The 118,124-nt window shown below is 47.4% G+C and overlaps 4 protein-coding genes and 1 long non-coding RNA gene across 12 annotated transcripts; 1 reads left to right on the top strand and 4 right to left on the bottom strand.

Moving 5' to 3' along the window:
• Positions 1 to 20,538: 20,538 nt before the first annotated feature.
• Positions 20,539 to 30,151, bottom strand: MCM5 (minichromosome maintenance complex component 5). Its single transcript, XM_059846307.1, has 17 exons — positions 30,040 to 30,151; positions 29,655 to 29,837; positions 28,646 to 28,772; positions 28,416 to 28,544; positions 27,569 to 27,741; positions 26,211 to 26,366; positions 25,950 to 26,116; positions 25,200 to 25,371; positions 24,986 to 25,097; positions 24,089 to 24,232; positions 23,733 to 23,798; positions 22,985 to 23,161; positions 22,766 to 22,878; positions 22,401 to 22,529; positions 22,027 to 22,169; positions 21,325 to 21,452; positions 20,539 to 20,896 (listed from the first exon to the last, which is right to left on the bottom strand). Exons 2-17 carry the CDS (start codon positions 29,819 to 29,821, stop codon positions 20,795 to 20,797), a joined length of 2,205 nt encoding a protein of 734 aa, XP_059702290.1. The 5' UTR covers positions 29,822 to 29,837; positions 30,040 to 30,151; the 3' UTR covers positions 20,539 to 20,794.
• A 2,042-nt stretch (positions 30,152 to 32,193) lies between these two features.
• Positions 32,194 to 38,348, bottom strand: HMOX1 (heme oxygenase 1). The gene is made up of 5 exons (XM_059846305.1): positions 38,182 to 38,348; positions 37,745 to 37,865; positions 34,940 to 35,431; positions 34,225 to 34,336; positions 32,194 to 32,903 (listed from the first exon to the last, which is right to left on the bottom strand). The coding sequence occupies exons 1-5, from the start codon at positions 38,211 to 38,213 to the stop codon at positions 32,767 to 32,769; spliced, it is 894 nt and encodes a 297-aa protein (XP_059702288.1). The 5' UTR covers positions 38,214 to 38,348; the 3' UTR covers positions 32,194 to 32,766.
• An 8,627-nt stretch (positions 38,349 to 46,975) lies between these two features.
• On the bottom strand, positions 46,976 to 67,986 carry TOM1 (target of myb1 membrane trafficking protein). 4 transcript variants are annotated; one of them, XM_059846303.1, is made up of 17 exons: positions 67,863 to 67,956; positions 61,584 to 61,766; positions 60,537 to 60,621; positions 58,713 to 58,791; positions 58,398 to 58,547; positions 58,151 to 58,285; positions 57,756 to 57,902; positions 56,685 to 56,801; positions 56,096 to 56,229; positions 55,424 to 55,457; positions 54,776 to 54,884; positions 53,655 to 53,775; positions 51,204 to 51,279; positions 50,736 to 50,798; positions 48,976 to 49,035; positions 48,609 to 48,645; positions 46,976 to 48,516 (listed from the first exon to the last, which is right to left on the bottom strand). In XM_059846303.1, exons 3-17 carry the CDS (start codon positions 60,572 to 60,574, stop codon positions 48,368 to 48,370), a joined length of 1,449 nt encoding a protein of 482 aa, XP_059702286.1. In that variant the 5' UTR covers positions 60,575 to 60,621; positions 61,584 to 61,766; positions 67,863 to 67,956; the 3' UTR covers positions 46,976 to 48,367. The 4 variants fall into 4 exon arrangements, with proteins under 4 accessions (XP_059702286.1, XP_059702287.1, XP_059702284.1 ...); XM_059846304.1 differs by having other exon boundaries at positions 61,626 to 61,766; XM_059846301.1 differs by lacking the exon at positions 61,584 to 61,766 and having other exon boundaries at positions 67,863 to 67,986.
• A 41-nt stretch (positions 67,987 to 68,027) lies between these two features.
• Positions 68,028 to 71,903, top strand: LOC132327266 (uncharacterized). Its single transcript, XR_009486502.1, has 2 exons — positions 68,028 to 68,747; positions 71,563 to 71,903. It is a non-coding gene; the product is annotated as an uncharacterized LOC132327266 (long non-coding RNA).
• HMGXB4 (HMG-box containing 4) lies at positions 69,003 to 85,382 on the bottom strand. Of its 5 annotated transcripts, none has more exons than XM_059846299.1 (11): positions 85,227 to 85,382; positions 81,745 to 81,850; positions 81,047 to 81,162; positions 79,631 to 79,706; positions 77,550 to 78,703; positions 76,287 to 76,368; positions 75,335 to 75,399; positions 74,932 to 75,037; positions 74,178 to 74,359; positions 72,880 to 73,002; positions 69,003 to 71,293 (listed from the first exon to the last, which is right to left on the bottom strand). In XM_059846299.1, exons 2-11 carry the CDS (start codon positions 81,773 to 81,775, stop codon positions 71,249 to 71,251), a joined length of 1,980 nt encoding a protein of 659 aa, XP_059702282.1. In that variant the 5' UTR covers positions 81,776 to 81,850; positions 85,227 to 85,382; the 3' UTR covers positions 69,003 to 71,248. The 5 variants fall into 5 exon arrangements, with proteins under 5 accessions (XP_059702282.1, XP_059702279.1, XP_059702283.1 ...); XM_059846296.1 differs by lacking the exon at positions 85,227 to 85,382 and adding an exon at positions 84,911 to 85,101; XM_059846300.1 differs by lacking the exon at positions 85,227 to 85,382 and adding an exon at positions 84,762 to 85,043.
• Between the last annotated feature and the right edge of the window lie 32,742 nt (positions 85,383 to 118,124).

Below are 118,124 nucleotides of genomic sequence, written 5' to 3'. Positions count from 1 at the left end.
TTCCCTTCCCTTCCCTTCCCTTCCCTTCCCTTCCCTTCCCTTCCCTTCCCTTCCCTTCCCTTCCCTTCCCTTCCCTTCCCTTCCCTTCCCTTCCCTTCCCTTCCCTTCCCTTCCCTTCCCTTCCCTTCCCTTCCCTTCCCTTCCCTTCCCTTCCCTTCCCTTCCCTTCCCTTCCCTTCCCTTCCCTTCCCTTCCCTTCCCTTCCCTTCCCTTCCCTTCCCTTCCCTTCCCTTCCCTTCCCTTCCCTTCCCTTCCCTTCCCTTCCCTTCCCTTCCCTTCCCTTCCCTTCCCTTCCCTTCCCTTCCCTTCCCTTCCCTTCCCTTCCCTTCCCTTCCCTTCCCTTCCCTTCCCTTCCCTTCCCTTCCCTTCCCTTCCCTTCCCTTCCCTTCCCTTCCCTTCCCTTCCCTTCCCTTCCCTTCCCTTCCCTTCCCTTCCCTTCCCTTCCCTTCCCTTCCCTTCCCTTCCCTTCCCTTCCCTTCCCTTCCCTTCCCTTCCCTTCCCTTCCCTTCCCTTCCCTTCCCTTCCCTTCCCTTCCCTTCCCTTCCCTTCCTTCCCTTCCCTTCCCTTCCCTTCCCTTCCCTTCCCTTCCCTTCCCTTCCCTTCCCTTCCCTTCCCTTCCCTTCCCTTCCCTTCCCTTCCCTTCCCTTCCCTTCCCTTCCCTTCCCTAACCTTCCCAAACCTTCCCTTCCCTTCCCTTCCCTTCCCTTCCCTTCCCTTCCCTTCCCTTCCCTTCCCTTCCCTTCCCTTCCCTTCCCTTCCCTTCCCTTCCCTTCCCTTCCCTTCCCTTCCCTTCCCTTCCCTTCCCTTCCCTTCCCTTCCCTTCCCTTCCCTTCCCTTCCCTTCCCTTCCCTTCCCTTCCCTTCCCTTCCCTTCCCTTCCCTTCCCTTCCCTTCCCTTCCCTTCCCTTCCCTTCCCTTCCCTTCCCTTCCCTTCCCTTCCCTTCCCTTCCCTTCCCTTCCCTTCCCAAACCTTCCCTTCCCTTCCCAAACCTTCCCAAACCTTCCCAAACCTTCCCAAACCTTCCCAAACCTTCCCAAACCTTCCCAAACCTTCCCAAACCTTCCCTTCCCTTCCCAAACCTTCCCTTCCCTTCCCAAACCTTCCCTTCCCTTCCCAAACCTTCCCTTCCCAAACCTTCCCTTCCCAAACCTTCCCTTCCCAAACCTTCCCTTCCCAAACCTTCCCTTCCCAAACCTTCCCTTCCCTTCCCAAACCTTCCCAAACCTTCCCTTCCCAAACCTTCCCTTCCCTTCCCTTCCCTTCCCTTCCCTTCCCTTCCCTTCCCTTCCCTTCCCTTCCCTTCCCTTCCCTTCCCTTCCCTTCCCTTCCCTTCCCTTCCCTTCCCTTCCCTTCCCTTCCCTTCCCTTCCCTTCCCTTCCCTTCCCTTCCCTTCCCTTCCCTTCCCTTCCCTTCCCTTCCCTTCCCTTCCCTTCCCTTCCCTTCCCTTCCCTTCCCTTCCCTTCCCTTCCCTTCCCTTCCCTTCCCTTCCCTTCCCTTCCCTTCCCTTCCCTTCCCTTCCCTTCCCTTCCCTTCCCTTCCCTTCCCTTCCCTTCCCTTCCCTTCCCTTCCCTTCCCTTCCCTTCCCTTCCCTTCCCTTCCCTTCCCTTCCCTTCCCTTCCCTTCCCTTCCCTTCCCTTCCCTTCCCTTCCCTTCCCTTCCCTTCCCTTCCCAAACCTTCCCTTCCCAAACCTTCCCTTCCCAAACCTTCCCTTCCCTTCCCTTCCCTTCCCTTCCCTTCCCTTCCCTTCCCTTCCCTTCCCTTCCCTTCCCTTCCCTTCCCTTCCCTTCCCTTCCCTTCCCTTCCCTTCCCTTCCCTTCCCTTCCCTTCCCTTCCCTTCCCTTCCCTTCCCTTCCCTTCCCTTCCCTTCCCTTCCCTTCCCTTCCCTTCCCTTCCCTTCCCTTCCCTTCCCTTCCCTTCCCTTCCCTTCCCTTCCCTTCCCTTCCCTTCCCTTCCCTTCCCTTCCCTTCCCTTCCCTTCCCTTCCCTTCCCTTCCCTTCCCTTCCCTTCCCTTCCTTCCCTTCCCTTCCCTTCCCTTCCCTTCCCTTCCCTTCCCTTCCCTTCCCTTCCCTTCCCTTCCCTTCCCTTCCCTTCCCTTCCCTTCCCTTCCCTTCCCTTCCCTTCCCTTCCCTTCCCTTCCCTTCCCTTCCCTTCCCTTCCCTTCCCTTCCCTTCCCTTCCCTTCCCTTCCCTTCCCTTCCCTTCCCTTCCCTTCCCTTCCCTTCCCTTCCCTTCCCTTCCTTCCCTTCCCTTCCCTTCCCTTCCCTTCCCTTCCCTTCCCTTCCCAAACCTTCCCTTCCCTTCCCAAACCTTCCCTTCCCTTCCCAAACCTTCCCTTCCCTTCCCTTCCCAAACCTTCCCTTCCCAAACCTTCCCTTCCCAAACCTTCCCTTCCCAAACCTTCCCTTCCCTTCCCTTCCCTTCCCTTCCCTTCCCTTCCCTTCCCTTCCCTTCCCTTCCCTTCCCTTCCCTTCCCTTCCCTTCCCTTCCCTTCCCTTCCCTTCCCTTCCCTTCCCTTCCCTTCCCTTCCCTTCCCTTCCCTTCCCTTCCCTTCCCTTCCCTTCCCTTCCCTTCCCTTCCCTTCCCTTCCCTTCCCTTCCCTTCCCTTCCCTTCCCTTCCCTTCCCTTCCCTTCCCTTCCCTTCCCTTCCCTTCCCTTCCCTTCCCTTCCCTTCCCTTCCCTTCCCTTCCCTTCCCTTCCCTTCCCTTCCCTTCCCTTCCCTTCCCTTCCCTTCCCTTCCCTTCCCTTCCCTTCCCTTCCCTTCCCTTCCCTTCCCTTCCCTTCCCTTCCCTTCCCTTCCCTTCCCTTCCCTTCCCTTCCCTTCCCTTCCCTTCCCTTCCCTTCCCTTCCCTTCCCTTCCCTTCCCTTCCCTTCCCTTCCCTTCCCTTCCCTTCCCTTCCCTTCCCAAACCTTCCCTTCCCTTCCCTTCCCTTCCCAAACCTTCCCTTCCCAAACCTTCCCTTCCCTTCCCTTCCCTTCCCTTCCCTTCCCTTCCCTTCCCTTCCCTTCCCTTCCCTTCCCTTCCCTTCCCTTCCCTTCCCTTCCCTTCCCTTCCCTTCCCTTCCCTTCCCTTCCCTTCCCTTCCCTTCCCTTCCCTTCCCTTCCCTTCCCTTCCCTTCCCTTCCCTTCCCTTCCCTTCCCTTCCCTTCCCTTCCCTTCCCTTCCCTTCCCTTCCCTTCCCTTCCCTTCCCTTCCCAAACCTTCCCAAACCTTCCCAAACCTTCCCTTCCCTTCCCTTCCCTTCCCTTCCCTTCCCTTCCCTTCCCTTCCCTTCCCTTCCCAAACCTTCCCTTCCCTTCCCAAACCTTCCCTTCCCTTCCCTTCCCAAACCTTCCCTTCCCAAACCTTCCCTTCCCAAACCTTCCCTTCCCTTCCCAAACCTTCCCAAACCTTCCCAAACCTTCCCAAACCTTCCCAAACCTTCCCTTCCCAAACCTTCCCTTCCCAAACCTTCCCTTCCCAAACCTTCCCTTCCCAAACCTTCCCAAACCTTCCCAAACCTTCCCAAACCTTCCCAAACCTTCCCAAACCTTCCCAAACCTTCCCAAACCTTCCCTTCCCAAACCTTCCCTTCCCAAACCTTCCCTTCCCAAACCTTCCCTTCCCAAACCTTCCCAAACCTTCCCTTCCCTTCCCTTCCCTTCCCAAACCTTCCCAAACCTTCCCAAACCTTCCCAAACCTTCCCTTCCCAAACCTTCCCAAACCTTCCCAAACCTTCCCAAACCTTCCCAAACCTTCCCAAACCTTCCCTTCCCAAACCTTCCCAAACCTTCCCTTCCCTTCCCTTCCCTTCCCTTCCCTTCCCTTCCCTTCCCAAACCTTCCCTTCCCTTCCCTTCCCAAACCTTCCCAAACCTTCCCTTCCCAAACCTTCCCTTCCCAAACCTTCCCTTCCCAAACCTTCCCAAACCTTCCCAAACCTTCCCAAACCTTCCCAAACCTTCCCAAACCTTCCCAAACCTTCCCTTCCCAAACCTTCCCAAACCTTCCCTTCCCTTCCCTTCCCAAACCTTCCCAAACCTTCCCTTCCCAAACCTTCCCTTCCCAAACCTTCCCTTCCCAAACCTTCCCAAACCTTCCCAAACCTTCCCAAAACTTCCCAAACCTTCCCAAACCTTCCCAAACCTTCCCTTCCCTTCCCAAACCTTCCCTTCCCAAACCTTCCCAAACCTTCCCAAACCTTCCCTTCCCAAACCTTCCCTTCCCAAACCTTCCCTTCCCAAACCTTCCCTTCCCTTCCCAAAACTTCCCTTCCCAAACCTTCCCTTCCAAAACCTTCCCTTGCCAAACCTTCCCTTCCCAAACCTTCCCTTCCCAAACCTTCCCTTCCCTTCCCAAACCTTCCCAAACCTTCCCTTCCCAAACCTTCCCAAACCTTCCCTTCCCAAACCTTCCCAAACCTTCCCTTCCCAAACCTTCCCAAACCTTCCCAAACCTTCCCTTCCCAAACCTTCCCTTCCCAAACCTTCCCTTCCCAAACCTTCCCTTCCCTTCCCAAACCTTCCCTTCCCAAACCTTCCCTTCCCAAACCTTCCCTTCCCAAACCTTCCCTTCCCAAACCTTCCCAAACCTTCCCAAACCTTCCCTTCCCAAACCTTCCCAAACCTTCCCTTCCCAAACCTTCCCTTCCCAAACCTTCCCAAACCGTCCCAAACCTTCCCAAACCTTCCTAAACCTTCCCAAACCTTCCCTTCCCTTTTTTTATTTTGGTCACCTAGTTCATGGTTCCTGGGCTCTGGGTTTTAGAAAAGCAGCATCCCAGGCCACAGATAAAAGTTGTGATTAAGACTGAGTCGTACTGACATCTGTTTCAGTACACTTATTCTGCGACTCCTGCTCTTGTGGCTGTCCCTAGCTGTCAAAGAACTTTTGCTTTTTTGACTCCCAACATCAGGCTCTTTACCCTCCTTGTGATGAAGAGGATTTTTGATGCCAAAAAAGAAAATCATACGGATAAAGTGCTTCATGACTCTGTCCAAAAAGAAGTCACAGATTGTTTTGCTTTCCAAATTGTTTCAATAACCTCACACAAATCTTGAGCTCTGGAATCCTGATATCCCCATTTCTCAGATTTCAGACATCTTCTGTCTGCATGGGGCACTGTCCAGTGACTGAAGTGTTAAGGAACTTTCGTTTATTGAATTGTATTTTCATTCTGTCTGTCTCTACTCTTCCCCACCCTACACCCCCTCAGGATTTTATAACCTCCATGCTCTATTTTGGCTAGTGATGTCAGAGGCAGAGCAGTTACCATGGAGAAGGGGACAGGCTCCACTGAGATGGACACAAACATAGCCTAAACCTACAGCAAACTCGTGATTCATCAGCCAAATTGCGTGTCATCATTAATGACTTGCAAAAGGGGTCATTGATAATTTTTCATTTTAATGTATGTGGTGGTGGACAAGTTTATTAAAAACCTAATGAAAGACTGGCTAATGTTTACATCAAAAAAAACCACAACACATGTTATTAATGAATAAGTGGAACAATATCAGGCACCCTCTCAAGAATGGTTACAAGAACATGGCTATAGAAACCAAGCTGGGGGCTGGAAATTTTCACTAAAAGAAAACACAATTACTCATTGCACGCTAGGATCAATGTCACACTGATGCACAGAAAATGCAAGGAGCTCCTTAAATGGTGAGGAGAGAACAAATGCAATGGCACTAGGTTGATTAAAGGGCATCTCTATGAGGATGCACTGGTGTATTTCAAAATATTTCTGCTTTTCTTTCTGTTGTTTTGTTATTCCTGGTGTTTGGCTTACTTCTTAAGTTTTGCTTATTATGTGAAATATTTCACTCCTGCATAGCCCTCTTTTCTCAACAGTTGTTTAAACTTTTTCCTCTTCCATCACTCTAGGAACATTTTCATAAGGTGAATGCTCCACAGTAACCTTTGCTTGCATATGAAGGGGTAAGCTCAGTACCAGGAGAGGCTCTAGGAACACCATTTGTCTCCAGAACACTGTGACTTGCCATGTGTTCTGGAGACAAGAAAGTGTCTAAGATCAGTGAAAAATCCTATATACTACCTAGATTTAGGAAAAGCAGTTCAGAAACACCAAGAAACCCTTTTTTGGTCATAGAACTTAGCACTGAGATGCTCTGCAAAAGTTTTCCATGAAAATAGCTTTGCATATTATTTCATAAGAAGAGGAAATATTCTCATCTTCTAAATAATAACAGAGATGAGAGTTATTTGTTTTCTCAATTTCCTTTATGATTGGGAAGCTTTTTGCTCACCATCAGGGTGCTGGGAGTATTTCTCTCTCTAGCAATAGAGGCTATGCTGAAACACCAAATTCAGCCGTGGCTCACAATCCAACATAGGCAGAACAGCATTCGGTTCGTTCTTGTACAATTTTATAGTGTTTTGAAAACTGTCAAGTATAAAAATGTAGTTAAAATGACAGCACTAAGAGATCTCTGGATCTTGGCAAAAAATGCTCATTATTGCTCCAGTGGAATTTCTTGATGAGGTGTTGTGGCAGCTTTAGCTGGCTTTTTTGGTGGTTATTAAACACAGCACCCAGAAGCATCTCCTGGCTCAGGAATTCCTGTAAATTCTGATTTTCAGAAGGGTTCTTCTGAGGCAGCACCACTTAGGACTTACCCTGCATGCTGTGCTCTTCCTTATGCAAAACTGCCTGCTGGGAGAGGCAAAGACAAGTTGGATCTCAGGCTAGTACCACCATGTCTTTCTTTACCTTACATTCATCTTAGCTCCACTGGCATGAATCACATGAACCTGCCTTGGAAATTTCGGAGTTGTAGGGGCTCCCAAGCCTTCAGGACCCAGGATTCTGGAGAGCACTCTTCCATGAGTACAGCATGTACACTAGCCTTGTCCCTAAATGTCCTGACCCCTCTCAACTGGGCTTGTTCTCTGCCATGGAACAGAAAGTCCTGCTTTGGAGAGAGAGGTATAACACCCTTCAGAAACACTTCCCACCCTTCCAGAGCAGAGAAAGAAAAAATGAAAAAAAAAAGAAAAAAAAAAAAAAAAGAAAAAAAAAAAGACATAACGGAAGACTCCCAACTGTGCTGCAGTACAAAGGAATATCTTGTTCTATTTGAGATCCATATGGGAAACTTAAAATGAATTGCTTTGCTTTATGGGTTTTTAACTCTGAAGCCAAACAAACCCATGTATTAAAAAAATTGTGGAATGGGAGATCCTGACACAGATCTGCTGTTCCAAGAGAAGAAGAAATACATCTCATTTTCCCCCCTTTGTTTCCTTTCCTCATCTCCCATCTCCCAGCTAAGGGAGCACCCCTGCAGAGTGCTTTTAATTGAGCAAAACCCATTTGTTTAATGTCTGGAACTCAGCGAAGCAGGAGTAAACACTCCTGAGAAACACCAATGTAAATTTATTTAAGGATGGGAGTTTGTAATGACCAAATCACATCTTGTACTCAAACTCTACTTAAATAATCAGATTGAGGGTGCCCAGAGACTGCCTGGGAGCTGTTTTTAGAGAAGAAATGTTTTGTTCTATTATCTGAGCTGTCCCAGGTCAATTCTGCTGAGAGGATGTTGTTACCAAAAGGTGTCCTAAGTGGGTACTCATGGAATGACCCTCTGTGCAAACTGAGAGAGACATGGGACACAGCATGACAAAAGACTCTTGTGGAAAGTCATCTCACTTTTCCCTTAATGGGTTTAGAAATTGCCTATTTTATTCCTTCCAAGACGAATCTTCATTCAATCCATCTTCATGAAGCCATCTTCACCAATTTCCACTCCTGGATTTGGTAGAAAATGAAGCATTGAAAATTAAAATGTGGGGTTTTTTCTTCTGAAATTCTAGCATTTTTCTTTTCTCTGTGAGAAAGCAAACAATACCAACATGAAGTTTTGCAAAAGAAAAAAGAAAACAACTCCTAATGCTTTTGATTTCACTAAAATTTTCCATTTGTTGACTAGCCTTGCCTGCCAATAAAGACCCCTGCCTGTGACCCCCTCCAACCCTCCTCAGGGTGAGATGTTGCTGGCTGAAAGCTCTCAGGGCAAGGGTTTTCAAGAAGGGAGATTCACAGTGGCCTCAAAACAAATCTTCTGAAAGTGGTCACTGCTGCGTGTCACAGCTTGCACGCTCACCACAAATTGGCTCTGGCAAATCAAGTGTGGCTGACCTTTTTCTGAGTGAGTCATTTATTTCTGTGTACCTGTCCTTGCCTGCTCCACTCAGCAGTACTCCAGCTCCAGCCTGATGGCCTCAATACTCAGAGGTAATGCTTCTCACCTCCCTTCTGATTCCAGGTGCTCCTGGGTGTTAATCAACATGCTTTCAGCTCTTTCTGCTGTCTTCTGCACATTCCTCTGGATGTGGGAGATATGCTGCCACTGTCTCCTCACAGCAGTAGTGTCTTCAGACTTGGGGCTGGGTGCAAACCAGTCCTGAAAGGACATGCTGGCCCTCCTGGTGTGAGAGATGAGAGATCTGCTGAGGAAGGTTACTGGAAAACCCATTTTACCTGTGCATCTCACACTGGGTGTCAGCAAATGGTCACAGGTGAAGCCCAGAGCAGTGCACAGCCAGGCTAGCAGCCCCAAGGCTGCACACAAGACGGAAGAGCGCAGCCCCAGGGCACAAGAACAGCTCTGCCCTGGTTGCAAGAGGCTGGGATAGAGCCAGTCCCACTGCCTTGGGGGTGTCATAGCAAGCCTTGTTTGAGGACAGACAGCTGTTAGGTGGAAAGCAAATTTCCAGGAGAAGCTCCTGCTAACCAACACCTAATCTTCCTCATCTGTCCCTTTTCCTTCTTTCTGGCACTGTCAGTGAAGCCACCCTCTTTGCTCTGTCACACATGTACCAAAATCCTGTGTGACCTTCAGCTTCTTCCCTCTCCTCCTTCCCTGACTTTATAACAAATTCTTGCAGTTACAGTTTAGCAGACCAGGGGTGGCAAGGCCTTGTTCCAGCCCTGGCACTGGGGCTGGTTCTGCACATCTGTACACACACCATGAACAGTGCTTTCTGCCAATTGCTGAGACCAGAAAGCAGGAATTCATTCAGTCACAAGACCCCTATTAAAAAAAAAAAAAAAAAAAAAAAAAAAAAAAAAAAAAAGTGTGGGGAGCCATTTTCCTATTTTGGGATGTGGGAAATTGCAGGTCTCCTGGTTATTTATGCTGGTAGTGTTTCCAGCCAGCAGTTCTCAAGGGTGTTGAGAAGGAGCTACAGTGTCTTTTGGTTGAGCAGCACAGTAATTTACAACTTGCAGATGAGTGCACAAAAAACTCATCTGAGTGCACACACAAAAACTTGTGCACGTATCAAAGCCCAAGCACCAAAACTGCAGGCAACCATGGAGCCACACTGCAGAAACCTTCCTGACAGGCCCTGTGAGGAACTCTCAGAGGTAATGGCACATGGTCCTCTCCACCATCCTGGGAAAAATCCACGTCACCACGTTCTGTCCTGCCAGGCAGTTTCTGCTGCTGCTGATCAGGTCCCCTCTGGACAGAGTGAGTCAACTCTGAGCAATAAAGTATTAGCAAAGCAACCACCACGGATCCACTGGGACTTCTCTAGAAAACCAGTTCTGCTTCATTCCCACCAATTCAACTTTACTCATCCCTTCTAATAGAAACTACAGCACAAGCAAAAAATGCTAACATCACATGAAACAGACCTTCCCTCCTTATCTGAACACCCTACACAGATCTCACTCCCTGAAAGCCTCCACTCTGGGGCACACTGACTGCCTTGGGCTGGGGTGCATACAATCTACTTTCAATGCCCTGGTGACTGTGATACCCTTATACTCTGTGCACTGAGAGGACACAGACCCACTCCATGCAAAATAACAAAATGTGGTGGACAGGATCATGGGCAGGACAATACTTTAATTTTAGTTAATGATGCTTCTCTATGCTTTTTCTTACACAGACTGAGAAGAGGTTTCTGTCTAAGTATATAAAGTGTGTGGCTCAGAAACTTAGCCATCATGGCAAAAAATAAACCTCCTAAATGGGGTTGCTGTAGGCTTGAGCACTTACTTGTCTAGTAAATGAGAACAATCTCAAATGTACTGATGACTATGGATTTTATACAATTTCTTTATTAAATAATTGTGGCATTAATCTCCAGCAAAACTGCCTCAGACCTCAACAGGCTCAGACCAAGAGATCCATTTGAAGTGAGCATTTAGGTTGACCTCACATTCTTTCCATTTATTTTCCAGATCCCATCTTCATCTGGGTACATTCCACACCTTTCCATCTATTGCCATTGCTCTGTACAAACAGCAGATAAGAAAGAGTAATTAGGTGGAGGGGCAGAGAGCAGCTCCATGAGGGATGAAGCTCATAGCCCTGTGGTCCCAAACATCATGGGCAGAGCACAGCTGCAAAGAGGAACCTGTCACCAGGCACGGGACTGACTCCCTGTCAATGTGCTGCAGTTGTGGAGGCCAAAAGAAGAAAAGGCAGGTGTAGGAATGGAGGCTGGGGAGCTGGGACTGAGCTGAGCGTGCCCTTACAGAACAGCCAGCATTTCTCTGCCTGCCTCCTCAGAGGCAGCTGTGTGTTTTGTCTGAAGCCAATCTCCCACTGGAGCTGCTTGAGAGCAAGCACTGAAGAGCCCCTATTGTACAAGCCACACAAAAACACAAAGGAGAGAGCCCAGAGTAAAAAATATTTCCATAATAAAACTGTCAAGGGGAAATGAGAGAATAGAAACCTTTGTACTGCTGAGTAATTAGGAACAGTCACTCCTCTCTCCAAAGCACTTGAGATAAACTGTCTCCTTGGAGAGGAGCATTTGGGGTGAGATGCACACATGGACCAGGGGAGTAGATGACCCAGGGAAGAGTGCCCAGGAGCTGCAGGGGATGGATACGTGGCTTGAGCTCCTGCCAAGGAGCTCAGAAATTCCCACTTCCTTGTGGGCTTCCTGATGCTTCTCCCACAATTTCTCCAAATTAGGTCATTCCCACACAGCCTACAAGTCAGAGCAGCCAGTGCTGGCCCACCCAGAGCAATGGGGAGGATGCTAAGGGTGATGAAGCAGTGTCCACACTCCAGTGGACAAGGGGCAAAGAAAAGTCCCAGATGATGGTGGGATGTGATCTCTGGGTTGTGGCCCAGCCTAGGTGGGAAGTGCTCATGTCACTGTGCTCTGTGCATGCACTCAGCCCAAGCTGGCACACCGCACCCACCTGTGGCCTCACTGCACCCCTAGCGTGCTGGATCCTCAGCTGTTTCTCTGCCAACAGAGGAGAGCTGACTTTGCCAAAGTCATATTTGCTTTGGCCAGCTGAGAGAGCTGTTCCCATGCTTAGCTTTCCACCAGCAAGGAATGAAATGTGGTGTCAGAGCCCCAGGTTATTTCTCAGCTAAACACTGAGAATCTGCCTCCTTCTATGAACCATCTGGGATTCAGTCTTCCCAGCACTGGACCAGTGCCTGTTTCCCTGCTGCATCTCACAGTCCTTTTCCTGCCCACACTGCTTTTACCGGAGGGCTGGCTGCCTGTGACGGTGAAGAATGACAGCAGCAGATCACCAAAATTCAATTTCACATCCTCCTTCTGCTCTTACTTCACAGGTCACAGGAAGGCCTACCAAGAAGCTGCCAAACAAGAATCAGGCCTTTCTAGGGCAAATGGTGATGAACTCCAGATCTGGATGGTCTTACAGACACTCAGAATAATTCAGTTCACATTAGGGTTTGCAATCTGAGTCTGTCCAACAGGCACAGGAACACCTTCAGGCTGATTATTCCTCTTCCTCACTGTAATTAGGAGAAGGCATCTAGCTGATGGAGAAAAATCATGTTTGGTTCAGCTCACAAAGCTGAATGGAGCTGAATGAAAAAGTCTGTGTTCCCTGAAAGCCACTCATGCACCTCATGGCTCAAAAGAAAGACTGTGGTTCTAGCAAGAGGACCCATCCCTTTGAACAAATCACCTGCTGTTTCTAGCGGAGACACTGAGACATAGAAGTGCACCAAACGAAATAACAGATGAAACACAGATGTGGAAACCAAGACAACCAAGAACTGATGGAGTTCAAATGACAGAAATAACCCTAACAGATCAATACCAGACTAGGCAGCCTGGAAGAACGTGTGGTCTCAAACACTTGTCTATCAGACTGAGAGCAGAAGGTACTTTCATTTCAGAAATGGTGAAGTCATTCACATGCCAGCTATAAAACATAAATGCCAGACCCTTGGCGTTGTGCAGCTACCTGACAAAGGCATTAAGTTAGTTGGACTCATTTGAAGCACAGTCTTTTTATATTTTCAAAACACCAAGTTCTGTGCAAGTATTCAGGCTGCCATGGCAACGTGGTCCATTTGTTCCCGAGTGTCATTTCCCATCACAATTGGTTGGGATTTTTCTTCAGAACTTTGCCCAATTTCAAAACTTTTGTTGCTGAGGCAACATCTCCCTTTAAAGGGAAGTGATTGGCTCTGCCTACCTGTGCCAAGGCAAGGGCTCTTCTGTGGAGACCGGCATGCTATGGCAAGGGTGGAGGTGTTTGGGAGGCGAAAAAGATATCCAGGGAAGCAGGGGGAGAGGAAGTAAGTGTGCTGAGAAGGGCAACACACACCTTCATGTGAGGCAGGTGGGATGGGCTCTGAGTGGGAGGCTCCAGGCTTAGCACAAGGAGCTAATGTGCCACATTATATCAGTGAGGAGATTAAATAAGATCTCGTTTAGAAAACACTTTGCCTTTGATATATCCCATGAGGATCTCGTGGAGATGCATAGTCCTCACAAGATCTCTGCAAGAAAGGAATTTGTCACTGGGCTTGTTTGATAAAAAAACTGATGGAGGCAGAGAGAGCTTGAATGAACTACTGAAGGTCATGCAGTAAATTAGTGGCTGATACAGGAATAAGCCCCTAGGGGTGTTATGTTTCATTTGTAAGATCATAATTTCTCTGATATTTAACTTATGCTTAAACAGAAACCAATTTTCCTTCTGCAGAGAAGCACTGCAATCCCTTTTTCTCTCACTAACATATTACAGTGCTCACCTCTGCTATTTGTCAATGTGTTTGGCTGAAATGCACTGAAGCAGGGATTGCTTTCTTTCCAGATAGCAAGTCAAGGATCCGGACTCTTCCTGACATCCTGCTGCAAAAAATGTGATTACTACCAATGAGCATAACACACCTGGACAACAGTTTGGGAACCAGGTTAGGGCTGGGAAGTGGAGTTGTCCTGGCACGCTTTACACAAGAGCTCCCCTCCCAGCAGCTCCCACTAGCCCTGTGTTTCCCTTGCCTCCACCAGCATGCAGTGGTGCCCTGGGCAGCCTCTCACTGTTCCTTTTGTGCTGCTGTCACCTTCACTTGAGGGAGGCCACAAAAGGAGCCAGAAAAAGCAGAGAAATTAACTAGCAGAGAAGTTACAGTCATTTGGACTGCTCTGGTTTCACCTACCTCTTGCTGCTTGCTGTGACCCAGAACAGAACAACTCACATTATTTTTATGACATAAGCAGGCAGATGACATGCTTTAAACAAATTACCACTTCAATAGGAGCTCTCCAAAGCCCTTGGCTATTGCCATGCCTGTGAGCCAGCGTCTTTTCCAGCCTGGAGGTGCCCACAGGATGTGCTGCTGAAAAGCAAAGCCAATGAGTAAATATATTGGGTCGGTACCAGCAAAGGCTTGACCAGAGGGCACAACTGATTCATTAGGCCAGCCCTTGCCAGGTCTCCACTTTTCAGCCTGTATCTCAGTGCCCCAGTTCCAGACTGATGGTGACTCTGATGCCTGTGTATGGGTCACTGGAGATTAGGCTTTGATTTCTTTCAATTTCAGCATTTCAGACCTGACTGCATAAGCAGAGTCAGACACAATCCTGGATCACCTGGATCACCACCTGCCTGTTCCAAATCTGGGTCAATGTAGCATTAAAAAACACAAACAGCCAACACAGCCCTGACAGGCAGATGCAAAGAAGAAAAGTAAATATGAGAAGTGCTCTTGATGTCAACAAAGAAACATAAGGAGACAGGGGGCATCAAGCTTTGTCTTTCTCTTGCATTTAATTGTCCTTGATGCTTCCTTCCCATGGGTATTCAATTTGAACTGCCCCTTCTAAGCTGATGGAGGAGATCAAAAATGGCCTATGGTGACAGCATGTCTGGCAGAGAACCTCCTTGGAGCCACATCCTCCACATCTGGGACATTTTCTTCTGTCCAAGTGACCACAAAAGCAGCCTGAGGAGTGACTCCCATTGTGATAATATTTTTGGGATTGTCTACACCCCAAGACTTCTCTTGCCTGTCTGGGCACTGACTGCAGGAATTTTCCCTCACTGGTCCTGGATGTCTCATAGCCTTGGCTGTGAACCCCAACACATGTGTAGCAGCATTTACTGAGGTTATGAGACCCTGAGGCAGAGCATTGCCTCTGCTCTCCCAGAGGTAACACAGAACATCTCTGGGCCACACTTGAACCAGGTGAAGAAGTCAGAGGAGGACCTAATAGCTCCTAAAATACTTCAGCACATGGCAGATGTTGAAAAAGACCTCAGGACCTCTTCCCTGCCTGCTGATCCCAGTATGGGGGGAACAAGTCCTCTCCCATGCTCTAACATCTGAGAATTTCCTGGGAGTCTCCTATTCCCAAAGACTGGACATTCAGCAGCTGCTGGACAGCCCAGCAAACAAACAAGCAACTTCTGCAAAACGTGTCTGGACATCAGCCATATTAACCATGAGTGCTGCTCTCCCCTGTGGATACAACAGCTGCCCCTTGAAATAAACAGGAAACCATTTTATCCTCTGAGGAGCAAGAAAGGTGAAGGGGTCACGACTGTAAATTGTGTCTCTGGATTTGGGGCATGCAGCGTGAGCCACTAACAAATAGGTCTTCTGGTTTTTCTCATAGAGAAGGGACTCAAATGCTGGGCTTCTCCTTCTGAGCTGGTTCTCTGACCTAGCATTACCCTTTTCTCCAGTGCAAGAGATGCAACAGCAGAAGCTTCACCCTCTTTGCATGGGATTTATCTATTACTCTAAGCTGCATTTGTACCTGAGTAGGGTACAGTAAAGTGATGTTGGTGCAGCGTGGCAGTAGTGATGTTACTGTGGAAACAATGATATTTTAATTGCCTGACTCAGGAGAAGCCAGGTAAATCAGACATTGTAGTGTCCCCATTGCAGCAGCTGTGCTGCCAAAAGATCTGGACTGGGCATCAGGTATGTAGGCCTCTGGCACTGAGCAGTTTGTTAGAGCCATGTGGTGCTGGCAAAGCTGTTTTCCTCTGTACCTTTGGTTCTGCCCAGCTCATGCCCTCACCCTTCGCCTGCTGGAGCCACATGAATGACAAACCTCTCAGACTGGTGACAGTCTGCACTCCTGGGCATGCCACCAAACACCTCCTTGTTACAAAACACAAATGGAAGATAACTGATAATGTATACTGTGCACCTTATTCTGGTGCAAGGGTCCAGGACAGTGATATTACCTGTATGCCTGATGAGCTGTCAACTGTTTATCTAAAAATCTTATAAATATCTTTAACATTATGCACTTAGCTCCAGAGTCCTAGTGAAATACTGAAGTTCATCTTTTTCATTTTTTGTGTCAGAGTCTAAAAAGTACCGGGTGAAGTTTGAAACCTGACAGACTCTATCAAGTGAAGGATTTCCAGAAAGGAAGGATGCCTGGGCATCTGTTTATAGATGCATATTTAAACTGCAGAGGCGCTGGGTGCTGACGGGCCCACAGCTTGTGGCCAGCTATGCACAGACCTGCTTCCCACTCAGCAAGCAGTCCATGGGCACTGGGATCAAGGCAAGCAGGATAGTGCTCCTGCATTTGTTCTGAGGGTCCAAAAGGCTTATAATCCAGTGCTGCCTGGTTTTCCTGGCCAGAGATCTGTGGGATTTCTGGACAAATTAACCACACCCTCATCTGAGAAAAAGAAAAAACAAAAGCTTTATGAAAAAATAAAAAAGGAGGCAAGACAAGGTGAAGATAAATAATGAGGAGAGGAGGTGGTGAAAAGCATGGTGAAAGCTGAAGGGCAAGAAGAGGAATGGCCAGGAAGCAGCAGGTAGTGCAGGGAGTGTTCTCTGAGGAATGTCCCTGGGTGTCCTGTTCCTAACAGGCAGTGCTGAGAGTTGATCCAGGAAGTGATGCTGATGTCCTGCCTGCCTGTGAAGCAGGGAGGCTTTTGCTAAGCACTCTGTAAGGTGGTAAGGTGTCATGGGATAGACCATGATGGCCTGGAAGGGAAATAGGAGGGGGATGACCATGCAGATGAGAGGACAGAGCAGGCATGAGGCATGAAGAGGAGGGGAGGATTAGTAAATGGACTGTCTGGGACTGCTGTGAGAGACCTGGAGCAGAGGTGTCCAGGAAAGAGCAAAGGATGTTACAAAAGGATGGCAAAACATGACAGAGCAGTTGCAGATATGGGTACGTCACTGCTGTGGGAGAATGAATGGTTTGGGTTTTTGAAGGAGCCTAGCCCAGAATTAGGGGGTACAGGCTGCTAACCAAACTTAGAGGACTTGAGACTCGGCATGAGAGCCCCAGCCAGCAGAGCACTTCACAGGCACCCCAACCCACGACATGTGAACTGTTCCACATAGCAGCCCAGCACAGCCCAGAAATGATCAAGAAATCCAGTCTTCCTGGATTTCTTGATAATTTCTAGCATTGCCCAGAGCAAACCACAGGAATTTCTTTGCCTGTGGGAGATAATTTCTAATCCTAACAAGGGCTGGAGAAGCCCTAGAATGTATTAATGTTACTTAAGCCAGCAGGTAAACTCTGCCACTGAGATTGGGCTACCGGTTCTCTCAGGTACTGCATGAAATCATGGTAAGAAGTGATCTGTGCTCCAAAAAGGTTATTATCCAGAACAGGCAAGGAGATAGTCACTTGCTCAACTAAGTCAGCAGCAGAAAGGGGGAAGGAGTCCCAGCTTCATTTGTCTGAGATTGGTGCTTGCTGGACCAGATGAGATTATGTCCCACATTGCCCATATCAGCATATCCCACTCGCCAGTGTTTATCTCACATCCTTGAGCAAGAGCCCTCAGGACTCTGCAGTTCGGTTCTGTTTTACTTTATGGAGGAAGTGACACTCACAACATGCTCAGAGGTTATGTTGCTGCATTGCAACAGCTCTCATCCCACACAGAGATGGAAGAAATCTGAGTGGTGCAGATGTGATGACTCAGCTTTGCTGGATTTTACAGTAGTGGAGCTCCACTGACATTTCACAGAAATATTCTGATGAGCTTCACAGAATCACAAATCCACTAGATTGGAAAAGACCTTTGAGCTCATCAAGTCTGACCTATGACCTAATACCACCATGTCAACTAGACCATGGCATTAAGCACCATGTCCAGTCTTTCCTTAAACACCCCTCTGGGCAGCCCATTCCAAGCATCTCTTCTGTTAAGAAATTCCTTCTAATGTCCCACCTAAACCTTCCCTGGTGCAGCTTAAGGCTGTGTCCTCAGACAACCAAAAATGCTGGCAAGAGCCCAGTGGACTGGATCTCTTTGGAGTGATCCACTGACACAGCTCAACCCATCTCATGCAGAATTACATGTAGTTTACAAGTTCTTCGGGTACTAATTCACTGGGGCAAGAGGTCTTCTACAGCAGCCCAAGCTTTGAATCAAAGGCACCTGATCCTTGTTGGTGCCTGCCCGGTTTGGGGTGATTATATTCATCCAACTGTGCTTCCCAAAGAGACAAGCCAGGGGTAGGGAAGGGGCTTCCTGTGCCAGAGACAGCCCTGAGGGGAGGAAGGAACAGGGTCAGGTCAGCAGGCCAGGTAAGGCAATGCTGTGCTGCTCAGATCCAACTGGCTAAAGCCTGATTGGTTCTGCTCTCTCCATTAGTGTTTTTAGTCATCTGACCACACTTGGACAGGGACTTTATCCCCAATCTCAGCATGCCAGAACTCCAAATGAGACCAAGACACCTTCACCAGGAGGATGATGGTCCTTTATCAAGTATATCACTGTGCACCTGTACCCAATTGAGAACTGCTGTTCCTCACACAATTTCCACCTGCAGTGCTGTGCTCAACACACGTCAGCACTAAGCAGTGAGCTCAAGTTCCAAACAATACCAGCTGTGCACATCCCAACTCTGCTCCTTGGGATAACACAAGTAAGTAATGCATGCATTACTTGCTAAACCATGTTGTTTCCCGTCGTATGTACACTTACATAACCTCATACCATATCATCAACACATTTCTTAGCACAAAGAGATCAATCATTCTGATCCCCTGCACAGAAAACTACCTCAGCTCTTATCATGTCACGAATACAACATTAAAAAATTAGAATTTCCAACCTCCACACCTGCCAACGCCCAGCACAGCTTGATGTTCCTAGAGCTGATGGCTCATTTAAAACCTCTGAATGACACGTGGCCACCTCTGGCAGCTAGCAGCAGCCAAAATCCAGCCGTGTCCTATTGCTCCAGCAAAGAAAAAAAATTGTGACGATGAGGGGGTGTCTGAGGGGAAAAAAGGAAGCAAGGAGGGAAGGGGGGAAGGAAGGTACATGAGGGAAACAGAGCCCTTTGCACCGTGTTCCCTTACCCTGTGCTCATCTCTCTCCCCATGCAGCCCCATCACTGGATGTTCTTTTCCAGCCTGGGAACTGAGGCTCAGTCTCCTCCAGAGGCAGCATTAACCCCAGGCTGTGGATACTGATCCTGCACTCCCACACTCACTTCCCTGTTTGCTGGGCTCTTGTGCACCTCTGAAAGGACCAGACAGATACTGCCTGCACCTTCAGAGCAAGGACAGAGGTACTTGTGGGACAGTGGCAGGGGCTGAGAGACCTGCAGGACCCACTACTACAGCTCTGCAGGGGCCGTGGCAGGAAAACAGCCACAACACCGTGCTGCTGCCTCAGGCCTGTGCTGACCCTGCCCTGAGAGCCCCTCCTGATGCTGCAAGTTCCTGAGGAGGGCAGGATGCTGTAGACAGACACCTGTAGTTTTGAGAACTTCGGTTTCTAGGGGAGGATGTGGCTGTTATTCCCACATCCACTTACACTTCTTCTTGGAGATGATCCCCTCCATGGAGCAGCAACATCCCTCTCTTATTTTTCCATCCAGGGAGCACTGTGACAGAAGGTGCCTTTTTTTTTTTCCTGAGGGGAAACAAAGGAGCCCTCTTCTGCCCCAGCATTGCTTGCTCCAAGGAACATTGCAAGGTGCTTGGCACACAAAAAAACATGGGGCAATAAAACCACCAGAATGAGACACCTATCCTGGCCTATTCTTTGGGAGTCTAGGCCAGCCTTCTCTTCCTTCTAGCCCTCCACAAAGGCTGTCCTAACCAAAAAAATTGGAGAATGAAGAGCAGAAGGCCGTTTCTCTAATCTGCAGCCAGTCTTTCCCATGCCACCACCACCCAGCCCCTCCAGACTTCCAACTCCACAACCACATAAGGAGTGCACCACATGCCTCTCAAAACCCAGCAGCAGAGGGATGTTGTTGGATCCCCAAGTGCTGCAGTGGGGCCCAGCCCTTGTGTGGCAGCTGCCAGACTGAGTGCACAGCCCAGCCCATTGGGATCCCTTGGTTTTCCCTCTAGGAGAAGGAGGCAGCACCACAAGCAGGGCTGCATTTTGGCATCCTCTAGGCTCTGGTACCCTCTGCTGGCCCTGAACGTTTCTGTTGCTATTGAAACCTCTCCTGTGGTTTTTCAGCCTGAAAGCAGACCCAGGCACCAGCCTGCCCACCACGAGCAGCAGCCCTGCTCACCCAACACTCTGGGGTCTTCAAAGGCCCCCACCACTCTACTCACAGGCAAGGTGGCCCCAGCCTGCTGAGAGCAGGGACCAACCAGCACCATTCATCTTTGTGAGAACACTTAAGAGAGCCAGTACTAATTTGCTAGAAATAACAAAAATCTGCCAAATTTTTAAAGTGCAAGGTTGTGCTGCAAATGCAGAAGGGTGAGTATCTGCACAAGGGCACCCTGGGGCAGTATCCAGGAGAGGCTCCTGGTGTGTGGGACAATCTTCCCCAAGGCCATTGGCATAAAGGAGGAGGTGGCAGGGACTACTTGGAGGACAGCATACAGCTCATAGGAATTATCCTTCATCTCCATCCTCACTGGAGCAAGCAGGGTACTCTGCCCATGCCTCAAGCAAGACTTTCACACAGCCTTTTAACACTGCAGGGTAAAGGGTGTCCCTGCTGCAGCCCTGGAAGAGAGCAAAGAGCAGGGAACAAACAGCAAATAATTTCCTTCGCTGCCAGTGGCTGAGGGGGAAGAAAGCAGCAGACTGCACACAGGACTGGTGAAGTGCCTCCTGCACTGCTGAGCCCAACTGGACAGCTAGTGCCAACAGGCTGTATACCTTAATAGACAAACCCTGAGTGAGAAGTGAGTTTCTGCCTTCAGGGCTGCTGAGGCTGCATTTGAGGCTGGAGCCTGAGTGAGAGTAAGTACATAAGAGAGGGCAGGCAGGAGGGACACCTTTCTATCCAAAATCCTGCACCCCCTGCAAAGGAGGAAGGAGATCCATCCCCTCTGCCCCTCAGGGGCAAAGATCCCAAGCTACCAATATCAGGGTTTATTTTAATACAAACTAAAAGCTTTCAGAGCTCAAAGAAACATGGACATGACACAGCAACAGAGCACACAAGGGACGCCCAGACCACCACAAACTCTGGGTCAAGATGAAGGCCCGGGGCTTTTTAGCTCCCCAAGGAAAAGCTTCTTTCAGGAGCAGGCCCCAGCTCCCAGGGGCACTCTGCCTCTCCTGGGCAGGCGTCAGCAGCAGCAGTTCTCTCCTGGAGCCTGGGACAGGGAGGTCACTTGATGCGGTACAGGACCTTGCGCTGCATGCGGTGCTGGATCTCCCCCCGCCGCATCATCAGCTGCAGCACCTTGTAGATGGCGTGTTCTGGGTACTTCTGCAAAGGGGACAGCGGGGGAAGATGAGCCAGCACGGAATAGCAAACAGGAACTCAGAAGGAACCTGCAACCTCTGCTAAAGCCTGGCTAGGACTCTCTAAAAGGAGCAAGCCCAATAGCCCAAGACACTGATGCTTCCTTCCCCTTTCCCTAATTTAGATCTGACTGCAGCCAGTGTCACAAATCAAACAGTTCTGGTTTCAAGGGTAGGACCGCAAACCAGCCCCAGCCCTCAAAGCTTTTGCAGAAAATTACCTCAGTATGCTTAAACTCTGCAATCACATTGCACACCATTCCCTATAAACAACTTCTAAAGCATGACCAAAAGGCTCGCCAGTCCGCTCTTGAGGAAGGGGTTTCATGGCCCCAGCAGCAGCCCGGGGTCCCTGGTTTCACAGCCCAGCCCTCCATGGGGTCCCTAACCCACCTGGCGCATGAAGTCCTGGACGATGCTGTGCTCGGACACCTGGGAGCCGATGGCGAAGCGGCGCTTGAGCTGCTTCTCAATGCGGGACAGCATCTCTTGGTCCTCCTGTGTTGTGAAGCCTTCTGCCCCTGTAGGGAGACACCGAGTGAGCTCTCTGAGCTGCCCAGCTGTCACTCTCCAGGACACAGTGCTCATCTCCCGTGTCTCCCACCACACCTGCAAAGCTTACAGACTTTAGGGAACCCATGAACAACTCCACTGTAAAAGGCTGTGGAGGTCCAACCACAGAACTGAATGCGGACCTGACTGCTGGAGCTTTCTTCAAGCCCTTTGTTCCATGCTGCTGCCCAAGGAAACATTGTCTTCACCCCCACAGAAAAAGATCTTAGAGGATTAACAGGTTTGGGGAATGACGTCCAGCACCAGATTCTGCCCTAGGGACCACAAGGGGCCAGACCAGCCCTCCCCTGAGCAGCACAGGAGATCCTCAGTGTCATTTGCCTTTGCCCTCCTTATGAGGCACAGCCCCACAGCCACGATGGCCCCTTGCTGCCCAAAGCATCACTTTGTCTTTGCTCAGGAAGGAGGTCCAGCACCTGCCCCTAACAGCCAGGTCCTGAGAGAGGCGCTCGTCTCTCCCTGCCCTGACAGCCAGGTCCAGCATGTCTCTCCTACCCCCAGCACAGAATATCTCCTCCTCACCTGACAGGTTGCCCGACATGGCCGCATCGAGCGTGGACACGTGGAAGAGCCGCAGGGCCTCCTCAACATCTGTCTCGGTGGCAAAGGGCTGAAGCCTCATCTTCGCCAAGGACTCGGCAATGCGCACAATGGCCTCCAGCTGCCTGCAGCCACCAGAGACAATCCCTGCTTTCTACTGCAGCTAGAGGGGTGTTTTCTTCCCCCCAACTCCTGCCATCCCCACCTATCCCACTCCATGCACCTCCTGCCTCCCCCCACAGCACTTTCAGGGCTCTGCCCTCACACCCCAGCACTGCGACAGCCCCTTCCTGGATTAGCCCAGTACTGCAGCCCTAAGCCCAGAGGCGTGGGGGCAAGGACGGGGTGCTGCTCACCGGACAGTGATGGGGATGCTGGAGCGGCGGTCGCTCTCCTGCTCGTGCTGGCGGGTGCCGCTGCGCATCAGGATGTAGCGGTTCTTCAGCTTCTCCGCCGCCCCTGCCGACAGCCGAGGGCCACACTTCCTGCAAGGGGGGACAGGAGCTGGAGGCAGTGCCCAAGGGGAGGGTCCCCTGGGCACCGCTCTCTTCCTTGGGTGCTGTGGCACCACTGAGAGCTCCTCTTGCACTGTCTTCCCAAGGCAGGAGTTAAGAGAAAGGGCACCCACAGTGCCGGGTGGTTTGCCTCCCAAAACAGCCTCCCACTGCACAGCTTCCCACTGCACAGCTCGGGCACTGCCAAAGACACACCCGTCACTCACGTCCGACAGAAGGAGATGAACTTCTTCAGCTTGTTCAGCTCGATCTCGCCCTCCACGGCCTGGGTCTGCGTCAAGGCACTCACGTGTAAGCCCATCACGTGCTTGGCCAGTGTCTGGGAAAGCAGAAGGCAGTCAGAGAGCAGGAATGCCCCTGCCTCCTCCTCCTCCCAAAGAAAGAGGCACCGTGAGTCCCAGCTGCACCCACGCGGCTCAACGCACCATGTCTCGCTCCTCATTGTGCTCATCCTTAACGATGAAGATCATGTCAAATCGGGACAGGATGGTGGGCATAAAATCAATGTTCTCCTCGCCCTTGGTATCATCCCAGCGCCCAAAGACGGAGTTGGCAGCCGCCAGAACCGAGCAGCGGGAGTTGAGTGTGGTTGTGATTCCTGCCTGTGGGTGAAGGCAAAAAAAAAAGGGATGGTGTCAAGACCCCCTCCACAGCAGGTCATTATTCAGTGAAAGGTTGAAAGCCATTTTCAAGGACTCACTGTCAACCACTTGCATTTAAATAAAGCCCCATAAGTAGCACCCAGTTGCTCTGTAAAGGTGGGACAGGACCCACATGTCCTTCAGGAAGGAGACTGGCTTCAGCTGAGACTTGAGCACTGAGTAATTTCATTTAAAACCTCTTGTTGAGGGCAGAGACAAGAGGAGACCTCACCCCAGGTTTGTGATCTGTGACAAACACTGGACAGACAGGGCTGAGTCCTTCTGGGCAGCCCTGGCACAAAGCATGGGTTTGCAGGTGCAGCCTGACAGCCACCAGCAAGGAGAAGCCATGAAGTTCAGGCTGCCCAAAGCCTCCAGGCAGGGCTGACTGGTCTCAGACCAGCGACACCAGCAACCCTCAATACCACTGTCTAGGCTCTAAAATGGGCAGTTCTGGCAAAAGATGTGTGACCACCGGTTGCTGGGCTCTCAGATTCCCACCTCAGGGCAGCATGCTCAATCCACAGCTCACCTTGGCAATGGAGATGGTCTGCTGCTCCATCGCCTCATGGATGGCCACGCGGTCATCCTCCCGCATCTTCGCATCCCAGATGAGAGAAACCAGGCAAGGAGAAAAAGTCACCATCAGTCACCTCTGCCACACACTTACTGAAGTGACCCCCAACATAAAGGTCTGCGAGGACCTCTGCCCAAGAAGGCAGGATGTAACTGAATTTCCTTGCAGCCCCATCCCCCTGATCTTCCCGAAAGGAAGTGAGGGAGTCTTAGAGGAGTTGCCCTTCCTCCTGCAGCTCTGGGCTCTGCTGGAACAGGCTGGCATCCCAAGGGCTCTTCTTCCCACTCCCACCCAGGCAGCCCCACAGGTACCTTGTCGAACTCATCAATGCACACCACTCCTCCGTCTGCCAGCACCATGGCTCCTCCTTCCATGAAGAAATTCCTGGAGACAGGGTCACGGATCACCGAGGCTGTCAAGCCAGCAGCGCTGCTGCCTTTTCCTGAGGTGTACACCTAGTGGCACGTGGAAAAAGGAAAAGGACAGTACATCAGCTGCAGCAGCACCAGGAGCCCACTGCTCCAGCTGAGAGGCAAAACATCCCTGGCACCACAAAATTCAGAGCTCCTGGGGGAAGACCCTCCAGGAAAAGTCCTCAGCACAAGTAAAAAGCAGATGTGCTGGGTAAAGAGCAGGGCTATTGCCTCATCCCAAGCCTCAGACTAAGCAGCTGTGACACACCGGAGGGCATACAGACACAAAACACAGATATTAAGTACAGAAGAGGGAGTGATTCATTGTTTGATGGGCTGCTGCATTAGCTTTGTTTGCCCCTGGAGGGAACAATACGGTCAGAGGCTGAGTTTAATAGAGACTACAAAAAAACACAGCTGAAAACATAATTCTGTGCCTGGGCTCAAGCTGGAGGTCCGTGCCTGAGATGCAGTCAACTTAATTTGTCCTGACCAGCCAGCCCCTCTGCTGATCAAGTCTCAACAATAAACAGCAGCACCAGGCACGTCTTTGGACATTTGCAAACAGTCTGGCTCACAGCATAATAAAAGGCATGACCTTCTTCACCTTCCCTCCCTCACTCCCCATCCCTTCTAGGCTAGTACCGGAAATTGCAGTTCGTGCCTCTGCCAGCAAGCCTACCTGTGGATGCACAGGCAGGTGACTGCCATGACCACAGTCTTGTCTCTGGGGCAAGACAAGGAGCAGAAGAGAGAAAAGGGGTGCACTACAAGTGGGCACCTCAAGCCACGTACCCCAATGGGCGAACACTTCTCAACAAACTTCAGCAGCTGCGATTTGGCCGTGCCAGGGTCCCCCAGCATCAGCAAGTTGATGTCCCCTCTGCGGGTCAGGCCATCCGGGAGCCTGGAGTGATGGGGTTGGGAAGAAGAGAGGGAGGAGGGATGGTGAGCATTTATTTTGATAACAAAACACTGACTTTGGAGACAGAGGCTGACTCTTGCCCACCTCTTGCGGGAGCCTCCAAACAAGAGGCAGGCAATGGCCTTCTTGATGTCAGTGCTGCCGTAGATGGAGGGCGCGATGCTCTTAGCAATGGTCTCGTAGATGTTGGGCATGGCAGCAAGACGACGAAGTTCCTCCTCTTCTTGAGGGGTCACCGAGCCACTGAAGCTATGTCCTGTACAGGGATGAGGGGAATGATGCAACAGCGAACAAATAGAGGTCTTAAAGGCAATTGTATCACTCTTCCCACGCACACTACAACCAAAATCCCCTCTTGAAAATCATGCCAAGTGCCACCAGGTGGGGAGGGTGGAGAGGGCAAGCCTCTGCTAACCCAGCAAGGCAGGCCGTGTCCTTAGAGGCTGATAAGAAAAAGCAAGGATCTTGGGCAAAGCAGCTCTGCAGGAACCAGAGGGAGAATTACAGTCAGGACCATGTTTTAAATACAATCTTTACCATGGACTTCAGCTGGGATCCTCAGGGATGGCTTAGCCCTGGAGGACCCAGGCTGAGACCTCCTCATTTAATATGACTGAGGAAAAAGCCTTATAGGACATGACTATAGAGAGCCCAGGACAAGTCAGACCCTGGAATGGCTTGAACCTTCTGTTACATAAACAGCAAAGAAGGCTGAAGGCTGTGATTTCAAACAGTTCTTGCTGAGGGATTACCTTGTTCAGGATCAGGGTGGGGAATGTCTCCCAACACCAGGCTACCAACACCAACCAAATGCACACCAAAAGCAGCCCTCACCTGAGCCCTCCGTGTCCACCTGGATGCCCACCACACGGATGTAAGCGCTCCGGATGCCCACCCCTACGTTGTAATGGCTTTTGTTCTTGCTCTGTGAAGATTTCTTGATGGAGTAGATCCCCATGATAGTGACTCTGTTCCCTGGGACAACTTTGTCACACAGGTACCTAAGAGGAGACAGAGGATGGCAGAGGATGGTGGTGGGAAATGATGGCACCAGCAGCAGCCAGCAGGGGCAGGGTGGGAAGGCTGTGCCAGTACCTGTCACAGTAGAGCTGCAAGTGCCGGGGCATCTCCCCGTGGGGCACGGCATCTGGAGACTCCTGCAGTTTCAGAACCTGGAAATCCACGCACTTGCACTTATCTGGCATGATAAAATAAGGGTCCAGAGGGCACCTTGGGCGGCCAGCTTGTTCTCTGCAGAGAGATCAGTCAGGGGAGGCTGTTAGCACTGATGAACCACTCCTTGGAGCGCACCTGTGGAGGGGACAGCAGCGACAACAAGGGGCACCTTCCAAGCCGTGCCACATCAGCAGCTAAGGGCAGACACATGGGGCCAGACCAAAGGCCAGCAAGCTCTCTGTCCTGTCTTCTACAAGTGCCAAATGTGTACATGAGAACAAGCCAGAGGCAGGGTGACACTTGTCTGAGCACTCTCTCTGCCTCCCACCCCTCCCCTGCTAGCTCTAAGCAGGGGAGATAATTCATTAATTACACAGAGGGTAGCAGCACAGACTCAGTGACACGGCAGGGCATTCTTCTTTACAACCTCATGCACAAAGCAAATGTTAAGTGGTTTCTGGTGAGAAAGCAATTAGCAATGTGACAAGGCTGACATCCACCTCCCAGTCTATCAAGCCATATCTGCCTAGCTAGATTACAAGTTCTCTGAAACAAAGAGCAGCTCCACGTCCTGCTCCACGTCTCAGAATGGCACAACTGATGCCTGACTCCATGCAGGGCTTTCAGGTAGGGCAACACCAGTGAGCAGATGCACTCATGCAGTCAGGGATCAGGAGCAAGGTGCTGTACAGATCACACACATTGGGAAAGATCCCTAGCCCAAACCCCTCTCAAGCTGCATTAGAGTTCAGGGGCAGAAAATAAATACTGGCAGGTATGAGCCCAAAGACACAACCCACCAGGTTGCCTCGAGAGCTGCAGCATACTGGAAGTCTAATGCTCACAGTTCTCAGAGACTCCAGGAGCTGTAAAGCAGGATAAAAAGGCTAGCAGAAAAGCATCTGTAAGGTAACACAAAACAGCCCCCTCAGGAGTGGGAATGTGGAAGCAAGGAGTTTGTTTGAAAAAGAGGAGAACAATTTAACACAGCATTATGGGACAGCTGGAGGCAGGAATGATCCTTTAGGCACAAGAGGCAAAACTCCCTATAAATAAAAATAACTCCCTGGACACGGTCACTCAACACTGCATGCAGCACTGATCGTGCTGGGTCACAACCAGCATGACCAGAGGGACAGCTGGAACTTGCCAGCCAGAACTGCACACTGGCACAGGGGCAGATTCCACAAAGCATGGGATGCAGCAGGAGCAGGAAGAGGGAATGCAGTCTTCTATGACCCTCCAGCCTGCTGGTGCATGCCCCTGTCAGTCCTTACGTGTTGCACTTCCTGGGCAGAGCGTAGCCCTCCAGGCCCGGGCGCACCGCGATGTTGCTGATGGTGTTGCGGCAGCTGCGGCACTGGATGGTGATTCTGGTGGCCTTGGCTCTCACGGGGGTTGCTGCAATTACAATCCCAGGGATCTTCACAAGGTGGGACATCTGGTCAGACTGAAAAGGGAAAGGCAAAGGGAAGGTGAGGAAACCATCAGTGGAAGATGGATGGGAAACTACAAAGCATGAGAGCAAATGACAGAACACCTGTGCAGAGCACCACTAACAGCAATAATGCTCCTGCAGCAGGAATCAGCACTAACAGCCCTCTGTGGTCAGTTTTGAGCTGCAGAGTAACACTGCTTGTAAATTAGTGAGAGACCTGTTGTGGTGTTACATTTTCGTTAAATGGTATTTTCTGTCTCACCCCTCGAAAATGTAAGCTTTATTCCAAGCCTGTGATCCTTCCCTGAAGTATCATGTACCTGCAATCCCATTGGCCCAAGGCCTATTCCACGCTTGTTAAGCTGTGGGGGGAGACCAGAATCTCTCTTGACCCTTTTCTCCCTAGGCTCTCCCTCTCTCCCCCTCCCTCCCCCTTCCCCCCTTCTCCCTCAGAAACCATGCTGGTCCTGGAGGTGGCATCCCCAATAAACCCTCATTTAATTAGCACCCTCAGAAGCCATGTGGAGTCTCCTTGCCTGCCTGCTGCTACCAGCAAACATGCAGCTTAGGGGGCCACCCGGGGACTCCCTGGGAACCCTGAAAGAAACAGCAACAACCTGTGTCCTGAGCCATGTGACCGGATCCCCAAGGCTCCCCTGCAATCACACCCACATGCTCCACCTCACCTTCAGGCTGCGGATGTTGGCTGCATTGGCATCCGACCTCAGCATCACTTGGATGTCTTGGAGAGTCTCCTCCCCTGAGGGACGAGGACGAGTGACCTCATCTGCCACTTCTTTTGCTGCTTCTTCCAACTAGACAGAGAACAATGGGCTAGCTATCAGTGGGTCTGTTACAGCAGAACATCAGAGCTGCTCTCGTGACAATATTCCAGGTTGCCAGCCTCCATCCTTACCAGCTGCAGGTGCTCTGTTGGCTGCTTGTACAAATAGTCTGCGAGATCTTCATCAAAGCTGGCCAAGTCTTCCATCTCCACCTCCACCCAGTACTGCCCCAGGTTGTAATGCCGCTTGAGCTCATCCCTGGAAGGCAGGAAGTGGCAAAGGTTTGCAGGGCAGAAAGCACCAGTCACCAACAGTGGCTTTAGAACAAGCAGGGACCAGAAAAGGCAGGCTCTGCAGGGAGTCCTTGGTTTGGAAGGCAAGCAGGGAAAAATCAGATGAGTTCCAGGAGAAGCACAGGGGAAGCCGGGCAACCTTCCACCCAAGCCCACGTTGAAAGGTGACATAAGACCAGGGACAATAGTGCTACAGTGGCAATGTAAAGTATTTACTGGAGACACATGACCAGATAAACAAGGAGAAAACTTCTATGTAGGACAGTAACTACTATACATAAGATGTGGTTTAAAACAAAGGAAGTAATAACAGAACAGACAACATTTTCCTCAAAAATGCCAGGATTAATGAAATTCAGAGGTGAAAGCTTGTTGTAATCCTTGATTATGATGTATCTCCATGTTTTCTCAACATGTGTTGTGCTGTGTCTCCAAACTGCATAAGCAAAAGGCGGCCAAAGGAACTTCACAGAGTTGGAAGGCATATGTGGAGAGCGGTGCACTGATTTAATGGACACAGACAATTCTCCAAACCAGAAAGCACGACGAATTCAAAGACAAACCTTGAATCTCAGAACTAAGTGCAAGCCTGACAGTGTGAATCCCTCTACTGCTATCTTTTCCACTGGCTGGCTGCCTAAAAATTTTTGAGAACACCAGACCTCTGCTTTTCTATCAGGTTAAATACAAACATGTCTTAATCCTGAGCTTTTTATGGCCTACGAGAAGAGACAAAGCGGCTATTGTGTTAGTGAGGTGTGCACTGCAGGAGGGAGGTTAAGAGCAGACTGGATGTGCAGGTGGGGATGGGCAAGGCTCAGAAGGAGAAAAGGGGCCACAGCAGCACCTGTATTTGAAAGTGAAGCCCGTCCGGTCCGTGCCCACCCGGTACTGCCGAAGGAACTCCTTGAACCGCTTCTGCAGCTGCGACTTCCGAACCTGCCCCTCGTCCACGGACGCGTCTCCCCCAAAACTATCGCTGTAGTAAATACCGGGGTCGTCGAAGCCGGACATCGCGGCAGCTGCTCCGCTGCGGGGCGAGAGCGGTGGCTCAGCCCCAGCCGCCTCCTTCTCCCGCCCGGCGGGATCGCCCCTCGCCGAGTGCCCCGCACCGCACCCCACGCACGAGCCGCGCTCTTTCCCCGCAATGCCCCAGGGAAAACCCGACCCCGACCCTGATCCCGACCCCGATCCCGACCCCGATCCCGACCCCGATCCCTTGCCGCTCGTACCTCTCTCCCCGCCGGAACCCGCTCCCAACTTTTTCGCGGCAAAAGCGGCGCGCGGCGGAAACCGAACGGGGGCGGGGAGCGCGCTGCCGCCGCCGCCGCGCGCTCCGATTGGCCCGAGCGCCGCGCGCCGCCGCCGATTGGGCTGCAGCCGCCCCCCTCCGCCCCGCCCCGAGAGGAAGAGCGCGGGGCCGCTGCCGCCGCTGATTGGCCGGAGCACTCCTTCCCCCTGCCCGCCTCCAGCGGTGTGGCGCGAAATCTGGGAGCGAAGGGCGAGGGGAGGCGAAATGGCGGGCGGGCCGCACCATTGCGGCGAGGCGCAGAGGGGGAGCGGGCGATACCATTGTGGGCCCGGGAGGTGCGGGAATACAGTGAATTAATTAGTGCTGCAGGCTCCTGGGACAGCTGGGGCCCGTCAGTGCTTCAGGGCCTCAGGACACGAGTCCTCCGGGATGCCTTCCTCCTGGCTATTTGTGAACTTAGGGGAAGGCCGGCGGGTGGCTGGGTGCGCAGTTTGGCCCTTGCAAGGCGCGGTAATGCGCGGCCGAAGTGCAGAGTGAGCCGTGAGGCGCCGTGCTTGGCGAGGGAGGGTTCGGCTGCATCCCCCGGGAAATGACGAGGGTGGCGTTGCTGCCCAGAAACCAGAAGTACTCATAAAGATCATAGGCAAGTACAATCAAAGCCTCGGTCTCCATTTCTGCGGACTTGAGGCTCAGTCTGGAATCTTCTATGTGTGACAACAATGGCTGTGAGATCCCAAAGCGCCCTCTCTCTCCTGGCATGAGCAGGGAGGGTAGGGTACCAGTCAGAACCCATATTTCCCAGCTCTGATGTTGCACTCAGGCTCTCTGAGGAGTGGAGAGATGCTGAGTGTGGTACAGTGTGTATGTGAGCTCATGGGCATTTGTTTGTCTCTTTGGGATCTTAGCTTCCTGAGCATGCTTGAGTGAACAAAATGGTTTAGTTGGGGTGCTTTAGAGTGACTCGATAGGTAGAACTTAATTCAAATCTGAACGAACAAGTTCTTGTATTTAAATAGCTATCAAGCCTCATATTCCTGCTCTTCAAACACCTGACTATCTTTTTCAATGATTAACTGTTTTTTCTGGCAGGTGGATCCAAAGAGAGAACTATTAAAGGGCTGGGGAAGGGATGCAGAGTAGAAAGAGCCTGAGAATGGTAACAGTCCTGTTTTCCCACTGCTCATTCTCAGCAGCACCGGCCTTCTGATTCTTGTTCTTTGAGCAGGTTCAGTGCTGATCATTAAAACAGATCAGTAGGAACATGTTTCTTTGGGATTAAGGTCACAGCCAGAACAGGCAGATCATGGAGACAGGTTGATCACAGAGGCTTTCTGGAATAAAGGGAGGACTCTGAGGTGATAACAGGGCAGTTTTGTCAGTACCTGCAGTGCCATACCTGAACTGCAGCCTCTCCTGTGTTGGGAGAGCCCCTGGAGCAGGCAGGGCCTGTGGCTGGACACAAACCCAGCCCTCCAGATGTGCCTCAGCAAAAGGCAAGGAGAGCAAGCTGTGTGCATGGGCTACTCCAGTAGTGCTGTGTGTTTGGAGTGCCTTTAGCAAGACCACGTGTGTGCCAAGTCCTGGGAGTGAGGGGCTGGTTTGCCACTTGGGCGAGCCCCGTGCTTGATGCCTCCCATTGAGCCATCTTTACAAAACCTAGGGTGCCTTTAACTTTTGGGTGGTGAAAACACACTTGGCAATTCTGATTCATGTGAAGCTCTTGCAGAGGCAGCCTGGTTATGCAGCCCTTTGCTAGCAGCTGTTTGCTGGAAGCTGGGAGAGCTTCCTGGTTTCAACCAGCTGAGGGTCCCATCACCTTTTGCTTGTGATAAAATAGCAACCAGCTCTTATGTACCACTTCCACCCCTTAAAAATACTTGGCATGCTCACTGAATTTCATGCTGTTTCCAGAAACAGAGAGCAGTGTGTAGGAGCTGAAGGAACCTGCCCCCGTGTAGAACAGGTTTTGTGAGCACTGAGTGGGAGCAGAGTCTGGCTCTGATGATAGCTCCCACTTCTGTCTATTGTTGTGTCTGTGCAGGCAGCAGCTCCAAAACACATAAAACCAGGAGGAAGAAAGACACCTCCTTTTTCCCCGGGTAAGGCTTTAATAATAGAAAATACCAGGCCTGAAGACTTTACTTTGAAATTTATTATGTGTATAAATTATACAACCAGACAAGAATGACACTGTATGCCCAACAACTGTCTTTTGTTTTCCAAAGACAAAAATAATGGAAAAAAGAAATATCAGAGACCTACTAGTGTCATGTAAAACTAACCCATGGGAGCATGTGGCTCCACAGAGAAAGTGATCACAGTATTATCTAGCAGTTTAACAAAACTGACCAGAGCTCCAAGGAGCTCCATCTTTCTGAGGAAAGACAGATGCCAAAGCTGTGTTTCTGATCCTGTAGGGTTTTTGTAGGCACTCTGTGAAGCAATGACAATTCTTTTTAGCCTTTTGCACCTTGGTTTTTGGTGATAAAGTTAGTCTCTGAGAAGAGCTCACACCAAGCACAGGAGAAACTTTGCCTGAACCCCCTTACAGCACTCTTTGATTTCTGGGGAGAAAAGTCTCCTAGTATTAGTGGCAGAACCAAGATCACAGTACCCAGTCAGGGGTAATTTCTCTCACAAGGACTGGGGAAGACGGATTAGTTCAGGGTGAGGGAAGTCACAAAGAGAAGGTGAAGGTCCTGCTTTTTCACATGGCAAACAAGCCCACAGCGACTGTCATGGCGAGGCAGCTGAGCGCCACGATCCACCGCACCAGGGAGGTGGTGGCTGTCGTGTCTGTGCTCCTCATCTTTGTCCTCTCACTTTCCTTCCCAGCTGCTGGACCTACATCAAATTGGGAGAAAAAGCAAATAAAGACAAGTGAGAAGAGGTTGTGGCAAGAAGCTGCTAAGATGCAGTGTTTGCTCTCCCCAGTGCCAGAGCACACCCTGCTGGAGTCGTCCAGGGAAGAAGGAGAAAGCCCAAAGCCCATCTGGGAGAAACAGTGGCAGCAGGTTCTGCTCTCCGTGGAGAGAGGAAGCAGCAGACTTGACCTGGGAATCACAAAGGCCCACAGCCCCTCTGCCTGTAGGTGATTGCTAGCCTCTTCCCTTGTCTCCTTACAGGCTTGCACGTGCACTGCCCAGCTCCATCAAACCCCTGATGTCTGCAGAAGACAGACAAATACTGAAGCTAGAATTTTAAAAAGCATTTTGTGTCCTACTTCTCACTGATTTAATTAGTTAAGCATCTAGAGACCTTGAACAGTCTTCAGGACTCCAATCAATTTCTGCAGTACAACTTCAGGGTGGGATTCCTCATCCAACACCAAATTTTTCTGAAAATCTTACTTGCATGCATGTGTTGGGAAAGGAATGGCAACGTTTCACAGAGAACTTTTAATGCCTTTCCCACAGAAGCTGCTTTAAGCTTCACTATCCAGAGATGCTTAAGGCAAGGTTTGCTTTTCATCTTTGCCATGGAAAAACTGGTTCAATCCAGGATGCACTGAAAACAAATCTCTATTTTAGTTTCAGAATGGGTAGGCCATAAGGGTTTTTTTATTTGAATGGTGTGTCCTCATGGAAACCACTCTGCTCTGTAAACATCTGAGCTCACTCCTCACTCAGGTACAGGCCTGATTGCATTCCACCATCCAGAACAGTGCTCACTGAAAACCCACCACACTCTCTGCAGTGTTTTCAGCAATACTTCTGGGAGATCAGAGGGAGATACAGTCCAAAAGGACAGGCTGCTGGATAGGACTGTGTCCAGAAGAACAGTCAGTATCACAGCACCATGGCTGATCTGCAGCACCCAAAATTGATGCCTTTGCTTCTGTGAACTTAAGGTCAGTTTTCCCTGTGGTGAATGAGCCTTGCATTTGTTAAAGCCCTAGAAGTGGAGAGAGGAGTCTCTTTTTGTAAAGCTTCCTTCCTGACACACTTTCTGACAAGCCCACATGTGTTATCCTTGCTCTGCCATGTCTGGAAGAAGTTTTGCACGCAGCAGTGCCTCTCCTTGCGGTACCTGCTGATGGCTGGAGAAGAGATGGGGCAAGCACCTCATGCTTGTTTCCCAGTGGCTTTTACAGACAAGGACAGAGGAGAGGAGGAGAAGGAGAGGAAGGAGCCCTGTGAAGCACCTGCCCCTGGAAGTGTCTTACCGTGCTTGTGTGATTTGTTGACGTTCCTCGTGCGAAGCAGCTCTGCCTGTGGCTGCACAGGGTGACCATTCTGCTGGCCCTTGGACACCAGCTCCTGCAGTGCCTCAAACACCTGAGGACAAGGAACACTGTCTCATTATGTGGCCTCCTCTTCTTCTTTCACTGGACTACCTGCCCCTTCCCCAGGCACTTTAGGAACTAAGGGAAGACATGAGGCTTCAGTCTAAGTCTCCTGGCACATTTTGCGTGGAGCAAAAGTTGCCTGTGAAATCCACAGAATGTCTTTCAAACTCCTTGTTCTCTTTACAGGTTTTCCCTGAAGGAGAAGGCTATTGCCCACCTTCTGATGGGAAGGAAAGCAAGGTGCCTGTCACCTAGTCAGAGTGCACAGTGGGTCTGTGTAACTTCACCACAGAGGCAGGACAGATACTATGTAGTAATCCCCACTCCCAGTGTTAACCCTCATTCATATCTGAATAATGGCACATGGAAGAGTCTGGATTCAAACACTAAGGGAGGGAAAGGAGCTTTTCAGAGACCATTGTTTTATTTGGCTGCCAGGTTGGAGAAGCATGGCCATCCAGCTCTGACCAGCTTACCCTGATCCACAACTCATAAGCTGTCCAGTGGAAATACTGGCCTTGTGTTTCCCCTGTAGCTATTTTCTTGTTTGAGAGAGGATGTGGGCTGGCAAGGCTAGCTGGTTGTTACTCACCCCTATATTTAACAGGAATGCTTTCTTGGCCTCCTCCATGACTCTTTTCTTAGTGGCAAGGTCCATCTCGAGAGCATTCATGCGGGAGCGATAGAGCTGCTTGAACTTGGTGGCATTGGAGACCCCATCAAAGGTGAAGAAAGCCAGCCCTTCCCCAGTGCTGGGCAGCTGTAGGGCCTTCTGGGCAATTTTCTTCAGCACCTGCCCCCCAGACAGATCTCCCAAATAGCGAGTGTAGGCATGGGCCACCAAGAGCTCTGGCTCGTTCTTGCCTACGTAGTGGAGCCTCTCGACATATTTCTGAGTAGCCTCAGGACAGGGGATCTCTTCCCTCCAGTTTCTGCCATAGAAGTACTTCAGGTCTTCCTCCAGGGCAGCTTTGCGGTGCAGCTCCGCCGGAAAATACACAGGGGCATAAACTGGATTGTTCTTGTTACGTTCAATCTCTTCCTCCAGAGCAGAGTAGACAAAGTACAGGGATGCTGTAACCAGCTGAAAGAGAAGAAAGAGGATGAGCTATAGGTGCATCTGTTTTCGAGTCTGTGGGACAAATTGTACTAACAATAAAGGTACTCGTGGGCACACCCACCATGAGTCACAAACATCTGTGATGTTGCAGATTTCCCATGTAGAAAACAGTGCAAGGTACAGGGAGACACCGTTTAGCCCTTCCCTTCTGCTTGAGATAGCCATCAGGTGAGCCCTTTTCCAGCAGGTATTGGTCTTACTTGCTCTTGAAGTCACTGCCTTGCCTTCAAGTTAAAGTCTGGCAGCTTGACGTAATGTCAACTGGAGCCCTATTTAAGCATTCCTGGTCTCTTCCCATTCCCTCAGTCAATAGAGAGGGTATTCCCAAAGGTATCATTTCTGGTTCATTGTTCAAATTTGAATGCTCCAAAATGTGGCTTCCCTTTGTGGGGCCTTGTGAGATGATGACACACCCTGGGTATTTTTCAACACATTCATCCTGTCAGCATCCCACCGTCCTGGGAACTGAGGCACCACCACTCTGCTCACTCAGGCATGCAAGTGGGGTTGCCTCCTCAGTTGCCCCAGGGAGACGAGATAAAAGGGATCTGGAAGCACAGCCTGCCTCTGAAAGATGCCTTTGTGAAGGAGTGCTGTGAGGCTGTGTTCTCCCCTCTATTTTCAAACCATTGTTATTGTTGTTTTTCCCAGCTTATGTGATACTTTCTTCTATCTGCCAGCTTTTCCACGTGATCTGAGACAATATAGCTGTGTTCTTTCCTTCCCCAGGCATTCTGTTTTCAGAGGCTGTTACATCTACACCACCCCTTCCTTACCCTGGGACCCCTTGTGAGCAGCAAATGGTAAAAGATGAAGGTGTTGCAGTAGAAGTGAGTCAGGTTTGGGTAGGGGGGGATTATGCTGCCCACAGGAGAGAAAGCTGTTTACTTTCTCACAAAGCAGTCAGTTCTGCAGTGAGAGAGTTCCTGTTTCAACCTTGCCCCACTGTGCCAGAAAACAGGACTTTGATAAGCACATGGGCAGTGACTGGTTGTGGAAACAAATATCCACCGTCTGGGGAGTCACGTAGCAGGCCAGATATATAGGTCTGCCAAGAGAGTAAACAAAAACAGTTTTTTAAACAGTAACCTGTTACCCAGCTTACTGGAAAAGAAACAAAACATGGGAACATTACCTTCCAAATTAAGCAAAAATGTAGCTCAACTGATTGTTTTCAGAGGCAGGTAGTGGTTGAATGAGAAACATTGCTTTTATACACTTGTTAATTTTTAAAATCCATGTCCCATCTCATTCGCCTGACAGCATGTAAAAATCATCTAAGAAACCAAGTTTTATTCCCCAATGTCTTTTTACAGCTTGCCTGTCTCAAAGATCACTGCCTGACCAATGCCATATTTCTCACATCAGGAAGTCAGCACCTGAGATTGAATTTATGCTTGGCTAAGTATTCTGAATGTCACCTGTCAGAAATAAGCAGTCTCTTTCTTACTTCTGTGGATTTATTTGCCAAAGAACAGTCCAACAACAAAGTAATTAAGCCACAGGTTGAATGGTAGTTGTTATTTGCAAGTTCATGTGTCACTTCCTATAGCCTCGCAGGAATTTCTGGCCCAGGTGTTTACTTTGGTTTTGCTCTTGGTTTTGTTATGTGGCTCAGATCCCAGGAATTGTATCTAGCCAGGTTAGGCTAATATGTGGAAATGTTTCTCTTTTATCTTGAAAAAAGCGACAGGCTCCTGCTTGTTAGCAGCAGACACAGATTGCTCAAACTCAGTCTGATTTTGAGTTATTGTTCATGATCTCAGCTGTGGTATAACTCAAGTGACAATGCAAAGTTCAATGCCAGCAATGATCCCATATCCTCACTTTCTCACCATCCCATCATAATTTCTAGCTGCAGCTGCCTAGTGTGTTGTAAATACAGAATTCTCCCTCTTTTGGGCATTTCAGCCGCTTGAGTATCTGAACACAGTTCTATCTCCATTAACTATGACTGGCAATAATAATATGCAGTTATTTTTGAAGCAAGAGAAAAGCAATAGCATTAGTCCCATCAACCTCTTTGTCCTTTTTGTCCTGTTTCAGCTTGGCTACCCATTGTGATATGCAGAGTCCTTCCCCACCTTCTGCAAGAGGAGCCAGTAAGACCTCAGGGTGCAGAAGTTTCATGTTGTTCATAGGAGATGTTGATACATCATGTCCCCATCCTCCTCACCTGTGTGGCCCCATCCTCCCCCCCCCCTTTAGTCCCCTGTCAGCCCATCTGATCTCTCTGGTGAGGAAATCCCATCCCCAGGCAATGCTGCTATGAAGTACCTTAAACTCCTGGAGTGACACCTGTCCCTTCTGGAAGTTCCTCATGAACGGTGTGTTCTCTGCCTGCTCGTGCACCTCCTTGGTAGCTTCCTTCAGCAGTTCTGACAGGTCTGTGGACATCCTGGGGAAGAACAGTGAAACAGGCATTAGTGCTGTCTCCTCTGACAAAACATCTTTGCTCTCTAAGACAAAAGGGGGAGCCTGGGGTGGCAGAAAAAGGAGCAGAACATTCCCGAGAGATGTGGATGGGACTCAGAGAGCACCACCGTGTCAAACAGTGTCCCGAGCAAGGAAGACTGACAGACTCCATCCAGAGGAGGAGGCAGCAGCATGCCTTTCCCTGCAGAGCAGGAACAGGAGCAGCATTCCTAAAAGCAAGGGGAGAAACACAACACTCCTCTGACAAAACGCTTCCCTCACTCCTGTCCCGCTCTCACCTTTCGGAGCTGTGTGACTGGGAAGTTTCCATGATTTCTCCAAGTCGTTTCACTCCTCTGCTTCCCTGCTGTTGCTCGAGCTTTGCTCCTTCCTTTCAGCCCCCAGGCCAGTGAAGCTCTGAGCTGGGCAGCCTGACTCCCACATCCAGCTTTATAGTGCAGGCCACGTGAGCCGGAGCGCTGACCTCAGTGCGAGCACAAACTTCTTGCAACACAGCAGCACTTCCCTCCCAACCCCGCCGTCAGCCGCTCCTGGCCCGCGGCCCCCGAGAACCAGAAGGAAGTCACCAGATGCATCTTGATAACTAAGCAAAAACAAGAGGACGTCCAGAAACTTCTCTTTTGAGGGTGCCTGGCTCTGTAACCCTTTCAGTGCCTTGCCCGTGGCAGGCAGAGCCCGGGTACTGCCAGAGGTGCTCATTGTCCTGGGGACGGCGGGGTTGGACAAGGAGGGTGGATTTAGAGAGCTAATTCCTGGGGCACAGAGGTAGCCTCCTCGCCCTACACCGCAGCCTGTGTGCCTTGCACCCTGCCTGGAGAGCTAATCCAGCCCTTAGCCTCACCTGCTCTGGCACAGCTCAGGTATAAGCTGTGCTCAGGCATGAGCCAGCTCTGGCCTGCAGGTGCCACACCTGCCCTTGTGCAGCTCCCCCTTCCCCCTGGCAGTGAGCCCTGTCACTTTCCAGAGAGCCAACACAGGTGTGCCAGCACCGATGCGCAGCGAAACCCATCCCGTGCTCTCCTGCTCATGGAAACAATGGCATCTGATTTGTTTGACAGCTGGCTCCTGTTGTCACCACAGCAGCGTGCAGGGCAATTTAGGAAAATAGCACACCACCTCCTAGATTCCCAGGAGGCTGGGGCTGCTGAAAAGATATCATACAGGACTTGGGGCAACTGAGGAAGTCTGCAGAGACTTTCAAAGGCAAATAATTCCTCTGATTTGAGAAAAGAGTTGGACATGGTTCTTCTGCCAGTAGCTGGTGCTCTGCTGGATTTTTTTTTTTTTTTTTTTATAAAGTGGTCAGTGAAGCAGCCAACAGATGAAGCTGGGCCCTTCTTTCCCACCTGTAGCTATGCTGGAAGCTGGGCTAGCAGGGACAGGTGATGCACTGGTTGGCTCTGCTTTGGAAAAGCACACATTTGTGTTCAGCCCAAAAGAGCAGAGCACCTAGAGCCACCATTCCCCTGCTTCTGTGGGTGTGAGAAACTCCCTGGTACAGTGGTGCAGGGGGTGGTGGGGAGGCAGAGCCTGGGTGGAAGGAGAAGGACTGTGGCATCTGCTGTCCCTCTCTGTGGGTGCTGCCATCCAAGCCAGTACCTCGCCTGTCTCCCTGTCACTGCACCCACACCAGCCCCAGCAGGGTTAGGGGCTGTAGGTTAAAAAAGCTGTTCTGGAAAAAGTATCCTTCTACGCTTCTTTTTTTGACTCCAGCAGACATCTGGCCTGCAGTATTCAGGAAGGATTACTCAGCATTTCCATCCTGACTCAGCCAGAGTTTTCCTGCCTTGCTTTTGTCTTTTAAAGCAACAGTGCACACTGGCAAAAGCTGACACGTTCCATTCTTACCCCATGCCACTGCAGACAACTTGCTTGCTTTTCTGGAAGGTAAAATAAATTTATCAGGATGTCTGAATCTTCAAAGCAGGTGTGACAAAGCCCCAAAAATCTCTGAGAGTGCAGAGTCCATGAGTAGAGCAGACAGCCCCATGGCCAGTCCCTCCTGAAAACATTGAAACTACAGTTTGCCACAGGAACAGCCCCAAAATGAATGCTTCCCTCTGGCATAACTCCTTAAAGCCCTCATTTTCTGTCATTTTCAGTGAGTCCTATTCTGACAGGGGAAGCTGGAGAACGAATTGAACCTCTAGTTCTAGTGGAGGGGAGTAGGGAATATATGGAAATTACATGAGAATAAGAATTATATTATGAGAGTGTATTAGTCATTTTGTGAAATACTATGAAAAAAATCCAATCCTCAAGCCCTGGCCCTCCTTTCACCTGGAGTCCTGGCAATGCACCCAGTTCTTCCCAGGGACTTTATGGGTGCTTTCTAGCCAATGATTTTGTCCCCAGTGTGCCCACCTGCCTTCTTCCAAGAAGCTGCATGCTTGGAGACCCTGTAAAAGATATATCCAAAAGTCCTTTTCCCTTTAATCCAGGATTGTGGTAGGTCTGAATGAGACTGGGGGGAAGAAAGAGAGGGTCTCTAGTCATGTTGCTACCATTCCAGGTAGGTTTTCTGGCTTGTAACCATACTGTCCCAGGACATGAAGCAGTACCTCCTCTGTCTCTTGGAACTTTACCTTCTCCTGGGCAGGTCACAAGAGATGCAGCTCACCTCTGCCAAGAGATTTGCAAAGGTGCAGACAAGCAAGCCAAGCCCCATAACTGATTTATGCTGTCTGATTTCTCTCTGATTTGGGTTTCTTGGGATGGAGCAGTTATGAGACTCAGCCTAGCTCTCTGGAAAGGCCCAAATGCCCTCCAGCAAGATGGAAGGAGAACTGAAAGTGGGGTGTCATCATCTTTGCAGTTGCTGGCCTGGAGCATTTCTGGCTCCCCCAGTGTTCTGCAGCAGGGGCTTGAATTGCTTCTGCTGTGCTGTTGCTGGGGGGTGGGAGGTCAGTGCCACCGAGTGAGCCAATGTGCCAGCAGGGATTTGAGAGGGACCATCTGTTCCTCAAAGAGACCTCTGGAAGTCACCACTTGAGAACAGTGTAGAGGAAGGGGGGTGAGTGCTTTTAGTGGAAGGAGCAAACTGGCTCCCAGAGCATGGTGGGCCATGGGAAATCAGAGGCCAGCCCACGTCCAGGTCACTAGGAAATTCTGCTTGAATATCACTGAAGTCTCAGAGCTGTCGTCTCCACTGTGCCTACCAGAAGCCCTGCTGCCTCCTGCCCTTCCAGTGAGCCGTGGCTGGGTGCTGCCAGAGCTACTCACTGTGGGGACACCAGCAAAACTGCCCAGGGGATTTCTAGCAAAGATGAATAAAGTCGCCTCAAGCAAGATATTTGTAAAAATTCTTGCTGGGCTTAAAAGCCTGTCCACACATCCCATCCCCTGAGAAAATGCTTAGTCATGGGATGGGAGATGAATGGTTAAAAACAACAGAAAGTTATTGAGGGGTCAGTGTTTCCATGTGGAACAGGGAAGTGGGGAATTTTCTCCTCTTTGTATATTAACAGCCTATTTTGCCAGTAGATTTATGGCCAGAAATGTCTAGTTACACAGGCAGTCACGGGATGCAAAGTCAGCTCTCCCGAGTCCCTTGTGGGTAGTGCTGTTCCGCGCTAGGCTCTGGCAGGCAGCTCCGAGCAGCTCAGCTCGGCTTCTGTGGGGAGAACCAGCCTCAGCTAGCTCAGAGGGGCTCATGGGCTCTCTAAAACCGTGACACAGCAAAATGCAGCTGCCTGGTTTGCACTGGGAATGCTGAGTGCAAGCCAGGCAGCTGCATCATCACTTGGTGACCAGGATTTGCTGTGTAATCCTAGGGGGAAAAGGAGTTACAGTAACTGCTTAAAATGACTGGCTGGAGAAAGGAGTCTGTGCTGCAGTGTATGGGGATATCCTGTGTGTTAATTTGTGTTTACCAAAGGGAGATTACCTCTCCCAGCCCGACCTTGGCAGAACTGACTGTGCGCCCTGCTCTCTCAGCATTTAAAAATCCCAGTCTAGATCAAAGATACAGGTGGAGAAAAAGGAGGTCGAGAGTCCAGTGCACTGGAAATCCCTATGGAGAGCTCAGGCACTGCAGCTGTCCATGGGGCTGGCACTGCTGGTACCTTTGGAGGGTTGTATAGACAGGGCATGGCTGTGCTAGGCAACCCCCCCCACAGGAACCCTGGAAAACAGTGTGGGGGAGATGGAGGCACAGGCAAATCCCCATCCCAGGATAAATGAACCAGCATGACAAAAACAGGAAATGCAAATTACAATAAATATTTTCATAGATGTATGGGTGTATGTGTGCTGCAGCACATTGGTGTCTCCAGCACACAGCTGTGAGCAAGGAGAGAGCCTGGGCTGTCTGGAAACGGAGCTGGGAGAAGGAGGGAGAACAGAGCAAGTGCTCTACAAAGCATGTGCCTGACCAGAGTCAGACAGTGACCTTAAGCACACAGCAGGTGATGGGTACACTGGACTGAAATTTTGGGAGAGGGTGCATAGAGCCCACCATGCTTCCTAGAGTCTTGGTGGTCATGGAAATCAATCCTGTGTCCGGCTAGGAGCTGCACTGGCAGCCAAAGGGAGGCGTGGAAGGGAATGGGGCAGAGTTTGCAAATAAAAATCCCATTTGTGTAAATGTTTCAGTCAGTGCTGCTGCCTCCTTTGTTTCAGTGCCACAACCGTGAAAACAAAGTGTGCCCTGACTGCGAGACAGAACAAACGGTGAAACTGTGGATTTGAAAAATCACACATATGCAACAAAGAGGGCCTTGTACCACAGTGCTCACACCCTTTTCTCAGGAGAAGGAGGAACGGGAAGCCAAGTTTTGGACAGAAAGTGAGACCCAAGTCCCCGCTCCCCGCAATGTTTCCAAATCACCTCTGCGTGGTTCTCTAGTCCAGGGTACAGGAGAAGTGCTGGGCCGCAAGAAGGGGCTGTTTCTGGAGATTTCTCCAGTTGTCCGGAGCACTGGGAGCGGGGCCAGGAGCAGCAGCTGCAATCTCAGCGCAGCGGAGGCACCGCCCCGCAGGAACAGCCCGAGATGCAGCGCCCGGCCGTGACTCAGCAGAGCCCCTCGCACAGCTGGCTCAGCGATCCCGGCTGACCCTGACTCAGCAGCACGCCCACGCCGGGAAAGCGTGACTCAGCACAAGCGGGAGCCGGCTGCGGGTTTTGGGGCTCACGCCCTGGCGAAACGTGCGGCATCACTCGCAGCCACAAAGTGTTCCCCTTTCGGCAGTCCTTCCCAGAGCCGCACCGGGTGAGGCCGGAAGGGTTGGAAAAGCTGGTGTTCCAAGCCGAGAAAGCTGCACCCCTCTCTGACCCGGGGACACAGAGGATTGCCGTGCCCATCTGCTGTGGGACCGGGACAGTTTCCGCTCCGTACGGGGGAATCAAGGCATAGGAACACTGGGGTGCCAGATGGGCACCCGGCTTTCACCTGTGCTGGTGCAAAACAGCAAACCCAGGAACAATGTATGGGAATGGATCCAGACTGGCATTCAGGATGTGCCAAATTTAAGCGACTTACTCAAGACACACACAGGGTGTCTATGGCCCAGACTGTGCTCCCTCCTTCACTCATTACCAAAGATCACTCCATGACAGGGAGGCAGGAACTTATTTACTCCACCGAGCTGCTCTCTGTCTTGAGAGGGTGACAGATAGATGCTGACGAAAAGAAATAACCCAAAGAAGGGTTAGAAGGGGTAGATATTACTTCAAAGACCTTAATTCAGGGCAGAGTGGGCTCAGCATTGGAGAACCCTGTGCACTATGGATCTTATGGACTGCAGCAAAAGAGCTAGAACACCCCCCTTTTGGGGGGGAATGCATTCCCTAGCATCCCAGGCACCGAGGAATCAGGGCTTTGGGCTCAGCCCTTCCCCTGAGCAGTGCTGGGCACAGCAGGACCTCGGGGCGGTGGCAGCAGCTCTTTAGCTAGATAATCATTACCAAGGTGACATGGGATTTGAATTGAAGTGTTCTGTTGCCGGGTATGGTCTGGCAGAGGCTGAGAGGGACCAAAGGTACCGTGCAAGTGGTGAGACAGAAGGTGCCTGGTGTGGAGTGAGCCACCCTGATTGCCTGGCCGGAGCTGGTGGTTCATGGTGTGCATGCCAGCACAAAACATTTCCCTGCTCAGGGGCAGCGGGGCACTGCTGCCAGATCACCCACACCTTGACTTTTTAAATTTTCTTTTTGTTTTTTTTTCTTCTTTTTGGACTAAGTCTGCTAAAGAGCTCAGAGAAATTGCCACCTCCTTCTCACTGAGACTGATCTGGCATTTAAGCTTTTTTTTTTTTTTTTTTTTTTTTTTTTTTTTTTTTTTTTTGTCAAGCAGCTAAAAATACCAGTGAAGTGCCTCACAGCAACCTTTCTAAATACAGATTTTCCTACCACTCTGTGCTGGTGAAAGAGACTTCCCTAAAGCCACAGGAAAGCCGTGTCCTTGCCTCACCCTACTGTCAAATTTGCTTTGTGCCTGATCCATGCTTTTCTGCCAAGATTGGCCAGGAAAACCAGAGCCTGGACACAGGCACAGGTAACTTTTCTGTGCTGTCAGGGAATTCCTGATCCCCTCAAGAAAATCCCTGCTGCAGAGCCCCCAGGAGTGTCCCTGGCAGGGCTGAGCCCCCAGCCTCTCTGTTGTGCAGTGAAGCAACCCCTACACCCCCCATCCAAGACTGCCTGGCAAGGACCAATGTCCAGCCTTGCAGGAAGGCTGATGGAGACAGCACTGCAGCAAACCTGTACTCGTGGGGAGTGATCCTGTCAATGGCCATCTCTCTTCCCTTGCTCCTGAGCACTGGAGCACCTACTTTTCCTCTCATTTATTTGTATCATCTTCATCCACCCTTAGCAGCGCCAGCAGTAATCTAAAGGAAAGGGGAAGTGGCTTTATTCTCATTTTGTGAAGGGAGGGAGAATTTTGTTATTCAAAATAAGCTTTGAGGAAGTTTTGACATGGCAAAGCAACATGAAAGTCCTGTGGAATGGAGAACAACCTTCCCAGTGTACTGGCTTGGGACACTTCTGTGCTGCCTTAGTGAGACAATGCTGTGGGAAATCAGGACATATTTTTGTTACCACCCTTTAAAAAAATTCATGTACTATTTGGAGGTTAGTGGTTGGTAAAAGAAAAACATGTAATTTTTTGCCTGTATGAATGTGATGCTGGCATGCCCAGTATCACGCTACCCAAACATCATGGAAATTCTCATTAACTTTTAGTGTATATTTAGTTTTTAGTGATGTCAAGCAACTCTGACCCAGTACAAGGTAGTTATGTCTTTCTTCATCTGGCATAGCAACAGCTGTTCTGGGTCATGCAAAATATCTGTCCAGGTCAGGATCCTGTTCCCAGTGTGGTTATTAAAGGATGCCTAGGCAGAGCACAAACACCCCTTCCCGTCCTCTGTGCAGTCACAACGTGTGGGTGAAGGCATGTTCTGGAGTGGTCGCTGTGCGGGGCTGTACAGGGCTGATGGCTGCAGCATAATACTAGACTACGGAAAAACTTCGTTTTGTTTCTGTCCCCGGAGGTGGCAGAGCCTTAAGCAGGTCACTGCCAAGGGAGGGGCTGTCCTCCGCAATGGGGAAGTCCGGGCTAGGTGTGCGAGAGACCACAGCCATCTGGTGGTCAGAGCAAGCAGCGCTGTTCTTTCTAAAACAACAACAGAAAACTTAAAAAGGGAAAGGCATTTAAATGGATTCCTTACAGTGCTGTCATTTTTTTTTCTTTTTTGCAATCATGCAGCAGTTTTTGCTAATGCAAAGTTCCCAGCCTCTAATAGAATGATCCCTTGCAGAATTAGCAGTGTTTTTCCCCCAAGTTCCTTCTCAAAAGAAACCTTGCAAAATTATTCAAGCTATTACTAGTATAATTTATAACAAGTATGACAGTACTAATTTGGAATCTTTCCATGCCTTCATCCTTGAAAAAGAGCTACCTTGTCACTGTTGCATAAATCTCAGTGAAAAGCACTGAGCACCATGGCTGGCTGCATGGTCGAGAGGGGACAGGCTCACCCCGGGAGCCACAAGCAGCACTCTGAATTTTCACCTGTTGGCCATCGATTTTAACTGACTCACTTGGCAGACACCAAAAATGCTTTCCATCTGTTTGTCCCTTGACAGAAATAGCGGCACTCCATTTCTGCTGCACTCAAGTCTTCCTTGGGGACAGCTCCCTCTGGCCTTTGCCAGGTCCAGTGCTGGCTGATTGGGGAATTAAAGGTGAGGGTGAAGATGGGATCTTTGTCCTGAGGTGGGCTCAGGGCATCCCAGAGGCAGTAAGGAGGAGTTTGAACTCCCCATACTCAGGATATTCATTCACTCAGGATGTCTTTGTTTCTCCTTTCAGGGAATTTGCAGGCAGTGCTCCGAGGAAGCTGGAGGCACTGAGAACTTTAAGTGCCAGCTGAGGCATGAACCAGTGTTAAAGCATCACCAGTGTGAACAGGCTGGTACCATCCACAAATGCTGACGGGGCACCAGGAGCCTTTCCTTCCCAGCTGAGGCAGGCAGCCCGAGGCCAGGAACTGGCCAGAGGGCTTGGCCTTGCTTGTTCTGGAGGCCTTTTTGGCCCCACAGTTAGAGAACCAGCCTGTGTTCCATCCTGCTCTTGCTGCCTCTCCTGCACATGCTCAAGCAGGGGAAGCTCAGCCCTGTTGCCTTTCTTCAGATGACATTTTCAAATCCACTCAGCTTCCTTTTAAGGATGCCTCCCACAGCTCCCACTTAGCTGAACACTGGAGAGATGGTATAGGGACAACTGAGGGTGTCCTGTGGATACCAGAGGGCCCTTTAGTAGCAAATGTATTTCTTGCATGTCTTCATAAGTGACTTATGGGCTGCAAGGTGCGTATTCAGATCTGGTCACAAGACAGAGAGGGAAAGGAGAGGAGGAGCTCCCCCTCTTGCTATTTTGAGATGGCCTGTAATCACCTCCCCTCAAGACTGTAGTAAAAAGCAGGGAGCACCCTCAGCTCCCACGCTGTTCTCCTCTTAGCACCAGTGCCCTTGCCTTTTCATGGAGAGGAAATGTGGCTGCATGATTTCATCCCTCTTTTCCCCACAGCATCCTTCCCTCCCCATGCAAGCACTGACAGTACACACCATTTCTTCAAGGGAGGCTCAAGCCTTTGCTCCTTTAATGTGCAGTAAAAAAAGACAACTCTCCCACGCTCAACAAGAAATCCCACGAGCAGGAGCCCTGAGCTTGGCACCCTCCTCCCTGGCTTTCATTTACAAGTGGGCAGCGTATGCAGTTTGCTCTGAAGGGTTTTTCTCCCCATGTGCAGATGAACTTCTGGCTGCTGAAGGGCTGTTCTACTGGCATGAGATGACTGATGTCTCACTTCCCCTCTGTGCTCACCAGTTGAACAAGCTTCTGCAGCAAGAGCACATTCCCACTGGTGTAACAGTGCTGATGGAAGAGCCTCCTGCTTTAGTGGGATGCAGCTCTGTGACCCCGGCACACACGGCCATCCCGAGGGAGTCTGTAGCATTGGCCTGGCTCAGAGAGACTCCCCACACCACGGCACAATGTGATGGAAGGCATTAGTGAAAGGAAGAGAGGGAGGTAGGATCACACTGGGAGAAAAGTAGGATAATGGAGAATTAAATTAACTGCAAATAGTTTGCTGAAGGCACATCCTACCCCATGGGAGAGAGCCCCTTCAGCCTGGGGTACTGCTTGCAGTCCTATGAGCTGCCAAGGGCTTGGATGACTGGCTGTGGTTTTAATAGAAACATCTGGGCTGTGGGTAGGCTTCTGGATAAACTGATGGGGAAAGGGAGGAGAGGAAGAGGAAGAGGAAGAGGAAGAGGAAGAGGAAGAGGAAGAGGAAGAGGAAGAGGAAGAGGAAGAGGAAGAGGAAGAGGAAGAGGAAGAGGAAGAGGAAGAGGAAGAGGAAGAGGAAGAGGAAGAGAAGGGGTTGTGAGTGGGAAGGTGTTGCATACCACGAGCACTTGTGCAAGAGTGGTTAGAGCAACAGGGTCCCTCTACCATTTGTGTTTCTCCTCGGCCACCAGTAATGCTTACACATCCCTGTGCTTTCTAGTCTAACACTGGCAGGCAAAGGGCTGGAGATACATTCTAGGGGAAAGGTGAGGAAAGAGGCAGGCAGGAATGATTTCGGCAGCAGACTGCAGCCTCTCCTGTTTCTTGGGCAAGATCTCTAACTATCTCACTGCAAAGTAGGATGGGGGAGCTTCTTCTGGAGCTTCTTCTGCTTTGCCCACACTGTACCATAAAAAGAAAAGCCCACTGAACTCCCACATTCTCTAGCAGCTTTGAAACCCCCTTTACAAGTCTATTGTATGATATCCCTAAACACAACAAAGATTATCTGAAGTCTGAAAGCAGCTTAAAAATAAAAACAACTCAAAGGTAAAACAGGAAGAGAATGGAGGAAGGGGACAGAGTTCTTCCTCTGCTGGCCCCTGGTTGGAGGCAAGCTAAACAGCACACACAGCCTCTTGCTCCACAGCACACCGGTCCATAGCATTCACAAGGCAAACATAGCATCATCTTCATTTGCTTGCTTCCGATGATGGCTGGCAGCAGGAGGGGAGAGGGACGTCCCTGCTGAGGAGCTGGACAAAGTAGGGAGGCGGTCTGCAACTTTCGCTCGCTCTTCCAGAAATTTGTCAAACTCTGAGGGCAAGAGAAGAGCAGAGCTTTAGCAAAGAAGGAGGTTTGTGGAAGAGCCAAACAGTTAAAGACGAGGGCTTGCTGGCACATCTCACCTTCACTGGTGACACCTTTTGGATCCTCTGATTCTCCCTAGCAGAGAAAGAGAAGGGCATAGTTAGAAGGAAGATAGGTAAAGGCATCTCACAGATGTGATTCTTTGCACACGGAGAGACAGGACAGTGTTTCCCCCACTTCCACAGTACAGACATGTTGGAGGGCCCCTCAGTTCACTAGCTCTGGCTCCCAGAAGGCTGATGATACTGTTGTGGTATCCCAAAGCCTGTGTCCCTGGCTTTTCCTTCCCTGGTCCCTCTCAGCAGTCTGTGCCACACATTCAGGCTGTCATACACTGCCTGATGTCCAGCCCTAAAGGCAACTCCAGCAGGACTGCTGGCTCCAAGAAGGCAGCCCCTCACCTACCACGTCAGTGGAGAGCCACTTTTCTATGTCTTCCATGAAATTGGCTTGAGGAACTGGTACCTGGGACAGAAAAACAAAAAGGGCAATGAGGCCAAGAAAATAGAGGATGTTCCAGTAAATCCACTATACAAAAAGAAAGCCCAACTCAGAAGCTCAGCCTCTCGCTCCACTGTTCAGTCAGCTCAGGCCCATCCAAATCCAGCTAGTGCAACTGAAAAGCTCTCCCAGCTATCAGTGCCATTGCTTACCTTCTTCCTTTGTCCCATCCATGCCCAGACACGCAGTTGCCAGGATACAGGCCATTAAAAGCATCTGTGGTTTGGTGGTTGGCTTTGGGATATTAGGACTGGACCAGACTTTGCTTTTTGGTGAAGACCCACTAGGTGGAAGTTGTCTGCTTGTGTAGGCAGCCAGAGAACACAAGACATGCATTTTTCTACACCTTCTCCCTCTACAAACCAGTGAGAGTCTGATATCCAAGTCTGCAGTGCTGAAGATATTGTAGGTGCCAGGTCTGGGAGCACAGAAAGGGGGAAAGACACCTGCCAAGAACTGATTCCCTGGTATGATCATCGAGCACAGCAGGATTTGATATCACACCAAACTACTGAAACAGACCCATCAAAGAGGAAGTCATCTACAATTAAATTTTACTTCCAGTAGGGTTGAGGCTAGCTCAGAAGAATTCATGGCCCTGGTCAATTTAAACAGCAAAGAGCCATATTCCTAGTGGACAGAGGTAACCTTGAAAGAAACAAAGTCTGATTCAAAACCCCAGATCCTTTTCTCCAGTCATGAGCTCCTGAACAAAGCTGAGCAAGAAGCAGTCCTTGCTAGAGGCTCCCCAGGCAGAAGAATGAGAGGGTATTTGTGGGAACTTATTTATTAGTTTTCTCATATATATAGCTCCCTTGCCCTCAGGAAACACCAAGACCAAGAAAAAGAGCAACACCTTTGATACAAAGACAGGCAGATTTCCTCAAACCAGGGAGCAAGCACAGATAGTTATCACAGCTGGCAGATGGATGAATGGGAATGGAAGAGGTGTGAGATTAGGGAAGTTTCAAAGCACACTGGCTTTGCCTGCCCAGAGAGGATCTCTTTGGGGTAGAAGTGCATTCAAACCAACTGTACAGCATGTGGGGAAACTTCCTAGAGCAGACATCAGCCTGGGCTGTGCCCATTACAGGAAGACAGGCTAACAAGGTTCAGACCCAGGAGCTGTCAAAGCCTCTGTGTGCCTGAGGGAATGTAATTGCAGGAATTCCTGCTTCCAAAAGACCAAATTCAAATGTCTGAAAGCTTAATCATTAGCTACAGGTGGAAGCCTTCAAGCCTTTGACAGGGTTAAAGTCGAATGTGTATTCCTTCAAACGAGGCACCTTGTGTTAAGGAGGAGAGACTGCAAGGAGAATGAAAGGCAGCAGCCACCCTCATGATGCCACCAGCTATTGCCTCTGCCTCAGACACCCACCCCAAAACAGGCCATCCTCTAGCTCAGAGTGGCACATGCTGTCTTGGCCTCAGAGCTCCTAGGATTTTTTCCTACACATATATTTACTGAGGAAGGACTGGCACACTGCCTGCTTCCGTCCCAAGCCTAGTCTCCACTACTGGCCCAGCCCAGGGTTGCTCCATTTCAGTTAGCAGTATCTGCTGATGTCTGCTGTGCATCCTCATGTGCTGTGCCAGTGATGCTTCTGTTTCAGCAGCCCCAGCCTCCTCCCTCCCAGCTGGCCCTCCACCACCTCAGATCTCACCATTCCTTGACGCATCATCCACTTTGTCAGCTGGGCTCCATCACTAGAGGCACCAGACTCCCCCTGGATGACAGAGAGTCTGCATTGCAGTGTGAGGGAGAGGGGAGGCAGTGGGGTTGAGGTGAGGGAAAGAATATACTAATACTGGTGGCCTACTTCTCTGATTACAGAGAGAAGGTGACTAGACTTGGAAATTTGCTGAAGAGGAATAAAACATACATTTCCAGGTGAAAGTTTCCCTGGGGAGGGACATCCTTCAACTGCCTGAGGCAACCCCAGACTTTTCACAATTCCTCCCCTTAGGGCTTTAAAGAATGAGGTATGCAGCCCAGCTAGGAAATGCAGGTTGGTGGAGACTGGGAGTTATCATCACTTGACTTTTTCCCAACAGACAGCACCCTTACTTCCTTGGTGAGCCAGGAGGTTACTCCCATTCCTGGTGATGCAGTAAAAGCTGTGGTCACTTACCGCTCCTGTGTTCTGCTGCCGGGCATCCAGGGCACCAGCAAGGCCTTTGGTGGCTTGGGGGTCTTCATACTTTACCCTGGAAGCAGAAAGGGAGACAACAGGCTGATGAGATGCCTGAGAGTGAAGAGCAGGAACTCCTAAATGCACGTTCAGTTCTTCTGACTGCACAACTTTTCACTCCGCTACCAAGAGCCTCTAGAAAGGTGTGCAAAGCCCTTGTTATAGGTGCAGCCCACCAAAACAGACTAATCTACTCACTGGAACATTGTGGGATACAACAGGACAGCCCTGGCACAGTGACAGAAGGATGACAAGGACTTATATGAAAACCAAGACACAGACTTACAGAGCTAGGTGCATTAACCACAACACTCACCTTCTTTCTTTAGTTTTTTCTCTTTTTATAAAGAGAAAAAACTAACACAGACTGACCAGAATATTACAGCTATTTCAGAAAGGACTTGAGCAACAAGCCCTCACTTACATACTCACCTATCTTCACAGACACAAACAGCTCAAAAACAGCTCTTTAACTAATACCATGTGAGAAGTGATGGTTGCAGAGGTTCACTAGCTATGCTGGCCATAGGTGAGACTGGGTGATCAGAAGAGCCTAGTGTTGCTTCCAAGTCTCCAAACACGCCATTACAGCAACCTCTTTCCACACACAGACATATCTCACCCATAATTTCCCTCATCCCAATCTTGTGTCCCCTCTAGGCTGCTACTGCACATGACAATGCCACACGTCACCGTTTGATCCATGCCGCGTGGGGAAAACTCTCCGTGCTAGGAAAATGAAGCCTTTCATAGAAACTCTCCACAAGTTTCCTCTCCAGCTGCTCCCAGGCCCAATCCCACAGATCCAGCAGACCATCAAGTGGAGCTGTTTTTGTTGAGGCCCAGGGGCTTGGGCCACCGCCGCTCAAACTTCTCAAAGAAGTGCTCATCAGTGAAGGGGCCGCTGTGAACAATGGCATCCAGGATGAAGTACAGCGCTGCTATCATGCCACTGATGAGGAAGAATGGCAGGAAGGGCTTGAAGTGCCTTAAGCACTGCCTCACCGAGACACACATGAAGCATGTGGGGTCAAGAACAAACCCCAGAGGCTTTGCCAGCATGTCCTGTTCAGGAGCTGTAGAGCAATGGGTCTGTTCAAGTGAAGGGAAACACTGAGAGCAGAGGCTCTCAGTGAAATGTGAAGCCTGAGCCACTAGAGGTTACCTGGCAGGAGTGTAAGTGCAGGCAGATGAAGGGCAGGGAGGAATAAATAGAAGATGTCTTGTTACTTGTGCAGAGATCATAAGCCTCAGCCTGTTAAGGACTGTGCTACAGCAGAGAGGATACAATTCCACCTCTGTCCAGAACTCCAGCACTGAGCACATACCAGTGGCTCTGGTTTCAGCCCTAGATTGGGTGCTGTTGATACAACTGTTTTTGAGCTGGACTGCCTCTGTCCTCAGGCAGCACAACCCACAGTAAAAGCAGTGGGGAAACCCAGGGAACAAAACACATGAAGTCATGTGTAGGCCATGGGTTTCCCCACCATATTTACCAGAAGCAGTCTGAGGCAGAGGAATGGAAGGAGACATCGTTAGGAGACCTTAACTTGACACGAATAAGACACCTTAATTTGCTACTGGCCAGCTGCAGAACAAGGCACTCCAGTGGCTGCAGGAGTGCAGGAGCACAGGCGTTGGAGGGCTGGAGGCAGTGATGGGCCCATGGACTCTACTGCTTGGTACTCTGTGGAGAGCAGTGAATGGCTCTGCCAGGCAAAGCAGTGTGAGATCAGCCACAGTCTCTAAACCCAGGGGATCCAGTCAGCACTTGCCAGCTTCTCCAGAACAAGGATTCAGGAATCCACTCTGCAGTGGAGAAGGCCTCTTCTGTTCAACCAGTACTATGGAGACCCAGCTCTTAGTGCTTTACACTAGGAGGTCTCAAATGCACCATGGAAGAAGAAACATCAGTCCCACTTGCCAACAGGGAAGCTGAGGCACAGAACAGTGCCCTCTTGCAAGCCACAACTGACTGCACTCTTCCTGCACTTCAGCTCAATATTCTGTCTGTTAGGCTGAATCAGTACTCAGCAATTCCCAAATTCAACATCATCCCAGTCAGGACACATGAGTTCAGAGGCAGACAAGAAAACTGAGCCAGTCCCACTTCACACCTTCATTCCCAGACACTGAATCTCCCAGAACATGTGGGAGACCAATTCCTTCTCCCTATACCCAGAGGACACCATGAAGGGGAGATGATGGCAGCAGGAAAAAGGACTGGGAGCACAGAGCTCATCCTACAAACACTGTGTGTGTGAAGAGTGCATTTCTGTTCCATCCTGCTGTCTCCCAGGAACTGCTGTTGGTTGGGGTGTAGTCCCATTTTCCCTGAGCCCTTGTCCTTTGCAAGAAGGCAGAAAGGACAGAGTGAGCTGCTCCACTCACCCTTTGCGCTGCTCAGCCAGTGAGCTGCCACGGGTCAGGGCAAACATGTCAAAGTCTTCTTCCAGCTTGCCAGAAGTGTCGAGGGAGTGCAGCCCTGCACTCACACTGCTTGAGCCCAGGTCTGTGGGAGAGAGAGCAGGGTGAACAGGCAGCACAACAGAACAGTAAATGGCAGACTGTGGGCCTGGAGAGTGCTGGATGGAAAACTGTCATCAGAACAGGCTAAACTACTCTAGGCCCAGTCCTCCATCCTGCTCCTCACCTGCAGCACAGTCTATGCATGTGTGCAGTCGTGGGTGAAGTAAGAGAAGCTATTTCTTTGCCCACTCAGTAGATATTTTTGGCTCAGTTTCAGACAGAAGCAGCAGCATCAATTTACTGATGCTGAAGGCTAGGTGCTCCTGACCATCTTAGACAACTCTGGAGGGAATTGCTCCATAACCTCTGGAAGAAAATAACCTGCGCGTCTGGGCAAGCACCTCTGAGACAGATGAGTAGATTTTCATGATTCAGGCATCATCCAAAAAACACTTGACTTGAAAAATACCTCAGCTGGCTTGTCTGTAAAAACAGTCTGGTGCCAATTTCCTGCAACTGCATCAAGGCAGTGCTACATAGGCTGTTGGTATGTCTTGAAGAACTCCCAGGACCCCTCAGGTTTTTTGAGTAAACAACCTGTCAAATCCTGGGTCCTGAGCCCAAGATGCTCATGGATGCCTTTGCAGCATAGCTTCAGCTGCTCTGCTTCTCCCAGACCTCAGTGGTGAACCTGACGTCACACAGCAAGAGAGGCAAGTAGGCAATGCTGCCAGGCATTGCAGAGGGAGCAACTTTATCCCCAGTCTTGCTGAAGGCCAGGTCCTTAGTCACAGACTAATGCTGAGATCCTTTTTAAGTCATGGCTACCTCCTACACTATGTGAGGTGAGAATGCCAAGATATATGCTTGAGTGCCTTGGGGCATATACAAGTTTCTTCATGAGTTTATTAGTTGAAAACACATGGCATTTCTATAGGTTACTCTAGGAATCTGACTAAATAATTTTGGGAGATGATTCAAGGGAAAGGATTTTCAAAGCAGCACAGGAGAAAGACTGAGGGAAAAACCACATAGCAACACACTCATTCCAGCCAGCTGAGAGGAAAGGTTGCTGGTGACTTCAGGCTGTTTCAGTGCTGAAGGAGTATTGGGTCCCAGGTCAATCAAGCTGTTCTCTGCCTCATTTGGTGCCTTTGGAAGAAGAAAAAAGAAGATGGTGGCGAGTTTCTGAAGCTTGGATATCCTGACCCTACAATCCTAGCTCATTGATACTGGAGAGGAAAGCCCTTCTGCACCCATTGAAAGATATCAGCTGTGAAGAGGGAGAAGAGGGACAGTGATGAGAAAACTGGCTAGGAATAGTGTCCCAGGGCAGCATATGCCTGGGTAGCCAGCCTCCCAGGTCTGCTGAATGTCAGTAAGTAGGGTGAATGCTGGTTCAAAGGACAGGGTAGTAGTGCTCAGAGAAGGCTCATATGGGAATTGGAATCTCATTATTCAATAACTGTAACTGCTGCTGCTCTGCTCTTGCTCTTTGGGCAGGGCAGGAGAGGTTTGCAGTGGGAAATGGAGTATCCCACATACCAGGTGCTCTGGTGCAGCTTGGCTGGGACGGCAAAGCCCACCATTTATAAGTGGGGCAGACTAAACATCCCTCCAAGTCAGCTGGGCACTGCTGGACCTGCAGGATGCAAACCAAGCTGCAGAGAGGGGCAGTTGCTCTGAGTTACCTTAACAGGCTGTCCTGTCCGAAGTCGCTCAAACCTGCAAGAAAGGTGACAGGATGTGTTTCAGTAGTGTGGGCTCATTCACCCACAGCCCAAGAGATTTTTTATAAGACTTGGCACAATCTGCCCTTTCCTACCCACTATGAAAGGGGAACTATGGCTCAGGGCCCAATTTCCCCTCAAGATACCCCAGCAAGACCCATAGAATTGATGTCTCCTGAGAGGTGATATGAGAAATCTTCTTAGGATCTTCCACAGTTACTCATAACCAACAGCTCTCCTTACACTTCATCTGGGCTGAACTAGCAAAGATGTGTTTGTTGAAATGGAAGAAAAAAAAAAGCAGTGCTGATCCCATCTGGCCAATTTCTTTCTGTCCTCATCTGTTTCAGAGCTAGAAAAGCAGCTCTTTCCATGCTGTTGCCTCCTTCTTTTGGGTTATGCCACAGGGACATCTTTATATCCCATCAGGAACTTGCACAGCAGCTTTGAAGGGGCAGGACTTAGTCAGCAAAAATTGAGAACATTTGGCTTTGTTCTCAAAGATGGATGATACAGACTGATACATCTCTAGTATTATACTCTTGGGCAGATCAAAAGGATGGGATAGGTAGCCTTCAAGGGCAGGAAAATCTTGTGGGGGAGCAGGGAAGAGAAGGGAGGAGAGAGGTGTACCTTTCATGGCGCAGAAACACGTTATTGAGGTTGTCATTGATGAGGAGCAGCTCCTCGGTGAGTTGCTCATGGAGGACACGGGGAATCAGCTCCAGGACTCGCTGCTGCATGGCTCTGCATGTCCGATTCAGCTCCTGTTCAAAGCAGGGCAAGTCACCACCCACAAAGGTCACACTACGGCTGAGCACTCACAAATTCGGAAGTCTGACTGGAACACAGATTCCAGAGGCTACTGAGATCTATCAGGAACTGTTGATGGGCAACAAATATTGGTGTGAGAGGTAAATTGAGTCTGAGCTTTACATGGAATAATTGTATGCTTTTTGTGTAACACATCACCCAGAAAGAAAGGCCCCTGGGGACTACAAGTTCCCTTGTGAAATAATTCCAGCCTCGGCAATGCGATTTTCATCCACCATTGAAACTCTACCGTCCTTGTGTCTCCCTTATCCCTGCACTCCCTGATATGCCCCACACTAAACTGTCCAGTCGGTTCCCCACACCTGGCATACATTGGGCCTCAGCCCATCAAATAATTGCTAAATTGTGCTGCATGTGCCAGCCCTCCACCCTGCCCAGTGTTCCTTACTTGCAGCAGCTCCAGGTCTGAAGGCTCGGCCTGGGATGGCACCAGCTCCGTCAACATCTCCGACATCACCTTTGTATTCCCATTCACCACTTCCAGCTCACTGCGCAGCTTCCCGATCTGCAAAAGCGAAGTGAAATGACAGCTCTGCCGGGGGAGGCTGGAGACATAGCTGAGGTAGCTCTGAATGGCAGGGAATAGCACCATGTGTGCACGCCTGTTCACAGAGCTGGAGGGAACAGCCACCGGGGAGTTCATTTGTCACCACTCATTTTAGCACTCAGAAGCTCCCAGCAGGAACCCCCTCCATGACTTACCATCAAATTCATTTGCTGGTAGCAGATGCCAGACCCTCACTTGGGATCTCGGCTGCTAGTCTAGCCTTGATTTTTAAATAGCCAGCACAGGCTGCTGGTATGATTCAAATCTCTCCTCAACTAACAGCTCCCATGTGGTAGCCATTTAAATGGTTTAACTTCCAAAGTGGTGTAAGAGAGAGGAAAACAATTCCCATTCAACAGGAGAGCCTCAGCTAAGGGAGCATTGAAGCTTTAGTCCTCTGGTTTACAAGTTGCTAATGAGCCTCTTTAGAACAGTTTCTACCTTGTGTTCTGCAAGGGAATGCAAAATACTGACAGCTAGGGGTTTGGTGCTGAACATGGTGTCGTATGAAGTCAGGGTGAGGAAGAAGAAAAGAGGATGGGGAAGCAAGTGAGGAAGCCCTAGCCTTTGGAAACCACATAGCCAGACAGGGTTGATTCATATAAAGTAAGCAGTGAGGCAAGATAAACAAAGATAATAAGGAGGCATCATGTCTCAGCTCCCCACTTCCCTCTACCTGCAAGCAGCCCTGTCTTAGGGAAACATAACCACTCCACGGTTGCAGTATCCCAGTTCATCACTGTGACCACAATGGAGCTCTAGGGAGCTCTCAAAGGACTGTGCTTTAGAGGAACAGCTCCCTGAAGACACAGGCTGGGGAAGGACCAGTACTGCAGTCCCAGAACAGTGTTTGTGAAATAGCTTCAAACACCGGAAGAATCAGCAACATCCTGGGGCTCGTGTCCAACTCACCTGCTCTGGTGTGGGTGTGATAGGTGCATCGCTGGATGTGCCTCTCCCAGGGGGCAGGGTGACAGGGTGGAGGATGGACTCCATCTGCTGCGGGGAGTTGACTGCAGGTGAGGTCTGTCCAGATTGAGAGTTGGAGCTATACACAGTCTACAAAGGTGGGCAAAGTGACAGAGAGAAGGAGATGTTAGACACACACACTTGACAGGACAGCTCAACTAGAGGATAAATATTGATGGCAGCTCCCCATCTGGTCCCAACAGCTCTTGGCTGTCCTGGAGTTTCTCACATCTCACCACCCAAAAACCCTCTAAATTCAAGACAGAGTTCCTGAAATCCCCTCATTGCTCCAGAATGGCAGCTATCCAACATTCTTCTCTTCAGCAATGCTCCCTTACCCTCTGTGGTGTGTGGATAGGTGACAGCATGTCCAGATCAGTCATGGGGAACTCCAGACCCTTCCGTCTCAGGTCTTCATAGACAGCAACGACACCAGTCAAGTCTGGAGAGCTGCGGAAGGCGTCCGCCCAGGACTGGAGAGAAAGAGACAGTACAGCCCATCATCACATACAACAGCATCATGTACAAACATCTAAAGACACACACTGTCTGCACTGGTGCAGATGCTCACACTTCTTAGCTCACCTGGATGAGGGTCAGCACCTTGTCATGCACTATGGCAGGTGGATTGTTCTTTGGCAGGATTGTTCTCACCAGAACACCTTCTACAAAGTCCTGGCTGGACACAAGGATGTGGAAACGATGGCCACAGTTCTTGACACAGGTTTCCAGAACCTTCAAAGGCAATAAAGCATTAGCTGTAGCCTTCTCTGCCCTCCTGTGTTAGCCTTGTTGGCTTTAGGTACATGAGTCTGTTCAGCATGTGTGCTAAAACCTGTGTTCAACACTCAGCTTTACAACAGGATATCACAGAGCAGAGAAAGAGCCCTGACCACTCACCGTCAAAGCCAGCATAACTTCATGAAAGTTCTTATTGCCTACAATTCTCTTCTTAATGGCTCGGAATGCATCTTTGGGCCTGAAGGAGAAATGAGATGAAGATCATCAGAAGGCTGAGGCAAAGCAAAACAGCCACAGGTTCTGGATGCCTTTTACTCAGCGGGTGTCCCTCTTCACCATGTTTCCAGGATGGCTTGAAGCAGTGATTGGTAAAACAGCTTTTGCTTGTGGTTCTGCAAGAGGAGTGAGATTGGCTAATCATAGAATCATTTAGGTTGGAAAAGACCTTTTAGGGTCATCGAGTCCAACCATAAACATAACACTGCGAAGTCCACCATTAAGCAATGTCCCTGAGTGCTACTACTGAAATTAGAGGCCTCTGTGCTGATGTCTGCAACAGCTCAAGGTGTTCAGGACACAACAGAGAGCAGAGTAAAAACAATGCTAGAAACACACTCCTGGGGGGGTAGAGCAAAATCCCATGGCAGAGACACTGAAGAGGAGGATATCACAGAAAAGCTTGGCACGGGTTACAAACAGAAAGGAGAGACCAATCTGCAGCAATTCCTGTGTTATTCAAAGAGGAGCTGTTTAACATTTCCCCAGAGAGAAGGAGGCTCAAAAGCTGCAGGGGAGACACACTGGCAAAATCTTTTTGGGATGGGGCAGGTGGGTAAGAGAGCAACAGCATAGCAGGGGCTCATTAACCATTCTCAGAGAGGAGAAACACCATGGTCTCAGACCACTGTGGTCTTAAGAGGGCACAAATGAACCAGGTGCAGAGCACAAAAAGAGAAGCTGAGCTGGAAGAGCAGCAGTGCTAGAAGAGAAGAGTGTGGTGGAGACACTGACTCAGTGAGGAGGGCAGAAGTGTACTGGCCTGTGGGGCAGCTTGGTGTCAATGGATGGGCATCAGCAGGGCAATGGGAGAGCCTGTCCAGCTGTGTTATCAGGTGCCCAGACCTGAAAGAAGTGGCCACAGCTCAAGCCTGAGAACTGTGGACAGAGACAGGTGTATTTGCACGGCGGGGATAGCGGAAAAGGAGTGGTAACAGATCTGTAAGTAGAGGTGTATGACTTTATTTCCGTACAACTGTGAAGCTGAAAACTGGGCTTGTCAACATCACTGTGGGGTAGGACAGCAGGAGTGAAACCTACATGTTTTATTCCATGTAGCACCTTCTTTTTTACATGCTGCTCTTGACATCTCCACTGTGAGAAGGAGCATTCTCCCTTGAATTCACTGGCAAATCCCCAGCTCCTGAGTTAACAAGTCTGGCAAACTGATGAACATCTCCCTGTAGGGAGAGGAGACAAGAGTTCCCCCACCCACTTTGTGTGTTTCTGAGTGACTGTACATGAAAACACCTGAGAAGAAACCCAAGAAAGACTGGCACAGTAAGAGAACTGAATAGCAGCCTGAGATTTTCCCCTCTTCTCTCAGTTACCGGCCTTTAGATTTTTACATTCCCAGAGGAGAGAAAGAGAAGGGTATGAAGGGGGAATAAATCAAAGTGGAAGAAATGCAAATATGGCTTCTGGAGATGGGAGGCAGCCTGGCTTGAACAGGGGGTTGTCTGGGGACCCTGAAGGCATGTTTGAATGGCTCCTAGCGCTCACTAAGATTATAGAGAAGCATCTAATAAAGGCTCTGACAGCTTTGCTATGGCTCTAGGTCTCCTAGCAGAGTTTTGTCTCAGGGATTGCTGGGAAGCCTAGCTTATTACCTCCACCAGTGCAGTGCACCACTGCAGTCTAGAGATGTGGTGTTACAGGGAATACAGGGACTTGCCACTGGAAGTGGACCCTTGCCACCTCCCTTACCCTTCTTCAGTCTCATTAATGATGTCACAGATCTCCATGTTGAGAGCCCAGTCCTCACTCCGAAGGGACCCATCAGTAGCTCTCTCTGGAAAACAGAAACCAAGATGAAGAGCAGCCCTGGCATTCTTAAGTCAAGCTCTCACAAGATCCCAGACCCCAGCCTGCTTCTCCCTGGCTGCCACTACAACATGTAAAGAGGCAAATTCATATGCAAATTCTGGGTCACCAAGTGCTCCCCACTAGGTGTCACCATGGCAGAGCACACTGCTGGGATGATGGGTGCCCAGCTTCACCCATGCCACCAATGCTACTGACACACACACTCTGTGCACTTGGTGTCCTGCACATGAAGGGAAGGGGCTCAGCATTACTTCAGTTCTACAGCCAAGGAAAAGGGGGCTTATTTGCTTTGTTACTGCAAGGCCAGGAACAGTTGAGTTCGGCCCGCTCACACTGATACGGATCTAATGCCAATAGCTCCAATTCTTGGTTTGTACCACATAAGGAGACAAAAGAATCAGCCCCCTTTTTTTTTTGTACACCAGTTCTATAAAAACAAGCAAGCAAACATAGAAAATCAAAGCAGGGTTTCTCTTGTTTAACATTTACACCTCTCCCTGAACTTCTGGCCTCTAGGGAGTGTGGGCAGAAGCAAACTGCAGGCTGAAGTCAAAGCAATATTGTTCCAGCTTTGACTGTATCCCTTTTAATTAGGAATTCCTCAGTCAGCCTTGATGTTATTTATTCAAGGCAGAGATCTGGGAAATGAGCAGCTATTACTGGGAGCACCAGTGTCTCCACCCTGTAATTATCCACGTCTCAGTCCTAGCCATGCCACTGACTGATGCCTTCAGGGACACCATCAGTGGAGAACGGCCAGCAGGGCCAGAAGCACCCAGGCACTCCCGAGACCACAGGGAAACACAGACACAGCAAATGGCAGGCAGAGGACAAGAACCATCCTTTCCAGCTCTCTCATTCTACAAAACATTTCACTTAGCACTGGGGCAATAGAATTAAAACTGGCCAGACTTGTTCAGCACTTACCAGGTGCTCTTCAGGAGAGCTCAGTCCCAGCAATGTACTTACAGAAATGCCTGCATTTTCAAAACTGCTGTCCCTGCAAAATCTGTGGCTCTCCCTCGCTGCTGTGGGTCCTCTACCCCTTTAGAGAGGTCCTTCCTCTGTACAGCTGCCTTTTTCTGCTTCTGACCCAGCAGCTAATTATCCCTGTGTAGGAATGAAATTAAATGCCCATTCACACAGTAATGAGATAAGGACGTAACACAGGAAGAAGATTTTTTAACTCCTGCCTGGGTAAGCACATCCATCATGTCCTGTTTAGGGTCAGGCACAGAGCTATTCACAGCACTGTGCAATGCAGCCTCTTATACACGTGTCCCTCCCACAGACTGCACACCACAGTGTGAAGCTATCTGCATCTTATCACAATCCAGCCACCACCTTTTCCATGGCTACAGAATGCATTGATTACACAGTGATTATGCTGATGACATTGTGGCCACAGCCAGATGGAAGAGGGCAGACAGGGAAGGAGAGTGGCAGACTGTTCTTGATGCTCTTAAACCTTTCTAAAGGTCTGGCTATTACTGGAATAACCTTAAGGCTCCTTGATTCAGGTAAACTTCTGCCTCTTTGAGTATTAACTTTACATAGGGATCCTGATCTCTGGCAGATCCAAGCTTCCTCAGTGAGGCACAGGAGGAGGGATTGCACTGGGTGATCTGGTGGAGAGCACATCCAGGACAATAGGCATGTCTGGTGCACCAGGGCATGTACCAGCCAATGTGGGAAACTGTGGTAACACATGAGGGAAAATATTTTCCATTGGGGCTCCTTTGGGATCAGGACATATCACAGAGCTCCAGGTTTCCTCTTGCCCTGGGACACCAGCCATGCTGGCAGGCAGGCTGCAGCTCAGATCAGTCTGATGGGTTTGGTTCATGTGGTCACAAAACCCCCCTCACTTGCAGTCTCCTCCAGGATCCCCTGCTCATGACACATCATGGTTTGAACAAGCCATAGGTTTCCCTCCACTGTTTGCTGCCACTGGCAATGAATCACAGAAATCCACTACACAGGGGTTTTTCTGCTGAAAGTGAAGTCTACATCCACTCTTCTCACTGCACACGGAAGGAAAAACCCAAAACTTGGGAACAGGGCTGAGCCTGCTTGGAAGTTCTGAGCTACAGAAAAAACAAAGGACAAAATAAAACCTGCATTTAACCATCAATCCTTGCTGTTCAAATCTCCCCAACCTTCCTTTGCATTGTACACAAACATGAATTGAATCTGCAAACACCCTTTCCTCACTTCCCAATGTTTGGTGGCATGCTGTAACCTTTCCCTCCAAATGCACTAATCCTGCCAAGGTCAAGCAGCAGGTTTGCTTTTCAGAAAGGAATGTAAATAAACCATGTGTGCTCCTTCACCTGCCTGGCCATTCAGGGGAAAACTGGGCTTCCTCAGAAGTGACACACCCTGCCCCTGTTACCCCACAATATCATGGCTATCCTGCTACCATCACCCCAGTTCATACACTCATCAAGGGAGAGCTGCAGGAAAGCAGCAAACCTGCCATAAACACAACACAGGCTCACAAAATGCAAAGCTGGAAGAGCAGTATTAGAGCATATGGAAAAGAGGAATGCGACCCTGAGGCAATTCCAAGGACAAAAGGCTTGAATTTACCCAGTACAAATTAAGGCCTGGCCTAGCTGGCATTGGGAAAGCTGGAGCTGATGCCTTTCTAATCCTCCTTGCTCTCTTCCAAACTGTAAGGGACTGTCCAAGCCTAGCAAGATAAGGAGTTTTCTCCAAAATCCTGAACTTTGCCCTTCTGTAAAGCCTGCAGAAGGGAAGGAAACAAAGTTTAATTAGTCACATGAAGGATCAGGGTGGCTGGCCCCATTTCATGAGCTGTAATTAGCACATGAGCTGTCTGCTCTGCAGGAAATCTGAGCCTGGGATGCCTGGGGACAGCGACAAGTCCCTAAAAAAGCGAGCACAGGAGGCAGGGCACTGCCACATGCCCAGCACTCTGCCTGGTGGTCATCAGGCAGCATCTACTTGTGTGTGTTACCAGCTGAGCCTGACCTGCAGCAGAGAATTCCCCTGGCAGAGGTTATCATGAGCTTGCGAATGCCATGCCCCATCCAAGCCCCAAACCAACCAGCTGCTGAATATACAGGAGGCCCTTCATGGGGCCGCTCCAAAGCCACATTGTTTTGGCAGCCAGTCCGGCTCCCCAGGTGTGACAGCATTGAGGTTTGTCTGATTCCAGTCTGCTGCCTCACAAATTGCTCAGATGGACCCAGAACCTCGCAGAACTGTGGTACGGGTTGAACCAGAGCATTGGCTCTTTTCCTGCATGGCACTGGATGTGCTCCTGCTGATTGCAGCTAGGTGCTAAAAGCTATTTGGAACCAGCAGATAACAAAGAACTCGGAACACTTGGCATAACTGGTGCAAAGGAGCTGTACACTGCTTTGTGCTATGAGTACATTTCACACGTTTGCTTCTTTTCAAGGTTATTGTGCCTGCCCTGGTGGCAGGGGAGAGTGCACTGTGCAGCTGGGGATCCCACTCAGCTGTCGCTGCAGCAGCACACTGGCACTGCAGAAGTGTAGGGAAGTAAAGGAGCCAGGGACAGAAGGTACTGTGCAGGCTCCTGTCCCCTTTGCTCCCCACCCCAGACGTGAAGCACCCATAACCAGCCAGATGCTGCTCAGAAATCCTTTGCCTGTGATATGCTCTGCCCCTCCTCCAAGTGAAGCCTTCAAACAGTGCTCCCTGCAGTGCTTCTTGCTGGTTCTAAGTTCCTCAGCAAAGCATCAAGCACCTTCTCACCCATTTCAACAGGCATTTGAGGACACCAGCAGTTCATTGCACGAGACAGCTTAGGTTCAGCAGAAAGCAATGCAAGATGTCCCTTCTTCCAACTTCATTTCAGTTTACAAACTCACAGGCCCAAATCAGTGTCCTGTACAGGCCTCAGGCTTTTACTTCCCTTGAGGGAACTTCAGCACTAGCTCTGTCAGGACTTCACCATTTAGCTGTATCCTTCCCCCAAAGCCTGAGAGGACAGCATTCTAGAGAGACCAGAGATACGGCTCCAAACCTAATTCAAGGATGGTGATGGAGACAGACTGCGCTGACACAGAGGTGTGGGTATGTGTGTCTCTGAACTTCTGCTCCTTTCCTGTGAATCAGCTCAAATTCTCAGGGATCAAGTGACCCTTCAACTGCTGCTTGCCCCTTTTCCTCCAGACAGAGGAGGCACAGAAGACAAGGCAATGCCTTTTTGAGAAGCACAACCTTGCAGGGACCCAGAGAACCCACAGAGGGGTGCAGGAACACCTGCAAGGTGGGATCCAAAAGGCTGCAGGGATTTTTCTGGTATATTGTTTTGCATCTGCCTCTCTTCCTCACCCAGGGGCCTTACTTACTTGCTCCCTCTTTACGGTCTCAACTTTTCCTGGCCCCCATGCTTGAAATAACCCCCATCCATAAAAAACATCTGTGTCATCTCTGTGCTACACGATTACTTCTATCCCTTGCCTGCTCTCACTCACTGAAATAACCTGCCTGTGTCCCTTTTGGTATTTTTTAATTACTAGTTGTTTTAGACTTCCAGGGTGAGGAGAAAGCATTGGTGGTTTCTTCTCCATTCTCTCACTCAGAGATAATTCACCTCCTTGGAATTAGATTTTCCATTTTGAAAATGGAAAAAAGCTTCTCTTAGCTCCTAGATGGAGGCATAGTGGATTTCCCTTTCCAGAGGGGAATCTGAACTATGATGCTTTATCACTCTTTGGAAATTTTCCCACTGGTGTTTAAAAAAACCCACAACACAACAGAAGCAAATACAAAAACCCCAAAAAAGTGAGTCTGTATTCCTCTTACTTGGGAAGAGATATCACAGTGCAAAAACAGGAGAGGCAACTTTTGTGACTAAATCTCAGAACTGTGAGTAAGAAACTAGAAAACCTACTCCTCTGCAACTGACTCATTCTGTGACAGATCACTGAGATTATCTGAGCATTGCTGTCCTAGTCAGCAAAATAAATGGGTCTTACTAGATTAACATTAATGAAGGACTTTGAGAACGTTGCTGCAATGGCCACAGAGGACTTTTTTTTTTCCTTAGCCTTCATCTAAAGCTATTTTAGACTTCATAAGCTATATCAAGCATACATGACTTTGCCCAAATAATTTACAAGAACGCAGCATTATCTTTCTGCACACAGCCCAGGGCAGCAGCACTGTGCAGGTTTGGTGATCGGGCTCACGGGTTGGAGATGCAGCTGCCACAGACCTACCAAACGAGTTTGTGGAAGTCATGTTTGCGTCCCAAATTAAGCAGGGAAGATAGCATTTATCCACCTCCCCAGGATGCTGATAGGCAATGTTCAAAAGAAGAAAATGTTCATATTTTCAATCACCACCTCTTTCAAGTCCTCCAGAGAGTTTCTTTCTCATATGCTGTAATTCCTCCACTTCTCTGGACTCCCATAAACCCCATCAACCCCCAGTCAGTAAGAAACATCTCTGCTTCTCAACTCCTCTCGGACAACACTTCTGAAATATCTTTTCTTTTTTCCTCTTCTTTGCTGTTGGATTGTTGCTTGGGAATCCCTTATTTAATTGAAACAAAGCCTAGAGGTATAACCCACTTACGATCTGGTTACTAAACTGACCAGAAGATCTGTGAAGCAACTTTCAGATTGCCTCTACCCAAACACAAGGACATATCTGATACACTCACTGAGGGAACAAAGAGCATTCATTCAGGGAAGGGCAGGAGATGGCTTCTCCTGGAACATGTGATGAAACACGTGATGTCCTTCTGGGGGTACGTTGAAGATAATCTGGAGGATTTTGATAACACAGTCTTCCCTGATGATCCTTCCAGCACCTGGCTGTAATGGATCTCACCTATCTGTCCCAATACCAGAGTGGCACCTCACAATGACCCTGACACACTTTGGGACAGTATTAGGGTAGCTTCTAAAATCATTATAATAAAAGCAATAATTAAAGGAGCTGCTTGCTCTCTTCCCACCCCAGGCACAGCCTCCTATTCACCCATGCAAGGACACCAAAAAGACTGAATGTGGGACTGGATGTTCACAGCAAACAGCAAAGGTCTGACAAGCAGTGAACAGCAAGAATGAGCAAGTGCATAAACTTACAAGTGGAGAGTTTAAATAGACATCAACCTTCAAGCACAACTTCAAGGCCCTTAGGCAATACAACATGGGAACAGAGTCTTCATTCTAAGCATTTTAAGAACTGCATCCCTGTTCTGACACCAGTGCGGCCGTTGTTGGTTTTCTTCTAACTGCGGCATCTCTGCTCCACTTTCTCAGGCCACATCCTTCTTTATGTTCCCCAAGCTGGCCTGAGCACAGGGACTGCAGGACACCATGTGCCCGTGGGCCTGCCAGGGCACAGGGGGGATGCTGTGTTCATTGCTGGAGCTGGTGCTCCATGCTGTGAGCCACAGCCAGATGGAAGAGCTCGGGCTGCAGGAGCCAGGGCATGGCCCTGCCAGGCACCACCTGTCCCACAGCTCAGTGCAGGGAGGCTCAGGGCGGGCAGCCCCCAGCTGCCCAGTGCTGGAGTCCTTTGCGTAGGGGACAGTGGTCCCACTGGGCGAGCCGTGTGCCCCAGGGCCAGCCCAGCCTGAGGCTGCTGTCCCCACAGCCCCGCTGTCCCCGCAGCCCTGGCTGACCCCGTCCCACAGCCCCGCTGTCCCCACAGCCCTGGCTGACCCTGTCCCACAGCCCCGCTGACGCCGCTGTCCCACAGCCCCGGGGTCTCGCAGCCGGCCCTCGTGCCACCGCGGGTCACGCGCCCCGTTCCCGCCCGGCCGCGATAGGCTGCCTGGCTGGAGCCCAGCCAATCAGCAGCTCCCCGAAGCCCCCGAAGGGGCGCGGGCGGGAATGGCCCCAAGCCAATCACGGGGTTCGGCGGTGCGGGGGGGCGTGGCGCGGACCACCGGCCTGCGGCCCCTTTAAGTGAGCAAACTTCACCTCGCCAACCCGAGACCCCCTCGCGCTCGGATTGGCTGGCGGGGACCCCGACGGAGCCGCCTCGGGCTACGAGACCGCTATTGGTCAGCAGCACCTGTCAGTCAGAGCAGAATTCTCTCCTGATTGGCCAGCGCGCTGCAGGTCCCGCCGCGGAGGCGGGGGCTGTCGTTTCCCCGAGGAAGGGTCCGGCGGACGACCCCGGGGGCGCGGGGCCGGACAGCCGAGCGGGGGCGCGGGGAGGGTCGGGGGGCGCGGGTGCAGCTCTCACCGATGCGCTGCCCCACAGGGGAGCTGAAGGGGTTTCCCAGCAGAAAGTCCATCGCCGCCGCCGCGCCGCGATCAGCTGACGCTGCCGCCGCCGCCGCTCACGTGACTCGCGCGCCGGCCGGGGCGGGCCCCGCCGGGCCCCGCTGTGACGCCACCGGCCGCCGCCCGGACCGGCCCCGCCGTGCCAGGGGCTGAGGGAGGCGCGGAGCGGCCTCGGCTGTCGGGGTAGGGCCGTGTGCAAGCCGACGGGTCTCTGGTCCTGCTCGCCCTTAGCCCCCGGCTGCAGGAACCGAGGGGCTCCTGCCGGCGAGAGCCGCCGCCGCTTTCTGCAACCACGCCGAGCTCGTGCAGAACATCCACGAGCCTGAGCGATGCCCAAACCCCGGAAAGACTGTGGCGATGGGTTTTGAGTTTTCCATAGCCCGGTGTGAGTAGGAAGGACTCCCGATACTCCTGGTAGGAGTTAGGAAGAAATTCTTTACTGTGAGGATGGTGAGGCACTGGGACAGGTGCCGAGAGTTGTGGATGTCCATCCTTGGAAGTCTTCCAGGTCAAGTTGGATAGGGCTTTAAGCAAAATTTTGTGGATAGTGTCTCTGTGGCAGGAGTGTTGGAAATGATCTAAGGTCCCTTCCTACCCAAACCATCCTGTGACTCTACACAGGGTGGTTGGCGCGTTCTGGGACGTGCTCCTGGCCTGAGCAACCGCCCTGCCCAAGCTAAGGCTGCAATCAACCAACACCCACACCTGGAAAATGGGGACGTGTTAATAACCAGCACAAATCCTGCTCTAATGCTGCCACGCCTGACTTCCTGCATCACACACCTGAGTCCCATGTACTGGTGTCACCTGAACGCCAGGAAGCTGAACTGAGGTAAGGCAGCAGGTAAGACAAATGCCCTGGTATATATTACAGTGCTCCATGCTACATCTCCCTTCTGGGGAGGTCCCAAGCAGTCAGGTACCTAAGTAATAATTTGGGTGACAGGTGCTGCTGGAAACAGTACAGCTTGCCTGCCAAGTTGAGTGAGTTTAGGAGGGTTAGGATTGGATGTGTTTTGCTGAGAAACAGTAAATACAAGTAGTAACAACAGCTGCAGAAAACAGTGCATGCCAGAAATGAACGACAATACTCCAGAAGTTTAAAAAAAAATTATATTGTAAGTACAGTACAAAAAAGTCTGTGTATAATTGTAATGTAATCTGGACCAAACAGCAAAGAAATAACAAAAATATAAAAACTGATAAGTCTTGACAAAGTTTCCCTATAGTACCAAATACCACAAGATACAGATTATACAAAGTGTACAAATTTTAATAAAAATACAATACACCAGGGTGTGTGTTTTTCACTCTTCAAGAGTTTTCAGTTGTACAGAGGACAAAGCTAAGGTTGATCCCCTTCTGTTTCTTCAAAAGCAGATCTACCCCTTCACTACAATGCTCTCAGCTGTGAAGGGCTGGAAAGAGCCAGTTATTTTGTGCTGCTCACAACAGCAGATGCTTTAGTATGGGCCAGGATCTGAAGAGGATTGGACTGCCTCCCTCCTGGGCTCTTCCTATTTCTAGGCTCATTGGGATTTGTCCTAAGCTGTTAAAATGTGCTCTGGCCTGGTGGTCTGAGAACCTTCTGTGCCTCCTCTGCTGAGAAAACCCCTCATTGCACTGAGAAAAGATCTGTAAGAGACAGACTACCTTGTACAGGCACATCTGAGGAATACGTGGCAAAGAGGCATGGAGAGAAAAACCCTCCAAACCCCAGAATTTAATTTACTTCTGATTTGGGACTCAGCCACAATGAAGGACAGCTCACTTTCAACTGCCCTAAAAAACAGAAGCTAGACTTGGAAGTAAAAAATGCCTCTTCTCTAATTTTAAAACTTTCCTGTTACAGAGCTGATAAGGCCTGAGCCAAATGATATTTCAGTTGTTCTGCCCACCTTCACAAGATAGCCTGTTTCTACAAACTCTTAGAATCTTCCTGGTGTTTCTTTACACAATGCCCATGCTTACTACTATACATAGAGTTGATTCCTGCAGAAGTGAGCTAAGACAAACTTGATTCACATTTTTCACACACTGTTGGCTGAGGGAGGAATTTTTGCTTTTAAATTATGTATATATATATAAATATATACACACACACAGAGAGAGAAATATACAGGATAAATTAAAATCTGTTACAGATATTGGTAGAAGTTAAATACATGTGATATGAACACCACATACACATACATACACACAGACAAAAGCCTAAACAGGAATCAAGTGTTCTCCTGCTGCTCCTCTTCCAGAGAAGCAGAAAGCCAAAGTATGTGGCTGAAAGGAAGGGAAACCAGTCCGATCAACCCACTTGGCCATAACTGCATCAAACTGGCCACTGGTCACTGCCTTGCAGCAGCACCACAGCAGCTCCTGCAATAGTGCTGGTGAGAGAGATGGTGGATGAGCCATTTGACAAATCAGGTGCAAGATGGGCAGAAGCAATCCAAGTTTTTCCCATCTGCTTCTCTACTACTTTCCATCAAAGCAGGCTGACCATGCCATGGAAAAATCAGCAGGAGGTTCATTCTCTCAAGCCAATGCAATGGGTTGATACATTGTGCTAATAATGATTTGAGTCCACAAGGAAAAAATGAACTTGCCATCTACTTCACTTCAAATACCAGCTAGCAGACTAGCCAGCTGAGAGTGACAACTTTTAGTTATTACTGACTGAGGCGTGGGGGTTGGAGAAAGTGACCAAGAGGAAAAAAGCTATCCAGCTTTTTCCTCAAGAAGTGTGTTTAAACAGAAAGAGTTACAAATAGGGGTGGTGAAGAATTCAATTCTATTCCCTGGTCCAAAATGTATCATCTCTACCTGCCCACAGAAAATAAGAATACTTTAATTTAGGCAGGGATAGCAGGAGATCATCTGGTCCATCTCCCTGCCTAAAGCAAGTCCTACTAGAGCAGGCCACTCGTTCAGTTTTTGAATATCATCAAGGAAGGAGGGTCAAGAACCTCTCTGGGCCACCTGTTTCAAAGACCCCTCTCATGGTGACAGCTTTCTTGTTTATATTGAGAAGTCCATTCTCTGTTTGCTTCCCCAACTGAATCTGAATTTAAGGCAAATATCTCAAAAGCTTTCTGAATTCTTCACACAAAATACTTTCAGATTGGAGGACATTTCACCCACCAACACAAAAGGGTTTTCTCAGCTTAACTTCACAACTTTTCATAAAATAAAAGTCAAATAGTTACAATAGTATATACATCCTATGTATATACTATACACATATAAAACTTTAAAAGCCTCCACATGGAGCCCCTCGGGAACGTTGGCATAGTGCACGTACACGAGTCAGTTACACAGAGGTTGAGTACATCCCAGGATCCTTTCCCATCAAAGTCCAGGCATGATGTAGGCAATGTTGTCTAGTGTGTTTGACTGGGAAAAGAAATTCAGTGGTTTTTAGTGTCAGGTAGTAACTTGAAATCTTTAAAAAATGGCACAGGTGAGGGTACTAAGCACAATCAATTGGGTTGCAAGTTATCATAGGATGAAATAACCAAAACTGCCTATTGATCACCTCTAATAGGGTGTCAGATGGTAAAAAGAAGTGCCCTTCAGTTTTTCTTGGAAAACATAAGAGAATTCTGAGAGTAGGAATCCTTCTCATGCCTATCAGAAAAAAGAGCCAGCTGTATGTTTTTCAGATGCAGTGTTTCAGTAAGCTCAAACCCCTGGCTGGACAGCTGAAGGAGGCCTTAGGAGCAGCACCTTTAACTGAGAGATGGAAGAGTGGGATCTGCACCAGCTGTGATTCTAGAATTTAGCAATGCCACCTACTGTCTCCAATATGAATTGCAACATAACCGCTGGGGTTTATCTGTGCCTCAGAACACCACTGTTATGCACCTGACTGTGAAAATCAGATTTATCAGCTCCTGAACAGCGTTTTCCAGAAGTGAAGCGTAGCTGCCATAATTCACCTAAAGCTCCATCGCTCCTTGTAACAATAAGTTGATTGAGTTTCTAATAAACGCACCACTGCTCATGTGGCGTCACTGCTCTGAATAAACTTGGCAAGCAGGAAGGAAAAAAAGGATCAGGTTTTCCATGGCTTGTGATGGGAACACCCCACTGACTCAGCTTTTGTGCATAGATCCAGTTTGTGGGTATTCACAGACTAAATTGTCAACTTTGTTCCTGTTGTTGACAGCCCATTCTTGTAATGAACAAATGTTTGGGCTACCCTATTATGACATGTCAATTCATATCCCATTTTTGTTGCCCCCTCTGCCAGATTTGTTTTTAATCTCTTAAGTTTTGCAGACTGTATTTTTTTATTTTTGATCCTCTCCTTTGCTGCTTTATTCATGTCTCCTGTAGGAAGTATGACTCCTGATGGCTGCTGCCATCTTAATCTATGTTCATACCAGGCTTCACAGATGCCACAAGCTGTTGCTAAATCAGGGTTCGATATTAAAAGTGGCTTAAAGCAGAAAACAAGCTGTAGTTATGCAGCTCCTTAAGAGAGAGACTATTTTTCCTTTCTCAGAGAAGGTTTCAGCCACTTGTAAAAGGTCCTACACCATCACATTAGGAATCCTGAGATCACAAATTGTTTTTTATGCTACTGAAGGAAAAACAGCTTGTGTGATAAAGAGCAGCTTGAAGGTGGTTTTATTTTTATGGAAAATTTGAACTTTCGAAAATACTGGTTTACTTTTGATTTAGATTGATTGACTCTATCCTGAGTAAAACAGGACCTATCCACACTGCAATCAATGCTACAAATATTAGGTCAGCTGCCAGTGGAGAAAAAAAGGTTGCACAATGTTTACAACGGTAATATCTGTAAGAATTTCAATAAATATTCTTCTGTAAAAGCCCACGATCAAGGCAAATTTTCTTTGCCTTCAAACTGCATTGGAATTATAGTTATATTACACTGATTAATCAAAAAAAGCTCTATTTGTACTCTACTGAAATTAACAGTGCTAGAAAGAAACTCACCACAAAGAACTCACCAAAACATGCTTTGGGCAGCCATTTAACTCAGGCAGTTGTGTGGTCAGACATGCCAACGGGCCCAAAGCACAGATGATTGAGTCTAGGAGTACTGACAAACTTCCAGAAACAGCCACCATTCCCTGGTATTGTGGGAAGAAAAAAATTGGATAGGGATAAGTAGTGGAAATTGCATTCGTTCTCAACTGTATCCACTCTCATGCAGATACTGTATCTTCAGCTCCTCCAGTCCACTTTCACTATTTACACAGTAACAAAATTGTACCTTGTGCTTCACAGCGAGACTGCTGGCTCAAAAACTTTAGATTTCAGTAGGCAATGAACTCGCACAAGATAAAGATAAGAATCAACAGAAAACACCACAAAGTTGTCAGTTGCATAAAACACTGATTCCACTAATTTTTGTAATATATTTTCTGTGCTATTTTGTACCATCTATTTTGTTAACTACAAGAGTCCTAATGACAATAGTTGTTTTATTTTTGAAGGTAAAGAAATACTAAGCTAAGCCTGTAACAAATGCTTTAGTCATCGATATACTTTCAGGAAAGGGAATTTGTCTGTGTGATTTTCTGGGCTCTGGTTGTTCCTCCAATGATCTCAAATCAGTCATACCAAAAGCAAAATGCAAGACCACTTATTTCACTGCTGATAAAATAAGCAAGCATAGTGGGGTGAGATTATCATGCTATTCATAAAACTCAGTGATATTATTTGAGATAAATATGTTTTCTCCCTAGAGGCTGGGCTGAGTTCTCAGAGTGTACACCTGTGAATGTGCATTCACAGTCATTTAACAGCAATAAACCATTAAAATGTGACATTATGTTACCAGGTAAGTTGAAATAATTCTAGCCCCTATCCAAAGCACTGGCAATATGATACTGCCAGAAAACTAGAGAGCGTGCAAGAAACTTCCTGGGAAAGGGTGATAGTTTTGTAAAAAGTAGAAGAGTAACAGAATCTGACCAGAAACCAACTAAATAGCAAGGAAGTACCAAATCCAAGGTGAACATACAGCAAGAAAAGACTGAAGAGTTTGCTGAACTACAAATTGGTTTCAAGGACCTAGAGCTGTAAAGCACCTGTCTTTCTTTCATGCCTACTATTTACTGAAGCCTTTTGTTTCACTGAAAATAAAGAACGATGCATCAAAGAAACAGGGCATGCCACCTCTAGTTTCTCTTCCTAACAGAAAACCACTGGTTAAACTTTTAAGAAAATAAAATAATCATCCCCTTGAAAGCATTGTGTAGATTACAGGACATCACTGTGACATTGCTGGTTACAAGCTCACCTCTGTTTCCTGCAGTCTGTGTCCAATGAGGCTCAGAGATTCACCCAGTAACTGTAAATGTGCAGCTACATCAATGGGATCTGTCTCAGGGGCTTTGGCTGGTGAGGAAGGCACCACCATGGTGCTGGTGGGGGATTTTTTGTGTGGAGAAACCACTCCTGTTGGAGAAGCTGGAAAACACACTAATATTCCTTGCTTTCACTCTTTTACTCACAAGCCTATGTAGTTACTAAAGTTCAAATCTCATAGGCATGAGATGCTTGAATAGTTCTGTTACCCCAGTCCCACAGTCTCTGGAGTTGAAACTTTTTTTTTTTCCATGTACAGAACCTATCTACCTCAGCTGAATGCAGCTGGGGAGATTTGGTATCAGAGATGCTAAACCAAGAACAACCCACCTTCTCTCTAGCAGCAAACTAATCCCACTAGAACCTCCTTTCTTCCTCTTCTTTTACATTTCAATCCTTAAACTGCCAAAACTAACACCATTCTACGAATCAGATAATGAAATCTTAATGAAAAATGCTGGCATCACTCTCACTTTCACAGAAAAGTTGATTTGACTAGTGATTTAAACGTCATGTTTTTAACATGATTTAAATGTTATGTGAGAAAGCAGGTAAAGAGGTGAAGCAAGTAAGGACCTTTGTTTTTTATTCTACAGGCAACACTACCTCTCCAAGGTAAAGAATTTGACTTAAAAAATTTGTCTTGTCCAAGAAAAGAGACAAGACAAACAAAGTGCAACAATTACCTTTCATTTTTGGTGCACCATCTGAAGATGATGCCTTTCTCTTCACAGTGGTGGCCTCTGCTTTATTCTGCTTGTGTTGGAGATATTGAGCTTTCTGTTTCCAGATCTGTAGTTACCATGGTAAGAAAAGAAAGATTCATAACATTAGGTAATTCTGTTACCTGATGCCAGGACCTGAAGGTAGAATGATGTTACATAGCTAGGAGGTGAAGCAATCCCATGAGAACAAAATGAATGCTTTTATATTTGCAAGGGCAAGATTTCCATACTTTCCATCTTTACATGCTTTAAGGATATAGGTAACATATTTCAAGGCATTGTGGCAATGCTGCCACCACATTCTGATCTAAGCACCTAGTTCACAGAAGTCATTTTACAAAAAACGTCTCACACAAACACTCACCAACTTATCCTTCTCAGGTAGCTGCTTCCATACTTCTGCCAGTTTTTTGCTTAGCTCTCCAAAATCTGGCAGAAAGAAAGAGAGAAAGAGAGAGAGAGAGAGAGAGAGAGAGAAAGAGAGAGAGAAAGAGAGAGAGAGAAAGAGATAGAGAAAGACAGAAAGAGAGAGAGAGAGAGAGAGAGAAAGAGAGAGAGAAAGAGAGAAAGAGAAAGAGAGAAAGAGAGAAAGAGAGAGAAAGAGAGAGAAAGAGAGAAAGAGAGAAAGAGAGAAAGAGAGAGAGAGAAAAAGAAAGAAAGAGAGAAAGAAAGAGAGAAAGAGAAAGAGAGAGAGAAAGAGAGAGAGAAAAAGAGAGATAAAGAAAGAACGAAAGAGAGAGAGAAAGAACGAAAGAGAGAGAGAAAGAAAGAAAGAAAGAAAGAAAGAAAGAAAGAAAGAAAGAAAGAAAGAAAGAAAGAAAGAAAGAAAGAAAGAAAAAAAATGTTTAAAACAAATTGGATCATAAAATCCTGGAGAGAATATAGGAAATTTACTGGCCCCTCCACAAACATTTAGGAAGCAAGCCATTCTACAATGGAACTCTCCTGAAAATGTGCATTCCTATTACTCTTTAAAATTAAAAAAAAAAAAAAAAGAAAAAAAGAAAAAGCTGATAGCAGGAAGATGAAGTCACAGAGTATTTACGGGAAAGTGACAACAATGAAGGTAGCTCTTTAAGAAAAGAAAAAGCTAGCAAGTTCTTTACCTAGATTGACAACTTGGTTAAAATAAAATTAAAATACAACAATGAAATCCACTCCTAGCCCCTTTGCTATCTCTTATTCTAAATAACATTGGTAGATTCTTTGCATTATGTCAAAATTATGAAGTTGGTCTGAAACAGAGACAATATGTTCTGCTAATTAATCTGACTGGTGTAAAATCAAGAGAAGAAAAGGCTGGATTTTTCCTTTACCTATTCCAGGATGCTCAGAAACGATATTGGTACGATATTCCTTACAGAACACTTGATAAGCAGACATGTTTTTCTTCTTTGGCTAGTCAGAAGAAGAAAGGAAACAAAGATTTTTAATTATGGTGAGACCTTCTCCAATTTATTAAGAATTTGGCATTTATTAAAGACTTAAAGAAAGATATGGTAGTTAGGTCAGGAAACTTAAAAAGCACTCCTTTACTTTACATCTGGCTGGATTTAGTCTTTATGAAAGCACAGGAATCAGCCAGAAACAGTCTTAGTACAAGGCTTATTTTGCAAAACTCAACAAGCTGCTATTCTAAACTCAGGGTCAACATACAACTTTGTTAATGTATTTCAGTTTCAAAACCTATAATAAAAGCCGGTATCTGTTATTCTATTCACAGTACCTATTATAGAGCTGTCAAAACAATTAAGTCCTCATGATAATGTTTTGTTCCATTCCTTGCATCCTTACAAAGTACTTCCATTTGGCAGGAAAAGAGACTGTGCAGTACATTGACAGCAAAGGTATTGCAATTGCTGAGCTATGACCAGGGAAAAATTCCGAACCAGAATAGGATAATGGCTGAAGAGATTTGGGCTCTGTCTGTCCATTTCCTCATACAAAGCATTATTTCTCTAGTTGAACATGCACAAGCCGCTTTCCCCCATTTACTTACACAGATACAGTTATCACATTTGTAAACTCGCTCACATGCTAGCTAACACTTCTGCTACTCATATCTTTACGCAGTAACCATGGAAAACTGAATGTATAAGTACAGGACAAAACTGGGAAAATGGTAGTCTATTAGAATTAGAATTTAATTTGAATACAGGAGTAAGTGGGTAAATATCTTCAATTTTCAAGTAACGGCTTGATTCCTTTTTACAGGAACTTTGATCACTAGTCCAAAAGTCTGCCTGGGAATAGCTAGAGCCAGTAACATTAGAAAAATATGCAGATGTGCTTGGTACATGACTCACACCAAGCAAAATTAAGTATAACTTTCCCAGAGAACCTCTACTGGCTAAAGACTGACTGTGCCACAAAGCCAGAAGAGCCAGAAGAACATATATTCCTTCTGCTACAAATAGAAATCACAGTGGCTGACACATTTTTCCAAACATGCTTCAGTTAAACCATTGATAATTGGTATCAGTTATCCTTTGTTTTAATTTAACATGCCTTTGTAATGGAGTGCCTAATTCACCATTACCCACCTCCCAATTTCTATTTTCCCTTCAAATTTTCCTTACTTTGTCTCTTTCTCTTTCCTTTTCTCGCTCCTTTTCTTTTTCTCTTTCTTTTTCCTTTTCTCTTTCCTTCTCTTTTTCTCTTTCCTTTTCTTTTTCTCTTTCCTTCTCCTTTTCTCTTTCCTTCTCTTTTTCTCTTTCCTTCTCCTTCTCCCTTTCCTTTTCTTTTTCTCTTTCCTTCTCCTTCTCTCTTTCCTTTTCTCTTTCCTTTTCCTTTTCCCATTTCTCAGCCTTGTCCTTCTCCTTGTCTTCCTTTTTCCTCCTCTTCTCACCTTGACCATCTGAGTGAAAAACAGCAGGAGGAGGTGGAGGGACACCATAGGGGGTACTGGCAGGTGGTGGTGACACTCTTACTTCTGCTACCGCCACAGGAGAGTGCCCAGAACTCTTTTTCGACTTGGAGTGCTTCTTCTCTCTGTGTTTCTCCTTGTCCTTTTTTTTCTTACTTTTTTTGGACTTCTTCTTCTTCTTGATTTCCCGGTAGGAGTCATCTATCACCAGCTCTCCAGCCTCCAACTCTCCACCAGAAGAAGAACCAGATTCTGGTGGTGCCTCCATACCTGAAACCTCGTACTCGCTTCCATGGCCCTCTGAATGAAGGGAGGTATCAGCACCAAAACTCTCAGAAGGTGGATGTGAGTCTGGAAGTGGTTTGTGCTTTTTCCGGGAAGACTTCAGGAAGCTCTGCAGATCATGCCCCAGCAGGAATGAGCCTTGCTCATCTCGAGCTGATTTCTTTGAAGATTTCTTTGCAGCTGCTGGTGCTGAAGAGTAGGATAAAGAATCATCATCTGCTGTACTACTTTTTTCTTTTGGTGAAAGGATGAGCTTCATCTTCAAGCCGTCAGGTTCACGAAGAGTAAGTGTCTCTGTGTTCACATAAAGAGGTTTCATTTTTTTGGATTTGTGGGAGCTGCTGTCATCCACTGAGTGCTCCCCACTGCTCCCACTCAGCTTCTTCTTGGGATGCTCCTTTCTGCTTTCAGAATGGCCAGAGGAAGAATGAGATGATTTTTCAGAGGTCCTCTTTGAAGACTTTGAGCTTGTGGCCAAAGGTGAGTTGATAGCCTTAAGTAAATCCATGGTTGTATCAGCTGAGGATGGGCTAGAAGCTGCTTTTTTCTTCTTCTTTGATGGTAGATCCAAAGGTGAGATACCTGAAAAAGATCAAAAGAAAGCTACATTGAGATGATTTCCTTAAAGACGGCAGAGAAGGGAAGTGAGAATCCTGTGAGCCTTCCAATTACAGGTGACAGATTTACATCCTGGCTTAAAAAGAACCACAGCCATCTCAGCACAGCCTTACTGATACAATTCAGAGGCTGTGACACCTGAGCTGGTCAAATAATTTAAGGAAGGGAGAGACTGCAGGAAAGTTCTTGAAGTTTTGTGAAACTCCATTTGTGACTTATGAAATAAAATGTTTTGATGAAAATACATCTAACTGAAATTACACCTCAAGTGCAAGATTTTGTGACATTTTTAGCCAAGGTGAAACCAATGAGTTGAAAATATGAGCTTTTTCATTCTGGAGAAAGATTTTGATGAAAGATGAAATTTCAGCTTGGCTTTCTCCTTCTACTGGGCCAATAATAAATCCTAAATGTGTTACGCTTCTATGAGCTGAATTGTCATTTTCCAGCCAACTTATTAATTGTGAGAGTAACTGAACCGAAAAGCATTTCTATTTCAACCTCAGACATTCTATTTTTTTAAATCCAAAGAAAGTTATACTACCTGTAAGTGTAATTAGTTTTCAATGCAATTGGTAAACAAGAAAAACAAATGTCAAATGTGAAGGCATGAGTTAGAAAACACACTTGTTAATGAAAAAGGGACAGAAGGTCTCTATCCCCTACCATGGCAATCTGTTAAGCCAGACTCTGAAAATATAATTCCCTAATCTTCTGCTGTCTGATGCTGATCAGTGACAGGCTTCTGATTAGCTGTTCTAAGGCAGGTTGATGTATTCTCCTTCTATAAAATGCTAACCACAAAGCTTGATGACACTTTTAAGTTTAAAAGCTTCCTTTCCTTAAAGTCATGATCTGTTAGCTCCTTCTCCTGCTTGACTACTACCTTACCTCTGTAGCAGAACTCATCGGAGGAATGCTTTCTCTTCTTTTTGTGAGCTTCTGTCCCTGGAAAAAACTCACTGTCCTGGAATAAGAAGAAAAAAGCTGCTGTCAAAAAGGAGGGAAATAATATCAGAGTCACATGGACTATTAACAGATAAAAATTTATAGGAGGTATCAAGGGTTACTTGTATTGTAGTAACATCAAGGATCCGTAGGTATGAACCAGAATCATCTTTCTAGGTGCTAAAAGAAAACCTAGTCTGTCCCCCAGAGCACACAGTGTAGGTTTAAAGTAAGACGAAACACATGTTACAGATAGGTGGGAGAATACAAAAATATCATTACTCAGGATTGGTTTCAGCACAATGGTCACCTAATTGACATAGAGCTTTCTGTAGGCACGGCAGCACAACAGGGCTCCAAGGAAACTGAACGACAGATCTCTGCAGGGAGACCCACAAGTGAGAGGAGCAACACAAAAGAAAAAGCATATTTGCAAAGCGTTGAGATATGGGCAATGCAAGCCATCACTTGAAGATCAGCTGATATGTTGATAAAAGACAGACATCTACCCTTTAATAAAGCTAAGAAATAACTTAGATACATAGAATGTCAAGCCTTGAAAACAAAGGAGAGCAGTTCATGCTTACTATGCTGAAAAAGAAGTAACAGGAGGTACAAAGAGATGACAACTAGAATGATGAGACAAAAATATGTCCTTAATATGCCATGTCACCTAATTATTATCTGTGGCTTGATCATTTATGAAACAGAAATCGAAGCTCCTCTAAAGAATTCCAACCACTTGGTAGAAGATTTTAATTTTAAACAAGAACTTGCTTTTGAGATGAAAAAAAAAACCCAAATCACTAGATAGCCACCTCTGAGCTACAGCAGAATTGTAGAGTAAAGCTTTGAAGAGTAAAGCTTTGAAGAAACTTAAGTTGCCACTATGTGATTTCAAGAGTTAAGGCCCCAAAGAAGTAAACAGGGCAAGTCCATTCTTCTCAAGAGTTATCATTTCAGGCTGTCTGCAGAATCAGGAAGACAACAGTGCATCAGTTAATATTTTATCCATCCTTTGCTGGCTTTTTCTACAACCATAAGTGCTATTTTTAAAAAATGTGTGTAAGAAGTTATTCATAGCATTTTCTTACTTGCAAGGTATGTCCCATCAACACAGGGACAACACTTCTACTACCTCATTTTCTGAGGCCAGAAAAATTGGAATCAGGGATTGATCCCCTCCTTTTCTCCAGAAAAGTTACTGAACAATACAGGACATGATTAGCTGCTCTTGTTGTATTCTACATGCATTTCTAAATTAAAAAAAATATATTAAAAAAAAGGGCAAGAAACCCATCCCATCACTACCTTTATGCATATCCTTACACCTTGAACCTTTTCTCTGAGGGTTTCTACCTGAGTTGCTATCTCATCTTCCTCTTGCAGAAGATCCTTGTACGAGCGCTTTTTCTCTCGCTGTATCCTGCCAGGTGCCAGCCCGTCGTCAACACTTCGGTGACTCTCTAGGGACTCTGTGATTCATGTAAAATGGGAAAAAAGGAAGAAATTAAATACCACATTAAGGAATGATAGACCAGTGGACCACTCATAAAATAAGCTAACAGAGGATACTGGCACAGAGCGATGCACAAAACCCAACAAGCAGAGAGGCCTGAAAGGTAACTAACAGTCTGACCACAGGGATAGGGCTTGGTGCTCTAACACAATCATTCCAGAGTTAATCTCTAATGCCTGTATGTTCCTTCCTAAAGACAAGTGGATCTGGAAATGTTTCCATGACTGAATGTGTCATTATCCCTCATCCCCTGCCCACGGACTTGTCAGGGAGAAGAAAGGCTGCAGTGGCAGAATTCCCAGTCAGGGTGTCTGCAGTAGGAAATACCACCCATTTCTCTCAAGCTCTATTCCCAGTACTTTACACCTGAAAGTCAAGGGCTTGGGATCCTCCAGGTTAAACTTAAGGGCTCCACAGCACCCTAACTTCTTTCCCACTCTGACTGCATGGCCTGGCAAGGGCTGCAAAGGGCACCCTTTAAAAAATTTATTTGTTTATTCTTTTTGCAAATCCCTCTGAGATTATGAAGCAGTCATACCTTCTTTCTTCTTGACGCCATCATAAGCCATGGTGGTCCTGCAGGAGCCTGTGAATGAGCTGCCACGTCTGGGCTCCTTCCCCCGTTCCCATCTACAGGAAAAGGTCTGAGAAACAGAGAATGAAAATAACCCTCTGTCATGGTCTGAGCCTGGCGAAACACCAGTGCTTCCATGAGAATACTTCTTTTCTTGGTATCAACTGTGAGATGTGATCAGACACAGAGCAGAGCAGGCTCCAACTTACGATTGAAAGGAAAAAAACTTTATTAACTTAAAGCTACAGGGAAAAACACACAGAACACAGGATGAAAACCTTCCAAATTTCCTCCTCCTCCCCCCACCAAATTTCCTAATTCCGTTACCACCCTTTGGATAATCAATTCTCAATTCTTTGAGAAGAGAGGAGTCCCTCTTGCACTACAGACTTCACCCAGGAAACAGTCAAAACTTTTCGTGTTTCCGTGTCACGTGTGGCACCGCCCAGAGAACATTTTTGCCATCGTGACTTCTTCCTTCCATGTCCAGTGCTCTCACCACTGCACATGGACCAGAGCTGCTTCTAGGGTTTTTCCCTTTAAGGATGCTTTGTCCAGTTCTAAAAAAGAGCACAGTCCCTCTCCTTTTGGGACACCTGTCCCCCCCATGTTTCACCCCCTGGGGCTGAGGGTTCTCTCGAACAGAGATCATCTTACTCTTCTTCTTCATCGAAGACGGAGGGCACCACCACCACCCTCCTCACCCGTGGTCTCTGTTCACACACTTTCACATCACCGCACTCTCCTGGCTCTGAGCCATTGCCTCCCCCTAGAATGCAGTCTCTGTGTCACAGGAACTCAAGGGTTCTGTCCATAGCTATCCAAGAAGAGTCCAGCCAAAAGCCACTCCATCATCTCCTCCCACCTAGAATTCTTCTCAACTTCTCTCAATCTCACCAACTCCAGGAGGAATCAGCATTTACAAAGTTTCCATCGTCTCAAAAAGGGTTAAAAGTCCCAGGCTCTGCCAGTTTAGTTCATGAACTCTCACGGCTGGCTGCCCTGCTGGGCACCCCCTCCTTCTCCTTCAAGCCAGCTCGCTATCACAAGCACAAGCACAAGCCACGCTCTCTCTCTCTCTCTCTCTCTCCCTCCGGGAGGGAAGAATAGGAAATGGCTGCCCGAAGCCCTCGCAGTGCTTCTCTACTCTTCGGCCCAAGCCTGGCTTACCTCCCTCCAGCCGCATGGCTCCCCTCACCCCCCCCCCGCCCCGCCCAGCTCAGAGCCGGGCAGAGCAGAGAAAGATCCACTCTCTTCCAAGACCAGAACTCAAAAAAAACTTCCCCTGAGAGGTCACAACTTTTAACCCCCTGTGTTCTCAGAAGCGTATCCATGCCTTCAGTAGACAAACCAAGTGCCAATATTAAAATCTAGACACCGATTAGTGTGACCACACCATCCCAAAAAAACCTCATTTCCCCTCAAACCACGACACCCTCCCATAAAGAAGAATCACTATGTAAATGGGGAAACCTTCTCTGAACCAAATAAGGATTCTTTGGAAGACACTGGGAAAGGAAATCAGTGGTCACTCTTCAGGCTTGATAGATTTGGGTGTTTTAATCAAAATACATATTGCATTATTTTAAATATAGAAAATACCACCCTTTCTTATAAAATACCCAAATCACTGAACTAATTTATTTACAAAAATAGAAAGAGGGTGAGAAGACAACTGAGTTTGATTTTCATGACACACAAAACTGCACCCTAACTGTGTCAAAGCCATTTTTTGTCAGGAGCTACTGTAGCAAAGAGTGGGATGTTTAAAGAGATTTCAAACCCTTGAGTCTCAGATGAAGTGAAGGAAAAGAAGGGACCAGGCAGAAGGAATTAAATTACAAAAGAATTTTTTTTTTTTTTTTTTTACTAGAGGATGACACATTTTGTATTAGAGGTGTGTATCCTTCTAATGTGTTTCCCAATGCTACCACTGCAGCCATTCTGAATGCCAGCCTGGGAGAGGGGATGGAAGAGAGCACTCCTTTTAGCTAGGCCTGCAGCAACCCAACCTCTGCCCCCCAGGTTTCAGGCCTCCTCTAAGTGAGCCACTGTGCCAGCTAGGGGCATACAGCAGGACAGTGCTACTATGGAATGGCCACACTCTGGTTCTCTCAGAGCAAGCAGCTTTTGTTCCTCAGAGAGTGACCAGCTCAGCAAGATCAAAGTTCTGCTCCTATGGGATTAATCCAGTCGCTGCCAGGTGCTTTTGTGTTTGTGTGTACGTGCACATGTGGAAACCCAGGCACAAACACCAGGCAGCTTGCTCATCCCAGCTGCCATGGTAACCTCGCCACACCGAAGCTACATAGGAATACTCTGGGAGCAGGGAACTGGTGCTTGTACATCCCCCATGCAACTCGGTTTTATAAACAACTGATTGAGGCTGACAATGTACAACTCATTCATCCTATAGCAGTTACTTAACTGATACAACAAAGTCACAACTAAGTCAGGCTTGTGGGTACACAGGAGATGTTTCTGTTTAAATTCATAGGAATACTTGCTATTTCTTCAGGTTTTGGGAAAACACCCACTGCAGAATGTGGAGACAGTGTTCCAAACATTATATTGCTGGATTCCACCTATAGACAAGAGCACTGCATATGTACATGCAGAAAACATTGCACTCAGCAATAAAAAAGAGCATCTTGCCACTTGTGGGCTAGTGATCTTAAACCAGACATTTGCAACGTTTTGTGCTGTTGGTTCGGCAGACAGACTTCAGTGAGAGGACACACAACACCAAAGTATTGTGCTTAGGACAGAAAGGGCCTAATAGAGATACTGCTCTGCAAAATAAAGCTGAAGACATTTATTCATGAATGGATGACTTGGAGAGCCTAAGATTTCTTTGTACCTACATGCATACCTTTTAGTCTCTTTTTAAATCTTATCTGCTTGGCAAGGACAAAGCTAGGTAGACACTGCCCAAAGGTGCTCAAAGCCCAGACCTCCAAACCGGCAAATACAAAACATACCCTTAACTACTCTCATCCTGTAAACCTCAGTTAGGCTCCCCTGCTTCAAACTCCCGGGTTTCAGCAGCGATGGCACAGGCTCAGTGGGGAAGCTCTCCCTGCACGTCTCCCGCTCCTTAGCGCCCATGCCGGCGGGTTAAAGGCCCAACCTTGCTCTTCTGCAGCTCCGGAGCTCCGCACGGAGCCCCCCGCTCCTCGGTCCCGCTGCCGGCTGGCTGCGGAGGTGGCTCTCTCACCCCCTGCGCCGCCGGCGCGCCCAGCCGGGGCCGTGAGGGCAGACGGCACCGCCAGGAGTTCCGCGCGCAGCCGAGGGCGCGAGCCCCGGCACTGGCCCCTCCGCGGGGACGGACCGGCGGCCGGCCCGTCCTGCGCATGCGCCCCGACACCCCCCGGAGCCCGGGCCCCGTCGCCGCCTCCGTTCAAAGCGGGCTCGTCCGCCCCGCTCCCGCCCGCGCGTCCCCTCACCCGAGCGGGCTCCAGCCTCACGCCAGCCCGCGGCTCCGCCCTTGCAGCAGGCCCGGGCGTGCCCCGACTGCGGGGCCGCCCAGCGGCGACAAGGCCCGTCGGCGCCAAGCCGCGGCCGCAGGGTGGGGACGGGCCGCGGCCGCCTCACTCGGCCCCGCCGCTTCCCGCCGCGCCGCCGCCCGCGGCCGCCATCTTGGACAGGGAGACAAGGGACCCGCGCCAGCGCCGGCCAGCCGAGCGCCGAGCGCCTCCAACGCGGCACCCGCGGGGCGGAGCGCCGGCTTGCCGAGCGCATCGATGAGCGGCGCGGTGCGTCTCAGCGGGGTCGTGCGACGCACCGGGCACACACCGGGGACATCTGTGCCTGACCCCGCCCCCACCAGTGGTGGGGTGCCCACGTTCGCCCTAGCTTGGCACAGCCTCTCTTGGTGTGTGCGGGTGCTGCGCGGTCCCGGCACGGCTTGTCCGTGTCCGTAGGAGCTGAGCTGGCTGGGCTCGCAGCCCGGGCTGGTGTCGGCCGCTTGTTGCTGCCGCGGTCGGCCGCTTGTTGCTGCCGCGGTGGGTCAGTGGGAAAGGGTGAAATCTTGTTATTAAACAGTTAAAAAGCCAGCACTTCTGTGAAATTAGTCAGACACGCACGTGAATGGGGGCATCTCCGTCAAGATTGATTCCCCGGGGAGCTGCGTGGGTGCACTGCACAGCTGGGGTAGCGATAACCGCGACTGAACAGCCCACTCGGGACTACTGCCCGCGAAGGCATCACGCAAGCCTCGCACCCATTCTTCTCGATTGCCCAAAGGTGGCAGCCAAGAGAAAGGCAAATTGCCCCCAGCACCTTCTAAAGGGCTCATCCATTATTGCGAAGGCTTCAAGACAGAGGTTAAAAAAAGCTCAGAAAACAGCCAGGTCAGGAAAGAGTCCTTTTGCCCACTCGGTTAGCCCTTCTTCACTCTGAGCTGTTGGGTGGTTTAACAAACCTCATTTCACCGTCACCTTAAATCTCATCATCTCCACTGGTGCAAGAGGTGCCTTTTTATTTAGGCGCTGGCAGACACCCCCGTGACTCTGGCAGAGTATGCTCACAGTCACATGCTGTCTGCAGGCTGCTGTTCCCTGTGCCTGGGGTTAGCCCTGACCCATCGCAGACAGGCCATTCCCGCCCCTACAGATCCGCCTTCTGGTCCTGCTGATGCTTTTGTGTCCTGAAGAGTACAGAATGATGACGGTAATTATTTGCATTCCAGTAGGGCCTAGAGGAATTCGAAGAGAATAGAGGCCTATGTCTGTTATGCTGTGTGAAAGTGTAGTTTGAGCCAAACTGAGGGGTACAGCCTGTACACCCAGCTCAGTGTCTGCAAGTGCAGCAGCTGCAACGCAACAGGGCCAGCCCCCAGGCTGAGCACAAAGCCTGTGCTGATGTTCTCATGCATGTACACGTGTGCTAGTGGCGAAATAAAAATCACTCCTTGCCCTCCAGACTGTAACTGAGGGAGGAATCATCAAGGTGGACAAGTGCCTCTGCAAATTTATGACCAGGATCTTGCCAGAGCTGAACCTGACATGATCTACTCCTTTACTTCTGCTTATTGGTGATGTTTCTAGGGGTCCTAGTGGTGAATTCATATCCCATTTGACAGTGCACAGAACAACAAAATCACAGTTCCTGTGTTTTTATACTCCGCAACTTTCTTGCTCCTACTACAGGCTGTACAAAAACATCTATGGACATAACAGAAACATCATTCAGCTGCTGGGAGCTCCTGGCCTATGGGCCAGGTGGAGGCAGAATGGGAGCAAGTCAGAAGAAGCTGTGAGTATGGTTGGGAGAGGTTACATGCAGCCCAAAGAAACTGGGATTCAGATTGGTTTGAAAATTGAGAGCTTAAATTATCCTGGTATTTGATGATAGCAAGCATTTGGTAATGATAGCTAGTAAATGGGTGGGGATGGTTATGTTTAATATTCTGCACCCTAGAAAAAGAAAGCATTTGAGCTCCCCTGCAGTTTAATGTTTTTAGTGCTGGATGGTTCATATGTATTAGATTGTGTCAGGACTGTGTGTATATGAGAGAGAATGAATTTGCAGGTGAATTTGCAAAAATGTGTTGCACTGAGAGAGGCTCGGTGACACCTCAATGTGAGAATCACCAAGCTTCGTTTATTGATTAGAGCATCAGACATTTAAGCACAGCACATAATAAGCTCAGGCATATTCTGTAAGCTAAACAATTTATTGGTTATTCTTACTTCCTCATTCTTTACAACTTACATCTCCCTTTTCTCATGCTCTGCTCTCGGCTACAGCATCTTTGTTATCATAATACAGCTATACTCAAGGCCACAGCGTTTTCACAGGTGTGGGGCCTCAGATTAGCTGGGTCTGGTACTTTTCTACTTCTCAGCTATCCAGAGCATGTCTACGTGACCTTTGTCATGTAACTAGTTCCCAACAAAAATGAACATCTAGGAAGATATTTGCACATAAAGCCACTGAAGTACCAATCATTCAGACTTCCCTTGCTGAGATCCATTCAAGTTTCTTCCCGCAGAACAAACATAATAGTAATATTAATAGGAATTGTAATAGTAACAACAATAACATATAGTCCTTCCAGTGCACTTTTCATCAGCAAAGAAATGCTCAGAAAAATTCATTTCAATCATTCCCATTCTTCAGAGCTCATCAAGGGAACCAGCCAGCACAAAACATTGGCATTTATTGGGTGCTTTCAGACAGCTTAGCCGTTTGCTTTTCTAGAAAATCCATGAATCTCTTTAGAGTATACAACTAGATTAAACAGGTCAGGTGGGGAAAATGTCAGAATGCTGATAGCAAATTTAAGAGAGTCACAACCCCTTCAAATTCTTAACACTTGACAGAATTGTTTCTTTGTACTCTCGAACAGACGAGGTCGTAGCAAGGGAATCAGAAAATCAAACAGTCCCTAATAGCTTTTAAGACCTGAAGTGCAACTTCAGTCAGTCTCAGACTGTTGTGAGAATATTGCTTATTCCTTTCGCTCAGAGCATCTTGCATTCTTTTGCCTACATCCCTGGGAAAGAAACAGCAAAAGGGTACATGGTATGTTCCCTCAGGTGTCCTCTTGGCTGTGAGTTACCTATTGTATAAAACGCTCTTGGCAGTTGTCGTGGTTTGAGGGGAAATGGCTTTTTTTGGGATGGTGTGGTCACGCCAATCGGTGTCCAGATTTTAATATTGGCACCTGGTTTGTCCACTGAGGGCATGGATACGCCTCTGAGAACACAGGGGGTTAAAAGCTGTGAACTCCCACTGGAAGTTCCTTTTGAGTTCCGGCCCTGGACCAGAGGAGACCTCTCCCCTGTCCAGCTCTGAGCTGGGCAGGGGGGAGGGGAGCCATGTGGCTGGAGGGAGGTAGGCCAGGCCTTCGGGCAGCCATCCCCCATTCCCCCCCTGGAGGAAGGGAGAGAGAGAGAGCAGCCTGTGCTTGTGATAGAGAGCTGGAGTGAAGGAGAAGGGGGGCGTGCCCAGCAGGGCAGCCAGCCGTGAGAGTTCCTGAACCAAACCGGCAGAGCCTGGGACTTTTAACCCTTCTTGGGACGATAGAAACCTTGCAAATGCTGATTCCTCCTGGAGTTAGTGAGATTGAGAGAAGTTGAGAAGAATTCTAGGTGGGAGGAGATGATGGAGTGGCTTTTGGCTGGACTCTTCTTGGATAGCTATGGACAGAACCCTTGAGTTCCTGTGACACAGAGACTGCATCTAGGGGGAGGCAATGGCTCAGAGCCAGGAGAGTGCGGTGATGTGAAAGTGTGTGAACAGAGACCACGGGTGAGGAGGGTGGTGGTGGTGCCCTCCGTCTTCGATGAAGAAGAAGAGTAAGATGATCTCTGTTCGAGAGAACCCTCAGCCCCAGGGGGTGAAACATGGGGGGGACAGGTGTCCCAAAAGGAGAGGGACTGTGCTCCTTTTTGGAACTGGACAAAGCATCCTTAAAGGGAAAAACCCTAGAAGCAGCTCTGGTCCATGTGCAGTGATGAGAGCACTGGACATGGAAGGAAGAAGTCACGATGGCAAAATGTTCTCCGGGCGGTGCCACACGTGACACAGAAACACGAAAAGTTTTGACTGTTTCCTGGGTGAAGTCTGTAGTGCAAGAGGGACTCCTCTCTTCTCAAAGAATTGAGAATTGATTATCCAAAGGGTGGTAACGGAATTAGGAAATTTGGTGGGGGGAGGAGGAGGAAATTTGGAAGGTTTTCATCCTGTGTTCTGTGTGTTTTTCCCTGTAGCTTTAAGTTAATAAAGTTTTTTTCCTTTCAGTCATAAGTTGGAGCCTGCTCTGCTCTGTCTCTGATCACATCTCACAGTAGATACCAGGAAAAGAGGTTTTCTCATGGAAGCACTGGTGTTTTGCCAGGCTCAGACCATGACAGCAGTGCAGAACATTTTAGGATGTGTGTATAGTTCCCTATGCTTAATGCAAGATTAGCTTTGTACTAAGGACACTGCCCATGAAGGCACCCAATCTGGCCTTGCTTTCCCCACTTTGTTTCCACCATGCATTCTTGTCTGCTTATTTTGTCCTGACTGAACAACAGTCCAAGCTGCTATATTTAGTAGCTCTCTTTTGTTTCATTGGGTTTTAGTACTTAGTTTTGTGGTCTGTCAAGTGCAATGAGTGTAAGAGGAATGAGTAATAAGCATGAGTTTACAACCAAGTTATGTACTGAATTAAATTCAGCACTCATCTGCGTGAACAATTATCAATTTTACCTGTCATAGTTTTGCAACTCATAAATCTCTTTTCACTCCTTTCAGTTTCTCATATTTTTTCCCTAGATTCTGAGATGATTTGGCATTAACTAGAATGGGACCTGGTTTAAAACCTGTACTCTCCACCTATGGAAGCAAAGCAGCACACAGGCAGTGCTACTCTTGTAGCACTCATTAGTCTCCTTGCTTGTTTTGCAGGGACAGTGTTACTCTTCTCTCTGCGCATTACAGCACTTGTATGTTGCAGCTGTTACCAGCTGCCCTCAAACACGAAAAGTGGAGGAAGTGACAACGAAGTCACAGTGACTTTTGGTGCAATGAACCTTGCTTGCTTGCTTGCCAGTTGCCTCACCCATATAATTTCCTTAGTCTTATGTATAAGCAATGCTGGTGACTCCTCTTTGGATACAAGGACTTGCTTCCTCAGAGAATCAAAACTTCAAAAGATTTTTTATGTGCATTGTTTCAGTGTTGGGGCTTTATTTAAATTATTTCCCATTTGTCTTTGCTTTTTTGTAGGATGCATTCATTTTCATGCCTCTTCATCTTTCAGTACAGTTATTAATGAAACCACAAAGGTGTGTGCATTCATTTGTAATGTCAATACAGCAGCCTGAATGTTCCCTGGAGCCACAGCATCTGTCACAATGGGGACACACCTTCTCCCCCTAGCTCCTCGTGCTGCTGCACCCTCTGTATTCTTAGAGGGCTAAGGTGAGATGGGAGGTCAGTGTCCATCCAGAAGGGAAATAGTATGGTAAATAACAGTAGGATTTGTGGAGTCTGGACGGGAAGACCCTGTTCCTGGAAGTAGTTAAGCAAAGGGGAAACGACTATACTGGGCTGATGCACAAAAAGGAAAGGCTAAATGCAGGCAATCTGTCAGCATTGAATTTGCCTCTTCTCACTGACTTTGCTGTCTCCCTTCTCACCAGCTGTCAGGGAGGTAGAATTGGTTTAATCTGAGTTTCATGGAGCTATGCAAGGCCTATAGCATTGCTTTCAGCACTGGGATTGTCCTCCATGCCTGTTCCCTGGAGACCTTTCTGGTGGCTGCTCACAGCCCTGGTCCCATAAAACAGCAGGCATTCAGCTCTATCTGTATTCTTGGTTTGCATTTTCTTTTTTTTCCCTTGAATCTGTTAATGCATTTAAATTCCTCCTCTCACACCTTGATTCATTATAGCCGTCTTCCATACAGGTCAGACTGACCTGCTCTTCTCTTTTTAGTCATTGTAGCATGATCCTTCACCTTTAGGAAAAAAAAAGCCTGTAATTCTGGGGTGCTTCATTCCTGCAGCTCTTTGTTTATGATAGATCCAGAATGTTGACATCTGTCCTGTATTGGGTAGCAGAAATCACCGTATTACTAATAATTCTCTCCAGATAATGTAGATGGCTCATGGCTATTTCTGTGGACCAAGCCTGCATATTGCCTCTGCTTCTGGCTACAGATGCCATTGCTGGAGATCAGAACTTTTGGGAAAAGCAGGAGATTTCACTATTACCTGAACAGCTCAAAAGTGGCCGTGGAGTTTGCAGAGGCTGGCAACAGGACAGTGCTGCCTGCAAAATTCTTGAGATGCCAGCTGAGGCAATGCCAAGCTTGTGACTGTAGTGTGCCATGGTCTATGGAGCTGCTGCAAAAATATGGGCAAGAGGCAATATGTGGAAAGGGCTCCAGACTCACTGAGGCTGAAGACACAGTAAAGGCAAGGAAATGTACTGATGTGATGAGAGCTGAGGAATAACAAAAAGTTATGAATTGCAGAGTGGTAGGTGTTGGGAGAAGTTGGAGGTGTTGCAGGACATTTTATGTGTTTTACATAACAGGTAATTTTCAATGCTTTCAGGGTCCCTGGATAAGACATCATGATCTGGGTCATCAAGTGCTGTTCCCTGCTATTGTAAGCCCACTGTCATTCAATCCTTTATTGTAAGCTGATCAGTCTTTATCCTTGAAGTAATCAAGTCTCATTTCCCCACTATGCTCATTGGGAGACAGTCTCTTTTGTCTGATGGTTAGGAACTATCTCCTAATTGCCAGCTTAAATGTATACATGGTTAGTTTGCATTCATTTGTTCTTGTGCCAACATCTTATTTTAGCTAATATAATTATTGTCTTATGTTGCTGTTTTTGCTCAGGAGTATTTATAGAGAGCTGTTGTACCTGCCCTCATTCTCATTTTGCAAACAGAGTATGTCACTCAAAGGAAAGAAAAACTGTACTGTATGGAAACATCAACCCCTCTTTCCCCAAATATGTAAAAGCAGTTAGCCCTTGGTATGGAGTTAAAGATAGCTGGTCAGGGATACAGTGGCTATCTTTTGTGATCGCACTATTGTTTGTTTGCAAACTTGGTTAAAGAAGCCTCACCCCTCACTGTGCCACAATCTGAAATAAAATTAAGTCAAGCTCACTTTTTTTGGGTTACAGGAGAAATTAAAAATAATGACCTGTGGCATTGCAACCTGGTACAAGAGAACTATCTAATGGGCAATTCTGCAGTCTAGGCTGTGGCTGAGCTCATGCTGGGAAAGATGGAGTAATGAAAGTCCTCTATAAAATGAATTTTAGCTGTGCTTTTGTCCTGGTTCAGGGCGAATTTGGGAGAGAACCCCCAAAGGGCCCCCCTAGGAAATCGGATTCTACCACCCCTCCCCCAACCGGTCCAGGAGAAAATACTTCCTTGGAGAAAAGTGGAAAAAAAATGTTTATTAAACAAGAAAACTTAATATTAAACAATAAAACTCCTTGCTGCTCCAAAGGAGATGACAAACCCAGAAAGTCCCCTCCCCAGATTCCAGTTCAGCTCACTCAGTCCCTTATCAGTCCCTCTGGCGCTGGAAATGCCGTGGCCCAGGCCCAGCCCGGCCCACCGAGGCGAGCTGCTGGTGCTCTTATGGTTGTTCAGTCCAGAGCAGGTGTGAACAGGTCCAGAGAAAGGGGAAAAAGGAAAAAAAAAAGCACAGTCCAGGGAATTTCTTTGCCTCAGCTAGCTAAACTAACTAAAAAGCAAGAAAAAAAAGAGAGCCCTGTCCCGCCGTCTGTTCATCCACAGAACCACGCAGTCCATAAGCAGGAATGTGCAGGAGTGAGTTCAGTGTCTGAAAACAAACTGCACACCTCCTCTCCCCCCCTCAATCTTTGAAGCAAGTCTTAAAGGTGCAAAACTTACTATTCAGCGTAAACGGAACGAGACGATTGGGGATAAAAGCATCATATAGTCAACCTAGGACAGCTTTGCACCAACCAGACAGAAATGTCATAAAGCTGAGCTTTAAATTTTTGTGTGAAGACAGTATTGGTCTGAAGTGTAAGTACAAACGTGGGATAAACTTGAAATGAGAATATTTTATTTGTAACGCACATCAGAAACCTTCAGAAGAAGTTAAGGTGCTTCAAGATGAATCAGAGTGGAAGCTCCTTCAGCTTGTCACTCACTGCACCGTGCAACAACATTTTGAACTTTCTTCTTTTCTTTTATCAATTGCTCTCCAGATGGAGGTTGAGGATCTTCAATATTGTCTGGGGATGCTGAAGCTGTGACAGCCTGAGAAGCAGTTTTGACCATCCTCCCGTGATTCTCAAATCCTTATCATGTGCCTGGGCTGTGTACTGATCACTTGTACACAAGGGGGATAAATTGTTCTCCCCAAGAAGTACTGGTCCTAAATAAAGCACATGGGTCTGTGTGCCCCTCATTTATTTTGGTGAGAGACCTAGGGAAGAGTTTGGTGGGTTTCAGTCATAATTTCAGAATGGGGAGTGTTAAAAAAAACCCAAAACAACCAAAAGAACCAACACAAAAACTGTTCCTGTGCAGGATGTAACAGTGTACTTACATAGAGAGAAGTAGAGAGATTGTATCAGTGTATATCCCATTCATAACTCATTTCTTTTCTTAACAGTACTAGCCAGGGAAAGCTATTGAGTATTGGTGCTGCACTTGGAGCACAGAAAGAATGGGATGTTTTACAGTCCTGGATTCAATCCATGGTTAAATGTCTCGGGTAATGGAAGCTTTTACCACATCACTTGAGAGCATTCTATTGTCTGCTAGATTTCATAACCAAGGAGTTTTCTTTTTTATTTAGTTGAGCTGCTTGCTTTTTCTGAAGAAATAAATGACCAAATAAAAACCAAATCTGAAAACCTTCCCCACTGAGTCTATTTCAGTTGTTGCTGTTTTCTTCACATTTTCCTCCTTGAAATGCATTACTTTCCAGTTGAAGGAATCTGAAGAAAAGATGATTATTACCAAGAAATTTGCAAATTAGCACAGCTCAAGACACCCCCACAGCAATGTTCTAGTAAAATAAGTGAGGCTGGGCCAAAACCTCTATATATTTTTTTGGATCATTCTATATTTGGATTTAGCAATCCTATTACTGAGCTAAAATTTAGGACTCTTTAGACACATTTGTCCTGGAAACAGCACTGGTAAATTACAAGCTCTGATAGGTGGGAGGATGAGGACAGTGTCTAAGATCTAACAAGGAGAAAAGTAACAGACATTCTTCCATTTCTATTAAGTGCATTTGCATATTTTCAGCACATTCAACAAATGAATAGTTATGTGCTTGGACAAAATTAGTGGCTAAAGAAAAGCAAAATGCACCAAATCTGGTGTGTGGGATATTGCAGTGCTATTATGCAAATTGGTGCTATGTCTTCAGCAGGAGTTTTCAGTTCAATTTAGATCTACTCCAAAGTAGGAGAAGAGTGTGTTTCAGTCAGACCACTGGGATGAGACTGTGCATGGAAAAACTCCCAGATAAACAAAGATTGAAACATCAGTGAAAAGATGGAGAAGGGATGAAAAATGTACACCATGTGAGGTAGAGTGCAGAAGATGTGACTACTAATCACCGAGGATTTTTTGTGAAACAAGGAGAAAGGGGAGCTTAGTGGAGAGGGAAATGACTGGTAAAATGAAGCTTTGTGCTATGACAAAAGGAGGCAGTGGAAATCCCTGCTTTCAGGTTTCTTTGAGTACAGAAGCACAATTTTAAACAAGGCTGGAAATTTCTGTGTTAATTCTAGTGTAATTACTGTAGTTGAAAATACACTTTTTATTTAAACGCTTCCATTCTGGAAAGCAGAGCCCTGCCATATTCCAGAACAGAAGGCAAATTTGAATTCTGAGAACCTGTCAAGAAATGGTTATGGGAGACAAATGATCACATAAATGTCAAATGCATCATTTCTTAAATGTTCCTGCTCTGGTCATTGCTAGCAGTCAGGTCTCTCAGAACGATCTTTTGGGCTGAATGTGGATCTACACAACCTTATGTTCATTATGTGCTGAAGACATCCAGCACTGTATTTTTCACCGTGTTCCTCTCTTTACCGCAGGTAAGTTCACAGTTTATGTCTGTATTATTCTGCACTGCTAAGCTAGTGCTGCCTGCCAAGATTTACAGCATCTTCCCTTATGCTCAAATGGTTATAAAAATCACTAGATGGCAGCAGTACCATTTCTGGGCTCCTGTTGCCCTGAACTCCTGGTCTCAGCTTGTGCTCTGGGGTGCTCCTTGCAGCCAGTTGCTAGCTTTGCAGGGTATGCAAGCGCAGCTATACCTACCGAGAAAATACTTGCCTCTTATTCAGCAAGAGATTTGTATTCTCCATTTGGTGCCTTCACAAGGCTGGGTTTTAATGGGTGATTCCCTATTTTTTATTTAGATTCCTTATTTTTCTCTGAAATGGCCCAAATTTGTAGCTTGCAGACACTGGTATATATGCATGCTAATGGCTGTGCTGTTACGACATGTTATATGCTGTGTTGTTATGATATGTTATGTGCTTCCAAGGTAGTGCAGGGTAACTAACTTAGTTTTGGCTGAGAGCAGAGGATATCCCTGGAACCAACTGGAGATTCACTCCATGGCTCAGGTATGAAGCTGGATAACAGGAATTTGTTAATGGCACTGTTTGTTGTTGTTGCGCTGTTGCAATTGGCTTTGCTCAACAAAATGCTAAAAGCAAAGTGCTAAGAGGAGAGAAATACACTGGAGAATTAAAAATCAGAATAATTTTGGTCTTGAACAATCCTCAAGTTTCCCAATTCAGGAAATTCCTGGGAAAAGGAATAATTCCAGTCAGTTCCCCAGCTACAGCCATTAGACCCTAAGGCTCTGTAGCAGTGTGATGAATGGGTGCACAGCCTGGCTGGTGGTGTCAGTGTTGTTTTGATTGCTTTTCAAAGAAATCTCACCAAACTTAAGCAGACTCCAGGATCCCTTCAGATGTCAGTGTCAAAACCAGAAGAAAATTTCCTCTGGTGGTCACAGTCTGGTCCTTGTGGGTTCAGTAGCTCCTTCCCTGTCTGCTTAAATGACAAGCTGAAGTCTGGGGCAGGGGCAAGAAGGAAAGGTTATTGTGATTCTTCTGGCTTGCTTTTTTTAAACAGATCCTCCCCCCACTCCCCTGCCCCAACCAAAAACCAACACACACTTTTATTCCTCATAAAAAAAGCTCTCTTCAAGGGAGTTTTAGGTCTGGAAATGGACTAAGGCAACTGTGTACAAATGTACTGGGAAGGATATGGCTCTTGGCTCTTGTCACAGATTTTAAGATCACCTTCACCAAATTCTCACAAAATAAAAAAAGTGCTGCTGTGCTCTGCAAAAAGGCAGATGGGGGTTTCAAAACTGAGGGTCATCAAACATAATTCTGGATAGAGATTCTTTCAAGGTCACCTCCTCTGTAATTTATGAAAGTAATTTTTTTTTTAAATTGATACTGGGGGTTGGTGCATCTGGAAACTCTCACAAGGTTAAGAGCTTAATTCTTATTTCCACAAGTTCCTATTACAATTTTGTGGTGGAAAGAATCCTCCAAACTGGTGCTAATCCATGAGTTTTTGAGGCCTTCTTTACACAGCCAGAGTTATGGAAAGGTAAGTAGAAAAGAAAAGGAGACCATTTTATGTGTTTGCACACCCAAATGCACATTTTGGGCTACAAATTTTCACTTTCTCATTCTCCCTCCTATTTCACTTGCTCCATGCTGTCCTTCAGCAGGGGTTGGAATTTTGAAATGGATTTAAAACAAAAACACTTGCTCTGTTTTATTATGAGCATATTTCAAAGGGAAAATGGATTGTATTTTTATTGGACTGAATGCATTCAATTGCAGCAACTTTTATTATTTTCAAGCAAAGTTTTGTTATTCAAACAAAAGCCTAAGTGGTACCTACTATGCCAATTCTAAGCATTTTTCTACAGCTCATTTTTAAATTAGCCTTTAGGATTTACTTGACTAAATCAAGCCTCAGGAAAGAGAAGCTTGCAGGGGGGAAATCACTGCATTAGAGGTGATAAAATGAGAAATGAGAGAGACGAACATCAGTGCAAACTCATCAGCATTAGAATAAACTCAGAAATAGACATTCTACATTTCCATAATGCTGTCAGCTGCCACTACAGAGACAGGGATCTATTACTTCTGTTTATACTGCTGCTAACTGAATTTATAGCAATTTATTGTATAAAAGTAGACAGTAACTTGACTGGCTGGGAAAAAAAATCCCCTTTGTGCTGAAAATAAAAATGATAATGCACATAATAGATTTCTGAAAGTAATTTGAATGGCCGGTTGAAACACAAGGTGAGTAAGATATATTTTTAGTAAATCTCAGCACGAGTTCTCTACTTTCATATGCACATTTGCAGATGGATCGATAAAGGGCAGACATGGGACATTTACTTTGTAAGATTGGATGGGCCCAGGTTATTCACCACTTGCAGGCTTCTTTATTTTACTGTGGCTGCATGGGGGGGATGAAGCAAGAGCAGGAATGGGCACAATGCCCCCAGGGCTGAAATCAGGTGCCTATTCATGATCAGCTTCATGAGAAAAGTATCTGACACAGCCTTGTCCCAGAAAAAATGGGCAGTTCATGTCATTTCAGTCCAAGTGGTGGAGAGGATAAGAAACACCAAGCTTTCCACATCTTTCAATCTAAGGAAGTACCTGTAAGATATTTTTCAGCCAGACACATGTATGCTCTGATTTTGCTCCAAACCAACTGACACAAGCCCCAAAACTGGAGGCTCTTGTTAATGCCTGTGCCTCATCTCAGTATCTCAGCTTGGACTTAGCCCTGTGCTCACCACCACTGCTCCATGTTGGGTCTGGAGCTGATGGCATCTTGTCAGATTGACTCCAGAGCAAGCTGACATTGGTTTGCAAGAGCCCATGAAGACATACCTAGAGGTGATGGGATTTCAGCCCTTTGTTAAAGCCTGTGGCCTGACCCTGTCAGACCTCTCCTGCTCTCAAGCAGTGGTTCTTGGTCTCTTCATTCCCTGAGCAGGAGTCTGGGCCTTCTCTGAAGCAAACAAGCCTCTTGGTGAGAAGCTTGCTCTTCTTAAGTACCTTTCAGGCCCCCTTAGAAGGAGTTCATGAGTCTCTAGGGGTGCATAAACCAGAGACAGAAAAGCATGGCTCTGGCAAGTCTAAGGGATATAATCATCAGCCTGCAGGTAAACATGTGCTTAAATGTTTTGCTGATCAGAGACAAACTGCTGAACCGGGGCTTTGGGAGCTGCCTTGCCACCACAGTTACTCTCTTTATGACAAGAAGCTGATCTTCAAACCGAGGTGGAATGCTTTTCTGTTGCAGCATAACCTGGTTTTGCAGGGAAAAGGAAGGGGAGGATAGGACTGGCAATAGTTTATGGCAAACTGTGCTCAGAATTAAAATATATAGGAACAAAATTAGAAGTACTGTCACTGCTGTGTAGATACTACCAGGTTTGAATAAAACAGGGGATGAAGTAGATGAGAACTGAGTTGCATAGACCAAGCCACAAAAGGAGAAGTGTAACAGAAACAGCCAGGTTTGGCACGTCTGATAAGGACTTTGGTGGAGAGAGGCATGAGGAGTTTGCACAATGTCAGCTTTCTTTCTCCAGAGAGTGCTGGTCCAAAAGAATCTTGCATCTCAGGACATTGTCATGAGCAAAAAAGAAGGCCCTATCACATTTGGCACCACAGTGATCCCGCTATCTCAGTGGCATTCCCAGTGGCATCACCAGTGTTTCCAGGATTAACAGTTGTGTTTGCCCTCAAGTGGATGTCATTTCAGAACTGCAAGGACTCCAATGATAGCCTGTGTTTCTCAGTCCAGCTCTTTCCATGTTTTCCATAATCTGAAGGCCTCCAGTGTGCTTTACCCTGAGGAGCTGCAGGTTGTCACCACATCCTCACCTCTCACAGCTGTGGAAATTTCTGGGGTTTGTGCTGCTGTGGAGGATCAGCTTGGGAGAGGACAGGCAGAGTCCCCTCACAAACAGCCTTTGCATGGACTCCCTCCAGCATGGCAACTCACCTGGCATACACAGAGCACCCAGGGGAGCCCCATCTGAAAGGCCAAGCTCTCAGGCTGGGACCTCCTGCTTTGCCTTTGTCAGTGCCTCAGGGTCAAATCAGTGGTTGAACTACTTTGTTGATGCCTGTGCCGTTTCAGTTGTGAGCTTTGTACAAATAGTTATTGACAAAACAAAGCTGGACTATGTTCAAAAGTCAAAATAGTTCTCTCTGCTTCAGGCCCTGGACCCCTTCATTTGTGGCTAGTGGAGGCTTATCCAGCTGCTAGCCACAAACTCTTCCTGCTGCAGGACTATACTGTATTATATGTCCCTGCTCTACTCAACGGGAAAAGAGTAGCCAAGGGAAGTGCTGAGTTTAGAATGGCTTTTGATTTAATATTTCAAAGCTTTACAAAATACTCAGGTAGGGGTCTGTGTAGACTCCTCATTCTAAATGAAATTTTAGGTTAAGAAAAACAAGCTGTTGATTCTTTGACTCAGGTCTTTAGTTCTGCAAACCAGCAGGGAATTGATTTATAAAAGGTGAGAGTCTAGGACAGTCTGGAAGCCCACATCATGAGTAAGCATACAAAAAGATTTATAAGAGTGCAAAAGGATAATGCTTCTGGTCCTTATTGGCTTTTTGCTGCTTAAATACCACAGTAGGTGTCAGAGGTTTAATAACTTTGAGGATCTGCCATCTTGCACATCATTGAAAACCTCCTAATGGGGTTAGAAGAGCACAGACAAATTTTCTGAAGTTTGGTGTACATCAGCACCTGTTACAGTCTCTCCGAATTCATACGGACAAGCAGTCAACACTGGCATGTGCAAGAGCATTTTGGGAAGGAAGGGAAATGTCACAATGTGTGGAAAAAAGTGACAGGTCTAAGACCTGGTGCCATTTGAAGCAGGATGCCAGGCTGGTTGTTGGAACAGGGAACTAGACGGAGGGTGAGGACTGACACTGAAGTAGTGAGCGTTGAAGTGCGAAGCCACACACATGTCAAGTTGAAATCTTCTCACTGTACAGGATGTACCAACACAAAAAGAAACATTGCCTATAATTTCAAGCCTGATTTCTGCTCCTTGAGGGTCTCAGCATAACAGTTTATTATCGATGTGAAAGCAAAAGCTTCCTAGTTAATTAAAGATTTGAACTTTAAAAGCTTTGATAATAGGGATGATTTGTGCTCACTTCAGCCCAACTTACTTAACATATAGAATAGCTCATGACAGCATTTTTTGATGGTAAACATTTAAAAATCATTTTCTGACCACGCATCAGAGAAGTTGAAAGTCAGTTAGCAGTGCAATGTAATGCATCCAAATGCAACATACCACACTACTCAGCCACTCTGCAGATTATAAACATCACACATTGCATTTGAATAGCTGCACTGTCAGGTCTGCAGAACTCGATGAGGTTTGCCTTCAGGTGCCATCCTGCTCTGAAAAGCAGACTCTAAAAAGCTCATTTTGTGGCTCTGTGTTTATTCAATTGATCTAATTCTTGTCAGATCATAGTGTTAAAGGAAATCATAGAATCATAGTGGTTTGTGTTAGAAGGGACCTTAAAGCTCATCTCATTCCAACCTTCCTGACATGGGCAGGGACACCTTCCACTAGACCAGGTTGTTTAAAGCCCTATTCAACTTGGTCTTGAACACCTCCAGGGATGGAGCATCCACTGTTTCTCTGGACAGCCTATTCCACTGCCTCACCACCCTCACAGTAATTTATTCCTACTATCTAATCTATTTGTACCTATTGTAAATCAAAGGCGACTCCGACGTTGGCAAGGGAGAAAGAATGATGCATCTGACTCCATTATCAGAAGGCTAATGAATTACCTTATTATACTACACTATGTACATTTCATCTAAATTGAATCTGCCAAGCACTCACTCTTGCTCACAACTGCACAGAACTGCACTCATCTCCGATTCTCTCGTGACTGTCCCGTGACAGTCCCACACACAAACACTTCTTGGCCCTGCTAGGCCAAGGGAACAAGACATCCTCACTTTGGGTAAACAATCTCCATATTGCATTCTACTTTAGCACAACACAGGCACAGCAAGCGAGATAAGAATTGTGTTTTCCTTCTTCTCTGCTCGTCTCACAGCTTCTCTCTGTTCAGAAGGCATGCGAATACCACATGTACCCTTTCAATTTAAAGACATTAGCCCTTGTCCTATTTCTACATGACTCTGTAAAAAGTCCCTCTTCAGTTCCCTTGTAGCACCCTCTAAGTACGTACAAGTGTGATAAGGTCTTCCCAGAGCCTTTTCTTCTCCAGGTTGAACAACCCCAACTCTCTCAGCCTGTCTTCAGAGCAGTGCTCCATCCCTCTGATCACCTTTGGCCTTCGCTGGACTTGCTCCAACAGGTACATGTTCCTTTTCACACTGGGTGCCCCAGAGCTGGATGCAGCACTCCAGGTGGGATCTCACCAGAGCAGAACAGAGGGGCAGAATCCCCTCCCTTGCCCTGCTGCCACACTGCTCTTATGTGGCCCAAGATAAGGTTGGCTTTCTTGGCCTGCAAGTGCACATTGTAATGGAAGGATGCTTCCTTCTATTCAAGGAATATGTCTTTTTCCTTCTGTTTCTTGGCTCAAGATGGGTTCAGAGAAGAAAGATAGATTGTCCTTCCATGTCAACTCAAAGAGGATAACCAATACATGAAAGATTTCATCTCATGTTTTCCACCATGTTTGGGCAGCCCTTGTTTTCTCACCTGATAGAACTGCTGCTGGAGCATCCATCATGGTATTTGCTTTTTACATAAGCCAGCTTTACCTTCCCTGCCCAGCACCATTTAGGCTGAGTTGCATTTCAAGGTAAAGCAGATCAGAGGTCAGGTGTGGAGTGGCCTCCTTCTTTTGGTGTCTATTCTCAAAGGTCTGTCCAGCTTTAGACTCCTGGGGATGGATAAAAAGCACCATCAGACACCAAAGGGTGCACATCTGCTTGTATATGCATGAATCAATATCCCTGGCTAACAGATGGGAGGGAAGCCAAATGAAGTGAGATGTGGGGTATTGAACACATCTGTCAGAAACATCTGTCAGAAAAGCTGAGCACAGTTTCACTGCTGTGCAATGCTCATTCCTTTTCAGTAGTTACTGACTGGGCCTTCTGGGTCTCATTTGGCTCTCCTAGATAGCTGACTCCTACCTGTACTCCTTTCTTTCCCCTCCTTTTGTGGAGGTTTTCCTCTTGTTTCAGCAGGCACACACAGATGAACTTCTGCTGTCAAGAGAGGACTTTCCAGAAGGCAGGGGACAGAAGGGACCTGGCAGGAAGAAAGGTGCTGTGAGCTGTGAGCTCCAACACAGCATAGTGTCCTCTTTGTGCTTATTGGGATGATAAGTTCACCTCAAGGTCTTATGGTTGGGGTATACTCAGGTGTCTCTTCCTTATGGATTCTCTAATCTCTGAGTGTTGAGCTCACTCTTGAATGATTTTTTTTCATCTGTGCTATTCAAGTATTCACCACTTGAACAGCTTTTGTTTACTGACTTGTTGGGACGTAAAAGTCTGTCACCCTTTTTGTCCAGCCTGGCTGGACTCACAATCAGCCTCTTCAGAAGCCTCTCAAGGGAAGGAAGAAGGACTGGAACCTGATAGTTTTATTAGATTTTTTTTTTTTTAATTAACTTGTTTCTGTGGGAAAGCAAGGTAACAAGTACACATCCAGTGAGTTTCCCACCATCTAAGAAGATGACTTATAATACTTATGCATATGGTTTCTTCTGACATGCCTGTGGGTCTCATGATCTGCTCTGACAGTCTTCTAGGAAATGCTGATAATGAGCAATCTTGGCTTTTCCCAACATGCTTGTTTGTTTTCTTCCTAATCCACTCTACAGCAAGGACAAGATCTCATGTGGGGTCCTATCTACACTATCTTAACAGAAACAATTACACTTCCTGCTTTAATTAACAGTGAACTTGACTTTCCTTTCTAAAATCAGAGGATGAATTTTCCTTACCTGTAAGCTGAGCAGCTTTCTCTGACTTGGAGATCAGACAGGTGCATGACAGGAAGAACCCAGCTTCTTTCAGGTCTCCCACAGGTATCACCATGGGGAGAGACTCTCCCTCACTTTTTCTGAGAATAAACTGCTCAAATCCCTCCATAATCTCTAAGGGAGAGGAATTAACTCAGACATAAACACTGCCTTCAGATACAAGCTGCTTATCTGAGAGCTGAGCAGGGCTTTGTACAGGAATCCCTTAGGAGGCATTCCATCACAGGCTTCCCTTCCAAAGCAAGCAGTCAAATGGTGAGCCCCCCAGCAAGAGACAGTGATACAGCTTAAACTACCCTACTTAGCTCCCTCAGAATCCTAAAGCAGGTGTCCCCAGGCTGTTGGCACTGCTCTGACACAGGGAGTCCCTGACCTTGTTGTGCTGCTCACACCCAGAGGCTTGAAGGCCAGGTGGGGCTGGAGGACTGCTGCCTTTGCCAGCATCCCCAGCTGCATGTGCGTGAGTTTTGGTAGTGGTGGTCCCTGGCCCCCGTGCTGGCTGTGCAGTCCATAAATGGCCCTTGATGACCTCTGTTGTTGTCCTTGGGCCCTGACAAGGTCTTATCCGGGAGTGGCTGTAGATTAGCAGATTAGGAAGAGAGAAATCACCTGGGAAGTAACAGTCATAAAGCAAAATAGTTTTCCTCTCACTCAAGGGCCGTTTAGAGGAAGGTGAGAACAGAAGATAGTTTCTTCCTTTTATATCATTGCAAGAGAAACAGGGAAAACAGAGCCTCTGTTCTGCCTAAGCATCCAGAGGGACAAATGGATGTTGGAGGAGCAGAAGTGGAAATTCTGTCCTTCCCCATCCCTATTCACCAATAAGAATAGAAAAGAGGGAGGGGATTCAGTGCCTGGAGAGGAGACTGCTGGTGGCCCAAAATGTACTGAAAACCTGCTGGGAGCCTGTAAGAGGCAGGGGAGGAAAGGAGTGAATAGTTGATGATGAAGGGAACTAATGAGACCTGGGTCAAGCCACTCCAACTGAAATTTGTTCTATGGTTGGGGCATTTAAAAGGTTTCCTATCAATATGGACTGTCTTGATTCCAATGAGCTGTGAGTTCAGCTAGCAAGCTTTCCATAATTTAGGACATATAGACTATGTCCTCTACACATACATCCTCTTTTTTTCTAAGAAACCTTTAATTTATGCCTGTTATTCCAGTTAAAATCAGCTGAAATTTCCCAGTGAACTCAGGGGAGTGAGGAAAAGAAAGGCAGACAACTGAACAGACAGACACATGCATTAGCTCATCAGCACAAAGCGTAATTGTTTGAATCCCATTTCTATAGAAAATTTCTGATTTTTCAGCAAGTGGAAGACCATGGGAGCCTTGGGGACATGACGGACTGTGCAAATAGGATGTTCAGTTTTTATTGTCCAACTCCCATCACTTTTCTAGAGAAGGAGAAATGCCACATATGATGCCTGAAATCTTCAGCCAGAATCTACCTCCAGCTTCTCCCCTGCAATTATTTTTTCTATGGAAGAAAATAGTTTCTCTGCTCTCAGTCTCTAACTCATGCTTTCTTCTTCTCCTTTTTTTTTCCCACATAAACATCATGAAGTCATTATTTGAAAAGAGGGAAAGAGGGAGAGATTAATTAAGAAGCTTGTAATCCAGTTTGAGGCTTTCACTGGTAATCAGAAACTGCTTGAGTTGTGCTTTCAGGGGTTTGTAATATGAACAAAATCTCTGGATAAGGAGACAGGCTGTAATTAATTTCTCTCTTCAGGACAATTACAGATATAAATAGTAAAACAAAGACAGACAAACATCAGCAAAGCTGCCCACATTGTATGTACTCCACTGTAATGTGGCTCAATAGCAGTTTATTTTCTACTCAAGGTCAATGACTCACAGCATGAAAAGAATATGGCACAGGATTTCTAGGATTTCTAGCCTTTGCTAGCACACACCTGATAATCATCACTTCAGCCACTTCTCCAAGTGGAAAAGAAACCAAGCATAGGAAAGAAACCCAGAATAGAAAATAAACTTTTTCTTCTCATCCCATCCCTGCACTATCCTGTCCTCTGGAGAGCTGGCAGCAGAAACAAGTTAAGCTGGGGTAGTTTGAGCATGAGTGCAATAGTATTGTGGGCAGCAGGAAGCCTTAGCAAGGAGATGAAAGGGAAGGATTGGCAGAAGCCTCTAGCTGCTTTTCAGCATCTCAGGTTTCTTGGGAAAAAATAAGTGCCCGGCTGCCAGGGCTCTGCAGCAAATTTGGAAAGAAAGAACTGGCCTAGTGTTGCAGCACTGAAAAAGTTTGCAGAGAGCTGCAGGAGCAGCTGTGGTATGTGAATGGCATTGGTTTGTTTTGGTTTGTTTCCTCACACCGATCGCTGACACTTGCAGGGTCTTCAGCAGGGAATGTTCTGTTGCTGCCCAAAGAAGCCTGGGAAGAAGACGGAGAAAGCTGGGCTCACAGAGGTTCATGTGTTCTCTCAGGCAAGCCAGCGGCCTAGGCAATGTTTTGGGCTGTAAGACAGCAGGGGGACAAAGGCAGCAGGCAGGGCTGGGGAAGAACATGTCCTTGCTTTCATATCCTGTGAGGATGGGGAGATGGTATGTTTTGGAGGAGGGGCCCTTTGTACAGGCCAGTCCAAAACCAAGGGAAATTACTGATGTAGGATAACAGCCAGCTCTTTCCTAGAGCTCTTCATTAACAGCTATCAATGTTCTTGCAAAGCAGGTCCACAGCATCACTGACTGTTTTATAGTGAGGGACAAAGAGGCATGAGAGTACATAGACCAATGCACTCACAATTTCTACTAGCAGCAGACACTGTGTTTTCCAAGACCCATCTTGAGCCCTACTCCAAAACTACAGCTTATTTTAAGGGCAAAAAAGCCCCAAAGAGCTAAACTATGAGCAGCTTCCAAAGCCAGTCGATGCCATAGCAATAGAAACTGCTTCTGTTGTTCCCTCCAGGCTTGTCAACAGCAATATCCAGCTCTGTGTGTATGTTAGGAGTAGAAATGAGGGGATAACTCACTTTGAAAGCTTTCTTCTGAGGTTTGTGTAAAGATTTTATCAACTTGTTCTTTCACTGACAATCTGCCTAAAATGAAGGACTTTGCTTTGAAAACAGGAACTCCAGTACCTGCTTTCAAATAAGCAGAAAGCAAGCAATAGTCAGGGACTGGCTGAATAATGCAACAAGCTCCCTTTCAGAGGACAACAGGAAGGATCAAGCTGATGAGAGGTCAGAAATCATTGTTTGTCAGGTGAAGAAAAATGTAGGACATATTGAAAGGTCCAGAGAAGGTCAGTGAAGACACAAGTGTCATTGAATTTACAGATGATGAGAGATTGCAGGGACTCTTTAGCCAGAAATGATGACTGGTTGGAGGGAGCCTTGTCTGAGACATCTACAATGATAAAAGATGGAAAGTGAAATTGATTGCTTCTTCTTTTCTCTTCTTTTTTTTTTTCTTTAAACTCTGTCCTGCAACACAGGAACAAGGGGTCATTCACTGAAATTAAAGGGCAGCAGCTTTAGAGCTGATTATTTTTTTTTTTTAATGCTGCTTAAAAATAGGTCATGGATGAAAAGGCTGTGGCTGGATTTTAAAGAGGCTGGACTAATTTCACAACCCTTTACAATATACCTGAGGTAAGGCAAAAAGGGCAGGTATTGGATCACATGCTTGGGGTTAAACCTGAAAAATCCTGCTCCTAAGGCAAGATGGACATGTCTTTGTCAGAGCATGGCAGGCTGTGGAAATGAGCTTAAGCATGCTCACCCCTTTGCAACACTCTTGTGTGAGGAGTTTCTGCCTCCCTCTGGAAGCACTTGAAGGGAACACGAGGCTCAACTCAGCTTCTCTCATTCCCAGGATGGGATCTTAACAGAGATCCACCTTCTCAGCTGCTGTAAGCCATGAATTAGTGCACCCCATGCCTCAGTTCCACCACAGGAGGCTGGTGGTACACAGATGCAGGGTAACAGCAATTCTGCAGCCAAGGAAGAGTCACTGTGGGATGGGAAGTACCTCAAGGCACGGATGGGAGGGAGGTTAATGATGCACATGCTGCTTCGAGAAGCACTTGTGAGAATCAAACATTATTGTCAGACTGACAAGGTAAGCCTTCTGTCAAAGCCTAGTGCATGGCTTTTGAGTACTCTCCAGAGTAACTGGGTTCAGAGCTGAAGGACAGATTCAACTCTCAAGCTCATCTGGCCTTTTATTTTCTTGAAGAAGATACCAACCATCATGTTTTGTACTTTGGAAAGAGATGGTTTCCAAAGAGGTGATTATTCATTGGCCATGAAACTCCAACTACTAGGGAACAAAGGACAGATAAAGCTGCAAATCTGCTGTGACATGAGTCCCAGGGTGATTCTGCCAAGGATGAAGGACTCACCATTTCACCACCTGGACCTTACAGGTAAAATTAAGGCCTTCTGAAGTGCCATAGATGGATCACACAGAGGAAATAATGGGCTGGGGGTTATTTTTGGGGGCTGGGATACAGTTTTGTTTGCTATTCTGTTTTCAAGGGAAGGTGGTGATGAACATACATATTTGTTTGAAAAAGAGGTGCCCTCTGGCAAAACACAGGTTAGGATTTATTAGTGGATCCTTCTCTGGAAATATCAGTGCTTACCTTCCTGTGTCCTGGAGAGCCAGCAGACATTTCTAGTGTTAAGGGAAATACAGGGCTCTTAATGCCCTTTCCCAGAATTTTCTGAAGTAGGGTTACATGTCAGTGCCCCTTGGCCCTTCTCATGCCATTGATTTTCTTTTGTTTTCTTTCTCAACAGGAGCCATGACTAATAGATGAGGCTCTTTATTGCTCTGCTGTGCCACCAGACACAGTTTTTCCACTTCACTAGTTAAAACAGAATATTGTCATCCTATTGACAATGCTGTCAGCTCACTAAAATGTTGCATGATGCCCTCCCAGTGAGGACTTTAGCCAGGCAAAGCTGTTATCTTTATGGTTTCCTGAAGAGTTTTAGGGTGAAATCCCCCTTCACCTGCACACTCTTCACACTGTGATCTTATCAGGATAACTTCCTGATTAGTTCCATTAAATAAGAAAACCCTTGTTCTCTTCCCTGTCACTTCACCTGTATCCTGCATAGCCAGCTGGAGAGGATGCTTTTACTAGTGATGGACTGTCTCTCAAACTGACATAGAAGAGCAGACTTCTTGTGAATTTTTTCCAAATCCCCACACGGTGCCCTCCACTGAGATTGCTGTTGATCAGGTGGAGCTCTTTTCCATCTGGGCTACAAACATGCACATATACACAGAGGAAGGATTATTAATAATGCAGCAGTGATTGTGATGAACCATGATAGGTGGTGACAGAAACTGGGAGATGAATGCATTCAAATCAGCGTGTTTGGCAGGTATGTGAAATATTATTGTGTTAGAGAGAAGACCTTTAGCGCTATCATGCCAATACCTCAGGCAAGAGATCCAGAACTGAGGCTGTCAGTCAAATTTGATTTTTCCTAGGTTCCTCTCACCCATCACTGAGGTGTAGGAGTTCCTTTTATCAAGCAATATCAGTGGTGTCTGTCACTATTTCTTTTCTCTTCTCTCCCTTTTTGGCTCCAGGAGAAAGAGAGCAAAATTAAAACAAGCAAATAGAGAGGAGGAGAACTGGTGTGTCTGTGGGACCTGTGTTACAAAGAGGACTGAATGACCCTACAGGCCATTTAATAGATCTATTCAGGCTCCCACTGCTAAAGCAATCTTTAGATGTGAAATCAGTAAGAAAGATATTCCACTGCAAAGAGAATCACCCTCATGAACACAAATGTGATTACTTTTTGAGACCATGAAGAGAAAATATGAAGTTTTCCAAACAATCCATTGATCAGGCTTATGCTTTTCTTGATACTTTAGACAGGAAAGGATGAAAATATTTCTAAATTTGAACCCTGCCTTCATTGTCTGAATTTTATCTCACAGAAGAGCAAAATCTCCTGCTGTTTTTTTTTTTCTCTGATCCTTCTTGCAGGAATGTTTCCCCTTTTTCAGCCCTAAGAAATCAAAGCTGAAAAGGAGAAGGTGTGGTTGACAGTACCACAGACATATGCAGTAACACACTTGGCAGTATGGGAATGTTGAACTCTTCAGTGAAGGTCACATCAAATGATTTGTAGATGATCCATGTGCAGTTAAACATGTTTGCACATACTGCTCATCAAACCATTTTGAATAATGAGGTGCAGGTGCAAAAGTCTTGATGTGTTTGTAGGAGTTTCATGATCAGAAATAAGAGCTTTCTTTAATAATTTGCCATCTTAAGTTGCTCCTGACAGAATAATCAGTGTGCTCTGATGCGCCCTGTGGTTGCACCCTCTGTTCTGCACCTGAATTACCAGATAGAGGAGATGCTCTTAGCCTTCCCCATCTAAATGTTTTAACAAGCCAGTTTTCCCAGTCTGCAAAGCAAGAAATCTCAAAAGCAGACTCACTGAATAGTAGGTTGGATCTGAGGAGTTCAGAAGGAAAACCAAAACTGACTTGGATTCAGAGGAGACTAGAGGTGACCAAGGTTTTATGAAATGAGGCCATTGGCATTGGTAGCCAATCCTTGTTTCCTCATTTTATGCACAGCATTCATGCTCCACCCAGCTCTGTTCTGAGGAGAGATGACTTGGCCCAGGCTGGCTTGCTGTGAACCAGTGGGCTATGCTCGTTCATATCTCCAAAGGCCACATCCATATGTGTGGGAAGGAGAGGAACCAGTGACCTGGGTGAGGTGAGCACTGCTCCTCATCCCAGGGCTGAGTGGACACAGTCACAGCCAATCCCCTGTGATCCATAAGCCTCTGTGTTTGGGGTTGGTGCTTTATTGACTCTTCAGTTGTGGGAAGAAACACATCTCATGTAGGAGCAGACTTGGACTCTGTGGCCAAGAGCTAGGCAGGACTGCTGCCTGGGCAATCCCTTGCCTCCAAGGGACTTTAGACTTTAGGAGTACTTCAGACCAGTTAATACTACCTGTGGTATAGATGTGTCCAGCTTTCCTGACCCTACAAAATCATGTCAACAACTTTTGACAGCCAAGGGTCAGCAGACATCATGTCCTTCCTGGAGCCAAGGCTGGGAGAATTTTTGGGAGAGATTTACAGGCAGGGATTGACAAAGCCTGGCCAGAAATCCTGTTTCTTCATGGGGAGAAGGGACTGTGACTGCAAGAAAAGTTAGTCTGGTCTTTGAATTTGTTCTCCCCCTCACACATACCTTTCTCTGATGGCAATGTGTCCTAAGATAACAGCACCAGGTGGGTACTGCAGGAGGAACTATCTGGTTGCTTGCATAATTAATGCATTCCAGTGGTGGGGAGTTGAGATGTTTTCATTTGACTTAGGTGCACAATGGCTTTCAGAAGGGCATAAAATACTGCTGTAGACTGGGACAGCTTGGCAGATTGGCCTCCCAAAGTTGCAGCCTTCAGGGTCCATCCAGTCTGAAAGCAGGGAACACTGACTTTTGGACAGATGATTAAAAAGACTAATATCTGGTCAAATACAGAGATAAAATCCTAAAATAGCTACCTAGGTGCTTTTTTGTTTTGTAACTGGGAATTCAGCAGGGCCAAAGACTGTAAACATGTACATTTCTGGTCAAATCTGCTTATAATCCTTTAAACTGTTGACCAAATTGGACACTAAGTGGGCCTAGCTGCACCTAGACTTCTCTGAGAAGTTTAGACAGCAGGGGGGGTCTCACTGAAACTCATGACTCAACAGGAGGGACTGATAATACTGTAATTAATCCACTGCAATAGATGATAAAGCTATTGTTTAGATACCACATTGGCAATATTTAGATATTGTATTAGTAATAAATCTCATCATAATCTTCCATATAATCACTGTGTCCTACTTCTCGCACCCAGCTGAGAGCTTTCTCTCCACTACTTTGCCACAGGGACTGGTCTGACTCCGACATGAGGATGGGACTATGAGGTGCAATCCATTTCCCATCACAGCTGGAGAACTGGATTACCTGCAGCTCCTGCACTGCCATGCCTCTGTCATGGGACAGATCCTCCATTTGAGCTGCACTTGAATTGTTTTTGAGTCTTGACTCAGAACCACAGGCTGGTGGCTCCTGATTAAAGGTCAGAGGTACAGACATGGGGATAGATGTCTTTGTTTGGGTTACTCTAGTGCCTATACCACTGCTGGTCAGTAGCTATACAATGATCTAGAGTAGCTGCATCTCTGATGAGGCTCTCTGAGAGGGCAGCAGCTCTTCCCTGGATTGAATCTGTTTTGTTTATAAAGAGAGGACAGCGATCTTTAGGGCTGTTAGCTTGGCTTATTACAGGGGTCCTTTATGTTAATGTAATTATAGATATGAAAATCCCCTGAGAAAAATCCAAATAATTCTTAAATTGGCACAGAGACTATACTGGTAAAGGTGGTCAGCCTGCTGGCAGTTGCATTTTAATTACCTTTATGTTCATTTGGTGCCACTGAAGTGAAGCCATTTTCACTGATTCGTGCCAAGAACTGACAGATACGGTATTCCTTTTTGTTTTCTCTTTTTCAAAGTTGTTTTTAGTGCTGGTGAGCAGTGCCAAAATTACAGCTCTGCAGGCTGTGGGGTTTTATTCAGCCAGGGAACTAATTCTAGCACAGTATGAGGAAAAGATGCTTTGCTCAGGAATGGGGGCACTGAGAAAGCAGGAATCAGTCAGCTGCACCTCCTCTTTTAGCTGTGTGGTGCATACTCCCAATGCTGGGGATGGAGTGGCAGCTTTGTGAATTTTCACAGCCCTAAATCAGCTACATGAGGCCCATTTTGACTTTACTGGGAAAAGGTATCATTTTTGGACTAGAGGGAGTAGGTGGAAGGGGATCCTACACTTGTACAGTGCTCAGACACTTGTATAGTGCCTGATTGTGCTAGTGGGGTGTGCATACAGGGAGCAACAGAGTGAAGAGAGTCTGTCTTCTCTCAGAGACAGCATTTAGTTGAGCTCCCTATACCCATGTAGCACATCTCCTCGGGCATAAGGTTGTGGAAATGCTGCAGCTCAGTTAGCAAGGATCTGTGCCTGCCTGCATAAGGGCTGCTCCTTCTGCCTCAGGCACATTTAGGTTGGAAAAGATCCTTAAGATCATTGAGTCCAGCTATTAACCTAACACTACCAAGCATGCCACTAAACCATGCCCTTACTGCTTGGATGGAAATTGTTGGTGCTGATGTCTTCTTGGTGTACTCCCATGGAGCAGGTGGATGAGCCCTCTTGTACCCCTACTAAAGGGATTGGCAAAAATCAAGTTGCACAAAGCACAACATAAAAGGTGGGATAACAGTGGTCTCCAGCCACCTGCCATGCACCTGGGCACATTGACACACACAGCTAGGCTATGGTCCTCTTTGTGCCCTTGTAGGCAGGGGAAAACAGTCAACATCAAGTCTGGGCTGGGCTTCTTGGTTTGCTTAAAGCACAACCAAGCAATGCAGGGTCTTCAGGACAGGCCAAATGTTCCCATGAGGAAAAAGAAATTAACTCCCAATGCTTTTGTATAACATCACTTCTCATTTCCATGAAGCTGCTCAACACAAACTAATGAATGGCAAGGGCCTCAGTCACCAGGAATGCCACTAACAGCCTTGTTGCTTGCATCTCACTCCCTTCTCCCCACCCTGCCACCTGTCTTCCTGGAGCCCTAAGAAAAAAGAGGAGAAAGGTGGATATTTATGAGTGTGTCAGGGATAAATAAATGGCAGGTGTGCTTGAAGCCACAGTTTCCCTCTGACATTTTGTTATCATAATTATTATTTCAGTTGTCTTTGGAGGATAATCAACAGTTGTCTCCCCATGAATGTGCTTAGTAAAAATGTCTCAAATGCCCATGACAATCCATTTATTGCTTCTGTGTTGCAGGAAGCTGAAATTACTGCTTAAATAACCTCTCAGTTCAAGTGAAGGTAAATCAATGCTGACCATGGAGAATAAAGAGTGCAGATTTTACTCTTGCGACCCAAAGCTGCACATGATCACAATTCATCTGATCTTCTCATCTTGCCAAATGAAATGTGAGGTGAATTACCTTTTTCCAGCTGGTATCCCAATGATGTGGACAGGAGCTGCATTATTACAACAGTTTAAGGATTTTTTTCTCTTCTGTTGTCTGCTTGTACATTAGAAAGGGAATAGAAAAAACCATGATGCTGTCCTGTTTAATGTGCTTGTGTACATTGTCTCTTGCTTAAGGTTTTCTCTAATGAGTAATTTAAAAATCTTATTAAGCATCTGCTTTCTCTGTTAAATATTTCACATGATTATGGACTGAATATTGCTTTCAGCCTTGCATGAGCCATCTTCCTAAGTCTAAGAGGGTATGCAGTGAGAAATGAGGTCAAGTCCTTGTCTTCTCAGCCGTTCAAATATATGATTGCTTGTATTGCTTCTTTATGGCCAACAAAGTGCTAGTGCCTATCAAATCAGTTTTGGCAGAACGTGGCAGAAATTGGTCTGGGATGCTGCATTTTCTGGATGCCATTTTTCTACAGTCACATTCACCTGAGATTTACCTTCTTATGCTCTTTGAGGTCCTGGATTTTTGAACCATTTGTCCAGCTGTGCAACTTGGCAGACATTTAGCCATGAGTTTCTTTATTAAATCTGGAACTGTAAAGAAAGACTTTTCTCCATTTCTGAAAATTTAGTGAGCAGGTGTAGACAAGATGTCTGCATGTTCCAGGGATATTGTAGCACCCTAGGATTGTCTGTGAATAAATCTCACTTCCAGCTATTTGCTATAGCTTCATAAGGCTTTCAGACCTTTATAAGGTCGTTCAAAATGCTAAAGAGTCCTTGAATTTGTTAATGGGATGAGGAGTTGAGGAATCTTATCATCTTCCAGACAAGGACTTTTTCTAGAACAGGCATTTTAATTCTACTGCATTTTGGCGCAAGAAGTGGAGGGTGAAATTTATGATCTGTCATGTGCATGAGTGAGATTAGTGAACTATAATGATCTCTTCTCTGACTTTAAATTCAATTTCCCTTTTATTTTTAATTAAAGTTGTGTTTCAATGATTTTAGTACTCACTTAAGCAAGGGGTTTAAAATGTGGAATATGGTCATGTGGAGAGGGTCCTGGGAAAAACCCTGGAAAAGCTGTTAAATGAGCAAAAATTTCTTGGTGTGATGCAGGAACAAGAACTCACTTGTTTGTGACCAAAGAAGGGGTCACAGAAGGGTTCCTGCTGCACATCTTTGGAATATTCTGTCTCTGGTCACCACTGCTCTGACAGCAGAGCAAATGAAAATTTACAGGACAGAGAGAGCTTTCCAATTTCCACCTCCAGTTCAACAGAAAGAGAAAAATCAGTTTCCGTGGATACCATCTATATACTTGGACCCTCCCATGCATTTTGAATTAGTAAATCCTATCTCCAGACTGTTGGATGATCTTAATTAAACTAAATTAATTATTTATTCAAGTATAATAAGACATGCCAAGACTCTCCAGGGAGGCTGTAAGAGCAATAATGCCTCTTATTAGAAAAACATGTCAGTACCTCACACAACCTGGGTCCATTTTATTTGCATGGGATCCTGTTGTCTGAAATTATTCAGGACTCAATAAATTTCCATTTGCATAAGGTAGGACCCTTCCACCCCTTTCTTGCCATTATCCTCTTCCTACTGTGTGTTGTGAAGCTGCAAATACAGACAGCCATCTCTTTTCCTAAGAAGCTACTGGCAGACTTCACACAAACTTTTAGGATCGTTTATACAGAGAAGAGCCTAGCACTGCCAAGAAGATATTTCTTTTCCATGACACTTTGTGAGTGATTCTTGCATAAAATTGCCAAAGCACTTGACAAAGTCATAATCACAAACTAATGATCCATAAGGTGATTGTTGTAATTAGTAGCATTATTGATATTACCTTACTAGAGTAATTGGACTCAACCTTTGTTTGTACCAAGAGAAATTGGGATATTGATACTGACAAGGACTGGCATCAAGTGGACAATAAACAGTCTGTACAGCAGTTATTTGCTAACATGCCTGCAGCCTGGTCTCTGCTGCTCACCATGGCTGTGTAGTTGGCTTGGAGCTGCAGGAATTTGGAGCAGTGCAGAGACCTTTTCTCACTTGAGCCTGGTCTGACCTGTCAAGGCTAGACTGAAAGGTTAGGAGTGCTATAAGTCCTATGATCAGTGCATTAAGCCTAATGTGTCCATGTTCTTCATGGAAAGAGTCATTCTGAGGTATCTGCTGGTGTGCTTGGCCCCATGCACAGAGGTGAGTATGGAGATGCATCCCTGCAGTGCCCTGGACCTAGAGGTACATCTGCAGGGGATGAAGGGGTGCTCCACATGCCGTGCCATCTGTGCTGTTCTACAAAAGCTGGGGAGCCCAGTGGTGAGATGTGCTTGTTTTGCCACAGCATGGAACCAAGCTGAGACAAACCACCCATCATATGGTGAGAGCTCTGGCTGCTGAGAGGCTGGGCTGGATTCAACGTGTTGTCATGGAGCAAAAGGCTGGCTCAGACTTCACTGGGAAAGCAGCAGCCAGAAAGACAAGTTTGCTCAGACAGCTTGGCTCCAGTGAGGGGGTGAAATGACAGATGACAGATGATGGTCATGTGGCACAAGGTGCCAGCTACTTTGAGCTGAAGTCCTGCAGTAAAACCTTTGGGGAAATCAACTCTCTTTCTCTTCTTAATGACTGCGATATATTATATTGTCCTCCCCCTGTTTGTTTTAACAGGAAACACCCACCAAACCTGTCCATCTGTGCACAGGCCTCCTCTCTGAAGGCTGGTGATGAGGATGAACACCACCTCTGTTCCCACTGCCCATCTCAGGCAGGCTGGGTAATGATGATGTTCCTCTTGGCTTTGTACCTGTACAATTTATGGCAAGAATAATAATAATGATGATGATGATGATGATGATGATGATGATGATGATGATGATGATGATGATGATATCTGGTGAAAGAAACCATGTCTGTATGGAACTCTTACTTTCCAGCCTGAGCTCCATTTTGAAGGACGCAGTAGGGACAAAGGCAGAAGTGTAGAGAGGGGTTCTTCGTGGAGAACTGTGTTTCATCTTAGCAAAGCCATCCCTCCTACCAGCTCACCCCAGGGCATGGGCAGGAGCCTCTCTGGCTGCATGGCTGCATCCAGTCTCCCAGAGCCTCACAGGGTTGGGTGAGGGCCAGCCTGATGGCTCTGTTTTCCATGTTGGGCCAGCTACCTTGGTACCATTCCAAAGTTATGTCCTAATTAACCTTGACACAAGCCTTAGCTTTTCAAAAGTCTGCTGGACCTCTGAAAAATTCAATTTTTTTGCTGATAAATTCAGATGAGTTACAGTGTATCAGGGCCAACAAACAATCTCAGTCCCTTAAGTGTACAGGTGGATGCTTAACCATACTTGTCCTCTTCATCATAAGGAAAACCTGCTACGTGCCCAAAACTTAATTTGCTGATCTTTGTAAAATCTATTTCTGCAAAAAAAATCCCAACAAAACAAACTATAGAAGGGAAATTAGATTGAAAACTGACTCCAGACACCACTTAGTAAGAATTATTTCATGCCAGTATATGTTAAATTCAATATCTATTCCACTCATGCAGTGTAGTTTATTAAAATGAACAGCATCTCAAATATGCATTTCTGCATTCAGTTACTTCAGCCTAGTCATGATGGATCTATTTTTGCTGAAGGATACAAATTTCTGTCAATTGTGAGAGAGTTCATGGCCATTTGACGGTGAAAAAAAGGGGGGGAAGTTGAAGGCAGAAAGTGCCTCAACCTAAAAATAGCAGTAAGAACTCACCAGCAGGAGACCCACTTCAGAGCAATATACAGGCTGTCTGTGGCTTTTCTGGTGACAGAGCCTGACTGCCCCATCACTGCTAACATATGATTTACAATGCCCATTTTCCATGGGAGGGAGGCATTTTTCCATGGCTGTCTCTGGAGGTGCTGGTGCTGAGGTGCTCTCAGCAGCCTTCAAAAGCATCCTAGGTCATGAGGGTTTGGTTTGTTTGAGCCAACAGATGAGATTCCTCCCCAAACCCAACCACATCTTTATGTTACAGCCCTGTACCAGCTCTGCCCCTGGAATCTGTCAGCAGATACCTCTCCACCCCATCCCTGACAGCACCTCTGGCTAGGTCTGCTCCTCTCCTCCCAAAACAAAGCTGTCCCCACTTCTCATCCTGACCTCCATGCATCTGTGCAGCACCAGGCACCTGTGCATCCAACTTTTTGTTTCTCACATCATCTGGCTGCTTAAAATGTCCCTATCCCAGAGACAAAATTCAGTGTGCAATACACTCCGAGGGGCAGCTGTCATAAAATTCTGCAGGAGTAAACAAAATCCAGAGGGACCAAGACAGCAAATAAAAAAGAACTAGGTGTGCTGACTGATTTAAATGGGTGATCTTGGCTTCTCTGTCTGCACACATTTTCACTTCTCTAAATTTCTTGCCTCCACCTCAGATGTTTTGCCATATTTAGCTTGATAACTAACTGCATTTCCAGTAGCCTGGCAAAGCATTTTGAGCTAAATGAACATCGAAGATCCTACCAGAAATAGTATGATTTGATTTTGTGTTACACGTAGGCATTTGCCTTCCCGGGGAAAAAAAGCTTAGAACACACATGTGCCTGGTGGTTTTAGAGTGCTGCTCGAGTGCTAATTACATGTGTGAGCTAATGAGGGCTTCCATTTGCTTTAAAGTGGGAGGAAAGATGAGGCTGATGGAGGAAGAGACCTGCTAAAAAAAGTCAGCAGAGAGTCCATGG

The sequence above is a fragment of the Haemorhous mexicanus genome, chromosome 5 (assembly GCF_027477595.1).
Source record: "Haemorhous mexicanus isolate bHaeMex1 chromosome 5, bHaeMex1.pri, whole genome shotgun sequence".
NCBI lineage: Eukaryota > Metazoa > Chordata > Aves > Passeriformes > Fringillidae > Haemorhous > Haemorhous mexicanus.
The sequence above is the reverse complement of the archived record's forward strand: the minus strand, read 5'-3'. Positions and strand labels throughout refer to the sequence as shown.

Bases quoted from the DNA above. Each gene is read 5' to 3' on its own strand.
- HMGXB4 (XM_059846299.1), bottom strand. From the start codon at position 81,775: ATGGCTTATGATGGCGTCAAGAAGAAAGAAG. The intron at 81,163-81,744 runs GTATGACTGCTT...CATGAATCACAG, and splicing joins TGGCGTCAAGAAGAAAGAAG to AGTCCCTAGAGAGTCACCGA. The intron at 74,360-74,931 runs GTAATTGTTGCA...AAGGAATATTAG, and splicing joins TGGTGCACCAAAAATGAAAG to TGTGTTTTCCAGCTTCTCCA.
- HMOX1 (XM_059846305.1), bottom strand. From the start codon at position 38,213: ATGGAAACTTCCCAGTCACACAGCTCCGAAAG. The intron at 37,866-38,181 runs GTGAGAGCGGGA...GTTCTTCCCCAG, and splicing joins CAGTCACACAGCTCCGAAAG to GATGTCCACAGACCTGTCAG. The intron at 34,337-34,939 runs GTGAGTAACAAC...CCTTGTCCTCAG, and splicing joins CATTCCTGTTAAATATAGGG to GTGTTTGAGGCACTGCAGGA.
- TOM1 (XM_059846301.1), bottom strand. From the start codon at position 67,914: ATGGACTTTCTGCTGGGAAACCCCTTCAGCTCCCCTGTGGGGCAGCGC. The intron at 58,286-58,397 runs GTGAGCTAAGAA...CTTTCTCTCCAG, and splicing joins AGGTGCTGACCCTCATCCAG to TCCTGGGCGGACGCCTTCCG. The intron at 56,802-57,755 runs GTGAGTTGGACA...TCGCTTTTGCAG, and splicing joins TCACACCCACACCAGAGCAG to ATCGGGAAGCTGCGCAGTGA.
- MCM5 (XM_059846307.1), bottom strand. From the start codon at position 29,821: ATGTCCGGCTTCGACGACCCCGGTATTTACTACAGCGATAGTTTTGGG. The intron at 27,742-28,415 runs GTGAGGTGGAGC...TTCCCTTTTCAG, and splicing joins CCAACATCCGCAGCCTGAAG to TCTGACCAGATGTCCCACCT. The intron at 22,170-22,400 runs GTGAGCAGCACC...TGGTGGCTGCAG, and splicing joins AGCATCCCCATCACTGTCCG to GCAGCTGGAGGCCATTGTGC.